The following is a 144,179-nucleotide window of genomic DNA, read 5'->3' on the forward strand; positions in this document are numbered from 1 at the left end:
GAGTGAAGTCAACACCATTTCCTCTCCCACTGCCACTGAACCTGGTGGAAACTCCTGTGAACCTGTCTGATGTGTAACAGATCAGGAGTTTAGGAGCTTCTCCAGACGTCTGATGGTACCAGGCCAGGTAATACTGTGAGCCAGAGTACTGAGTAACTTTACTACTGGTGCTACAGTCAATAGAGACAGTTTGACCAGGCTGGACTGATTGAGCTGCAGACTGAGTCGATACATACTGGCCCCAAGACCCTGCAGAGAGAAAGAAGGAAAATATTGCATATAAGATAGTAAAATATTTGGAAGATATTACCGTAATTCCTCATTTACAACATGTGGCTTACATACTGAAAATGTTCAAAATGTCTCTCACCTTGTGCGTAACAGACCAGATTCCAGATGAAGATGGGGATGAAAGTCATGGTTGCCCTGTGTTGTGTTTAAATGAAATACAGCTCTCACATGAAGTGTTCAACTCACAGGGCTATAAACACTCCCAGAGCACTGAAGCATGTGATGCCAATGCAAAGTGTCTCTCTGTAGAAATGTTCCTCCTGGGCAAATCACTGCACTGTCATTAAGAAAAGTTCTGAAATCCTGCTCCATGTGTTGTCTGAAAGTCATTCCACAAACGTATTTATACTGACACATTCTTTCATTGCTGTATCAAGCTCTTTTCGTGATTACTTGTTACAATATGATTAGATATTATCAACATAATGCACAGCAGATTTCATACTGTTGAAAGTTTATTGCGGAACGGGGAACGTGAATGTGTCCAATCTCCTGGAGTTCCAGAGTATACCAGTAGGGGGCATCAGTGACAACGTAAAATGTGTTGATCAGTTCCATGTTGTGTTAATAACATTCCCCTCTGTGTCTGGGAGTTTATGTACTGCGAGTCAGACACTTTCACTCTGGTGGACTTATTATTCAATTCTCGATCTTGACCTCTATTATCAAAATCCCAATTCATTTTCTTAACACTATTACAACTCCCTTAAATAGAAAGTGGAAATATGTATTTATTTTTTGGAGAATGTGTTACATTTTGATGTAAAGTGAGATAAATAAAATGCCTATTCAAGGTATAATATATCAAACAAGGTGCTTATACAGTGTGTATATTTTCAAACAATAGGTTATTGTTGAAATCTGAGAGTGGTTTGACTAAATTTATCTTGACAAAGAGATAGAGCCTTGTCTCTACAGTTTCAAGGGTTGTTGTATGGCCGTTGCATGAGTTTGTATCACTGTGGTACGCTTTTTGTGGAGACACTAGACTGGATGTTGGAAGTAAGTTTATATACATGTAATTTCTCATTTAAATAAATGCTCCGTTTTGCTGTCTACATGTATTTGCTATGTTGCTATCTTATTTTGTTATATTTAGGTTGTAATATTTGCTACTTTTGCTATCTTCAAAATCCCTGCTGTTCGTGTGAATGTACTTTTTGATTTCAACTTGTGATAGAATGTCTTGTAAATTACATTATAACTTTATTATTTTTCTTATGATATTCTTGAAAACGTAAAAAAGGTCATGTGTCTTTTAAATTAAGCTGCAATAGGCTATGTAACATTTTCTGGATGACCACATAGAATATGAGTTCTAGATGTTTCACTCTTATTGAAAGAACTTCTATGAAGTGTAGATTATTCAATGTGTGCTATTTCTATGCTTCCCATTCTTACATTTTGTTTTTGCTTTACTTTAGGATTTGCACACCTGATCAAACAGCTGAAAATACAATATTTCTGGTTATGGAAAATATATTTCACAGCGGTTTAGATGGTAAAATTATTCTCTACAACACCAGGGCTCACCAACCCTGTTCCTGGAGCGCTTCCCTGCTCTAGGTTTTCACTCCAACCAAGTTGTATTTAATCTGACTCAGTTTATCAACCAGGTAATTATTGGAATCAGGTGCGCTAGATTAGGGTTGGAGTGAAAACCTACAGGACAGTAGCTGAACAGGAACAGGGTTGGAGAGCCCTGCTCTTACAATATACTCGCTTGTTTTGTCACATAATCTGAAGTTAGGTGAACTATTAGAATTTTAGCAACCAGGAAATGGTGTAGTGATTTCTGCATAATGCATCTTTAAATGTAATATTATATTGACATGGTTACAGTCAACTGGAATTTAATCACTCAGCATTATTTTAAACAGATTGTCGTTTAAGAATTGGTCCTACATTCTGTGGAATTTTCTTTAAAATAATAAGAAGAATGATTTTTGAAATACAGGAAGGAAGGTGGACTCTGTGACCTGTGAGGCGTCCCAGGGCTCCCAGACTCCACTCTCGGAGACCCTGAGGAGAGACCAGTGTTCTGATTAATGAGCTCCTCCTCTGACTCCACTGTTTTACTCTGTTCTGCACTCAGTGCCTCTCCGTCTTACTGATCCAGCTCTACTAGCACCACAGGAGGTTGGTTGCACCTTAAATAGGGAGGACGGTCTCAAAGTTATGGCTGGAATGGAACACATGGAATGGTTTGGAACTCATCAAACACATGGTTTCCATGTGATCCATACCATTCCATTCCAGACATTATTATGAGCCGTCCTCCCCTCAGCAGCCTCCTGTGACTAGAACCCTTGTGCTGGGCTGGAACCTGTCTGGGAATCCAGATCTCTCTGATTCTGACGTCAAAGATCTGCTTGTCTTTCTTAATCACGTGTGTGATGCCCTTTATTGCTGTCATGCTGTTGGTCCTGACATGTTGAGATAATAAAGACATTCAGTCTTTAAAATTGTTTGCAGCACAGGGGGTTGGTGGCACCTCAATTGGGGAGGACTGGCTCATTGTGACGACTGGAACAGAATGAATGGAATAGTATCGAACTCAAACATATGGTTTCTATGTGTTTGATACCTTTCCATTCACTCCATTTCAGCCATTATTATGAGCCATCCTCCCCTCAGCAGCCTCCCGTGACCTAGAGTGAAACTAATACTGAGGACATGTGCTATAAACTCAATGGTCTTCATGATATTACTAATACTGAATCCAATAGCTATAATCTCATTGGTCTTCATGATGTTAGTAATACTGAATCCATTTTCTATAAAATCACTGGTCTTCATGATGTTAGTAATAATGAATCCATTATCTATAAAATTACTGGACTTCATGATGTTACTAATACTGAAGCCATGTGCACTAAAATGACTGAAACTATGGTGCTGCTCTATTCTGGGAGCGTGGCGGTTCCCTGCACATAAAAATCTGAGTTTCAACCCGACCAAAGCTCACAATCTCTGAGCCTCAATCTTCTGGGACTGGGGCAGCTGTACTGACTGGGAGGTCAGTGGGGCGACGCACAATTGGCCCAGCATCGTCCGGGTTAGGGAGGGCTTGGCCGGTAGGGATATCCTTGACTCATCGCGCACCAGCGACTCCTGTGGCGGGCCGGGCGCAGTGCGCGCAAACCAAGGTTGCCATGTGCACGGTGTTTCTTCCGACACATTGGTGTGGCTGGCTTCCAGGTTGGATGTGCGCTGTGTTAAGAAGCAGTGCGGCTTGGTTGGGTTGTGTATCGGAGGACGCATGGCTTTCAACCTGAGACAAGATAGTAGCTACTAAACAATTGGATACCATGAAATTGGGGAGAAAAAGGGGTAAAATTCAATATATATATATATATATATATATATATATATATATATATATATATATATATATATATATATATATATATTTAAAAAATCACTGGTCTTCATGACATTACTAGTACTGAATCCATTATCTATAAAATCACTGGTCTTCATGACATTACTAATACTGAATCCATTATCTATAAAATCACTGGTCTTCATGATATTACTAATACTGAAGCCATGTGCTCTAAACTACGTTGATGCTCTATTCTAGGAGCGTGGCAGTTCCCTGACCATAAAAATCTGAGTTTCAACCCAACCAAAGCTCACAATCTCACAGCCTTAATCTTCTGGGTCTGGGGCAGCTGTGTGTTTGACTAGAGAACTGAACATGGACGGGGGAAGCAGATATTACACTGGACTTTGCATAATGTTCAAATAGGGGACTTCAATCTAAGATCATTTTATGAATTTGTATAAATAAAACAAAATGTCGTATTGACAGATATATATAATCCTGACATCAAAATAGTACTTCTTGAATGGAACCATTATGACTGTATTCACTCTTTCAGGGTTGGAGGGGTTTAGAAGTTGAGTAGGTGATGAATAGTTGGGAAGTTGGGTTTGGACAGGGTCAACATTCATGCATTTGTGTACGGAAATGGGTGCTTTTCATAATATGAAGTTCAATCAAAACTTTCCCAAAAAATCTAAACCTTTTCTGAATGTTGTTCAACATTTCCTGCAAAATCAAGCATTTCTTACAGCTCTGTTTCCTTAGTGGTCCAAGTGTCTTTACACAAATGTCCATTGTTGCAGAATACATTAAGAGATATGTACAGTAACATTGTCCATAGACAAGTCTAACCAACTCCATTATTGTATCGTATTGTCATATTTTGATGAAATGGTGTTTAGAATACTTTGGAATACAGGAGATTCCGTAGCTCTGCTGCTGTTGAGTCAGAGCAGTTCCTCTATAGCTGAGGGAGGATTTTGTACGACGCTCTTACACAGTAAAACCCGTTGTACCTCTGACAGTAGTAATCCCCAGCATCTTCAGCCTGGACTCCACTGACTGTCAGAGTGTAATGAGAACCAGATACACTCCCACTGAAACTCTGTCGCCCTCCACTGACCACAGTGTGTTATGGCAGTTTGGGTGATAAAGTGGGTGTTTTACTGTATGGTGTTTTTAAATCAACTATTTGGTACAGTTTCACAACTCTAAGCATAAAAACCGAAACAGATCATCAAAATGGCTCATGTTTCAAAACTCTAAGCACATTTCCAACTGATTGAGTACAACAAGCAAAGTCACAAATCACTCTCAATTTGGCTGCATATCTAATTGAAGTGTCTGCAGTTCAAAATGAAATATTCACTTACTTCTTGAATGAATTCTTTGTCTTTTGCTAACAATGCAATCAACTATCACTTAATTAATCAAACTGCTCAAAAATGATAACTACCGAACCAAAATAATGTAGTGCCTGGCTAACATATAACTGCTAAACACTGTACATTTCTAAATTTTTACCTCATAAGTGTAACAATATGACATCAATTTATGTTGGAAGGAAAAACCAAACAATAGATGTGGCTGTTAAAACCACATTATCATTCTCCATCAACCATTTTAATTGAACTAATTACATTGGTAACCAGTTTATAATAGTAACCTCAGGGGGTTGTGGTATATGGCCAATATACCACGGCTAAGGGCTGTATCCAGGCACTCCGAGTTACGTTGTACGTAAGAACAGCCCTTAGCCGTGGTATATTAGCCATATACCACACACCCTCGTGCCTTATTGCTTAATTATAGTGTACAATGTACTGTCGAAATACCTGGGTTGTTTGTAACAATATATTACAGTCGTTATCTGAATTTCATTGATACACTGCAAGCTGATGAATTTAAAGCAGAGAGACAGGCGATACTGTATCAGTAGAGAAGCTGATTTTGAACATTGTTGCATGGGGCAGAAATGGCGTACAACATGACTCTGTAAAAAGACCGCTATTGTGAACCACTAATCTAACTTTGGGTTGGGGAAGTCCTGTGGTTCGGGGTGGAATGGGAACTGTTTGTCTTGTTCAGTCTCATCACTTGTTTTTCTGTCCATGGGAACCTGTTTTGTACCTTATTAAAAAGATACAATCATTTGATCACCAACATATAATAAATGGTATACAAACAATGTGCTACAGTTTTACAGTAGCCAACTGCTTTACAATACCCCTGTTTCTGATGATTTGACCTACATACAGTATGTACTGTATAAGGATAATACAACTATAAGACTGACATACAGTGCCTTCAGAAAGTATTCATACCACTTGAATTATGCCACATTTTGTTGTGTTTCAGCCATAATTCAAAATGCATTAAAAAGATTGTATCCTCACCCATCTGCACACAATACCAAGTGACCAAGTGAAAATATGTTTTGGAAAACTTTTGCAAATGTATTGAAAATGAAATATAGAAATAGTTTATTTACATAAGTATTCCCATCCCTGAGTCAATACTTTGTAGAACCACCTTTGCAGTGATTACAGCTGTGAGTCTTTCTGGGTAAGTCTCTAAGAGCTTTCCACACTTGAATTGCGCAACATTTCCCCTTTCTCTTTTGAAAATTCTTCAAGCTCTGTCAAATTGGTTGTTCATCATTGATAAATATAAAAAATGGTTTTGCCATAGATTATTTAAGTCAAAACTGTAACTCGGCCACTCTGGAACATTCACTGTCCTCCTGGTAAGCCACTCCATTGTAGGTTTTCCTCATTTTAGGTTATAATCCTGTTGAAAGGTGAATTTGTATCCCAATGTCTGGTGGAAATCAGACTGAACCAGGTCTTCCTATAGGATTTTGCCTGTTCTTGCCTCCATTCCATTTATTTTTTATCCTGAAAAACTCCTCAGTCCTTAACGATTACAAGCATACCCATAACCTAAAGCAGTTACCACTATGTTTGAAAATATGGAGAGTGGTACTCAGTAATGAGTTGTATTGGATTTTCCCCAAACACAACACTTTGTTTTCAGGACAAAAAATGCATTGCCTAATTTTTTGCAGTATTATTTTGGTGCCTTGTTGCAAACAGAATGAATGTTTTGAAATATTTGTATTCTGTACAGGCTTCCTTCTTTTCACTCTGTCAATTAGATTAGTATTGTGGAGTAACTACAATGTTGTTTATCCAACCTCCGTTTTCTCCTATCACAGCCATTAAACTCTGTAACTGTTTGAAAGTCACCATTGGCCTCAAGGTGAAATTCCTTCCTCTCCGGCATCTGAGTTAGGAAGGACGCTTGTGTCTTTGTAGTGACTGGGCGTACTGATACGCCATCCAAAGTGTAATAAATAACTTCAATAACTACATGTTTTATCCTGAACTTATTTCGGATTGCCGTAACAAAAGGGAGGAATCCTTATTACTCAAGACAATTCAGCTTTCACTTTTTATTAATTTGTAAACGTTTCTTAGAACATTATTTGTCTTTTGTCATGGTGTGTATAAAGGTGAAGTCAGGTGCAGGAGAGAAGAGTATGATAAATAAAGCGCACTTTATTAAAGTTCCAAACCGGGAGCACAACAAAACAAACGCGCTCAAAAACACGGAACAATAAAGTAAAGCGCTAAAGAACATCGTATGACATGAAAACAATTACACACAAAACATGATGGGAAACAGAGGGTTAAATACAATTAGATGATTGGGGAAATGAAAACCAGGTGGGTATGAAACCCAGACAAGACAAATGGAATTATGAAAAATGGAGCGGCGATGGCTGGAAAGCCGGTGACGTCATTCGCCAAAAGCCGCCCGAACAAGGAGAGGAGCCGACTTCGGTGACAACTTTGACATTACGGGAGATTGTGTGTAGGCCAGTGACACAAAATCTTAATTGAATCTATTTTAAATTCAGACTGGATTTTTTTAGGGAAAAGTCAAGGGGTGTGAATACTTTCTGAAGGCACTGTATTTCTGAACATGCTCACAACCTGCCATTGGATTCAAATGATTTAAAACATTGTGCATGTCAAGTTATGGTCAAATACTGTGTGGAAAATGATATTAACCCTCTACTCTAATTTGAATATTATATTTACCATCTACTATTATTTTTATTCAGCACTTCAAAACGAAAAGCAAGTTAGATTTGATTTTGCTTGAATGACTCAACAGTGAAAGCCCTGTGAAACCCCAAAGAATTCACAATCAAAGTTCTGAACATAAGATAGAGGGCATTACAAGTATTAAGAATGTCAAGTTTTGTACTTAGAGTTTTGAAAATATACCACCTACATCTGAAAATCTGCAAGTTCCCCAGAACCGCATAAAAAGGAAGTTAAACTCTATATACCCATTAAATTGTTGGGAGCATATGTAGGATGTGTGACTCATATCTATGTAGAGTGTTCTACTTTCTCTCTTTCTATTTATACAGTTAGTCAGCACCTCTACAATAAATGCTGGGTGTGAATCAGCTCATGATTTCTACCACCTGATCATAACCCCCCAAAAACTGTTTATTGTTTCATAAAATGTTTTCAACTACAGTATGTCAATCTCAAGCTTTATTTCTAATTATAAACATAAAGGCATGTTCCTTTGGGTGTAGATAAAGTTGTTTGTCTGTTTACCAAATGTGTTATTACATCTGACATATGGCAAGGTCTACCTTCATTTGGTTCAGAAATATTTTTGGGGGCGGTGTTGGCAAGTAGGCTCACTTCTTGTTGCGGGTTAGACTGAAACTAAAATGCACACCCATATTGGTCTTCGGAGTGGTGTAAGGTTTGAAATGCATGCTTTTATTGATCTATTTAGGCAGAAATGTTATTGCATAGATCTAGTGTTTTTCCATTGTGCTCACTGCTCAAATACCTGATTTTGACATGCATTGAGGCAACTTCACAAATAGACAAATATTCCAAAACACACTGGTAAGTTGGAGCTCCTCTGAACCAAAGCAGAAGTACATGCACTATAGAGAAACTTATTCATAGTAACCAAATATCTGTATTTATTCATGAGAAAGCTGAAAGAAGCAATACAATTTAGGCTTTGACCAATGGAGGTCAAGCTTGAAGGGCGAGAGACCAACAATATAACAAATCTAGGCTAACCTATGGATACCTAGAAAGTACAGCCTATACAGTCAGCAACCCAAAATGTAGGTTTTATTGGGGACAAAATAGCAGAGGGCAATGTGACTCATATTTGGCTGCTCTAAAAACACCTAAAAAATATATTCCTTTTTGAGAGTACCCTGACTTGTTAACGTTAGGGTGGGGGGTTTGATTATGGGTAGGCTGAGGGTTAGAATTAGGGGTTGGCATGCCAGTCATATGCCTTTAGTCACACCAGCAGAGCACAGCTTCAGACATCAGATATTTGTGACCTGCATCCTGATTTCGCCCCTCAACGACGACTTGGGCTGCTCACGGATCCTCCGCGAGGCGAAGGCGTACAGGAAGGGGTCCAGGCAGCAGTTAAAAACCATAAAGCACCGGGCGACACGCACTAACGCGTTTCTGTGTCTCAGCAGCGCATCTGACACCTCTGGAGGGGATGTCTGCAGCACAATGCGGGCGATAGCTAACACTTTGACAATGTTCACAGGGATCCAGAGGATAAAGAAGGCGACCACCACACTGGTGACCAGCCACGTCATTTTGGCACTGCTGAACAGCGCCGTCTGGTTCACCCGCCGGTGGAGGCGGCAGTAGGACGTGACAAGCACAGAGAACGGGACCACAAACCATAAAACTATCTCAAAGACGAGGACAGCAACTATTTCAGCATCGGAGCCAGTGTGTTGCTGGAAATGGATATCGCCATCAACCACATCGTGAGTGGCAACGGCGGGGGCAGTCAGAGCACCGGCGAGCCCCCAAAGTGCCAGGAACAGCACCGCCTCCCCCTTGCGCCCCAGCCTGTTCCACATCTGCGGGTAGAGCACCTGGAGGTAGCGATGGACACCGAGTAGTGTAACCGTTAGCACGTTACAACACAGGCTGAAGTAGAGCAGGAAGGTGGCTAACTTGCATGCTGCACGGCCAAGAGTCCAGGATTGCCGGGGAGTATAGATCCACACGGGAACCATGGCCAGGCACAGGATGTCGGAGGAAGCCAGGTTGAGCATGAGGCACAGGGTGAAGTTGAGGCGTCGGGACGAGCGGCGCAGGATGACCACCAGGACAGCTATGTTACCAGGGAGGCCTAGAACACAGCACAGCCCCATGATGATGCTCGATATCAGTCGGACCGAAACCACGTCATCCGTAATCCAAGTGGAGTTCAAGCTAGAGTTGCTGGAGGAGTTCATGTTCACAATGGTCCGTGAAAGAATAAGAGATCTAAGAGCTGTCTGGAAGACAGTAGACTTTAGACATTTAATTATTTGTTTCTCGTTCTTGAAATCCTCACAAGTTTGTTATCTTCTCTTGAACTCTTGTCATAGAGTGATAATAAGGAAACTGATGTGGGTTAACTGCCTCTGGTCAGCTTCCTCCTGACAAAGCTGTGTGTGTGTGTGTGCATGTGAGTTTGAGTCAGAGTGTGAGTGAGTGAGTGAGTGAGTGAGTGAGTGAGTGAGAGATTTGTGTTTGAGGTTAACAATTAGATTCTTTCAATTTCGTCATCAAACTGATTCTCATCAATAAACACAATAGCCTTAGTTTAATGCTTCCATTTAGTGGCAAAATAAGGCTAGAAAAACTACAATTCTTCCCTGCAACAGATTCTAGCATAAATCTACCATGACTGCTATCTTCTGTTATCTTCATTTGGGAAGCTATTGACAAAAACTACACATTTGTATAAAGCACATTTATTTGGAGATACACAAAGATATATACAGTGCCTTGCGAAAGTATTCGGCCCCCTTGAACTTTGCGACCTTTTGCCACATTTCAGGCTTCAAACATAAAGATATAAAACTGTATTTTTTGTGAAGAATCAACAACAAGTGGGACACAATCATGAAGTGGAACGACATTTATTGGATATTTCAAACTTTTTTAACAAATCAAAAACTGAAAAATTGGGCGTGCAAAATTATTCAGCCCCCTTAAGTTAATACTTTGTAGCGCCACCTTTTGCTGCGATTACAGCTGTAAGTCGCTTGGGGTATGTTTCTATCAGTTTTGCACATCTAGAGACTGACATTTTTTCCCATTCCTCCTTGCAAAACAGCTCGAGCTCAGTGAGGTTGGATGGAGAGCATTTGTGAACAGCAGTTTTCAGTTCTTTCCACAGATTCTCGATTGGATTCAGGTCTGGACTTTGACTTGGCCATTCTAACACCTGGATATGTTTATTTTTGAACCATTCCATTGTAGATTTTGCTTTATGTTTTGGATCATTGTCTTGTTGGAAGACAAATCTCCGTCCCAGTCTCAGGTCTTTTGCAGACTCCATCAGGTTTTCTTCCAGAATGGTCCTGTATTTGGCTCCATCCATCTTCCCATCAATTTTTAACCATCTTCCCTGTCCCTGCTTAAGAAAAGCAGGCCCAAACCATGATGCTACCACCACCATGTTTGACAGTGGGGATGGTGTGTTCAGCTGTGTTGCTTTTACGCCAAACATAACGTTTTGCATTGTTGCCAAAAAGTTCCATTTTGGTTTCATCTGACCAGAGCACCTTCTTCCACATGTTTGGTGTGTCTCCCAGGTGGCTTGTGGCAAACTTTAAACGACACTTTTTATGGATATCTTTAAGAAATGGCTTTCTTCTTGCCACTCATCCATAAAGGCCAGATTTGTGCAACATATTGTTGTTGATTGTTGTCCTATGGACAGAGTCTCCCACCTCAGCTGTAGATCTCTGCAGTTCATCCAGAGTGATCATGGGCCTCTTGGCTGCATCTCTGATCAGTCTTCTCCTTGTATGAGCTGAAAGTTTAGAGGGACGGCCAGGTCTTGGTAGATTTGCAGTGGTCTGATACTCCTTCCATTTCAATATTATCGCTTGCACAGTGCTCCTTGGGATGTTTAAAGCTTGGGAAATCTTTTTGTATCCAAATCCGGCTTTAAACTTCTTCACAACAGTATCTCGGACCTGCCTGGTGTGTTCCTTGTTCTTCATGATGCTCTCTGCGCTTTTAACGGACCTCTGAGACTATCACAGTGCAGGTGCATTTATACGGAGACTTGATTACACACAGGTGGATTGTATTTATCATCATTAGTCATTTAGGTCAACATTGGATCATTCAGAGATCCTCACTGAACTTCTGGAGAGAGTTTGCTGCACTGAAAGTAAAGGGGCTGAATAATTTTGCACGCCCAATTTTTCAGTTTTTGATTTGTTAAAAAAGTTTGAAATATCCAATAAATGTCGTTCCACTTCATGATTGTGTCCCACTTGTTGTTGATTCTTCACAAAAAAATACAATTTAATATCTTTATGTTTGAAGCCTGAAATGTGGCAAAAGGTCGCAAAGTTCAAGGGGGCCGAATACTTTCGCCATGCACTGTATATACTTGCATTATCATGTTTCTTTAACACACATCTTCGACATTGTGCGTTTTTTAGTTTATTATATTTTATATATTATTATATATATACAGTGGGGCAAAAAAGTATTTAGTCAGCCACCAATTGTGCAAGTTCTCCCACTTAAAAAGATGAGAGAGGCCTGTACATTTCATCATAGGTACACTTCAACTATGACAGACAAAATGAGAAAACATTTTCCAGAAAATCACATTGTGGGATTTTTTATGAATTTATTTGCAAATTATGGTGGAAAATAAGTATTTGGTCACCTACAAACAAGCAAGATTTCTGGCTCTCACAGACCTATAACTTCTTCTTTAAGAGGCTCGTCTGTCCTCCACTCGTTACCTGTATTAATGGCACCTGATTGAACTTGTTATCAGTATAAAAGACACCTGTCCACAACCTCAAACAGTCACACTGCAAACTCCACTATTTGTACCTTGTCGGCTCGGGGGTTTGAACTTGCAACCTGCGTTGTACGTAAGAACAGCCCTTAGCCGTGTTATATTGGCCATATACCACACACCCTCGTGCCTTATTGCTTAATTATAGTGTACAATGTACTGTTGAAATGCCTGGGTTGTATATAACAATATATTCCAGTCATTATCTGAATTTCATTGATACACTGGAAGCTGATGAATTTCCAGCAGAGAGACAGGCGATAGTGTATCAGTAGAGAAGCTGATTTAGAACATTGTTGCATTGGGCAGAAATGGCGTACAACATGACTCTGTAAAAAGACCGCTATTGTGAACCACTAATCTAACTTTGGGTTGGGGAAGTCTTGTGGTTCGGGGATGGAATGGGAACTGTTTGTCTTGTTCGGTCTCATCACTTGTTTTTCTGTCCATGGGAACCTGTTTTGTACCTTATTAAAAAGATACAATCATTTGATCACCAACATATAATAAATGGTATACAACAACGTGCTACAGTTTTACAGTAGCCAACTGCTTTACAATACCCCTGTTTCTGATGATTTGTCCTGCGTATAGTATGTACTGTATAAGGATAATACAACTATAAGACTGACATACAGTGCCTTCAGAAAGTATTCATACCCCTTGAATTATGCCACATTTTGTTGTGTTACAGCCTGAATTCAAAATGCATTAAAAATATTGTATCCTCACCCATCTACACACAATACCCCATTATGACCAAGTGAAAACATGTTTTGGAAAACTTTTGCAAATGTATTGAAAATGAAATATAGAAATAGCTCATTTACATAAGTATTCCCACCCCTGAGTCAATACTTTGTAGAACCACCTTTGGCAGTGATTACAGCTGTGAGTCTTTCTGGGTAGATCTCTAAGAGCTTTCCACACTTGGACTGTGCAACATTTCCCCATTTCTCTTATGAAAATTCTTCAATCTCTGTCAAATTTGTTGTTGATCATTGATAAATAAAAACGTTTTGTCAAAGTTACAGTTTTTTAAGTCAAAACTGTCACTCGGCCTCTCCAGAACATTCACTGTCTTCTTGGTAAGCAACTCCCGTGTAGATTTGCCTAATTTTAGGTTAAAGTCCTGCTGAAAGGTGAATTTGTTTCCCAATGTCTGGTGGAAAGCAGACTGAACCAGGTTTTCCTATAGGATTTTGCCTGTGCTTGGCTCCATTCCATTTATTTTTTATCCTGAAAAACGACCAAGTCCTTAATGATTACAAGCATACCCATAACATGAAGCAGTTACCACTATGTTTGAAAACATGGAGAGTGGTTCTCAGTAATGTGTTGTATTGGATTTGCCCCAAACATAACACTTCATTTTCAGGACAGAAAATGATTTGCTTTAGGTTTTTTACTCCTGGACTTATTAAAGCTTGCCATAACAAAATGGTTGAATACTTATTGACTCAAGACATTCCAACTTTCATTCATTGTTAAAAATGTCATTAAAAATAATTCCACGTTGACATTTTGGGATATTGTGCGTAGGCCAGTGACATGAAATCTTAATTGAATCTATTTTAAATTCAGGCTGGACATGGAAAAAGTCAAAGGATGTGAATATTTTCTGAAGGCTCTGTATTTCTCAACATGCTCACAACCTGCCATTCAATACATGTTATGTAAAACATTGTACATGTCAAGTCATGGTCAAATACTCTGTGGAAAATGATATTTACCCTCTACTACAATTTGAAAACGATATTTACCCTCTACTATAGTTTGAAAATGATATTTACCCTCTACTACAATTTGAAAATGATATTTACCCTCTACTACAATTTGAAAATGATATTTACCCTCTACTATAATTTGAAAATGATATTTACCATCTACTACAATTTGAAAATGATATTTACCCTCTACTATAATTTGAAAATGATATTTACCCTCTACTATAATTTGAAGATGATATTTACCCTCTACTATTGTCACGCCCTGGTCGAAGTATTTTGTGTTTATTTTCATTTATTTGGTCAGGCCAGGGTGTGGCATGGGTTTTTGTATGTGGTGTGTTGGGTTTGTAGCTTAGTGGGGTATTCTAGTGAAGTCTATGGCTGTCTGAAGTGGTTCTCAATCAGATGCAGGTGTTTATCGTTGTCTCTGATTGGGAACCATATTTAGGCAGCCATATTCTTTGGGTGTTTCGTGGGTGATTGTCCTTATTCTGTGTACCATTATTAGGCTGTTTTCGGTTTTCAAGTTATGTTTATTGTTTTTGTATTGATTCGTGTTTACGTTATTTTATTAAACATGAATCTCAATAGCCACGCCGCATTTTGGTCCGACTCTCTTTCACCGAAAGAAAACCGTTACAACTATAATTTGAAAATGATGTTAACCCTCTACTATAATTTGAAAATTATATTTACCCTCTACTATAATTTCTATTCAGCACTTCAAAAATAAAAGCATTTAGGGTTTTTTGCTATTTGATTAATAGTAGTTCAAATGACTAAATGGTGAGTATCGCTATCTGATGTATTGGTGACTAAACTAAATGTTTTCATTGTATGTCACGGAAAACGTCCATTTTTGCCTGTAACTCAGGAGTGAAAGACCTGTGAAACCCCAATGAATGCACAATCAAAAGAAAGAGAACGTAGTACACTCTAAATAGATATGCATCGCACACCCCGCATATGCTCCCAACAATTAAATGGGTGTATATATAGTGTAACTTTCTTTTTATACGGTTCTGGGGAACTTGCACATTTTCAGATGTAAGTGGTATATTTTCCACATTTGATAACACTCGTAATGCCCTCTATCTTATGTTCAGAACTTTTTGGTCAATGTGAATGACATTGCCGGCATTGTGCTGCGGTCTTTCCGGCCAGAGGCGTCCGCAGCGCGTGTCTTCCGGAGCTTTACGTTTCTTAACAGCTGCCTGGATCCCTTCTTGTACGCCTTCGCCTCGCGGAGGATCCGTGAGCAGCCCAAGTCGTCGTAGAGGGGCGAAACCGGATGCAGGTCACAAATGTCTGAAGCTGTGCTCTGCTGGTGCGACTAAAGACATGTGAATGGCATGCCAACCCCTAATTCTAACCCTCAGCCTACACATAGTCAAACCCCCTAACTGTAACAAATTAGGCTACTCTCAATAACGAATAACTTTTTTACGTGTTTTTGACTTGGTTATTAGAGCAGAGAAATAGGAGTCCCATCACCCCTGCTTTTTATTCCCCTTAACAAATCCTACGTGTTTGGTTGCTGACTCTGGGTCTCTATAGGCTGTACTTTCTAGGTATCTGTAGCTGTACTTTCTAGGTATCCGTAGGGTAGCCTAGATGTGTTATTTTGGTGATCTATCTTCCTTCAAGCTTGACGTCCATTGGTCAGAGCTTAAATTGTATTGCTTCTGTCAAGTTTCCCAAGCATAAATAAATATATTTGGTTTCCATGAATACATCTTTGTTGTTTCTCTTAAAACACATGTACTTCTGCTTTGGTTGAACCATAATGTTTTGGACTATTTCGTCATACTTGTGAAGTTGCCCCAATGTATGTCAAAATCTTGACAGGCATTTGAGCAGTGAGCACAACGGAGAAACACTAGATCTATGCAGCAGCAAACCTTGCACCGCTCGAATGCCCAATATGAGTTCAACCATTTCAGTCTGTCTAAGCCGCAATAAGAGGTGAGCCAATAAGAGGTGAGCCCCCCCCAAAAAAAAAAAAACAATTCTGAGCCAAATGAAGGTAGAACTTGCCATATGTCAGACGTAACAACACATTTGGTACACGGACAAACAGCCCAAAGGAACATGCCTTTAGGTTCAAAATTAGAATAAAGGCAAAAGTCTTCAACATTGACACTGTAAACCATGCATTCAACACTATAGACTACCTCTCTACAGTGCTTATATATGAATGAAAAGCTCTTGACACCTCTGATATTAGGGTGTGAATTATATGACTGTCAGGCCTCCCTCTGCCAGCTATCTTCAATCCCCAGTGTAGATCCAAGTCCATAAGATTGACATACTGTAGTTGAAAACATTTTATGAAACTATAAACAGTTTTTGGGGGGGTTGTGATCAGGTGGTAGAAATCATGAGCTGATTCACACCCAGCATTTATTGTAGAGGTGCTGACTAACTGTATAAATAGAAAGAGAGAAAGTAGAACACTCTACATAGATATGAGTCACACCCTACATATGCTCCCAACAATTGAATGGGTATATAGAGTGTAACTTCCTTTTTATACGGTTCTGGGGAACCTTCACATTTTCAGATGTAAGTGCTATATTTTCAACATTTGATAACACTTGTAATGCCCTCTATCTTATGTTCAGAACTTCTTTTGTCAATGTGATGGACATTGTCGGCATTGTGCTGCGGGCTTCCCGGCCAGCGGCGTCGACAGCGCTGCTGAGACACAGAAGCACAGCAGCGTTTTGTCGTGCGAACCAGAATAATGTACTGCCTGGTATAACTGCAAAACACTGTACATTTATGTACGTCATAAATGTAATAATTTGACATCAATTTATGTTGGAAGTTAAAACCAAACTATGTATGGATGTGCTGTAAATACTACATCATTCTCCATCAACCATTTTAATTTAACTAATTACATTGGTAACCAGTTTATAATAGTAACCTCGGGGGTTTGTGGTATATGGCCAATATACCATGGCTAAGGGCTGTATCCAGGCACTCCGAGTTACGTTGTACGTAAGAACAGCCCTTAGCCGTGGTATATTAGCCATATACCACACACCCTCGTGCCTTATTGCTTAATTATAGTGTACAATGTACTGTTGAAATGCCTGGGTTGTATATAACAATATATTCCAGTCATTATCTGAATTTCATTGATACACTGGAAGCTGATGAATTTCCAGCAGAGAGACAGGCGATACTGTATCAGTAGAGAAGCTGATTTTGCACAGTGTTGCATGGGGCAGAAATGGCGTACAACATGACTCTGTAAAAAGACTGCTATTGTGAACCACTAATCTAACTTTGGGTTGGGGAAGTCCTGTGGTTCGGGGTGGAATGGGAACTGTTTGTCTTGTTCGGTCTCATCACTTGTTTTTCTGTCCATGGGAACCTGTTTTGTACCTTATTAAAAAGATACAATCATTTGATCACCAACATATAATAAATGGTATACAACAACGTGCTACAGTTTTACAGTAGCCAACTGCTTTACAATACCCCTGTTTCTGATGATTTGTCCTACGTATAGTATGTACTGTATAAGGATAATACAACTATAAGACTGACATACATACAGTGAGGCAAAAAAGTATTTAGTCAGTCACCAATTGTGCAAGTCCTCCCACTTAAAAAGCTGAGAGAGGCCTGTAATTTTCATCATAGGTACACTTCAACTATGACAGACAAAATGAGAGAAAAAAAATCCAGAAAATCACATTGTTGGATTTTTAATGAATTTATTTGCAAATTATGGTGGAAAATAAGTGTTTGGTAAATAACAAAAGTATATCTCAATACTTTGTTATATACCCTTTGTTGGCAATGACAGAGGTCAAACAATATTCATAATGAATCGTGAATTTGTTTCCCAATGTCTGATGGAAAGCAGACTGAAAGAGGTTTTTCTATAGGATCTTGCATGTGCTTGGCTCCATTCCATGTATTATTTATCCTGACATCTCTCCAGTCCTTAACGATTACAACCATACCCATTACATGAATCAGTCACCGCTATGCTTGAAAATTTGGAAAGGTTCTCAGTAACGTGGTGTATAGGATTTTCCCCAAACATCACACTTCGTATTAAGGACAAAAAAATTCCTTGCCTCATTTGTTGCAGTATTATTTTGGTGCCTTGTTGCAAACATGATGCATGTTTTTAAATATTTTTATTCTGTACAGGCTTCCTTCTTTTCACTCTGTTAATTAGGTTAGTATTGTGGAGTAACTACAATGTTGTTTATCCAACCTCCGTTTTCTCCTATCACAGCCATTAAACTATGAAACTGTTTTAAAGTCACCATTGGCCTCATGGTGAAATCCCTGACCGGTTTCCTTTCTCTCCGGTAACTGAGTTAGGAAGAATTATTGTATCTTTGTAGTCACTGAGTTTACTGGCACAGCATCCAAAGTGTAATTAATAACTTCACCATGCACTAAACAGTCACAGAAATTGAGCAAATATAGTACAATAAACATCCCTCATGAGAAGCCGGTGGTGGTTGGACCGTTTCAGGAATCTGAGGTGCGGGAGGTTCCTCCGCCCCCTGTGTACTCCGTTTGTTCCATTGTGGATTCGAGGCGTCGGGCGAGGGGCCTTCAGTACCTCAAGGACTGGGAGGGGTACGGTCCGGAGGAGATATGCTGGGTTCCGGTGGAGGACGTGTTGGACCCTTCAATGTTGCGGGAGTTCCACCGTCTCCGTCCGGATCGCCCTGCACCTCGCCCTCCGGGTCGTCCTCGAACCGTGCATCAAGGGGGGGGGGGGGGGGGTTACTGTCACGACTTCCACAGAAGTTGGTTCCTCTCCTTGCTCGGGCAGCGTTCGGTGTTCGGTGTCACCTGTCTTCTAGCCATCGTCGTTCCACTTTTCATTTTTCATTTGTTTTGTCTTGTTTTTTCCGACACACCTGTTTCTCACTTCCCTCAGTAAGTCTTGTGTATTTAACCCTCTGTTCCCCCCCATGTCTTTGTGTGGAATTGTTTCTGTAAGTGCTTGTGCACATCGTTACTGGTGCACGTCGGGTTTTGTACCCAAGTTGATTATTTCTTTATGCCGTTGGTTTTGACATTTAACTGCTCTGGCTATTACATAGTTCTGCTCTCCAGTGTCTGACTTCACTGCCACCAGTCACGCATCCTTTACAACTATGTAAAATTAAAATATTTCAGCATACCTCTCCCTTTTTGGAATGGGATAGAATCCTAGGAATCAAACTGCATAATTCATCATTTTTATTATTTTAAAGAAAATTCCACAGAATGTAGGACCAATTCTTAAACGACAATCTGTTTAAAATAATGCTGAGTGATTAAATTCCAGTTGACTGTAACCATGTCAATATAATATTACATTTAAAGATGCATTATGCAGAAATCACTACACCATTTCCTGGTTGCTAAAATTCTAATAGTTCACCTAATTTCTGTTTATGTGATAAAACAAAGAAGTATAGTGTAAGAGCATGGCTTCAACCCTGTTCCTGTTGAGCTACTGTCCTGTAGGTTTTCACTCCAACCCTGTTCCTGTAGAGCTACTGTCCTGTAGGTTTTCACTCCAACCCTGTTCCTGTAGAGCTACTGTCCTGTAGGTTCTCACTCCAACCCTGTTCCTGTAGAGCTACTGTCCTGTAGGTTTTCACTCCAACCCTGTTCTTGTTGAGCTACTGTCCTGTAGGTTCTCACTCCAACCCTGTTCCTGTAGAGCTACTGTCCTGTAGGTTCTCACTCCAACCCTGTTCCTGTAGAGCTACTGTCCTGTAGGTTTTCACTCCAACCCTGTTCTTGTTGAGCTACTGTCCTGTAGGTTCTCACTCCAACCCTGTTCCTGTAGAGCTACTGTCCTGTAGGTTTCCACTCCAACCCTGTTCCTGTAGAGCTACTGTCCTGTAGGTTTCCACTCCAACCCTGTTCCTGTTGAGCTACTGTCCTGTAGGTTTTCTCTCCAAACCTGTTCCTGTAGAGCTACTGTCCTGTAGGTTTTCACTCCAACCCTGTTCCTGTAGAGCTACTGTCCTGTAGGTTTTCACTCCAACCCTAATCTAGCGCACCTGATTCTAATAATTACCTGGTTGACAATCTGAATCAGTTTTAATACAATTTGGGTAGGGGTGAAAACCTATAGGAGGGTAGCTCTCCAGGAACAGGGTTGGAGTGAAAACCTACCGGAGGGAAGCTCTCCAGGAACAGGGTTGGAGTGAAAACCTACAGCAGGGAAGCGCTCCAGGAACAGGGTTGGTGAGCCCTGGTGTAGTAGAGAATAATTTTACCATCTAAACTGCTGTGAAATACATTTTCCATAACCAGAAATATTGTATTTTCAGCTGTTTGATCAGGTGTGCAAAACCTAAAGTAAAGCAAAAACAAAATGTAAGAATGGGAAGCATAGAAATAGCACACATTGAATAATCTACACTTCATAGACGTGCTTTCAATGAGAATGAAACATCTAGAACTCATATTTCTATGTGAATTTGGTCATCCAAAAAAGTTACATAGCCTATTGCAGGTTAATTTAAAAGACACATAACCTTGTTTATGTTTTCAAGATTATCATAACAAAAACAATAAAGTCATAATGTAATTTACAAGACATTCTATCACAAGTTGAAACCAATAAGTATATTTACATGAACAGCAAGACTTTGTATGATAGCTCACTTAGAAAAAGTAGCAAATATTACAACAAAAAAATAAAATAAGATAGCAATATAGCAAATAGACAGCAAAACGGAGCATTTATTTAAATGAGAAATTACATGTATATAAACTTACTTCCAACATCCAGTCTAGTGTCTCCACAAAAAGTGTACCACAGTGATACAAACTCATGCAACGGCCATACAACAACCCTTGAAACTGTAGAGACAAGGCTCTATCTCTTTGTCAAGATAAATTTAGTCAAACCACTCTCAGATTTCAACAATAACCCTATTGTTTGAAAATATACACACTGTATAAGCACCTTGTTTGATATATTACATCTTGAATAGGCATTAAAATTTAACTCACTTTACTTCAAAATGTAACACAAATTCTCCAAAAATAAAAACACATTTCTACTTTCTTTTTGAGAGATTTGTAATAGTGTTAAGAAAATGAATTGGGATTTTGATAACAGAGGTCAAGATCGAGAATTGAATACTACTAACACTCAGTTTAGTCCCTTCACCAAAAGTCCACCACAGTGATAGAGTCTGATTGACTCGCAGTACAAAAACCTCCAGACAGACACAGAGGCGAACGTTAATAACACAACATGGAAGTGATCAATGAATCTTGCGTTGTCACTGATGCCCCCTACTGGTAGACTCTGGAACTCCAGGAGATTGGACACATTCACGTTCCCCGTTCCGCAATGTTGATAATATCTAATCATATTGTAACAAGTAATCATGAAAAGAGCTTGATACAGCAATGAAGGAATGTGTCAAGAATAAATACGGTGGTGTAATGACTTTCAGACAACACATGGAGCAGGATTTCAGAACTTTTCTTAATGACAGTGCAGTGATTTGCCCAGGACGAACATTTCCATAGAGAGACACTTTGCATTGTCATCACATGCTTCAGTGCTCTGGGAGTGTTTATAGCCCTGTGAGTTGAACACTTCATGTGAGAGCTGTATTTCATTTAAACACAACACAGGGCAACCATGACTTTCATCCCCATCTTCATCTGGAATCTGGTCTGTTATGCACAAGGTGAGAGAAATGTTAACATTTTCAGAATGCAAGCATCATGTTGTAAATAAGGAATTACGGTTATAATCTTCCAACTATGTTACCTTCCTATATGTGATTTTCCCTTTTATCTCTCTGCAGGGTCTTGGGGCCAGTATGTATCGACTCAGTCTGCAGCTCAATCAGTCCAGCCTGGTCAAACTGTCTCTATTGACTGTAGCACCAGTAGTAAAGTTACTCAGTACTCTGGCTCACAGTATTACCTGGCCTGGTACCATCAGACGTCTGGAGAAGCTCCTAAACTCCTGATCTGTTACACATCAGACAGGTTCACAGGAGTTTCCACCAGGTTCAGTGGCAGTGGGAGAGGAAATGGTGTTGACTTCACTCTGACCATCAGTGATGTCCAGGCTGAGGATACAGGAGTTTACTACTGTCAGAGTCACCACAGTGGTCCTGTGTTCACACAGTGATTTAGAGCAGCACAAAAACCTCCCTCAGTCAGAGTCCACTGCTGCACTTTCCTTCAGGGTTTAAAGTTATTTCACCACGTGCACAGGACACAACACATGTTAAATAGCACAGTGAAATTCTGACCACTTTCCAAACAATGATGATAATTCTACTAATAATAACATATAAAATATAATAAACAAAAAAAAAACGCACAATGTCGAAGATGTGTGTTAAAGAAACACGATAATGCAAATATATCGATAAATATATATATATATCTATGTGCTTGATACAAATGTGCGGTTTTTGTCAATAGCTTCCCAAATGAAGATAACAGAAGATAGCAGTCATGGTGGATTTATGCTAGAATCTGTTGCAGGGAAGAATTGTAGTTTTTCTAGCCTTATTTTGCCACTAAATGGAAGCATTAAACTAAGGCCATACATTCAAAGAGAGCCAACAACACAGAGATGGATTAAATGCACTACACATCCATTTATCTGTCAATAGTTCAAATCATTAAAACTTTTTACATAAGATAAAATCACATAAAAAATTGGAATTATTAAATGTGGGAAAATATATAAAAACTGTGTGGCTTGACCCTGGACATCAGCTACAATCTACTTTATATGTTTAGTCTTTAGCTTCAAACTATCTTCTCAGTGTCATGTGTCTATTGATGAGAATCAGGTTGAGTGTAGCCTTAATGACAAAATTGGGAGTATCGAACTGTTAACCTCAAACACAAATCTCTCTCTCTCTCTCTCTCTCTCACTCACTCACACTCACACAAAGGCTCAGACTCAAGCTCACACTCACAAACACACAGCTTTGTCAGGAGGAATCTGACCAGAGGCAGTTAACCCACATCAGTTTCCTTATTATCACTATATGACAAGAGTTCAAGAGAAGATAACAAACGTGTGAGGATTTGAAGAACGATAAACAAATAATTAAATGTCTAAAGTCTACTGTCTTCCAGATAGCTCTTAGATCTCGTATTCTTTCAGGACCATTGTGAACATGAACTCCTCCAACAACTCTAGCTTGGACTCCACTTTGATTCCGGCTAGCTGGAATTCGGGCAGCCTGATATCGAGCATCATCCTGGGGCTGTGCTGTGTTCTAGGCCTCCCTGGTAACATAGCTGTCCTGGTGGTCATCCTGCGCCGCTCGTCCCGACGCCTCAACTTCACCCTGTGCCTCATGCTGAACCTGGCTTCCTCTGACATCCTGTGCCTGGCCATGGTTCCCGTTTGGATCTACAATATCCTGTACGACTGGACTCTGGGCCATGCCGTATGCAAGTTAGCCACCTTCCTGCTCTACCTCGGCCTGTGTTCTAACGTGCTAACGGTTACTCTACTCGGTGTCCATCGCTACCTCCAGGTGCTCTACCCGCAGATGTGGAACAGGCTGGGGCGCAAGGGGGAGGTGGTGCTGCTCCTAGCCCTGTGGGGGCTCGCCTGTGCTCTGACATCCCCCACTGTTGCCACTCGCGATGTGGTTGATGGCGGGCTCCATTGCCAGCAACACAAGGGCTCCGATGCTGAAAGAGTTGCTGTGCTTGTCTTGCAGACCCTTTTAGGGTTTGTGGTCCCGTTCTCTGTGCTGGTCACCTCCTACTGCTGCCTCCACCGGCGGGTGAACCAGACGGCGCTGTTCAGCAGTGCCAAGATGACGCGGCTGGTCACCAGTGTGGTGGTCGCCTTCTTCATCCTCTGGATCCCTGTGCACATTGTCAATGTGGTAGATATCGCCTGCATTGTGCTGCGGGCTTCTCTGCCGGAGTCGTCAATTGCGCAAAGAAGCCCGGCAGCGCGTGTCGCCCGGTGCTTTTTGTTTTTTAACTGCTGCCTGGACCCCTTCTTGTACGCCTTCGCCTCGCGGAGGATCCGTGAGCAGCCCAACTCGTCGTCGAGTGGCGAAAACAGGATGCAGGTCACAAATGTCTGATGTTTAAAGCTGTGCTCTGCTGGTGCGACTAAAGCCATATGACTGGCATGCCGACCCCTAATTCTAACCCTCAGCCTACCCATAGTCAAACCCCCTAACCCTAACCTTAGCAAATCAGGGTACTCTCAAAAATAAATATATTGTTTAGGTGTTTTTAGAGCAGCCAATTAAGAGGCCCATTGCCCCTGCTGTTTTGTCCACAACAAAACCCACATTTTGGGTTGCTGACTGTATAGGCTGTACTTTCTAGGTATCCATAGGTTAGCCTAGATTTATTATTTTGGTGATCTTTCGCCCTTCAAGCTTGACCTCCATTGGTCAAAGCCTAAATTGTATTGCTTCTTTCAGCTTTCCCATAAATACATACATGTATTTGGTTACTATGAATAAGTTTCTCTTACAGTACATGTACTTCTGCTTTGGTTCAGAGGAGCTTCAACTTACCAGTGTGTTTTGGAATATTTGTCTACTTGTGAAGTTGCCTCAATGCATGTCAAAATCAGGTATTTTAGAAGAGAGCACAATGGAAAACCACACTAGATCTATGCAACAACATGTCTGCCTAAATTTATCAATAAAAGCATGCATTTCAAACCTTACACCACTCTGATGCCCAATATGGGTTTAACCATTTTAGTTTCAGTCTAACCCGCAACAAGAAGTAAGCCAACTTGCCAACACTGCCAAACAAAATGAATTCTGAACCAAATGAAGGTAGAACTTGCCATATGTCAGATGTAATAACACATTTGGTAAACAGACAAACAACTTTATCTACACCCAAAGGAACATGCCTTTATGTTTATAATTAGAAATAAAGCTTGAGATTGACATACTGTAGTTGAAAACATTTTATGAAACTATAAACAGTTTTTGGGGGGGGTTATGATCAGTTGGTAGAAATCATGAGCTGATTCACACCCAGCATTTATTGTAGAGGTGCTGACTAACTGTATAAATAGAAAGAGAGAAAGTAGAACACTCTACATAGATATGTGTCACACATCCTGCATATGCTCCCAACAATTTAATGGGTATATAGAGTTTAACTTCCTTTTTATGCGGTTCTGGGGAACTTGCAGATTTTCAGATGTAGGTGGTATATTTTCAAAACTCTAAGTACAAAGCTTGAAATTCCTAACACTTGTAATGCCCTCTATCTTATGTTCAGAACTTTGATTGTGAATTCATTGGGGTTTCACAGAACTTTCACTCTTGAGTCATTCAAGCAAAATCAAATCTAACTTGCTTTTATTTTTAAAGTGGTGAATAGAAAGAATAGTAGATGGTAAATATAATATTCAAATTAGAGTAGAGGGTTAATATCATTTTCCACACAGTATTTGACCATAACTTGACATGCACAATGTTTTAAATCATTTGAATCCAACGGCAGGTTGTGAGCATGTTCAGAAATACAGTGCCTTCAGAAAGTATTCACACCCCTTGACTTTTCCCTAAAAAAATCCAGTCTGAATTTAAAATAGATTCAATTAAGATTTTGTGTCTCATGCCTACACACAATCTCCCATAATGCCAAAGTCAAATAATGTTCTAAGAAATGTTAAGAAATACAATTAATAAAAAGTGAAAGCTGAATTGTCTTGAGTCAATAAGTATTCCTTCCTTTTGTTATGGCAATCCTAAATAAGTTCAGGATAAAAAAAATGTAGTAATTGAATTTATTAATTACACATTGGATGTTGTATCAGTACACCCAGTCACTACAAAGATACAAGTGTCCTTCCGAACTCAGATGCCGGAGAGAAAGGAAACCGCTCAGCGATTTCACCATGAGGCCAAAGATGATTTTAAAACAGTTACAGAGTTTAATTGCTGAAATAGGAGAAATCGGAGGATGGATTAACAACATTGTAGTTACTCCACAATACTAATCTAATTGACAGAGTGAAAAGAAGGAAGCCTGTACAGAATACAAATATTTCAAAACATGCATCCTGTTTGCCACAAGGCACCAAAATAATACTACAAAAAACGAGGCAATGAATTTTCTGTCCAGAAAACCAAGTGTTGTGTTTGGGGCAAATCCAATACAACACATTACTGAGTACAACTCTCCATATTTTCAAACATAGTGGTAACTGCTTCATGTAATGGGTATGCTTGTAATCATTATGGACTAGGGAGTTTTTCAGGATAAATAATAAATTAAATGGAGCAAAGCACAGGCAAAATCCTATAGGAAAACCTGGTTCAGTCTGCTTTCCACCAGACATTAGGAAACAAATGCACCTTTCAGCAGGACTTTAACCTAAAATCAGGAAAATCTACACTGGAGTTGCTTACCAGGAAGACAGTGAATGTTCCGGAGTGGCCGAGTTACAGTTTTGACTTAAAAATCTATGGCAAAAAATACATTTGATTATTTATCAATGATCAACAACCAATTTGACAGAGATTGAAGAATTTTCATAAGAGAAATGGGGAAATGTTGCACAGTCCAAGTGTGGAAAGCTCTTAGAGACTTACCCAGAAAGACTCACAGCTGTAATCACTGCAAAGGTGGTTCTACAAAGTATTGACTCAGGGGTGGGAATACTTATGTAAATGAGCTATTTCTATATTTCGTTTTCAATACATTTGCAAAAGTTTTCCAAAACATTTTTTCACTTGGTCATTATGGGGTATTGTGTGTAGATGGGTGAGGAAACAATATTTTTAATGCATTTTGAATTCAGGCTGTAACACAACAAAATGTGGCATAATTCAAGGGGTATGAATACTTTCTGAAGGCACTGTATGTCAGTCTTATAGTTGTATTATCCTTATACAGTACATACTGTATGTAGGTCAAATCATCAGAAACAGGGGTATTGTAAAGCAGTTGGCTACTGTAAAACTGTAGCATGTTGTTTGTATACCATTTATTATATGTTGGTGATCAAATGATTGTATCTTTTTAATAAGGTACAAAACAGGTTCCCATGGACAGAAAAACAAGTGATGAGACCGAACAAGACAAACAGTTCCCATTCCACCCCCGAACCACAGGACTTCCCCAACCCAAAGTTAGATTGGTGGTTCACAATAGCGGTCTTTTTACAGAGTCATGTTGTACGCCATTTCTGCCCCATGCAACAATGTTCAAAATCAGCTTCTCTACTGATACAGTATCGCCTGTCTCTCCGCTGGAAATTCATCAGCTTGCAGTGTATCAATGAAATTCAGATAACGACTGTAATATATTGTTATATACAACCCAGGTGTTTCAACAGTACATTGTACACAATAATTAAGCAATAAGGCACGTGGGTGTGTGGTATATGGCCAATATACCACGACTAAGGGCTGTTCTTACGTACAACGTAACTCGGAGTGCCTGGATACAGCCCTTAGCCATGGTATATTGGCCATATACCACAACCCCCCGAGGTTACTATTATAAACTGGTTACCAATGTAATTAGTTCAATTAAAATGGTTGATGGAGAATGATAATGTGGTTTTAACAGCAACATCTATTGTTTGGTTTTTCCTTCCAACATAAATTGATGTCATATTGTTACATTTATGAGGTAAAAATTCAGAAATGTACAGTGTTTAGCAGTTATATGTTAACCAGGCACTACATTATTTTGGTTCGGTAGTTATCATTTTTGAGTAGTTTGATTAATTACATGATAGTTAATTGCATTGTTAACCAAATACAAGGAAATCATTCAAGAAGTAAGTGAATATTTCATTTTGAACAGCAGATACTTCGATTGGATATGCACCCAAATTGAGAGTGATTTGTGACTTTGTTTGTTGTACTCAATCAGTTGGAAATGTGCTTAGAGTTTTGAAACATGAGCCATTTTGATGATCTGTTTCGGTTTTTATGCTTAGAGTTGTGAAACTGTACCAAATACTTGATTGAAAAACACCATAAAGTAAAACACCCACTTTATCACCCAAACTGCCATAACACACTGTTGTCAGAGGAGGGCGACAGAGTTTCAGTGGGAGTGTATCTGGTTCTCATTACACTCTGACAGTCAGTGGAGTCCAGGCTGAAGATGCTGGAGATTACTACTGTCAGAGGTACAACGGGTTTTAATGTGTCAGAGCGTCGTACAAAATCCTCCCTCAGCTATAGAGGAACTGCTCTGACTCAACAGCAGCAGAGCTACGGAATATCCTGTATTCTAAAGTATCCTAAACACCATTTCATCAAAATATGACAATACGATACAATAATGGAGTTGGTTAGACTTGTCTATGGACAATGTTACTGTACATATCTCTTAATGTATTCTGCAAAAATTGACATTTGAGTAAAGACACTGGGACCACTAAGGAAACAGAGCTGTAAGAAATGCTTGATTTTGCAGGAAATGTTGAACAACATTCAGAAAAGGTTTAGATTTTTTAAAAACGTTTTATTGAACTTCATATTATGAAAAGCACCCATTTAAGTGCAGAAATATATGATTGTTTACCCTGTCCAAACCCAACTATTCATCACTTACTCAACTTCTAAACCCCTCCAACCCTGAAAGAGTGAATACAGTCATATTGATTCCATTCAAGAAGTACTATTTTGATATCACGATTATACAGTACATATCTGTCACAAATACATTTAGTTTACATATAGAAATTCATAAAAAGATCTTAGATTGAAGTCCCCTATTTGAACATTATGCAAAGTCCAGTGTAATATCTGCTTCCCCAGTCCATGTTCAGTTCTCTAGTCAAACACACAGCTCATGAAGACCAGTGATTTTATAGATAATGGATTCAGTACTAGTAATATCATGAAGACCAGTGATTTTATAGATCATGGATTCAGTACTAGTAATATCATGAAGACCGGTGATTTTATAGATAATAGATTCAGTACTAGTAATACCATGAAGACCAGTGATTTTATAGATAATGGATTCAGTATTAGTAATATCATGAAAACCGGTGATTGTATAGATCATGGATTCAGTATTAGTAATATCATGAAGACCAGTGATTTTATAGATAATGGATTCAGTATTAGTAATATCATGAAGACCGGTGATTTTATAGATAATGGATTCAATATTAGTAATATCATGAAGACCAGTGGGTTTATAGATAATGGATTCAGTATTAGTAATATCATGAAGACCAGTGAGATTATAGTTAATGGATTCAGTATTAGTAATATCATGAAGACCAGTGAGATTATAGTTAATGGATTCAGTACTAGTAATATCATGAAGACCATTAAGTTTATAGCACATGTCTTCACTATTAATATCACTGTAGGTCACAGGAGGCTGCTGAGGGGATTACGGCTCAGATTAATGGCTGAAATGGAGTGAATGGAAGGGTATCAAACACATAGAAAGCATATGTTTGATGAGTTCAGTACAATTGCATTCATACCGTTCCAGTCGTCACTATGAGCCAGTCCTCCCCAATTAAGGTGCCACAAATGTAAATCAAAACTAGACATAGAACTGTTGTCTGTGAACCTACCATTCATTATACACTGCGACCACAGGAGTATTGTATCAGATATTGCCCCACTATAGTATGATACAGCACCACTGTGGTCTCTATCTTGTACAGTAAATATACAATGAAAAGCCTATAGACAGACAGTGCAACTAGTGCTCCCATTATAAACACAAACCTACTCACACACAGTCATGTTAACACTATGGGCCATTAGTAGTCAGTATTACATGATATCTATAGATCTGAAGCCAACCTGCAAGAAACCCCTTCCACCAAATACAACTAACATTTAGCTTCACTATAAATGTTATCTCTCATTCAAATGATGAACCTGAGAATGTAGAGTCAGAGATGATGTTAAGTCCATAGAGAATGACATCATCTCTTGGTGGTTCCTCTGTGGAGGAGGGCCCGCTCTGGTGATACTGGGAAACACTAGCAATAACACTTCAATAACATGTCTCTCTTCAGTCTGTGCTGCTGCTGCTGCTCTCCTCCAGCTGCTACTGGAACAGCAATACATACAGTTGAAGTTTACATAAACCTAGCCAAATACATTTAAACTCAGTTTTTCACAATTCCTGACATTTAATCGTTGTAAAAATGCCCTATCTTAGGTCAGTTAGGATCACCACTTTATTTTAAGAATGTGAAATGTCAAAATAATAGTAGAGAGAATCAGTTATTTCAGCTTTTATTTCTTTCATCACATTCGCAGTGGGTCAGAAGTTTACATACACTCAATTCGTATTTGGTAGCATTGCCTTTAAATTCTTTAATTTGGGTCAAACGTGTTGGGTAGCAGGGAGAGTACAGTAGACGGCACACGTCAAACGTGCTATTTATGACCCCATGTCATGGGTCCCGTGTGTATGCCCATATATGGGCATCCTGTCAGGACATCCTGGCGGGAAGTTATTATGTGTTCTAGGGTGTGCCCATATAACAGCAACATCTTAAGACATCAGTCAGAAAGTTAAAGCTTGGTCGCAAGTGGGACTTCCAAATGGACAATGACCCCAAGCATACTTCCAAATTTGTGTCAAAATGGCTTCAGGCCAACTAGGTCAAGGTATTGCAGGGGCCATCACAAAGCACTGACTTCAATCCCATAGAAAATGTATGGGCAGAACGGAAAAAGTGTATGCGAGCAAGGAGGACTAAAAACCTGACTTAATTACACCAGCTCTGTCAGGAGGAATGGACCAAAATTCACCCAACTTATTGTGGGAAGCTTTTGGTAGGCTACCAGAGAGAATACAGTAGACGGCACACGTCAAACGTGTGATTTATGACCCTATGTCATGGGTCACGTGTGTATGCCCATATCTGGGCATCCTGTCAGGACATCCTGGCGGGAAGTTATCACGTGCTCTAGGGAGTGCCCATATATAGGCATCCTGTCAGGACATCCTGTCGTCCGTTCTCATGCCTTAGAGTGAGTGTACCACAAGCCCTTCTAAGTAATTGAGCCGAGAAAATAATTGCTATATTGTAATTAAAATCATTGACCGACAAGAGAACACAGGACCATAGCAAAGCAGGACCCATATAGAATTAAAACAACATTATTCTTAATGAGAAATATAATTTAATAAACAAATTGTTTGCATAATGAAAGACATGAAAACTGTCTCCAACAATGTATTTAGCTATGTATAACACTTTCATATTGTTAGTAAGGTCATTGAGACTAGCAATAGACAATAGTTTGTGTGGGAGGTTTAGGGATAAATATAGTGAAGGATCATGAATGTTACAGATTTGTTCACAGTGGGGATTCTGAAAGATGGGATTAGAACCCAAAGTAATAGTGGTAAGAACGATCATAAATGTCATTTCATATTCCGGTTTAGGGGGTTAATAACTTTATGGAAACCACTATTCACACTATGTGGATTATAAACATGTACAAACATAAAGAGCCATCACATCAAGGTGTAACAGGGATGAATGTCTATTCAATGTACAACAGTAGTCTTCTGTAACAAGCCCCTGAACAAGGCAGTTAACCCACCGTTCCTAGGCAGTCATTGAAAATAAGAATTTGTTCTTAACTGACTTGCCTAGTTAAATAAAGGTCAAATAAAAAATGACTTTCTAGTCTGAGAGGTTTGATATAATTAGAGTGTCAAAAAGACCCATAAGCTATTGTTTACAAACAGTATGAATAAAAACCATGGTTCAAAAAAAACATATACGTGAATGAAAATAATGAACACATATCATTCTTAAATGATAGATACAAACATCACATTGAATATTCAACTCCCCTTCAAAAAGCTCCATGAGGAAGGAAGGATTCACAGATGATCTTTTAGCTGTTCTGTCTTCACGCTGTTCTGGACTGACGGCTGGTGTTTGGATCTAGGGTAAAGCCTGCGGTCTGTTTCATCTGCTCCTGACATCAATCCGTTTCCAATTCACCTTCGTCAAGACAGGCTCTCTCACAAGAGAGCAAGTTCTCATTCCATGTAGACCCTGGGCATGTTTTTTATTTATTTTTATTTTACCAGGCAAGGCAGTTAAGAACAAATTCTTATTTTCAATGACGGCCTAGGAACAGTTAACTGTTCAGGAGCAGAACGACAGAATTTTACCATGTCAGCTCGGAGGTTTGAACTTTCACCCTTCTGGTCCAACGCTAGGCTACCCTGCCGGGGGTTTGAACTTGCAACCTTCTGGTTACTAGTCCAACGCTCTAACCACTAGGAACTTGCAACCTTCTGGTTACTAGTCCAACGCTCTAACCACTAGGCTACCCTCCGCCCAGCGGGGTAATTGTTCACGATTTTGGAAAAGAATGTCAATTTTTTTCATCATGGCCAGGTATATATGATAATCGGATCATTTAAAGCTAAAGATCGGCATAAAATAGTTCACATCCTTGCAGGCTTTGGAAAATACATATGAACTAACAGATTTTGTAGCATTTGAACTAGCATATTGTTCACAAGCTAAAATTGTCACTTTGGAGTCGGGGCTATACGCCATTGAAGAGATTCTTATGGCTTTCAAATCATCGCGCCCGCACACCTCCTCCTCCAACGCGTAGCCTGGCAAGGATGTACCACTCAGGGCTTGTTCGATCTGACATAGCACTAGTCGTATCTTAAGCCATTCTCTCATACGCAGTGCTGGAGAAAAACTACAAGGTTTTGCTTGATAAAGTGGGCTGGGGCCATTTTCTGTGAAAATCTTCACAGTTGAATCCTCAGGTTGGAATATGTGAGCCATATGTCCATCACTCATATTCAAAACTTCTCCTCCTCGATGCTTTTGTCATTGGGTTCTTGGCACAAAGTACACCCAGAATTGGCCTTGGACACATGTTTAATTTTACGGTTTAATGTTCTGGGTTGATTTTATAAATTTCTTGTTTCGTGTTCTGGGGCGCTTATTGTGTTCTGGGGCTTATTTATAATGCGTCTGCCCCCAATAACCCCGGACATTCCTGTTTCATAGACAACAGCCCTAAGGTCCCTAAAACATGGTGGGGGTCATACTCTTTGAAATGTTCAAACACATCCCCCAGTTCAACAAGGTCCCTACACATCAATCATCATGACAACTTCAAAGTAACAGATGAAATACATGCATAAATTAACACTCACTCTAAGGCGTGAGAACGGACGACAGGATGTCCTGACAGGATGCCCATATATGGGCACTCCCTAGAGCACGTGATAACTTCCCGCCAGCATGTCCTGACAGGATACCCAGATATGGGCATACACACGTGACCCATGACATAGGGTCATAAATCACACGTTTGACGTGTGCCGTCTACTGTATTTTCTCTGGTAGTTTGTTAGAGAGCATTTGGATGATCCAGAAGAAGATTGGGAGAATGTCATATGGTCAGATGAAACCAAAATATAACTTTTTGGTAAAAACTCAACTCGTCGTGTTTGGAGGACAAAGAATGCTGAGTTGCATCCAAAGAACACCATACCTACTGTGAAGCATGGGGGTGGAAACATCATGCTTTGGGGCTGTTTTTCTGCAAAGGGACCGATCCGTGTAAAGGAAAGAATGAATGAGGCCATGTATCGTGAGATTTTGAGTGAAAACCTCCTTCCATCAGCAAGGGCATTGAAGATGAAACGTGGCCGGGTCTTTCAGCATGACAATGATCCCAAACACACCGCCCGGGCAACGAAGGAGTGGCTTCGTAAGAAGCATTTCAAGGTCCTGGAGTGGCCTAGCCAGTCTCCAGATCTCAACCCCATAGAAAATCTTTGGAGGGAGTTGAAAGTCCGTGTTGCCCAGCAACAGCCCCAAAACATCACTGCTCTAGAGGAGATCTGCATGGAGGAATGGGTCAAAATACCAGCAACAGCGTGTGAAAACATTGTGAAGACTTACAGAAAACGTTTGACCTCTGTCATTGCCAACAAAGGGTATATAACAAAGTATTGAGATAAACTTTTGTTATTGACCAAATACTTATTTTCCACCACAATTTGCAAATTAATTAATTAAAAATCCTACAATGTGATTTTCTGGATTTTTTTTTCTCATTTTGTCTGTCATAGTTGAAGTGTACCTATGGTGAAAATTACAGGCCTCTCTCATATTTTTAAGTGAGAGAACTTGCACAATTGGTGGCTGACTAAATACTTTTTTGCCCCACTGTACAACGCGATGCTTTCATTCTGAAAATGTTCAAAATGTCTCTCACCTTGTGCGTGACAGACAAGAGTCCAGATGAAGATGGTGATGAAAGTCATGGTTGCCGTGGGTTCTGTTTAAATGAAATACAGCTCTCACATGAAGTGTTCAACTCACAGGGCTATAAACACTCCCAGAGCACTGAAGCATGTGATGCCAATGCAAAGTGTCTCTCTATAGAAATGTTCGTCCTGGGCAAATCACTGCACTGTCATTAAGAAAAGTTCTGAAATCCTGTTCCATGTGTTGTCTGAAAGTCATTACACCACCGTATTTATACTGACACATTCCTTCATTGCTGTATCAAGCTCTTTTCATGATTACTTGTTAAAATATGATTAGATATTATCAACATAGTGCACAGCAGTTTTCATACTGTTGAATGTTTAATGGTGAACAGGGAACGTGAATGTGTCCAATCTCCTGGAGTTCCAGAGTATACCAGTAGGGGGCATCAGTGACAACGTAAGATTCATTGATCAGTTCCATGTTGTGTTAATAACATTCCCCTATGTGTGTGTCTGGAGATTTTTGTACTGCGAGTCAATCAGACTGTCACTGTGGTGGACTTTTGGTGGAGGGACCAAACTGAGTGTAAGTAGTATTCAATTCTCGATCTTGACCTCTGTTATCAAAACACCAATTCAATTTCTTAACACTATTACAACTACCTTAAATAGAAAGTAGAAATGTGTATTTATTTTTAAAATAATTTGTGTTGCATTCATTAACCTTAGAAGTAAATTGAGTTAAATTAAAATGCCTATTCAAGATGGTATATCAAACAAGGTGCTTATAAAGTGTGTATAAATTTCGAACAATGGTGATATTGTTGAAATTTGAGAGTGGTTTGGATAAATGTAGGTTTACAAAGAGCGAGAACCGTGTCTTTATAGTTTCAAAGGTTTTTGTATGGCCGTTGCATGAGTTTGTATCACTGTGGTACACTTTTGTTGGAGGCACTAGACTGGATGTTGGAAGTAAGTTAATCTACATCTAATTTCTTATTTTCTTAAATCTTAGAAATATAGCAAACAGTCATACTATCTATCTATTTTTGCACTTTTATTTTATATTTGCTTTCTTTTGCAAAGTGCTGCTATCTTACTAATTCTGCTGTTCATAATAATATACTTTTGGTTACACCAGGGCTCACCAACCCTGTTCCTGTAGAGCTACCCTCCTGTAGGTTTTCACTCCAACCCTGTTCTTGTAGAGCTACTGTCCTGTAGGTTTTCACTCCAACCCTGTTCCTGTAGAGTTTCCCTCCTGTTGGTTTTCACTCCAACCCTGTTCTTGTAGAGCTACTGTCCTGTAGGTTTTCCCTCCAACCCTGTTCCTGTAGAGTTTCCCTCCTGTAGGTTTTCACTCCAACCCTGTTCTTGTAGAGTTTCCCTCCTGTAGGTTTTCACTCCAACCCTGTTCCTGTAGAGTTTCCCTCCTGTAGGTTTTCACTCCAACCCTGTTCCTGTAGAGTTTCCCTCCTGTAGGTTTTCACTCCAACCCTGTTCCTGTAGAGTTTCCCTCCTGTAGGTTTTCACTCCAACCCTGTTCTTGTAGAGTTTCCCTCCTGTAGGTTTTCACTCCAACCCTGTTCCTGTAGAGTTTCCCTCCTGTAGGTTTTCACTCCAACCCTGTTCCTGTAGAGTTTCCCTCCTGTAGGTTTTCCCTCCAACCCTGTTCCTGTAGAGTTTCCCTCCTGTAGGTTTTCACTCCAACCCTGTTCCTGTAGAGTTTCCCTCCTGTAGGTTTTCACTCCAACCCTGTTCTTGTAGAGCTACTGTCCTGTAGGTTTTCACTCCAACCCTGTTCCTGTAGAGTTTCCCTCCTGTTGGTTTTCACTCCAACCCTGTTCTTGTAGAGCTACTGTCCTGTAGGTTTTCCCTCCAACCCTGTTCCTGTAGAGTTTCCCTCCTGTAGGTTTCCACTCCAACCCTGTTCTTGTAAACTATTAGAATTTTAGCAACCAGGAAATGGAGGAGATATTTCTGCATAATCTTTAAATGTAATATTATTTTTGACATGGTTACAGTCAACTGGAATTGACTTCCTCAGCATTATTTTAAACAGATCATAAGTTAGAAATAGGTCATATATTCTGTGGAACTTTCTTTAAAATAACAATAATAATGAATAATGAAATGCAGTTTGATTCCTAGGATTTTATCCCATTACAAAAAGGGAGAGGAGTGCTGAAATATTTTCATTTTAAATAGTAAAAGTTTTGAAGATAGTTGAATGGTTTTTCAGTAATCTCATGCAGTTATAAGATGCTTCAGTAGCTACTCAAAGATAAGTGAAAGAGTGACAGAAAGACTGAGAAGCTGTGTGTTTGAGGGACAGAAAGACTGAGAAGCTGTGTGTTTGAGGGACAGAAAGACTGAGAAGCTGTGTGTTTGAGGGACAGAAAGACTGAGAAGCTGTGTGTTTGAGTGACAGAAAGACTGAGAAGCTGTGTGTTTGAGGGACAGAAAGACTGAGAAGCTGTGTGTTTGAGGGACAGAAACCTATTGAAAACAAAACATCTTTGTTAAAAGCTAAGATGTAAAACTGCTGCATCATTATTGTCATATCAGTCTGGTGATTGACTGACAGCTCCCCTCTCTCTAACTTCCCACCTGTCTGCTAGGTGACGTTCGTCCCACCATGACAGTCCTGCCCCCCTCCAGTGTGGAGCTGCAGCAGGGGAAGGCCACTCTCATGTGCCTGGCAAACAAGGGCTTCCCCTCAGACTGGAAGCTGAGCTGGAAGGTGGATGGGAGCAGTAGCAGGGGAGGACGGTGGACTCTGACCTGGTGGACTCTGACCTTCATGGTGTTTTAGGTCAGGTCGTGACAAGGGGGGTTTCTAGATAGAAATATACTATGTTGGTGTATGAGTATGGTTCCCAATTGGAGGCAGCTGATAATCGTTGCCTCTAATTGGGGATCATACTTAGTGTGTTCATTTTCCCACCTGCGATGTGGGATAGATATGGTTTTGTAGTAGTGCCCATGTGCTCTACGTACTTCACATCATTATATCTTTGTGTCACGATCGTCGTATTGAGTAGACCAAAGCGCAGTGTGGTGTGAATGCATGATTTTAATGAAAGACGGAAAAAACACGAAGTATACTAACAAACAAACAAACTAACAAGACGAACATGACTGCTATCAAAACACTGTGCTAACGTGCAACATAACATAGACAATAACCCACAAACCACAATACAAAACAGGCTACCTAAATATGGTTCCCAATCAGAGACAACGACAAACACCTGATTGAGAACCATATCAGGCCAACACAAATAGAAATAGACAAACTAGACATACAACATAGAATGCCCACTCATATCACACCCTGACCAAACAAAACATAGAAACAAACAACGCAAATCATGGTCAGAGTGTGACAGTACCCCTCCTAAGGTGCGGACTCCGCAAAACCGCCGCAAAACCTAAACCTACAGGGGAGGGTCTGGGTGGGCATCTGGCCGCGGTGGCGGCTTTAGCGCGGGACGTGGACCCCACTCCACCATAGTCATTGCCCTCTTCAAGGGCCTCTTTAGAGTGACGACCCTCGCCTCCGACCTTGGGGCTGAGACCCTAATTAAAGGCCCCACTGGACTGAGGAGCGCCTCTGGACTGAAGGGCAGCTCCTGTCTGGCTGACGGCTCTGGCGGCTCGTGGCTGGCTGACTCTGGCGGATCCTGGCTGACCGGGGGACTCTGGCGGCTCAGGACAGACGGGGGACTCTGGCGGCTCAGGACAGACGGGGGACTCTGGCGGCTCAGGACAGACGGGGGACTCTGGCGGCTCAGGACAGACGGGGGACTCTGGCGGCTCAGGACAGACGGGGGACTCTGGCGGCTCAGGACAGACGGGGGACTCTGGCGGCTCAGGACAGACGGGGGACTCTGGCGGCTCAGGACAGACGGGGGACTCTGGCGGCTCAGGACAGACGGGAGACTATGGCGGCGCTGGACAGACGGGAGCACCTGTAGGGATGAGACGGAGAGACAACCTGGTGCGTGTGGCTGCCACCAGAGAGCTGGTGCGTGGAGGTGACACTAGATTGAACGGACCATGCAGGTGCACTGGAGCTCTTGAGAGTGACGACCCTCGCCTCCGACCTTGGGCCTGAGACCCTAATTAAAGGCCCCACTGGACTGAGGAGCGCCTCTGGACTGAAGGGCAGCTCCTGTCTGGCTGACGGCTCTGGCGGCTCGTGGCTGGCTGACGGCTCTGGCGGATCCTGGCTGACCGGGGGACTCTGGCGGCTCAGGACAGACGGGGGACTCTGGCGGCTCAGGACAGACGGGGGACTCTGGCGGCTCAGGACAGACGGGAGACTATGGCGGCGCTGGACAGACGGGAGCACCTGTAGGGATGAGACGGAGAGACAACCTGGTGCGTGTGGCTGCCACCAGAGAGCTGGTGCGTGGAGGTGACACTAGATTGAACGGACCATGCAGGTGCACTGGAGCTCTTGAGCACCGAGCCTGCCCAACCTTACCTGGTTGAATGCTCCCGGTAGCCAGGCCAGTGCGGCGAGGTGGAATAGCCCGCACTGGAATGTACCGAACCGGGCTATGCACACGCACCGGGGACACAGTGCGCTCCACCTCATAACACGGTGCCTGCCCAGTCCCTCTCTCTCTCCGGTAAGCACAGGAAGTTGGCGCAGGTCTCCTACCTGGCTTCGCCACACTCCCTGTGTGCCCCCCAATACATTTTTGGGGCTGCCTCTCGGGCTTCCAGCCACACTGCCGTGCTGCCTTCTCATAACGGCGCCTCTCTGCTTTCGCTGCCTCCAGCTCTGCTTTGGGGCGGCGATATTCCCCTGGCTGTGGCCAGGGTCCTTCGCCGTCCAGAATCTCCTCCCAAGTCCATGAGTCCTGCGTTCTTTGCCACTGCTGGCCGTTACCACGCTGCTTGGTCCATTGTTCGTGGGTTATTCTGTCACGATCGTCGTATTGAGTAGACCAAAGCGCAGCGTGGTGTGAATGCATGATTTTAATGAAAGACGGAAAAAACACAAAGCATACAAACTAACTAACTAACTAACTAACTAACTAACTAACTAACTAACTAACTAACTAACTAACTAACTAACTAACTAACTAACTAACTAACTAACTAACTAACTAACTAACTAACTAACTAACTAACTAACTAACTAACTAACTAACTAACTAACTAACTAACTAACTAACTAACTAACTAACTAACTAACTAACTAACTAACTAACTAACTAACTAACTAACTAACTAACTAACTAACTAACTAACTAACTAACTAACTAACTAGACGACCGTGACTGCTACCAAAACACTGTGCTAACGTGCAGCATAACATGGACAATAACCCACGAACCACAATACAAAACAGGCTACCTAAATATGGTTCCCAATCAGAGACAACGACAAACACCTGCCACTGATTGAGAACCATATCAGGCCAAAACACATAGAAATAGACAAACTAGACATACAACATAGAATGCCCACTCATATCACACCCTGACCAAACAAAACATAGAAACAAACAACGCAAATCATGGTCAGAGTGTGACACTTTGTTTTGCTAAGTTTCACTATTAATAAAATGTGGAACTCTTCTCACGCTGCGCAATGGTCCAATTATTTATATGACGGTAGTGACAATTAGCTATAAACTCACTGGTCTTCATGATATTACTAATACTGAATCCATTAGCTATAAATTCACTGGTCTTCATGATATTTCTAATACTGAAGCCATTATCTATAAAATCACTGGTCTTCATGATATTACTCATACTGAATCCATTATCTATAAAATCACTGATCTTCATGATATGACTAATACTGAAGCCATGTGCTATAAACTCACTGGTCTTCATGATATTTCTAATACTGAAGCCATTGGTTATAAAGCCACTAGTCTTCATGATATTTCTAATACTGAAGCCATGTGCTATAACCTCACTAGTCTTCATGATATTTCTAATACTGAAGCCATTGGTTATAAAGCCACTAGTCTTCATGATATTTCTAATACTGAGGCCATGTGCTATAACCTCACTAGTATTCATGATATTTCCAATACTGAAGCCATGTGCTAAAAACTCACTGAAACTCTCTGGGGACAGCTGAACATCTGGCTATGGTGCTGCTCTATTCTGGGAGTGTGGCAGTTCCCTGCCCATGCAAATCTGAGTTTCAACCCCACCACAGCTCACAATCTCTCAGCCTCAATCTTCTGGGACTGGGGCAGCTGTGTGTTTGACCAGAGAACTGAACTGGCTGGGAAAGCAGATAATTACACTGGACTTTGCATATGTTCAAATAGGGGACTTCACTCAGGTCTTTATGGTTTTCTATATGTAAAATACATTTATTTGTGACAGATACAGTTGAAGTCGGAGGTTTACATACACTTAGGTTGGAATCATTAAAATTTGTTTTTCAACCACCCAACACATTTCTTGTTAACAAACAAGTTTTGGCAAGTCGGTTAAGACATCATTTTTGCATGACACAAGAAATTTGTTCAACAATTGTTTACAGACAGATTATTTCACTTAGGTATAATTCACTGTATGACAATTCCAGTGGGTCAGAAGTTTACATACACTAAGTTGACTGTACCTTTAAACAGCTTGGAAAATTCCAGATAATGATGTCATGGCTTTAGAAGCTTCTGATAGGCTAATTGACATCATTTGAGTCAATTGGAGGTGTACCTGTGGATGTATTTCAAGGCCTACCTTCAAACTCAGTGCTTCTTTGCTTGACAACATGGGAAAATCAAAAGAAATCAGCCAAGACCTCAGAAAAAATGGTAGACCTCCACAAGTCTGGTTCATCCTTGGGAGCAATTTCCAAACGCCTGAAGGTACCACGTTCATCTGTACAAACAATAGTACGCAAGTATAAACACCATGGGAACACGCAGCTGTCACACCGCTCAGGAAGGAGATGCGTTCTGTCTCCTAGAGATTAACGTACTTTGGTGCGAAAAGTGCAAATCAAATCCAGAACAACCGCAAAGGACCTTGTGAAGATGCTGGAGGAAACAGGTACAAAAGTATCTATATTCACAGTAAAACGAGTCCTATATCGACATAACCTGAAAGGCCGCTCAGCAAGGAAGAAGCCACTGCTCCAAAACCGCCATAAAAACCAAAACAGATAATCAAAATGGCTCATGTTTCAAAACTCTAAGCACATTTCCAACTGACTGAGTACAACAATCAAAATTACAAATCACTCTTTCAATTTGGATGCATATCTAATCGAATTATCTTTTTTTTCACCTTTATTTAACCAGGTAAGCTAGTTAAGAACAAGTTCTCATTTACAACTGCGACCTGGCAAAGATAAAGCATAGCAGTGTGAATAGACAACAACACAGAGTTACACATGGAATAAACAAGCGTACAGTCAATAACACAATAGAAAAAAATAAAGTATTTTTTCTGTGTGTGCAAATAGCGTGAGGAGGTAAGGCAATATGTAGGCCATAGTAGCAAAGTAATTACAATTTAGCAGATTAACACTGGAGTGATAGATGTGCAGATGATGAAGAGCAGATGATAATGTGCAAGTAGTGAAACTGGTGTGCAAAAGAGCAGAAAAGTAAATAAAAACAATATGGGGATGAGGAAGGTAGATTGGGTGGGCTATTTACAGATGGACTATGTACAGCTGCAGCGATCAGTTTGCTGCTCAGATAGCTGATGTTTAAAGTTAATGAGGGAAATGTAAGTCTCCAGCTTCAGCGATTTTTGCAATTCGTTCCAGTCACTGGCAGCAGAGAACTGGAAGGATAGGCGGCCAAAGGAGGTGTTGGCTTTGGGGATGACCAGTGAGATATACAGTACCTGCTGGAGCGCGTGATACGTGTGGGTGTTGTTATCAGGACTAGTGAGCTGAGATAAGGAGGAGCTTTACCTAGCATAGACCTATAGATGACCTGGAGCCAGTGGGTTTGGCGACGAATATGTAGCGAGGGTCAGCCGACTAGAGCATACAGGTAGCAGTGGTGGGTGGTATAAGGGGCTTTGGTAACAAAACGGGTGGCACTGTGATAGACTGCATCCAGTTTGCTGAGTAGAGTATTGGAAGCTATTTTGTAGATGACATCGCCGAAGTTGAGGATCGGTACGATAGTCAGTTTTACTAGGGTAAGTTTGGTGGCGTGAATGAAGGAGGCCTTGTTGCCACATTTTGTTGTGTTACAGCCTGAATTCAAAATGCATTAAATATATTGTTTCCTCACCCATCTACACACAATACCCCATTATGACCAAGTGAAAACATGTTTTGAATTTTTTTTGCAAATGTATTGAAAACGAAAAATAGAAACAGCTCACACCCCTGAGTCAATACTTTGTAGAACCACCTTTGGCAGTGATTACAGCTGTGAGTCTTTCTGGGTAAGTCTCTAAGAGCTTTCCACACTTTGATTGTGCAACATTTCCCATTACTCTTTTGAAATTTCTTCGAGCTCTGTCAAATTGGTTGCAGATCATTGATAGATAAAAATGTTTAGGTTTTGCCATAGATTTTTTTACGTCAAAACTGTAATTCGGCCACTCCGGAACATTTACTGCGTTCTTGGTAAGCAAGTCTAGTGTAGATTTGCCTCATTTTAGGTTATAGTCCACCTGAAAGGTGAATTTGTTACCCAATGTCTGGTGGAAAGCAGACTGAACCAGGTTTTCCTATAGGATTTTGCCTTTGCTTGGCTCCATTCCCTTTTTTTTATCCTGAAAAACTCCCTAGTCCATAACGATTACAAGCATACCCATAACATGAAGCAGTTACCACTATGTTTGAAAATGTGGAGAGTGGTACTCAGTAATGTGTTGTATTAGGTTTGCTTCGTATTCAGGACAAATAATTAATTGCCACATTTCTTGCGGTATTATTTTTATGCCTTGTGGCAAACAGGATGCATGTTTTGAAATATTTGTATTCTGTACAGGCTTCCTTCTTTTCACTCTGTCAATTAGATTAGTATTGTGGAGTAACTAAAATGTTGTTGATCCATCCTCCGATTTCTCCTATCACAGCGATTAAACTCTGTAACTGTTTTAAAGTCAACATTGGCCTCATGGTGAAATTCCTTCCTCTCCGGCAACTGAGTTAGGAAGGACGCTTGTGTCTTTGTAGTGACTGGGTGTATTGATGCACCATCCAATGTGTAATTAATAACTTTAATAACTACATGTTTTATCCTGAACTTATTTAGGATTGCCATAACAAAAGGGTTGAACACTTATTGAATCAAGACAATTCAGCTTTCACGTTTTATTAATTTGTAAAAATTTCTTTGAACATTATTTGACTTTGACATTACAGAAGTTTGTGACATAAAATCTTAATTTAATCTATTGTAAATTCAGGCTGGAAAAAAACTGTGGAAAAAGTCAACGGGTGTGAATACTTTCCGAAGGCGCTGTATTTCTGAACATGTGTAACAGTATTGCTCTCCTCCTCTCCTCGCCCCAATGGGTTCGAACCAGGGACCCTCTGCACACAGACAACAGTCACCCTCAAAGCATCGTTACCCATCGCGCCACAAAAGCATTGCAGAGCAAGGGGAACAACAAATTCAAGGCCTCAGAGCGAGTGAAGTCACTGATTGAAACGCTATTAGCGCACACAACTGCTAACTAGCTAGCCATTTCACATCGGTTACACATGCTCACAACCTGCCATTGGATACAAATGATTTAAAACATGGTGCATGTTAGGTGATGGTCAAATACTTACCCTCTACTATAATTTGAAAATGATATTTACCCTCTACTATAATTTGAAAATTATATTTACCCTCTACTATAATTTGAAAATGATATTTACCCTCTACTATAATTTTAAAATGATATTTACCATCTACTATAATTTGAAAAATATATTTACCATCTACTATTCTTTCTATTCACCACTTCAAAAATAAAAGCAAGTTAGATTTGATTTTGCTTGAATGACTCAACAGTGAAAGTTCTGTGAAACCCCAATGAATTCACAATCAAAAGTTCTGAACATAAGACAGAGGGCATTACAAGTGGTAGGAATTTTGTACTTATAAATATACCACTTACATCTGAAAATCTGCAAGTTCCCCAGAACCGTATAAAAAGAAAGTTACACTCTATATATATATACCCATTAAATTGTTGGGAGCATATGTAGGATGTGTGACTCATATCTATGTAGAGTGTTCTACTTTCTCTCTTTCTATTTATACAGTTAGTCAGCACCTCTACAATAAATGCTGGGTGTGAATCAGCTCATGATTTCTACCACCTGATCACAACCCCCCAAAAACTGTTTATAGTTTCATAAAATGTTTTCAACTACAGTATGTCAATCTCAAGCTTTATTTCTAATTATAAACATAAAGGCATGTTCCTTTGGGTGTAGATAAAGTTGTTTGTCTGTTTACCAAATGTGTTATTACATCTGACATATGGCAAGTTCTACCTTCATTTGGTTCAGAATGAATTTTGTTTGGCGGTGTTGGCAAGTTGGCTTACTTCTTGTTGCGGGTTAGACTGAAACTAAAATGGTTAAACCCATATTTAACATCAGAGTGGGATAATTGATCTATTTAGGGAGAAATGTTGTTGCATGGATCTAGTGTGTTTTTCCATTGTGCTCACTGCTCAAATACCTGATTTTGACATACAATGAGGCAACTTCACAAGTATGACGAAATATTCCAAAACACTATGGTAAGTTGGAGCTCCTCTGAACCAAAGCAGAAGTACATGCACTATAGAGAAACTTATTCATAGTAACCAAATATATGTATTTATTCATGGGAAAGCTGACAGAAGCAACACAATTTAGGCTTTGACCAATGGAGGTCAAGCTTGAAGGGCGTTAGATCCCCGAAATAACAAATCTAGGCTAACCTATGGATACCTAGAAAGTACAGCCTATACAGTCAGCAAACCAAAATGTAGGTTTTGTTGTGGACAAAATAGCAGGGGCAATGGGCCTCTTATTTGGCTGCTCTAAAATCAAAGTCAAGAACCCCTAAAAAAAAAGCTATTTATTTTTGAGAGTACCCTGTCTTGTTAAGTTTAGGGTGAGGGGTTTGATTATGGGTAGGCTGAGGGTTAGAATTAGGGGTTGGCATTCCAGTCACATGCCTTTAGTCACACCAGCAGAGCAGAGCTTCAAACATCAGATATTTGTGACCTGCATCCTGCTTTCGCTCCTCGACGCCGACTTGGGCTGCTCACGGATCCTCCGCGAGGCGAAGGCGTACAGGAAGGGGTCCAGGCAGCTGTTAAAAAACGTAAAGCTCCGGACGACACGCGCTGCCGTGCTTCTGTGTCTCAGCAGCGCTGCCGATGCCTCTGGCCAGGAAGTCTGCAGCACAATGCCGGCGATGTCCACCACATTGACAATGTGCACAGGGATCCAGAGGATGAAGAAGGCGACCACCACACTGGTGACCAGCCGCGTCATCTTGGCACTGCTGAACAGTGCCGTCTGGTTCACCCGCCGGTGGAGGCGGCAGTAGGACGTGACCAGCACAGAGAACGGAATCACAAACCCTAAAAGGGTCTCCAAGACGAGGACAGCAACTCTTTCAGCATCGGAGCCCGTGTGTCGCTGGCACTTGAGCTCGCCATCGCGCACATCGCGAGTGGCAACTGCGGGGGCAGTCAGGGCACAGGCGAGCCCCCACAGGGCCAGGAGCAGCACCGCCTCCCCCTTGCGCCCCAGCCTGTTCCACATCTGCGGGTAGAGGACCTGGAGGTAGCGCTGGACACCGAGTAGAGTAACCGTTAGCACGTTAGCATTCAGGCTGAGGTAGAGCAGGAAGGTGGCTATCTTGCATGCAGCACGGCCCAGAGTCCAGCCTTGCTGGAGAGTATAGATCCACACGGGCACCGTGGCCAGGCACAGGATGTCAGAGGAAGCCAGGTTCAGCATGAGGCACAGGGTGAAGTTGGGGCGTCGGGACGTGCGGCGCAGGATGACCACCAGGACAGCTATGTTACCAGGGAGGCCCAGCGCACAGCACAGCCCCAGGACGGTGCTCGAAATCAGGCGGCCCGAATCCGGGGAGGTGGAGTCCAAGCTAGAGTTGCTGGAGGAGTCCATGTTCTTCGTGGTCCGTGAAAGAATATGAGCTATCTGGAAGACAGTAGACTTTAGACATCTAATTCTTTAGTTTCTCGTTCTTCAAATCCTCACAAGTTTGTTATCTTCTCTTGAACTCTTGTCATATAGAGTGATAATAAGGAAACTGATGTGGGTTAACTGCTTCTGGTCAGCTTCCTCCTGACAAAGCTCTGTGTGTGTGTGTGTGTGTGTGTGTGTGTGTGTGTGTGTGTGTGTGTGTGTGTGTGTGTGTGTGTGTGTGTGTGTGTGTGCGTGTGTGTGCCTGTGTGTCTGTGTGTGAGAGAGAGAGAGTATGATTCAGAGAGAGAGATATTTCTGTTTGAGGTTAACATTTAGAAACTTCCAATTTTGTCATTAAGGCTACACTCAACCTGATTCTCATCAATAGACACATGACGCTGAGAAGATAGTTTAAGCTTTAGTTAAAACATATAAAGTAGATTGTAGCTGTTGTCTAGGGGGAAGCCACAAGGGTTTTATATATTTTTTCCACATTTAATAATTCATATTTTTTATGTGGTTTTATCTTGTGCAAAACGTTGTAATGATTTGAACTTTTGACAGATAAATGGATGTGTAATGCATTTAATCCATCTCTGGGTTGTTGTCTCTCTTTGAATGTATGGCCTTAGTTTAATGCTTCCATTTAGTGGCAAAATAAGGCTAGAAAAACTACAATTCTTCTAAAATGGAGGAAATGGTGTTTGACCCCAAATCAGTCGGTGACCACGTGTCCATGGTTGTCCACAATGCCAACATAGCACAGATTAGATCACCTGGGTGTTGAGCTGGTAGGTCAAAGTAAAGAGGGTCTGCTTCAGAGTCCAACAACGCCTCTATTTCCTTCGTAGACTAAGGGATTTTGGAGTTGACCAGAAAAAATGCTCCTGTTCTTCCATGAGGTCATAGAGAGAATCCTGAGATACGGCATCACAGTCTGGTTTGCAAATGATCAAACTGCCCTGAAGGTCTTGGGTGTGAGGCAACATCACTCACTGAAGACTATTTTTGAATAGACAATTATCAGACAAGATCAGAAAATATTTTCAGATCCCTCCCATGGACATTTCTAGTGTCCCTCCTCCCCTCAGACAGCCGCTATAGGGTTCCTCCTACCCTCAGACAGACTCTAATGGATCCCTCCTCCACAGACAAAAACTATAGGGTCCCTCCTCCCCTCAGACAGTCACTATTCGGTCCCTCCTCCCCGCAAACAGACACTAAAGGGTCCCTCCTCCCCTCAGACAGACTCTATAGGGTCCCTTCTCCCCCCAGACAGACTATATAAGGTCCCTCCTCCCCTCAGACAGATAATTTAGGGTCCTTCCTCCCCTCAGACAGACGCATTAGGGTCCCTCCTCCCCTCAGAATATCGCTATAGTGTCCCTCCTCCCCTCAGACAGACACTATAGGGGCCCTCCTCCCCTCAGATAGACACTATAGGGGCCCTCCTCCCCTCAGATAGACACTATAGGGGCCCTCCTCCCCTCAGATAGACACTATAGGGGCCCTCCTCCCCACTGGCAGGTCCCTCCTCCCCTCAGACAGACACTATTGAGTCCCTCCTCCCCACTGGCAGGTCCCTCCTCCCCTCAGACAGACTATATAGGGTCCCTCCTCCCCTCAGACAGATAATTTAGGGTCCTTCCTCCCCTCAGACAGACGCATTAGGGTCCCTCCTCCCCTCAGAATATCGCTATAGTGTCCCTCCTCCCATCAGATAGACACTATAGGGACCCTCCTCCCCTCAGGCAGACGCTATAGGGTCCCTCCTCCCCTCAGACAGACGCTATCGGGACCCTCCTCCCCTCAGGCAGACGCTATAGGGTCCCTCCTCCCCTCAGTCAGGTCCCTCCTATAGGGTTTGTGTTTGGTATGTACCTTACTCTACCTGCTCAACACAAATCCAAAAAGGACCTTTGACACATACATCACTCTAAGTCGCTTAACATAGAAGTGTCTGCTAAATGACATATATTATTATGTATATATATAAATATATATAGGGTTGAAGTCGGAGGTTTACATACACTTAGGTTGGAGTTAATAAACTTTACTTTTCAACCACACTACAAATTTCTTGTTTACAAACTATAGTTGTTATAGTCAGTTAAGACATCTACTTTGTGCATGACGCAAGTATTTTTTCCAACAACTGTTCACAGACAGATTATTTCACTTTTAATTCACTGTATCACAATTCCAGTGGGTGATATGTTTTCAAACACTTCGTTGACTGTGCCTTTAAACAGCTTGGAAAATTCCAGAAAACGATGTCATGGCATTAGAAGCTTCTGAAAGGCAGTGTTGGAGGTGTACCTGTGGATGTATTTCAAGGCCTTCCTTCAAACTCAGTGCTTCTTTTCTTGACATCATGGGAAAATCAAAAGATATCAGCCAAGACCTCAGAAAACAAATTGTAGACCTCCATAAGTCTGGTTCATCCTTGGGAGCAATTTCCAAACACCTGAAGGTACCACGTTCATCTGTACAAACAATAGTACGCAAGTATAAACACCATGGGACCACGCAGACGTCGTACCGCTCAGGAAGGAGACACGTTCTGTCTCCAAGAGATGAACGTACTTTGGTGCGAAAAGTGCAAATCAATCCCAGAACAACAGTAAAGGACCTTGTGAAGATGGAGGAAACAGGTAAAAAAGTATCTATATCCACAGTAAAACGAGTCCTATATCGACATAACCTGAAAGGCCGCTCAGCAAGGAAGAAGCCACTGCTCCAAAACCGCCATTAAAAAGACAGAGTACGGTTTGCAACTACACATGGGGACAAAGATCATACTTTTTGGAGAAATGTCCAATGGTCTGATGAAACACAAACAGAATTGTTTGGCCCTAATGACCATTGTTATGTTTGGAGGAAAACGGGTGAGAGCTTGCAAGCCAAAGAACACCAACAGCAACATCCCAAGACATCAGTCAGGAAGTAAAAGCTTGGTCGCAAATGGACAATGACCCCAAGCATACTTCCAAAGTTGTGGAAAAATGGCTTAAGTACAACAAAGTCAAGGTATTGGAGTGGCCATCACAAAGCCCTGACCTCATTCCTATAGAACATTTGTGGGTAGAACTGAAAAATGTGTGTGCGAGCAAGGAGGCCTACAAACCTGACTCATTTACACCAGCTCTGTCAGGAGGAATTGGCCAAAATTCACCCAATTTATTGTGGGAAGCTTGTGGAAGGCTACCCAAAACGTTTGAACGAAGTTAAACAATTAAAAGGCAATGCTAACAAATACTAACTGAGTGTATGTAAACTTCTGACACACTGGGAATGTGATTAAATAAATTAAAGCTGAAATAAATCACTCTCTACTATTATTTTCACATTCTTAAAATAAAGTGGTGATCCTAACTGACCTAAAACAGGGAATTTTTTACTAGGATTAAATGTCAGGAATTGTGGAAACTGAGTTTAAATGTATTTGGCTAAGGTGTATGTAAACTTCCGACGTCAACTGTATGTGTCGTACTTCTTGATGTCACGTTCTGACCTTAGTTCTTTTATTATGTCTTTGGTTTAGTATGGTCAGGGCGTGAGTTGGGTGGGTTGTCTATGTTCCTTTTTCTATGTTTTGGGATTTCGTGTTCGGCCTGGTATGGTTCTCAATCAGAGGCAGCTGTCAATCGTTGTCCCTGATTGAGAATGATACTTAGGTAGCCTGGTTTAACTTTTGACTTGTGGGTGTTTATTTTCTGTTCTGTGTTTTGATGCACCGTTCAGGACTGTTTGTCTGTCGTGTTTTGTTTCTGTATTCATTCTTTATTAAATTACAATGAATACTTACCACGCTGCACCTTGGTCCTCTCTTTCTCCCGACGACAACCGTTACACTTGAATGGAATCAATATGACTGTATTCACTCTTTCTGGGTTGGAGGCGTAAAGTTGTTGAGTCGGTGATGAATAGTTGGGAAGTTGGGTTTGGACAGGGTCAACATTCATGCATTTGTGTTCTGAAAAGGGTGATTTTCCCAAAAAATCTACACCTTTCTGAATGTTGTTCAACATTTCCTGCAAAATCAAGCATTTCTTACAGCTCTGTTTCCTTAGTGGTCCCAGTATGTTCACACAAATTTCAATTTTTGCAGAATACATTGAGAGATATGTACAGTAACATTGTCCATAGACAAGTCTAACCAATTTATTCATGGGAAACCTGACAGAAGCAATACAATTTAGGCTTTGACCAATGGAGGTCAAGCTTGAAGGGCGTTAGATCCCCGAAATAAATCTAGGCTAACCTATGGATACCTAGAAAGTACAGCCTATAGTCAGCAAACCAAAATGTAGGTTTTGTTGAGGACAAAATAGCAAGGGCAATGGGCCTCTTATTTGGCTGCTCTAAAATCAAAGTCAAGAACCCCTAAAAAAAAGCTATTTATTTTTGAGAGTACCCTGACTTGTTAAGTTTAGGGTGAGGGGTTTGATTATGGGTAGGCTGAGGGTTAGAATTAGGGGTTGGCATTCCAGTCACATGCCTTTAGTCACACCAGCAGAGCAGAGCATCATACATCAGATATTTGTGACCTGCATCCTGCTTTCGCTCGACGACGACTTGGGCTGCTCACGGATCCTCCGCGAGGCGAAGGCGTACAGGAAGGGGTCCAGGCAGCTGTTAAAAAACGTAAAGCTCCGGACGACACGCGCTGCCACGCTTCTGTGTTTCAGCAGCGCTGCCGATGCCTCTGGCCAGGAAGTCTGCAGCACAATGCCGGCGATGTCCACCACATTGACAATGTGCACAGGGATCCAGAGGATGAAGAAGGCGACCACCACACTGGTGACCAGCCGCGTCATCTTGGCACTGCTGAACAGCGCCGTCTGGTTCACCCGCCGGTGGAGGCGGCAGTAGGACGTGACCAGCACAGAGAACGGAATCACAAACCATAAAACTATCTCAAAGACGAGGACAGCAACTATTTCAGCATCGGAGCCCGTGTGTCGCTGGCACTTGAGCTCGCTATCACGAGTGACAACTGCGGGGGCAGTCAGGGCACAGGCGAGCCCCCACAGGCCAGGAGCAGCACCGCCTCCCCCTTGCGCCCCAGCCTGTTCCACATCTGCGGGTAGAGGACCTGGAGGTAGCGCTGGACACCGAGTAGAGTAACCGTTAGCACGTTAGCATAAGGGCTGAGGTAGAGCAGGAATGTGCCTAGCTTGCATGCAGCACGGCCCAGAGTCCAGCCTTGAAAGAATAAGAGATCTAAGAGCTATCTGGAAGAAGACAGACTTCAGACATCGAATTCTCTGTTTCTGAAAACCTCAAGTTTGTTATGTTCTTTTGACTTCTTGTCAAAAAATGATAGGGGAAATTGTGGGTTAACAGCCTCTGGTCAGCTTCCGTTTAATGAGCTGTGGGTGTGTTGGCATAATTCTGTATTTGTCAAAGGCTACAGCCAACCTGATTCTCACAAATAGACACACTGAGAAGATGGATGCCTTTGCCTACAGCTTGAAACTACCACATATGTGCCTAGGGGCCAGCCATGCAATTTTTGTATATTTGATCATTTTTCAGTGATTTTAACTTGTGTAAAAGTGTAAATGATTTGAACTTTTGACAGAAATGGATGCGTAATGTAATCCATCTCCTTGTTGCAAGGGCTTGATAAAGATAACAGCTTTTTCTTAGCGTTCCGCTAATTTTTTTTGGCCATAGCTTCAATGTTGCCATCTAGTGGCAAGGACAGAAAAACAATATAAAAGATTACTGCACCTTTAATTTCCTCCCTGCCACAGATTCTAGCAGAAATCTACCATGACTTATGTTATCTTAATTTGGGAAACTATTGACAGTTGTATAAAGCACATTTATTTGCAGATACACATATATACAGTCCTTGCATTCTCTCGTTTCTTTAACTCACATCGTAGTTCTTGTGTTTAAAAAAACATGTATTCTATATTATTATCATCACTGCATTGTTGTCAAATAGCTCGCAAGGTTATAATTAGACAGTACTGTTTTACACCTTTTGTATCCTGTGCATGTGGCAAATTAACTTCACTAGCAGCTCCAACATATCACCAACCAACATTCTCCCTTCATTGACCTTTCCTTCTATCCTCTTATTTTGTCTCTCCTTGATTTAATGACTGAGTTTCACAGTCCAAATATCTTTTGTCAGTTAAAACCTCAATCTTTTACCATAACCGTTCTCTGTCGCCATCTCAGTTGTAAATGAGAACTTGTTCTCAACTGGCCCACCTGGATAAATAAATGGTAAAAAAGAAAAATAAACAGCATTCTTTCCAACCAGAATTCACAATCCTTATCAAGTCTCACTGTGTCTTTATGAATGCGATCAGATCCACATACAAGAATATACATTGTGGATGGGTGGGTCTGTCAATACTAGTCAATGTCAATTGAGACCCATCTATTCAGATGGCATGGAGTGCGCAAAAATCATTCTGGGCTAACAATGCGGGAAACAGAAAAGAGAAAATGACTCTTGCGGTTCAGCAGTTGTCAGTCAATCAATCATCGTCGTCCTCTTCCGAGGAGGAGCACATCATGCCTCCGCTATCATTGCGGTAACAGCGGGCCAGGAGGTGGAGTTGCTCCAGGGACTCCTGGAAGTCGGTCAGCTCAGGCCCCTGGGAGAGGAAGCTGGGGGCGATGCGACGGGGGTCCAGGGTGCTGGCACCGCGGTGCAGCTCCGACAGCCACGGGCCCAGGGCCGGAGAAGACTGCAGGGAGGTGAGCACGGGGAGGGAGGAGACCGCACAGGACCGCTCTGTGGAAGAGAGGATAGGAAGAGGGAGATAAGTTGAGAGGTATAGACCTGACAATAATGAGAGAGACTGTTGGATACAAGCATAGTGAGGTATGAAAACAGAATAGACTTATTTAGGGATTGTGAGGCAGGGATCTGAAGTGAAGTGACAGGGAGTGAGCGAAGAAGGGTAGAATATGCATATACAATCACTTGTGTAGCCAGATGAAATGGCTTTTACTTTTACTATTTATTAATACTGCACAATTTAAAAACACTTGCCCCCTAATCCCCCCCTTCCCAGATACAAAAAAAATCATGCCTTCCTATATTATACTTCTTCAAAAATGATATATTCTACTGAGCCATTTACTTTATGTTCGTATTCTTATATTTTATTATTGTTGTTGCATTGCCGAGAAGGAACCTGCAAGTAAGCATTTCATTGGATGGTGTATACCATGTGTATCCTGATCATACGACTAATAAAACTTGATAACAGAAACATAGACTGAGTCAGAGAGAGACAAACAGACAAACTTTGAAAATAACTTGACAGTGAGAAAGAAAGCGCAGTTAGATAAATGGACCAGAAATGTCAGAGAAACATTAGGATTAGATTTACTCACTTTTGGGGGGAGGGGCTTGACTCTGCAGAAAGCCCTGTGGACTCAAGGATTGGCTGAATATCTGTGGGAAGGGCGGGGTCAGCTTACTGGGGCTGGATACAAGCTGGACCGAACTGCACAGGGAGAATGAGGAAATGGTCAATTGTGATTTTCATGATTTAAACAGCAGGATTGGTTTGGTGTGGTCTATCAAACTACTACAGTCGTGTGTGTGTGTTGAATCCGTCCATGTGTATGTGGCCATGTCTCGAAGCCTGCCTATGTGAGTGTGTGACATTGTCAGTGCATGAGTGTAAGTGTGTGTGTGTGTGTGTGTGTGTGTGTGTGTGTGTGCGTGAGAAAACGGGTGCTATTGTGTATGCAAGAATGACACTCACAAAGGCGTAGCGGGGTAGTGAGCATTGATGTAGGAGGCTAGCACCTCTTCCCCACAGTCAAGGCTATGCAGCTGGGTGGGCGGCTGCATCCCTGGTCTCAGCTGGCTGCAGATGGGACCGCAACGTTACAGCAATGCACATCAACACCAGAGCAAGGTTTAAATCGGCCAAATTGGCATCCAAAAATACAGATTTCCGATTTCCGAACTTGAAATCGGCAATTCCGATTAATCGGTCGACCTCTAAACATAACAGCCATGTTTTGTCTCACCTGACCAGACTCTGCCCCTCTAAACCCTTGAGGGTCACTGATTGGCCGAAGCAGTGGCCATCGCCCAGCTCGGGGCAAGCCGATAGGGGTTTCCACGGCAACAGATCCGCGCAGTCACCTAGGGCGTCGGGGAGAGAGCACCCCTGCGTCATCGGAAAGGGGAGGGCTCCGTACGCAGCCACCACCTGAGGAAAAACACATGTTCATTAAATCAAATCAAACTTTATTTGTCACATGCGCCAAATACAGCAAGTGTAGACCTTACCGTGAAATACTTACTTACAAGCCCTTAACCAACAGTGCAGTTCAAGAAGAGTTAAGAAAATACTTACCAAATAGACTAAAGTAATAACATTTTTTAAAATTGGGCGGGCCGTCATCAGGCACCAAACAGAAGAAAACAGACTGAAACAGGGAGGAACTACACAGACTTGGCCAACAAGAAATGTTTTCAAATGTTTTTTTTGTTTGTTGTGTGCCCACTAATCATTATGACCCTGGTCTCACACACTGTAAATCTGTTAAATGTATAGTAGGCTGTGGGGAAGACATAATGATTATCTTGTGCCCTGGACATTCCCTTCTAAATGTTATTTGAGGGTGATAACTGAAGCCAACCAGAGCTGCAGTCTAGCTTGAGCTGTTATTTTAGTCATACCTGTCTAAACCATTCAGACCTTTCACAGGTTATTTATTTAACCAGGTTAGTCTCATTGTCTCAAGGAAAGAAAAATCAGACATAAGAGATAGCAGTAGGGTTAGCAATGTAAATAGCTTGATTTTAAACTCGGCGGTAATGGATTCAAAGAAAGCACCCAGCTCTCACCTTTCTCCCGGACACTGCCAGTGCGTCTGCAAACTCCCACATGGGGGTGCTGTTGTGCCTCAGCCTGTAAGGGACAGTAAGGGAGTCCAGGGCCAGAGCCAGCACAGAGCTGGAGTGGTACCACAGTGAGGGCTGGAGGAGACCGAAAAGACAGAGTGATTGGAATAGACAGAGAAACACACACACATTCATTTCTGGGGTTGTAGGACATCTTAGGGTTGGCTTGCTAAAAACAACTGTTTAGCATCCTCTCAAGCAACAGTGGGGGAGAGCGATTTCAATCATTTACACTACAGCTCAATCTAGTCTATATATTTTCAGCGAAAGAATGAATAAATGACTACCAAAATGTGGGAATAGACAGATGATAGATGGGAAAAGAGGGTGGCGTCTGTCTGACTCACGTCGTAGTTGAGGTGGGGGAAGGAGGGGGGTTGGGCGGGCCGTCTGCCCAGCCCGCCCTTCAGGGTTAAAGGGCAGAAGAACGAGCTGTTATTGGCCATGTGGACCATGCCTAAGGAGTAGTTCAACAGGTGGTAGAGCTCCTTCATCGGGGTCTGAGGAAAGCAACAGAAGAACAAAGTCATAGGACTTTATTCACAACACAATAGCTGTGCATGAAACACAATTACTATGAGATACGGATAAAACCAGATTAGTCATTAAATCAGTAGCAAATTGTGAAATAAAAACAAAATCACAGATCTCAGCTGAACTCTATGAAATACATTTCTATCTGCAATTTTACAGCGAATAAAACCCATGGCAAAGAATTACATGGCAAGAACACCTGGGTCATGCTCATTAGGCACCAAACGGAAGAAAACTGACAAACAGGGATGGACTATCTGGACTTGGCCAATAAGAAATGCTAATTGTCCATTGAGTGCCCTAATGAACATGTCACTGTTGAATAAAACAGTGCTTACTGATGAACTGCCTGAAAACACACTGCCAAAAACCTCCCTCTTGTTACTCACTGTGTCTGGGTGACTAACAGGTGCGAGCCCCCAGGTAAGGATGCCCCGTCCCCCATAGGAGTCCTGCAGCATCTCGGTGACCTTTGAACCCAGGCCAGAGAAGCCATCAGCCAGGTCACAGAGCACCTGGAACCCCTGGGAGGGAGGGAGAGGGATGGCAGAAGGAAGAGCAGGAGAAAGAGAAAGGAGAGATGACAAACAGATTAACTCAGCCATTCGAGGAGTGATTGTACAGAATGGGGTCTTTATAATGAACAAAGTATGTTTGGATGGATATATGGATATTTTTGATATTCGAGACATGTAGTTTTCCAGGACCAGGGTTTGTGATAACCCCTATTGGAGAGTCATGGTAGAGGATCACCAGTCAGTTAGTTACCTGTAGGTAGTCACATTCCTCTATGAAGAAGTGTAGTCTGTCCTCCAGATCCTCCAGCACTGAGCCCTGAAGCAGAGCCTCCCCCTGGCCAAACGTTTCCAGGCGGTGGGCCTCCCTGTAGAACACAATGCCAAAACAAAGTCATTTTCCTGAGAAATCCAAGCTAGTTCTGCTGTAGCATGTGGGAAACGCACTCCGTGTGAAATAATTGGGAGTCGACCTAGCCACATAATAGGACTGTAATGTACTGTAGTGTGTGACCTTAATCCTTTTTCAGGTTCATATCTGTTACAACAACTCATCAACCAAACTTTGGAACTGGTAGGGACAGCTCAGGGCTTCATGCCCTCTTTTATCCCGCTTTTCAGTTTCCAGTTGAGGTTTTTGGTTGGTCAAGGATCCATCACAGTTACCCTTTTCTTGTCATCTTCAACTTGACTTTTATTAAAACAAACTATTTGGTTTCAAATATGTAAAGAATAAAAAAGACAGTAAAATAAAGAGGGGGGTGGGGTTGGATATAGGATACGAACCCGGGGTAAAGATTTCATTTTTTGGGGGTTGGGAATGAGATACGGAGAACTGCATCTTTGGCTGTTACTATTTGACTGCATGTGCCTATGGTGATGCTCTCACCCGTCATGGTTGTACTCGTGGATGACAGAGATTGTGCGGGGGTGCAGGTGGATCCTCAAGAAGTCCGACCATACCCTCACACTGCCCTCCAGTCGATAGCCCTTCTGAGCGCGCTCCAAGCGGCTGTTCACCGTCTCCATGGCTAAAGTCCCTACTCGGGAAACACGGATCGATGAAAAGGTAGTGTGTGTGAGTGACCGAGAGCGGCTTGTTTCTCGGTCTGATCCTCTTTTAGCCCATTTCTGGTCATACAGGTTCACACACACACAATAGTTTGCTAACTTATAAATCATGTTAAATATTGATTAAATGTCATCTTGGAAAATATACTTTAAAACCTCTTATGGCTGGGGGCAGTATTGAGTAGCTTGGATGAATAAGGTGCCCAGAGTAAACTGCTTGCTCCTCAGTCCCAGTTGCTAATACAGTGCCTTGCGAAAGTATTCGGCCCCCTTGAACTTTGCGACCTTTTGCCACATTTCAGGCTTCAAACATAAAGATATAAAACTGTATTTTTTTGTGAAGAATCAACAACAAGTGGGACACAATCATGAAGTGGAACGACATTTATTGGATATTTCAAACTTTTTTAACAAATCAAAAACTGAAAAATTGGGCGTGCAAAATTATTCAGCCCCCTTAAGTTAATACTTTGTAGCGCCACCTTTTGCTGCGATTACAGCTGTAAGTCACTTGGGGTATGTCTCTATCAGTTTTGCACATCGAGAGACTGACATTTTTTCCCCATTCCTCCTTGCAAAAGGTGGCAAAAGGTCTCAAAGTTCAAGGGGGCCGAATACTTTCGCAAGGCACTGTATATGCATACTATTAGTAGTATTGGATAGAAAACACTCTGAAGTTTTTAAAACTGTTTGAATGATGTATGTGAGTATAACAGAACTCATATGGCAGGCAAAAACCTGAGAAAAAATCCAACCAGGAAGTGGTAAATCTGAGGTTGGTCAATTTTGAACTCAGCACTTATCGAAGACACAGTGGGATATTGGTCATGTTGCACTTCCTAAGGCTTCGACTAGATGTCAACCGTCTTTAGAAACTTGTTTGAGGCTTCTACTGTGAAGTGGGGCCGAATGAGAGGGGAATGAGTCAGATGTCTGCCAGCAGCCACGAGCTCAGTCACGCGCATTCACATGAGAGGTAGCGCCCGTTCCTTTGCTTTTCTGAAGACAAAAGAATTCTCCGGTTGGAACATTATTTAGGTTTTATGTTAAAAACATGCTAAAAATTGATTCTATACGTCGTTTGACATGTTTCTACAGACTAACGGAACTTTTTGACATTTCGTCTGCAACTAGTGAACACGCTTCGTGAATTTGGATTTGTTTACCAAACGCGCTAACAAAAGTAGCTATTTGGACATAAATGATGGACATTATCGAACAAATCAAACATTTAATTGTGTAACTGGGATTCCTGGGAGTGCATTCTGATGAAGATCAAAGGTAAGTGAATATTTGTAATGTTATTTCTGACTTCTGTTGACTCCAACATGGCGGATATATGCATTTGTTATCTGAGCTCCATACTCAGATTATTGCATGGTTTGCTTTTTTGAAATCTGACACAGCAGTTGCATTTAGGAGAAGTATATTTTTAATTCCATGCATAACACTTGTATTTTCATCAACATTTATAATGAGTATTTCTGTAAATTGATGTGGCTCTCTGCAAAATCACCAGATGTTTTTGGAACTACTGAACATAACGTGCCAATGTATACTGAGATTTATTTATATAAATATGAACTTTATCGAACAAAACATACATGTATTGTGTAACATGAAGTCCAATGAGTGTCATCTGACGAAGATCATCAAAAGGTTAGTGATTAATTCTCTCTCCATTTCTGATTTTTGTGACTACACTCTTTGGCTGGAAAAATGGCTGTGTGTGTTTTTGTGACTTGGCTCTGACCTAACATAATCGTTTGTGGTGCTTTCGCTGTAAAGCCTATTTGAAATTGGACACTGTGGTGGCATTAACAACAAGATTATCTTTAAAATGGTATAAATTGGTATATGTTGGAGGAATTTTAATTATGAGATTTCTGTTGATTTGAATTTGGCGCCATGCACTTTCACTGGCTGTTGTCATATCGATCCCGTTAACGGGATTTCAGCCCTAAGAAGTTAAAAAGAAGACCTTACCTGAACAGTGAGGCACTGGAGTTGGGTCAAAATCAACCTCAGCCAATATCTCCCCCTTCTGGACATAAAAACAACTGTCATAACAAGACACTTGAATGAGAGCCTTTTCGAACACGAGTTATGCCTGGTCCAAGAACAACTCCAATTTCCTTGCCCTGGGCCCAAACCCTTCGGTGAATGAATAACTGCAAGTATTGGGCAGGTGTAAGTAATATGGTGACGGCTCTACCTAGCCTTTCAACAGGCTTCAGCGAGTTTCGGCAATATTGCTCACACCTATCTGGTTCCTTCAGACATGCAATCGGGCTAATGCCGGGTGTACACTACACAACTTTCAAAATCCTAACGTCGTTGAGCCTCTCACATTAAATTACCGTATTTCCTGTATGTTTTTGTCTTGCCAACGTAGTGGTGCGCACGCTCAATGATCTGGCACAGATGGGTTGTCACACACTACAAGATTCTTCACTTGGTCATGAAGATTCTCCATACCACCATACTGTCTTGCGAAAAAACAATGATATTAGATTGTGTAGCTAGAACGAGCTGTGGCTCAAAGCAGCCTCAAACGCTTTCAGTCAGATATTCACGCTTGCCATACAGAGTTGACATTTCTAGACAACATGTTGAATTGAAAAACATGGCTTGTGAACTTCAGAGCTGTAACGATTTGGCACATTTGCTTTGGTTAAAGCCAAGTACAAAGCCATACTAGTAGTACTCATTGCTCCTGCGCGAGTCTACACATTCTGGGTGATGCAAAATAACGTTGCCATCTCACTGGCGAGCTCTCATTGGCTATTGCTGCTCACCGTTCTCAAAACTTGACGTTGCACATCTTACATTACAAGAGCATTCCAGATTTTGTGCTGATAAAAATCAAACTTTTGAAAATATCACGACGTCTGGGACTGCTCACAGACGGGATTGGTAGCATCTGTGACACGCTCACGTTAAATGAGCGTCGGAGATGGCCGTGCACTCCAAATAGGCAACATGGGGATTTTGTCTCCGATCTCAAAAACTTGTATGGGACAGCCAAATCGGGGCCAAAAATCGATTAGTGTACACCCGGCTTAAAGGTTTAAAGGCTAGAAGTTGTTTTTGGACTATCCTATTTAAAAAGCATTCATTCTTTGGGTTTAAAGGGAGAGAAGTAATATACTTGGTGTTTGTGTCATACTCACGTCTAGCTTGTCCAGGTCTAAGAGGAAGGAGTTCTTTGTTGGCAGGCTCTCTTTGTGCACCATTACATTGCCCTCCCTGCAAAGAGAAGTAATTTACGTCATACACATAAACAAGGCTTGGGGGAAACACACAGACAGACAAATGCACCCACACACACTTACCATGTGATAGCAGTGGGATCCTTCCCAGTCTCATAGAGGCTCCCCTCCTGTCTCAGTGTCTGAAGGCTACCTATATAATGGCAATGGACACAGAGGATGGTGATTCAGTATTTAAATATAGCCAACCTGGTTGTTCAATCTATATCTACCCCTGTAGCCACAGTAGCTATCCTTACTCCAATGACATGCATTGTCCATTTGTCACCGTCAAACCTAAAGATGTACACTGTAATTGTGGCAAACTCTGTAAAACCTTCAACATGTCATGTTTACTCAATCTGTGACCTCTAAGTGACATTCAGCAAAACATCTGTGTGAAATTTCAAGGAAGCGGTTAAGTGCTTCAGAACATTTCAGCAACGTGGTGCCCTTATGAATGACGCACTGCGGGTTACCATGGGTTGGTTACCTTTGAGGTCCATGGCAATCAGGCGGGGGGTGTAGGTAATATGACCCCCAAAGGTTTGCCCCTCTCTGAAGAGAACATCATTCTGAAGCTCGCCTGGGGGTGCATCTGGGTCATAGGTCAGCGAGGCATCCTGATGCAATACAAACAGAAGGGCAGGAAGGGAGAGAGAAGAAAATGTATCTTAATAGCGGCATAAGATGCAGTCAAGATTTACATACATAGCAAATATTTTAAGGCAAATCATATGTTATGTATACTGTGTCAACTCATACAAAGACAAATGGTAATTCAATGTGTCACCTTCCATGCTGCAAAGGGAGGTGCACTGAGCACCAATTGACAATGTTTATGAAGACAAACAGACCACACTAAAACAAAAGGTCCCTACACCATAAATAAACCATCTCTGCCTACACCCTCAGAGCAAAGACATAGTTAGCAGGCTCGCTATCTCTAACTTTAAAGCATGTTTTATAATTGCCTACTGTGTTTTTCCCTCGTTGTTACCTAGCTAGCTACAATACATGGATTATTTTATCTCGTTACTTTTGCCCTAGCAGTATAACGTTAGCTGGCTGTGCAATTTCGTCGATGGTTGTTGCAGTAAAATGTGGGCCACACCCTAGCCTCACTCCCTTTTGCTGCACCTCTCACCCTCTGTGCACCAAAACACCACTCGTCTCCGCATTGTTAGCCTGGCTATTTCAGTTTGAATGTACAATAACTAGGGTCATGCTAGCTAACTACAGTAACAGTAGCTAGTAATGTCAGAATAGTAGTGGCTAGCTAACCAACTAACTTAGCCACGTACTGCACCAGTTCTTAACTAAAATAGTAGCTAGATAGCTAGCTTGCCCAATACAACTTTTAGAACACATACATATGTTATATGGAGAAACCGCTAACTTTAGCGCGTATCAACCTGTAAATTCCACCAATGTGTGCCAACGAAGTTTGAATAGTGCCCGAGTTGAAGAGTGACGATTTCTCTACACAGGCTACCCATCGTGACGTCTATAAATTAATACAAAAAATATCACAAATGCATAAATCTGTTAATTTCAGATTATTCTTTTAGAATAAGAAATATGACTCTCCATCATGGCAGGAAAACATGACAACAGAGTTATGGATCACTCTAACCGTGTGTGCATCGTTCAGAGGGAGCCCACCCTTGATGGAGGTCTTGGCGTCTACTATTGGTTAATAAGAAGTACATGAACGAATATGATTGGCTCTTTAAAACGTTTTTCAAAAAGTGGATAGGGTTCGGTTTCACTGCGCCGAGGAGGCACACGTGCAGCGCACAGCGCTCTGATAGGAGCGCAGTGAGAAAGCAGCCTCTTTATTGGCCTGTTGATTGTAGACAAAGATCCAGTACAGTAGACTGTCTAATGTTGGCCTACCTGAGATTTATGAAAATAAAATATTATGGGTAGCCTATATTTACGACGAGAGGATGCATCTTCACCGATTAAAATGAATAAAATAATTTCTAAAGATTACCAGATGGGGTTAACATGGTATATAGACAAAAGTTTGTTTAACAACCCCTCTCTATCGCAATATTATATCTGTGGTTTTGACCTAGACAGATTGTAGTCCAAAAACCCGGAAATAAATTACTTATGGTTGGTTCAGCCATACATATGTGAAAACAATAGGGTTTTGGGATAAACCATGGCGGAGTTAGTGCCTACAAAAAAAATACAATTTTTCTCTATGGCATTGTAGAAAACGTAATCGTGGACAGAGTTGTCACATGATACTGCCTTTGCAACTACACAAATGTCCCGCAGTGCTTTACCTTGACACACCTGTGAAACAACCCACCCCTACTTAAGTTTCACTTTACGACCGAGTTTGACAAACACTAGGACAAGTTAACTTATTTACACAATTAAAACATCATAATTGAATGTCATGGAACAGCAGGAGCCTAGACATCAGGTAAGTCAGTCTAACTACAATTAGGCTACAGGGTTCAAAGTTCCTTATGTCTTGGTGTTTTCACTATGGATTTGGTCCAGTATCGTTAGACCAGACTCGCAAAGCAAATTTTTACCACAACATTCCTTCTCTGTAAGCTCTCTGTTTCTGCAGTGTATTACAAATTGATATAAAGTAGGCTAATACTTCTTTCTTTACCTTTACCAACTGTATATAAGAATGTTGATCATTCCCACTTTCCACAGAGAATGTTGATCATTCCCACTTTCCACAGGAAAAGTTAACTTTCTCCTTCCATTTAAAAGATTAAAGTTCAATGCTCACTGACAACTCGTTAGCTTATCAAATAGATTGATTTGTAGTCCCACGGTAAAACATAGTTTTATTGCTCTTTCCTTTCAGGTGAATCAGTGGGACTTGCCCTTATGAGAATGTTTTGTACCAACTTGTTTTATGGAATATCATTTGAAATGTTGAAACACAATGGTAAATAGTCACTTTTCAGACAGACAGACGGGCCAATAATTGCACTCACAACACATAGCCCCTAGACATGAATATCATACAGACCGAGACAGGCAGAGAAACAGTGATGTCAGAGCACCTGACTTTAAACCCAGAGCCAGATGAAGACCGAGCTGGAGGGCCTTCTACAACCAGTGGGTCTACTGCTGCAGGACCTCAAACACCTGGATCGAAACAACTGGGCCTAGAGCACAGGAGGATGGAAGAAGAAAAGGGGGAGGAGGATAAGAAGGAGAAGGAGGAGGCAACCAGCTCAGCTGCCTTTCAGCCTAGCACTTTGCCATGGCCGGGAGACCAAGAGATGGTGCGAGAGGGAGAGAAAGGAAGTGTACCGTCCGAGAGCGAGGGAACTGAAGGGGAGGAGAGGGAGATAGGGAGCCAATAGCTTCTGGAGGGACAGGAGAGACAGCCAGAGAGTGAGCGAAAGGCAAAATGGAAAAAGAGAAAGCATGCCGGAGGGAGAGAGATGGACAGATGAGGAGGTGGATGGAGGCCAAGATGAGGAAAGGGATGGTTCGCTTAATAAAGATGAAGAGGAAAGCCCAGTGAATTGGATGCCAGAAAAGGCTATGCAGGTCTTCACTCCGACAGTGATAGTGCGTCCATCTAGAAACTGGGAGGAGTTCCTACCCGAAAATAACTACTATGAGGAAATGGACACTGAGAAGAGTTCTTTCTTAGAGCCCCTGACACATACAGTCCCACCAGTATACTACTACCCACAATGGACAGAGGAGCGGGACAACTACACACGTATGTACCAGTGCCGGATCAAAACCATTTATGTCAATCAGTTCAGGGATTGAAGTGCATTACTATGAAACAAATATTTGTCATTATGTTGATTCAATTTTTATTTTTTATTTTATCATTTATGGTACATTTATTTTTTATCTGATCCGTTCCCCCTGAAGCTATGACAGCAGATTCCCTGTTCCCTGCCCATCTTCTGAAAACATCTGAAACCCTACCTCATCAGAGTATTTAAAATAATCCCACAGCACACCCCTTTTTTTTCCTTTTAAGTCTTAATTAGTTTTTATTATAATACAACTTTTTTGTTTTTTTTAAAAAGCAATTTTCCCCATATTTGGCTGTAATTAATTGAACCCAGATTCCTCTGTTATTTAGATATGTGTTGCGGGGACGTTCTGAAACTTGGCCTGGGCATTGGTGCTGCAGCTGTTCTATTCCCTCTACTCGTGTGGGGTGGCTATGCCCTCTTGCCCTTTGATGCCCCGCCAATGGACAGCGCCCCTCTCAGGCTGGTGTACACACTACGCTGCTCCTTCTTTGCTGTCATACCCATCATTCTAGGTAAGACTGGACTATTAGGGTTGGGCTGCGACATGACGTTGTTGCCTATTAGCCATTTAATAGACTCATAATGTGTGTTACTTCTTGCTCTTGGCAATGCTAATGTTTTAATAAAGAAAATGGAACTCTCATGTATGCATTGCTTTGCTGTTCCTCGCTTTTTTTGTCTTATTCATCCTCTGGGAGGGGAAACAATCGTCTTCTCCCCCTACCTCTATCCCCATCCCTTGCACTGTCCTCTTTCCCTCCTCTCCTCTCCCAGGTGTGCTGGTGCAGGGGGTGGCGCGGCTGCACTACGGCGCCGTAACGCCCCTCTACGAGGGCAAGGTAGGGGAGGAGAGCCGGGAGATGGCGGTGCACCGGCACTATGTGGTTGACTCGCTCTCCATCTTCCTGCTCTACTTCCTGCAACTGGCCATTATGGCCACCTACATCAGCCAGGACCTGCTCAAGATTGTGCCCCTGCTCACCATCGTCTTTGCCTTCGGCAGGTGTGTGAAATGTATGTTCACTACTCTGCCTCAGTGGTGACAGTGCATTCTACACTGTATGTTTATTTGTGTGTGTGATTATGTGCATTCACTCTGCAGGTAGCAGAGATGTAGCCGACGTGGCATCACTAGATAATCAGCTGTTTTGAGATTGGGCATACGTCTGCAGTGTAGTCACCCTAAAACGTGGCCATTGTTCCCCTTTCTCAACAAGGGCCATGTATTTTGTGGAGGGATAGGTAATACTGCTTTGTGGGTGCAGAATGGGTTGTGTTGTGCAGATGGGTAGTAGCATTCCCTTATCGCTGATCCATACTTTCAGTCAACATTGTTATCCTTATATTTTCTGACCTTTTTTACATCATGTTTGTAAACACTTGATCCGTTCTCTGTATATTATCTCCATGTTCTCTGACCCATAGAGTTATCTGGTATTCGTTTATTGTTCTGCGTCGCCTTTTGGAGATTTGAATTAATCTTGGCAGACCGGAATTTTGATGTTTTCTGTTAGTCATTTGAAGATACTTCCTGCTATGTAGTCTACCTTAAGTTTAGACTGGGGCAATATGACAGCGGTTACTAATATTCACTGAATATGGGCGAGTTCGTTTAACATGGCATAGTTTTAGACCATTCCATTGGTCCTTAAGTGAAATCTCCACCCACCCGGGCCATGCAAAATGAACTTGCCCCATGTCTCTTCTTCTATAGGCTGAACTACTGGGTTCGTGTGACCCAATTGGCTGATCTTGTTGTGATCGCTCACCCTACAGGCTGATCTACTGGGTGTGTGTGTCCCTAGGCAGCAGTGTGAGGGGGTTGGGCTTCGGCCTCTCCTTCCTGCCCATACTGGTCATGCTGGGTGCCAACCTCTACTTTGTGTGCTCGTCACTCAGTGAAGGGGCTGTCTTTGATGTGGCCCCGCCCACTGCCACCCCGGCAGAGTTGGTGGGGCTAAGGAGGAAGAGGAGTAGATATCCTGAAGCCTAGATGGACCCCCAGTCCCTAGACACTTGTGTAGATCTGAAAGATATAAGGATAAATGACATGGGAATATGTCCAATTTGCTTTCTGATAGGGCCGTGCTCAGTAGGCAAACGTTGTGCAACCTTGCAGATAGAAATGTATTCCTTACTCTATATGTCAGAGATGCAAGTGTGTTCACAATATAACACACATTCCCCAATGTTTTGCCCTACTGAGGTTTGTTTGAAATGTTGTTGGTACCCATTCAGCTCTACACAACTGTCATGGTGTTGATTTGGAAGGAGTAAGGGGGGGAAGAATCAATCAAGTTCATCAGCTTGGATTTCATCTGAAACATTGGATTGCATTTGCAGTGGTCGATGGTGAAATACAATGACTTGAGGCTAGCAACCCCATAGAAGTTGCTTGTAATTGCAGGATTGTGTGCCATACGCCCTATGGGACTCCCAATCACGGGGTCTTCAAGTTACTGACATTTGTGAAGACTTGAGTGCAACTTTGCTGAAGTATAAATGTAGTGCGGAGTTGACTTTTAAGAAATAAAAAAATGCAGTGTCAAACAGGCTGGAAGCCCGTAACAACGAGGGAGACAAGGAATAACAAAATACAATAGTGTGAGTGGTTGCATGCATAGATATGATAATGAGGGGTGTTGAATGGTGCCAAAGCAAACAAACAAAATGGCCACAAAAATGCCACAACCAAAATCAAGTGTGTCTGCACGGAGAGAGTCTCAATGAATGGGGAAGATGTGTATTTATCCTGGGCCCAGGTGTGTCCCATTTTGCTGACGACCCTCCCGGTGTCTCCCACCGACATCCTAATAAGGAAAACGAGAAAGAATACAGCAGACTGGGAGGGTTGTCACAGCAGCTATAATTGTTTCAACTGTGCAATGTTTACATTTCATTTCCAAATTTGTTACAGCATTTAATACTCCCAATGGCTGGGAATGAAGTGTAATTTAATACCTACACGCAATATGTGCCTTATGTCTGTACAGTACCATAAAAGCACTGAACAAATCAGTACATTGTTTGTAAAATGGCAGCCAGCTGATATAATTGTTGTATTCCTTTTGGACATTGTCGTTCAATATGGTTGGCACTGTCTTAATGGAATGATATCTCATAAAGCACCTAGTATTCCCCGAGTTGTGTCATGACATCATGGAGCCAAGGGATGAGATGGGGATTGACAGCCAGCTCAAAAGAAGACAAGATCACTTTTTCACTCAATTTGTCTATTTAATATATAAAATACGGTAAAACATACGCAAAAAGGATAAGGTTAAGGGACTTGGATACTTTGGTACAACAAACACTTTTGTAAAAGCGGTATAGAATTTTAATAACATCAGTGCATACATTGTATATGAAAATATACACAAAATGTATATCGTTCTCAAAAACAAAAATAACCTTTACAACGAAAACCCAAAGCAGACTAACCGAGCACAATATATTAGCTATCATTTGTTTTTCTTATGCTACATTTCTTATGAGGTTCTCTTACTCATTTGTGATGCATTGTGATTTCTTTTTTAATGTATGTAACATATATTTGTTTTGTATAATCCCACGCATTTACATTTTCGAATTGGGTTAATTGCTCATTTCAGTTTCACCCCCTCCACATAAATAAATGTTCATATCTTAAATCAATATTGCAGCATTTAACTGGTATTTTCCTTCATTGCATTTGCTATGTCACAATAATTGATCGTGCAATTCTAGCAAGTTTCAAGAAAGGAAGCCAGTTTCACATATCATGTATATAAGGTCGATTAAATAAAAGGTTGAATATCCTACACAAAATACCAGAAAAATATAAGCTCCATAATAATATAATATTAATAAAAGACAATGGAGCTGTCACCAGCACAAATAAACACTTGAAAAATAGTAAGATCTAGAAAACGTTTTACACAAGAAAAAAAAAAAAAAGGGTGCAGGTTTTTCATTTAACATTATAGATTGTCTTCAGACTACATTGCTAGATTGGACAGAGAACCTTTTGTACACGAGTGGCCTGCAAGTGTCAGGGTGTTAAAACCAAATCAGTGTGGTGTCAAATGTCTCAAACCAGAGGGACCGCTCCCTCAGACTGAGGTGGGCGTGACTACACAAAAGTTCAGATAGTTCTAGACATTACATTTCTATCTGCAACGTTGCTCCCCACAAGAAAGGTCACTGGTGCCAGCCATACGCACTGAACCCTGGGATACCCTGAGCAGGCAATGAAACTAAATCTGTGTTGCATAATGTACAGTAGATACATTTATAGAAATCAACACCGCCTTCTTACATTGTGTCAAATAGGACAACTCCATTAGGACGTAGCTCACGGCGGAGGGTGAGGCATATGAAAACATGATTTCATATGAATGATTAAAATGTGACTTCAAAAATCGGCAAATTATTTCAAATAAAGTAGCATTCGTTTTCGCTCAGCCTGACAATGTATACTGTAGTTTACGAAGTCTGATCCTTTTAAGACAAAATACCATGATTCAATGCAATTGTACTAGTTTAATAGTACAATCCATTTTATTTCTATAATTTGTTATATAGTGGTCTATCGCTAGACTTTGATTATTGGGGATTGGGTTCAGAGCGTGAGGCCAAAGGGCATGTTGACGCCGCAGCCAAGCAGGCCTCAAGAGTGAGACAGAAAGTGCACACCATCAACACGAGCATTATATAGGTTACTGAAACAAACTTCTCGGCTACTGCGGCAGGACTCCTGCATCGTAGCTCGAAACATATCACAATCACACTCATATGCAAACAGATCCACTGAGAATGAACACATTGCTTGTTTTAGGGATACCTAGCGAAGTCTATGCAAATATATTCATATGAACACACATCTGTATTGAAAAGCCTACTGCTTTGCTGCCAACTGAAGCTATAGAAATATAGAATATGTATTTTTCCATTCTGCTGAAACAGCTCTTTTGAAACATTGCAAAGAGCTGCAGAAAGCTAAGGGAACATCAAAACGCTTCTGTATAATAATTGTATACAAAGTCTTACTCTTAATTCCCCAAAACTACAGTTCAACAGTTCTAACCTTTATGAATGTGTCCAAAATGCCAAGACCAAATACTTCCTTAAAGAGAGCAACCAGAAGTCCAAAACAAACTTTAAATATGCATTGCATCGGGGTCTTCTACTAGTAGAACGAGCCTTTAGAAGTCCTGTGACACGTATCTCAGCATCTAGCCTAAATTCTGGTGCAACAAAGATCGCAACAATTCCTTCAAAATCAGAAAGGAAACACAGGTGACGACACAAAGTACATCTGAGCATAGAGATATTGAGAGCAGAATCAAAGTCTGAGTGTTTTTTTTACTGTTTCGTGGAGGTGGTCAGTCATAATTACTGAACAATATTCTTCAGTGTCCCTATACTGCGTCCGAGGCATTTGGCATTTAGGAAAAGAGGTTGATATCGGCACTCTGGCAAGATGCTCGATTTGGCCTTGGCTGACAGTGCCAGTTGACCACAGAGTGCCACCTGAGGCTTTGGCTGGGGTGTTGGAAATTGGTGGCAGCGGTGGGATCCATTCCTGTGTATCCCGGACCGACCGGACATCCTGTTTGCCCGTCTGGGGTCTCTTCGCTCAGTGCCACTGATGAAGCTGAGCCAGCAATCTTTGCAAGCAGCGCTCGTCAAAACAGTCATTCCCAAAGTGCATTTTGAAGGGGTGCTTTCTGAAGCAGACAGTGCTAATTATATCGAACAACAGAACTGAAGAGTCAACAGGGCAGAAAGTCCCACGGTGAAAACTAGCACTTGTGTCAAGCAAACACAGCAAAAGCCTTCCGTCGTACTGTTAACGATACAGTCGTGCTCAAATTAAAATACGTGACGTTTCAACTAACATCTCTAGATTCACTTTTACGCCTGGTATAAACAGCAATGAGCAGTCAAAACATTTAGGAGAATATGTTCTATTTTAAATCCATCCATTATCTTCTTATCATCCTGATAGCGCAAGTGTCAATTCCCACAAAACACACAAACTCAATTTGAGCGGGACAGCATCGAGATTCTTTGAGCCCGTATATTCAATGCGCTGCCCAATACAAAATCCAACAGCACACTATACCATCCTCCCCTCAGGTGGAGCACAAGCCCATACATTTCTGTCTTTGCTTTGAGTCCTGGGGAGCTGGGTAGGTGGAGGCAAATTCTTTGGATGGAGGCAGCGAAGTGGGGGTGGAAAATGGCGGAGGGTGGGGGGGGGGGGGGGGGGTTCTGTGTTTGGTGCTTCAGGGGTCGATGATGTTGGCGCCATGGCCTCTATGTGACCCACGCATCGAGTCTCATGCGTTTTATGTTGGCTCCCTCCTGCTCCGCCTCATTCTGGGCCCGCAGGAGCTCCACCGAGGGGCTGAATTCGGGGGGCAGGGAGCGGCCAGGGTTGCCCATGTTGCCCGCTGCACTTCCGCCGATGCCTCCTCCTCCGCCACCTGCCGCAGGGTCGTCGTGGTCATTGCCCTCGTAGGAGCTGCCGTTGCTGCTGAGGCTGTCGGCGGGGGAACGGCCGGTTGGGGGCTCCAGGCACAGCAGGGAACCAGGGTATTGTGGCGGGGGCGCGGCCGTCTGGACGCCCCCCCCCGATGAGGACGGCGGGGGGCACGGGGAGCGGCGGTCTCGGCCAGGCGAGATGGGCTCAGACTTGATGCTCATGTTGGAGTTTGTGTTGACAGTCAGCATGGTGCCCTGAGGTATGTGCCCCACCGGCCTGAGCGTCAGAGAGAGGGAGAGAAGTGCAGGAGAGGGGAGGGGAAAGATGGACAAAGATTAAGCACAGAGATGGAAATTAAGAGAAAGAAAACAGGATGGGTGAGTTTCACTTGACAATTACAATGTATTGCAATACAAACAGTGACAGGTTTCTCATGTGACGTTTCGGAGGGAACCCCTAATCACAAGACAGAGCACCAACAAGGCATAGTAGTAGCAGCAACACCATTTGAATTGATGATCAAATCCATTCCAAGCAATTGACAAGTAAAAGTAACCCTCAAGCTCCCAAAATCCATACAAAAACAGGCCAACAGCATTAGAAAAGCATGAAATTGTCTGTGTATGAAGGGGTGATTTGACAAGAGATCATGGCGGCTCAGGAAAAACAATCCAGAAACGGGATTTTTCAAAAATCCCAGTTGGAGGATTCCCGGTTCCGGAATTTTCTGAAAAACCTGGGAACTTTGGTCAAGTGTAAATCACCACCACAGAATTGACATGCCGGGGCAGCCAAAAGCGCACAGACATGACATAGTACGGTGAAATACAGTACCGGCCCAACCACTCATCTCTACCCAAGAGGAGGTTGGACTGCGAGGCGCTGTGGGGAGAAAGAAACATTGGAGACACTTGCAAAAGAAAATGACAGAGTATGTAGCTATGCAAGTGAAAGGTGTACATGAAGGGGGTATATTAGTATTCATCAATCTACCGATCCATCGATACAGCAATGCAAACAAAAATAGATGTACATAATAATACATGAATGGAAATATGTATATGTTAGGGATAGATAGATCATAAATAGATTGAAGTTGTGCCCAATCCCATTTCATCCAATATAGAAGAAGCATTAAAAAAAATAAAAGCTGTGACCACATTTTAAGGAGTGGTAAATAATATTTAATGGTTTTCATAAGTGCTCTCTAGACAGACCGTTGCCTGATTCAATGTTAGTGCAAGCCTTTGTGCCCCCCCTGTGGTTAATGCTAATATATGTCACCATCTGGAAAAGACAACTCTCCCTTTATAATAAAATACTTTGCTAGTGTTTGTAAATGTATTTGGCATTGTCCAAAATAAAATTGTTCTGAAAAAGGGGTCTGTGTTCTTAAGGAAGGAAAACATGGAATAGAGAACAGTCCCCATCCACCCGAAGGGACACCTCGGCAAAGACATTCACCTCAGATTGGCCGCCAGACTGGAGATTTGGCTAGACAGGTCCCCGCTCTGTTTGTCCATGCCCCACATGCTGTGGACAAAAGGAGAGAACACACTCACTCAGTCACACAGGCTACTGAGGCTGTGTGACTCAAGAAAAGGGCCTGCTGAGTGTGTGTGCATGGTGGCCATTTTGACCTCTATTATGTGGGTCAATTGACCACTGGAGGATTTGGCTGGGCTGGGGGGAGGTATTGGTGCCAGCAGTGGGATCCATTTTGACCATTGACCTTTGCTGTTTGGGACAAAACGGTGACTTTTCTCTTGCAGCTTTGGAGGTTATAAGGAACTATCCTGTGTGCTGCCATCGTAAAGCTGAGTGTGGAGCCACAACGCAGCATAATACGACCGTCCTTATTTGTGCCCTGTGTGAGGAAAATACCTGGCATCTGACCTAAGATAATTAGGTATTTTATCAGTATATAAACTTTAAAACAAATCCTGTATTAAGTCACATCCCTAACAAAAACGATGGTGCTTCAAGAAGAAAAGGATCTGGGGTGGCATATGTCGGTGACACCAATTCACAGACCCCATCTAAAGGATGTGAATTGCTTGCAGCTACAAATGACATGGGGACACTATGCTACATGACAGGAATGGACAGTCGCATAGTGTTTTGATGGACAGCTCGACAGTCATCAATTGGTTTGTAGAGAACGGAGGAGGGCTTCATGGTTGCTTTGTGACGTGGCAATGCAAGGATGGACTTACACCAAGTTGCTAAGCGACGCCAGACTAAGTTGTTGCTGTTGCTGCTGTTGCTGCTGCTGGGACAAAGACGGTTGCTGTTGCCACGACACGTTGCCTTGCAGCAGGCCGCCTGGTGACGCCAGGGCGTGGAGAGCGGTGATGTCAGCGCTCGTCAGCTGGTATTCTGAGGGAGGCGAAAGACAGAGGGGAAAATGGTTCAGCCACGTTCACTTCCTTTCATGTGTAATGTTGAAATGAATCAATCTATATAGGAACTCTGTACACACTAGTGCAGCTATGGTGCTTTTTGCAGTGCTTTGTTACTCCGCCACTCTGAAACGACTGATTTTGATTTCTGATTTTTTTTAAAAGGTAGGGGCGTGGATCAGAAAACCAGTCAGTATTTGCCTCGTGCAGCGTGACACATCTCCTTTGCATAAAGTTGATCAGGCTATAGATTGTGGCCTGTGGAACGTTGTCCCACTCTTTAATAATGGCTGTGCGAAGTTGCTGGACATTAGCGGAAACTGGAACACACTGTCTTACACTTTGATCCAGAGCATCCCAAACATGCTAAATGGGTGGCATGTCTGGTAAGTATGCAGGCCATGGAAGTACTGGGACATTTACAGCTTCCAGGAATTGTGTATAGATCCTTCCGACATGGGCCTCAGGTTCTCGTCATGGTATCTCTGTACATTCAAATTGCCATCAATAAAATGCTGTTGTGTTCGTTGTCCAGATGCCTGCCCGTACCATAACCCCACCATGAGGCACTCTGTTCACAACGATGACATCAGCAAACTGCTCACCCATATGGCGTCGTATGCCGGTTGAACATTCTGCCAAATTCTCTAAAACAACTTGAGGCGGCTTATGGTAGAGAAATTAACATTGAATTATCTGGCAACAGCTCTGGTGAACATTCCTGCAGTCAGCATGCCAAATGCACACTCCCTCAAAACTTCAGACATCTGTGGCATTGTGCTGTGTGACAAAACTGCAAATTTTAGAGTGGTCTTTTATTATCTCCAGCACAAGGTGCACCTGTGTAATGATCATGTTTAATCAGCTTCTTGATATGCCACACCTGTCAAGGTGGATGGATTACCTTGGCAAAGGAGAAATGCTCACTAACAGGGATGTAAAAAACATTTTAGAGAAATAAGCTTTTTTTGCGTTTGAAACATTTCTGGGATCTTTTATTTCAGCTCATGAAACATGGGACTAACACTTTACATGTTGCGTTTATATTTTTGTTCAGTGTATAAGCATTTGTAGCAATCTGCTCATGCTTCAGGTAACCTGTGTTGTAAGCTGTCGGCATGGCGGAGAAGGGCAACCCCTGTGCCAGGAGGCTGGGCGTTGTCACGGAGACCACTGGCGTGGTGAGCGCCTGGGCCACTTGTGCGCCGGCCAAACGCTGGGCATTCTGGGAAGAAAGGAAATTAGGGAAAATGTTAGACCAAATAAACAAAGAATTTAAACCTTGGTGTTTGACAGAAATGAGCAACATGTTTAAAACCTGTGTATTCAAATGAATGGAACTTCTGACATGATCGAATGTCAAATGTTGATATGGTTGGACTCATGACAAGCTTTTCAAAATGTATCTCGTATTAGGTGGAAGTGTAGTCGGGAGACTTGACGTCATGCATCACACACACACAACAGTGGTGGTGGCATTGCCAGGCTGAACGTGAGCGAGCCTTAACGGAATAGTTCACATTTTAAAATGAATAAGCTTACTTCAAAAAGTGAATTATCCCTTTAAAAATGCATGCCATTCATTGTTTGGGTAACCCCATGCAGTTTCCAGATGGACAGGGAATGTGCTGCAAGTTGGTGGTGGCAACAAACTGCCAAGTGAAATGACACCCATCATGCCGGCCAACAGTGTCAGCGTTGATGGAAGAAAATGGGCCGACAAAAACGATGAAGATGATCCAAGCGAAGTGTGTGGCAACCGTCGCCCAAAGTTGCTAACATTCCCACTGATAGATGCTAGCGTAGCTTGAAGGAATCTTTATTTTTCACCTTAAATTACAGCAACTGATCATAGTTGTAGGACTATATGCAGTCATGCTTGGAGTCACACAAGTACGACCCCTAAAACCACATGCAGTCCCGGTGGCGACTATAAACTCATGACCATACCACCACATGCCATTGGACCATAGCCAAAGAGACTATACTTTGGCCTTTAAAATGACACACTCATGAGCGTTGCATTGCACACTTGTGACCATGTGAATGTAGGGGGAAGGTCAACAGTCAGAGACACATGCGAGTGACAGGAGAAAAAAACAAAACAAATTCACCTCGCTCACCATCTCCAGCTCATCATCTGTCTGCAAAGGGGCGGGAGCGGACATAATTACGCCACTGACCTTTCTCTGAACCCAAACACATGAATCCCTAGTCTCGGCCGACCGTTGACTAAAGGTCATGCTGGACAGAAGACCGTGAACAGAGAGGCGAAGGTCCTGTTTGTCAACGATACTACACTGAGTGTACAAAACATTAGGAACACCTGCTCTTTCCATGACAGACTGACCAGGTGAAAGTTATGACCATCAATGTCACTTGTTAAATCCATTTCAAAATCAGAGTAGATGAAGGGGAGGAGACAGGTTAAAGAAGGATTTTTAAGCTTTAAAACAATTGAGACATGGATTGTGTAATGTGTGTCATTCAGGGGGTGAATGGGCAAGACAAAAGATTTAAGTGCCGGGGTATGGTAGTGGGTGGCAGGCGCACCGGTTTGAGTGTGTCAAGAGCTGCAACGCTGCTGGGGATTTCACACTTAACAGTTTCCCGTGTGTGTCAAGTATGGTCCACCACCCAAAGGACCTCCAGCCAACTTGACTCAACAGTGGGAATCATTGAAGTCAACATGGGCCAGCATCCCTGTGGAACGCTTTCGACACCTTGTAGAGTCCTTGCCCCGGTGAATTGAGGCTGTTCTGAGGGCAGAAGGTGGTGCAACTCAATATTAGGAAGGTGTCCCTAATGTTTTGTACAATCAGTGTATTTTACTGATATTATAGTGTATGATATAATATTTATTTTATAACCTTTGCTTACTCTAGATTGCACAGGTTGTGTTTCGGCAATCTGGTGGTTTTGGTGGAGGCACAAATCTAAAATAAAAATCTTTAACTAGAAAAAAAAACAACTCCAAAGTCCATACTAGATTTCACTCTTGCTACGAAACTGAGATGACCATGTGCATAATAAGTGTCAAAAGAGTTTGTGGAAGGGGAATAGTCACAACCCGCATCAATTACTATTTTGATGCAATTAAAGTCAACAAAACACAGACATGTCCCATTTAGTCTGGTAAAGCCTGGTTGACCCCAGTTAGACCTGGTATGGCCTGGTTCTGATTGAACTTAGTGGTTCAGCTTGGTTGAGCTCACCATCTGCATCAGGCTCTTCCCACCCTGAGAGGTGATTACCCGGAGGTCTGGCTTGCGGCTGTTGACCATCTGTGGGCTCTGAGGCGGGGGCGGGGATTTGGCCGGAACTACTTTCCCCAGGCTGTTGCCATTGGAGACAGAGAGGAGGCCCGGGGAGGCCCTGGCACTGATGTATCCGTTAGCTGGAAGGGGAAAAGGAAGGAAGCGAGATAAATGACAAAACCCATGCAGGTAAATCAACACCTGGCACAGCAGGAATTGCTTAGTGTATTTAGAAGATGAAACCTCAGAGGCTAAAAGTCCTTTATTTCATCATCACTGATCTGTAAGGAGCTTATATGACATACAGCACAGAGCCATGTTTTAATCTATCCGTCAACTATCCATGGTCACAGAGGAAAATATATGAGGGAGGGAGGCTGCCTTCTTGGGACAGGTATTTTTTTTGTGCAATGCGATAATCGGAACGATGCAGGATTTTAAAAGATTTTGTGTTGGAATACGCCAAGAAAACGCCGGGGGGGGGGGGGGGGGGGGCTTTACTTGGCACATCGCGCATTACTTGGCTCATGCGGCTGGGTGTTAAGAGGAGTGGTTTGGCGGGTCATGTTTCAGAGTACCCATGACTCAACCTTTGCCTCCCGAGTCTGTTGGGAGTTGCAGCGATTAGACAAGATCGAAATTGGGGAGAGAAAAATGGGGTAAAACACAACAAACAAACAAATCTTCAGACAATAGGCATAGGCAGACATTGCAATTGGAGGATGCATTTTCTGCATATTCTATAACGATATAATGTTCTAATGATATTCAATAGGCTACATCGGTCAGTACAAACTTTGAGAAATTATGCCATCATACTTTTCGCTCCCACACCTAAAAAAATAAAAATAACACTACACCATTGGCTGGGGGACAACAGACACCCCTGATGTGCTCCCAACTCGTAACTCAATGACAAACAATGTTTGGAAATTTAAAAAGTGCCCATAGTCAGCTTGCATTGCTCATGAGCTGTGAGAAACTGTGTACATTCCACGGCAGAAAGTACACAGAAAAACATGTCGTCGTGCCACACAATGACACATGACAAGTTGTCTTTACACCATAATCTCAGCTATCCCTGGATTGCGTGCTTCAAGCCTTCTGAACACCAGGCCTCCCCTCTTGCCAAAAGCCTGGGGCTAGATTTGATTTCTCCCCAAGGGAGGGTTGACACCTGAACCTTCTGGGTCTCCCTCTCCACCTGGCTCCCACATTGCTCTGGTGTCTATCCAGGCAAGTGCTAGGGACACCAGCTGACGTCATTGGAGACATTCCAAGATGATCCGGGGCAGTCTCAGTAATACTGGGACAGTAATGGCAGAGAAGATAGAGGAAGAGATGGAGAGGAACTACTAAGGACTGGACCCTGGATGGAGTATATGATTGCTCTTGGCAATGTGACAAGCATAACATATGTTTTTCACTTTCCCTTACTTTTTCCACATTCTTTTAGCAGGCCCTTTTCTTGAAAAAAAAGCAACATCCACATCTCTAATATGCTGATATTTATTGAGACATTTGGAAAAGTTCTGTCATTTGAGCGTCTCCAGAAATCTCTGTGGGAGCAAATCATACTGCAGACATTTTTCTGTCTAGCACCTAAGATATTGGATTAAATTAGCCCTTTTTCAATGAGTACATCCATTTCTTAACAAATTGACTGTCAACGAGCGTAGTACTGTCAGTAGAAGTGGTATTGTAGAGTAGTCTGTCATAAGGTTACTCACGGACTGGACTTGGGCATCCTCCATTTGAATTGTTCAGGTCGCCCCCGAGCATAGCACCTGTTGAAATGATAAACACTGGCTTAGCAAGAACAATATGAACACTCCTAGCGGAAACTGAATTTTAAAAAAATTCTATTACTTTCACACACATTATAAGTATTCAGATAGGCATGTACTTGAAAATACTCAAATACAATTGGAACCAGGGTCTTGTTCATTTGGCAGCAAATGGACTGAAACAGGGAGGGACTACCTGGACTTAAGACAAGCTTATTCATTTTATGTTGCAAAACATTTTTTGACGTTTTCCGTTGCATGTCCTAATGAACAGGACACTGGCTATGGCAGAGCACAGAGTTTGTGTGGAGAGGAAAGATGACCTCATTTCCCACAGATGCCACAGTAGAAGGCCATCCCGCTCTTTCGCTCACCTGCACTGGCCGGTCGCTGTGGCAACCCAGGAGACACTGTGTTTCTCTGGAGCGCCGGTTGCTGGGGCGACAGGTGGTGGTTGTCAGATGGCGACGTCACGTAGGAGGTGGTCACCATGGCGTTGCCAGGGTTACTGAATTGCAATGTGTTCTGATTAGAAGCCTGGACGGTGACGGGCATGGAAAATGTGGGGGGCGGGACCGCAGACTGAAAGAAATTTGATAGTTAGCACTTTTCAACATTGGCTCAGTGGAAGACAATGGAAGAATAGCAGCATCAAACTGCTGTAGGTGAAGTGGAGCTTCCACCATATAGTTCAGTGTTTCGCAAACCTCTGAGTACCACCATTCATTGCACTTATTTTACCTATCCCAGTGCTATCACCCATACTAAGGGATAGTGGCTAGCTAAGGGCAAGGTGTTTTAGATTGGGGGAGATGGTGAGGAAAAGGGGAGATGCTTACACTGACACCGTAGCGCTTGAAGAGGATGTCTAGGTCTTCGGTGGTCTTGCGGTATTTGTCGTCGTTCAGGGGGCTCTGGTCTATGGAGTCCTCTCCGTCCGGCTCGGGACTTTCGCAACCGTTGAAGCCTTTCTTTCGCAACGTCTGTGAAGACAGGATGGGAAAAAAAGAGTGGTGGGAGATGAGAACTAAGGATGGGAGCTGAAGGTCCATCTGGCTGAATTGGAACAAGTACAGTCGAGCTGTATTGTTGAATTATGCGTCTGAGGGAGGACAATTTCAAGGTACATTTGTGCGATAGCCTGGTTCCAGATCGGTTGTGCCGTATAGCCAACTTTATATGATCAAATTCATTGCTAAATGACAACAGGAGTTGGGAATACAGTACAAAACGATCTGTGACAATGCTAAGCATCCGGTACACTTCATCAAAAATGGTGAGAGTTTCAGACCTCCGGACTTAGCAAGAAGACACACAGATCAGATCAGTTCTGAGACAACATTCCCATTCCCTTTCTACAAAGAAGCGACAACACTTTGGTTGCAATAAGGTTCATTGTTCTGTGCAGATTGAGCTTGGCTGGCGCAGTGGAACCAATCGAAGTGTCACAAAAAGTGCAAACCCTGCCCACTTGGCATTCCAGGCAGTCTCAAGCTAAAGTGGTACGGTCAGAGGCTGATAGCCCTTTCTGTTTGCTTTACCTCAATGATGTCGGCGTTGGTCCGGCTCTCGTGGGGTTCGTTGTACTCGGTGTACTTGAGCAGCACCTTGTCCATGTCGGTGCTGGCGTACTGGAACAGTTTGTTGGAGTGGTTGAAGATGATGAGGGCAATCTCACAGTCACACAGCACACTCAGCTCGTACGCCTTCTTCATCAGGCCAAACTTTCTCTTGGTGAACGTCACCTGCATTGGGAGGGGATAGAGAATGAATCAATTCGATTTATTTATACAAGCACTTTTTTTCCCCCATCAGCATTGTCACAAAGGGATTTACATAACATAATGGAGGGAGGTGGGAAGAGATCGCAGAGGTTGAGGAAAGTGAAAATGAGTTTGAGTTGTGGTGTCTGTAGAAAGTGTCAATTTAAGTCATTAACAAGTGCCGACACAGTGTTAAAAATCTGAGTGGGCTTCCTTTATCTGCAATGGAGTGAATTAGTGCCACTCTGGTTCTTCAGTGACATTTTCATTAGGGCACACTGTAGCAAAATGCTTCAAAACACGAAAAACATCTCCTTCCATTTCAGTGTTTTCTTCAGTTTTGTGCCTAATGAACATGACCCACATGCGACTAACCCCATTCTCTTCAGCTTCCATATCTTTACCCTTCTCTCTTTCCCAACTCTCCTTCCCCATGTTGCTCAGAGCCCTGAACATGCAAATGAGATGCTTTGATGAGAAAACTGATAAGGGACTTCAATATCCTTCCTTCAGAATACCCCCCCCCCACCGGATATAGAGAATCTTCCCACTTTTACGTCAAAAACACACATGCAAGTGCGCACACGGAAGAGCGATAGAGGACAAGGAAGGGTGTAACATCTACTGGGGTTATGGTTTTGTAATATGCTATTACGAAATGCTACTGCAGTGATACGTAACCTTGGGTCAGCAATTATGGATTTGATTTCAATGTATCCTGTATGTTGTGTGTACATTTATGAATGACCTGAGGCAATCACAGTTGTTATTGTAGTAGGAATAGTGAATGAGGTACATTGTCACCGAATAGTCAACATCGTAAACCGACCATAGCATTGTACCTTAAGTGCAATGCTAATATGTTTTTTATGTACCCTCTGTGTATTGTGGGTATTTTCTGCGTTTTGCAATGTACAACCAGGAAGATTATTTTAATATTTAACCATTCATGACTAATAAATTAATCTACTCAAAAATCGCAACATCAGACAAATAGGAGGGTGGTGAGTGAACAAGAAGCAGGCAGAAACAGATTTCCCAAGACCGTAGCACAGACACACCCAGTCACAATCCCACTCCCACACTTTTACCCTTTCAAACATACACGTATGCAAACACTCACCTTTCTCAACACACACCTACCCCCACACACACACATTCACCCTTTGAAAACACACACACGCGCACAGATCAGTAACTTCTGTCCCTGATAGGACTGTGTCCACTGGTCTGCAGCTGCTGTGGACATTCTGATTTATCTGGAGCAGCTGTCCGCAGGGCTGTGTGTGATCTGATTGACTCCATGTCGGTTTGAACTCTGTGCCTGCTCGGCCTGAAACACTATGCACTCTCAGAAAGGGCCACGGGTGCGTGAGAGCTCCATTCAAGTCAAACGCACACCCTCAAACAAGACTAAAAGATACATTCTGCACACACTATACTGTACAAACCCAGAAAACAGTAACATTACACTACAACACTGATACGATGTTCATTAATGGGCAGTGACACTAACACTAGTACATTAATACAGGGAAAGATCTACATTTGCACCTGTTATTTTTAGGAGGATAAAAAGCTCAAACTGTAAACCATTAGCTGAAGAGAAAGGAAGAAAAGCTTACAGTTATGTTTGACCTTTTTTTGGTACATTTATTTCAACAGGTGTATAGTTTGCACCAGTACAAACATTCAGTGAATCTGGCCCATGGTGTCAAATGGGCCTTGGAGGTCTAACACATACAGTTGAAGTCAGAAGTTTACATTTACCTTAGCCAAATACATTTAAACTCAGTTTCACAATTCCTGACATTTATTCCTAGTAAAAATTCCCTGTCTTAGGTCATTTAGGATCACCACTTTATTTTAATAATGTGAAATGTCAGAATAATAGGAGAATGATTTATTTCAGCTTTTATTTCTTTCATCACATTCCCAGTGGATCAGAAGATTACATACTCCTAATTAGTATTTGGTAGCATTGCCTTTAAATTGTTAAACTTGGGTCAAACGCTTTGGGTAGCCTTCCACAAGCCTCCCACAATAAGAATGTTGGCCCATTCCTCCTGACAGACCTGGTGTAACTGAGTCAGGTTTGTAGGCCTCCCTGGTCGCACACGCTTTTTACAGTTCTGCCCACAAATTTTCTATAGGAATGAGGTCAGGGCTTTGTGATGGCCACGCCAATACCTTGACTTTGTGGTCCTTAAGCCATTTTGCCACAACTTTGGAAGTATGCTTGGGGTCATTGTTCATTTGAAAGACCAATTTGCAACCAAGCTTGAACTGCCTGACTGATGTCTTGATGTTGCTTCAATATATCCACAAATTCCCCCCCTCATGATGCTATCCATTTTGTGAAGTGCACCAGTCCCTCTTGCAGCAAAGCATCCCCACAACATGATCCTGCCACCCCAGTGCTTCACAGTTGGGATGGTGTTCTTCGACTTGCAAGCCTCCCCCTTTTTCCTTCAAACATAATGAAGGTCATTATGGCCAAACAGTTCCATTTTTGTTTCATCAGACCAGAGGACATTTCTCCAAAAAGTATGATCTTTGTCCCCATGTGCAGTTGCAAACCGTAGTCTGGCTTTTTTTATGGCGGTTTTGGAGCAGTGGCTTCTTCCTTGATGAGCGGCCTTTCAGGTTATGTCGATATAGGACTCGTTTCACTGTGGATATAGATATTTTTGTACCGGTTTCCTCCAGCATCTTCACAAGGTCCTTTGATGTTCTTCTGGGATTGAGTTGCACTTCTCGCACCAAAGTACGTTAATCTCTAGGAGACAGAACGCGTCTCCTTTTCTGAGCTGTGTGACGGCTGCATGGTCCCATGGTGTTTGTGTACTATTGTTTGTACAGATGAACGTGGTACCTTCAGGCGTTTGGAAATTGCTCCCAAGGATGAACCAGACTTGTGGAGGTCTACATTTTTTTCTGAGGTCTTGGCTGATTTCTTTTGATTTTCCCATGATGTCACGCAAACAGGCACTGAATTTGAAGATAGGCCTTGAAATACATCCAGAGGTACACCTCCAATTGACTCAAATGATGTCAATTAGCCTATCAGAAGCTTCTAAAGCCATGAAATCATTTTCTGGAATTTTCGAAGCTGTTTAAAAAGGCACAGTGAACTTAGTGTATGTAAACTTCTGACCCACTGGAATTGTGATACAGTGAATTATAAGTGAAATAATCTGTCTAAACAATTGTTGGAAAAATTACTTGTGTCATGCACAAAGTAGTTGTCCTAACCGACTTGCCAAAACTCTAGTTTGTTAACAAGACATTTGTGGAGTGGTTGAAAAACAAGTTTTAATGACTAAGTGACTAAGTGTACGTAAACTTCCGACTTCAACTGTACATCGGCCCGCCTGGATATGACTGGATTGGGAGGAAGGATGCCTTTTTTCATTATTGAAAGAGACAAGGCCACACATCTTTCTCGCCCATCTTATAAGGAGTTGACTATATTCAAGGCCCTTGAATAACACCCTGGTCCAGACTATGAAGACACGGCCACTCATCTCTGTCTCACCTGTCTGTTCCTCTCGTCGGTGATCCGTTGGATCTGAATCTTTTTCCTCCCCATGCTTCCTGGTGGTTGGTTGGGGTCAGTCAATCAGGGTCAAGGGTCAGAGGTGCCTCCTCTCAGACGAGGAGAGAGGGAGTGTAGCCTATTAGCTCTTTCTAGAGTACGGGCAGACTCATTAACACCACGTGCAGTCGCGCACACACACACACTCCTCTGCCCAGGTCTAGGGTGACAGGGCAGAGGGTCTGCCGTTGGTAGAGCTGGTTGAGAGTTGCCCTCAGTTCATTGTTCGCTCAGGTCAAAGGTCACCAGTTTCTCGACCGTTGCTGTGGTGAGGACGATGTCACTCCTTGGAGGGAGAGAGAGAGAGAGAGAGAGTTACGTCTACATTCCTCATGTACACACAGCCATTATAATGTGTTTTCATAGAAGAGACTGTTGTTGACTATGTGACCAGAATGCAGCAGAATCTGTCGTCTACGCTACACTGTGAGGGGAAAAAAGCTAACCAAGCTATTAATGTATTAATTGGATTTATTCAGCAAAGAAGATTTGCTCTGAATACTGCAACTTTACTGTGAACATATCCGTAAGTACTGTGGACAGAGTTATGCGAGGGAAAAACATGTTTTTGTTCAAAACGTGTGGCTCAAGGACAATAGCCCAGGTAACACTGTCTGACCTGTCTGAGTACACACACCCCTTCACACCGAGCCAACAGCTATTATGCTTCTCCATCAGACAGTGTAAACACACACACACACCGCAGCTCAACGACAGAAAGGTTCCGACGTCACCCTGCAATTGTCATTCCTCCCTGGTCAGATGTGATCCCACAACCCCACACTGAGGAAAGGCATGCCAACCGCCGCTGGCGCTTCCAACCGATTAGCGAAAGCCCTCACCTATTCATAGAGGCTAGTCTATGACAACAACAGGGTGTCGTGCTAAGCGCTAGCTGCCCAGGAGGGGGAATTCCCATGCACAAGGACATCAGAGGGAGAGACGGAAGGATTACGACAGGCATCTAAAAATACCGGTGTTCACACAAGACACATTTCTCCCCTGGGGGGGGGGTTGTTTGTACTTCAAGGTGAGCGTGTTAGAGGAGAAGTATGTAGCTAGGGCTAGCATGTAGCATATTAGCATGTAGCATGATGTTTCATAGGCTGAAGTTAGATGACAAGATAAGAAGCAACATGGGCAATTTCGTTCTTTGGAGTCAACTCAAACCTTGTTCCTTGGGGCGTTAAGCAATATCACAGCGGTAGTGGACACATTCACAGTTCCAGAACATTCTGAGGTGATTTCAGAGTTGGATACTGTACATGGGACTGAATGACTAATAGATATCAGAAGGGCCTTTATTCGCCTAGTGAATTTACACGTGCCCGGAATTAGCCATACCCTCGAACATCAGCCACTTCCTGACAAAGCCATTGGTCCTATTTTTTAACCATAGTCCACACAATATGCTGTCTAACTCAGCAGGGTTTCACTTCTGTTCAGCATACATTTTCTTGAAGAGGCCACAAAAATGAATTATATCCTCATATTCCTCTCATGGGACTCTCCTGGAAATGAGACAATGGTGTAAGTAGTCCCACATCTCAAGAGGGCCTTATAAGCGCTTTGTAAAACTGTGTTCAATTAACAAGAACCTCTTGTTATTTAGCACTTGTTTGTACCAACCACACATTTTTTGAGTTTTGGCTTCTATGAATTCATGAGTGGTTTTGAAACAAACCCAGGCTATAGCCTACTGCCCTCCCTACGTTGGGATCAGAAGCATAAGGGAAAGCATCTCTATTCCAATCTCATTCCATGTATTGTACAGTATTGCAGCTTCACTAGATGCTAAGTGCATTGATTACAATTAATACTCAGCTGGAGGGAAATCCTGCATACACAAGGGGTCACCAGGATCAATGTGGAGGTAAATTGTACTATAACAAAATGACAAAAAGGAAACCAGGTAAATTCGTGCAGACCATAGTACCCCTGCCTCAGTCAGAACCCACCTGTGTCCTTTAGTACATATGTGTCTGTGCCACCCACTTTCATATTCACAAGTTCACATGCTGGAGCAGCTGTTAGCACACTTTCTGTTCAGACTGAACCAGGTTTTCGTCTAGGATTTTGCCTGTCCTGTTTTATCCTAAAAAAAAACTAACTCAGTAGTCCTTGCCGATGACAAGCATTCCCATAACATGATGCAGCCACCACCATGCTTGAATATATGAAGAGTGGTACTCAGACGTGTTTGCCCTAAACATAACGCTTTCTATTCAGGACATCAAGTTAATATCGTTGCAGTTTTACTTTTGTGCCTTGTTGCAAACACGATGCATGTTTTGGAATATTTTTCTTATTTTCAAGGTAATTTAGGTTAGTATTGTGGAGTAACTTCAATGTTGAAGCATCCTCAGTTTTTTCCTATCACTGATTTAATGTCACCACTGGCCTCATGGTGAAATCCCTGTATTGATACACCATCCAAAGAGTAATTCAATAACTTCACCATGCTCAAAAAAGGTTATTCAATGTCTGCTTTTTAAATGTTTTACCCATCTACCAATAGGTGCCCTTCTTTGCAAGGCATTGGAAAACCTCTCTGGCTTTATGGTTGAATCGGTGTTGCCATCTTCCTTTTAAATAGGGAGCTAATTTGTTTTCAGCACTTTTATTTCCAAAACTTGGTTTCTCATTGCTCGCTCTTGTCCCTCTGTAGCAGACATACGGTAAGCAAAATATGTTTGGAAGATCAAATCGCATTTCGGCACCAAATGATCGTGATAATATCGTATTGTGAGGTCCCTGGCAATTCCCAGCCCTACATTAGCAGAGAGCCCACTCTGGAAATGTATTTGTTCCAAACAACGTCTTAAAAGTTAACTAAATCAAAAATGGTAGTTTTGAGTTATGAATATTTATGTTGAATAAATTAATGTGAACATGTTTATTTCAGAATCAAGACATACTCCATATTTCAGAGCACACTAAAGGAGTATAATGACACCCAAGATGTTGTCTGGATCTTAGATCAGGGTCTTACAGGAACAATGTATAGGTCGAAAAAGGGCCTAAAATGGCCACTTTCATCATGATAAATAAAAATGTGTGATACAAATGTAAAAAGCATGTCAAACATTCTTCCTCCTAATGAAGTTTCCATGTTAGAATTGCCAGAACAATCTTGAGATACCTAAACATATTTGAGCTTGGAATCGCACAATCCGGCTCGCAAACGATTGCCATTTCAAGAGTTCATGCAAAAGTTCCATGAGTAAGCAATAAAGGCACATAGCCTTAAGTTGTAAATGCAGGGCAAAATACATTCATGTGAACACAACAAATTAACGGTGAATTAAACATGACCTAATTCGCCCAAACCGCATATCAGAAATGACAAAGCCACCAAAGCTCTCCATTCCAATAGCACGACTGAAAACAAACGTAAATCGTATGTTTATATGATGGCAAGTACCATTTAAGACCGTGTTAGAGCAGGGCTTTGCCTATGTTGACTGACGTCACTGGCCATGACAGGAACATGAACTCCAAGACCACCCAAGGGTTCATTCCCTGTGATCATTTCCATTATCAAACAACATTATATATGCGTCAAGAGTGCTTAATCTGGATAGAACCCTATGGCACAATGAAACTGCATGCAAGTGACTGTCTATATTTGGCAAGAAAATAGTACATAAAAAGCTAATCACCATATTCATGGTAATCCAGGACATTACGACTTGCTTTATACCCCCTCCTGAAAATGAGATCAGTCCTTGATTCCAATGTCTTTTCACTCACTATTCCAGATTTGTAATATTTTCTTCCAGGAAAGAAATGAATGAATTTAGCCTCTTGGAACTTGCCCCTTTCTCTACAGAACAATTGTAAACAGCAGCTGGAGAGGTCAGTGATTACATTGTGGATGTGCCAAACCACAACAGTGGAGAAAATCCAAATAATATGTTTTTATTTTAAAGAGTTATCTACAAAAGTTTGGAACCCAAATTCCCCCACACTGAAAAATTCTCTATCCAATTGTCCAAAATCAAGACCGTGCCAAATTGTAGCTGGTTGAGAGAAAATAAATGATATGCCTGCGCTATAGGTAGGGTTGCACATTTTGGGGACTATTCAGAGGGGGAAACTTCCAATCAAATCTTCATATATATATATATATATATAGTTACAAATTTAACATTAAATTAGTTCACTCTTCACATGGGATGATTTCACTGACCAACAAAAGGAAATATTGAATTATCCATCGCATCTCCCCAAAACTTTATCAACATACATCTGTAAAATGATAGTCTAGAAACTAAAGTTTTAGTTGTCTTCTCTCAGGCTTCCATGTCTTCTCCCTGGACCTCCTCAATGTCCACCTCTTGAACATCAGACTCTGAAGCATCATCTTTACTGTCACTTTCCAACCTTGAGGATGGCTCATTGTCAGGTTGAAAAAGTCTCAAATTTGCCCGGATGGCCATCAATGTTTCAACCCTTGTATTGGTCAGCCTGTTGCATACTTTGGTGTGTGTGTTCCCAAACAAGGACCAGTTGCGCTCTGAGGCGGCTGATGTTGGTGGGATTTGGAGGATGATGGAGGCAACAGGGGAAAGAGACTCTGATCCAGTCCCTTCCACCAGGTGGCTGATGAGATATGTTGGCAAGACTGCCATATTGCATCTCCATCTCCATCCCAAAGCCCTTGCTTGGAAGTGTACTTCGCCAGACTGCCAAGAACCTTGCCCTCATCCAAGCCAAGGTGGCGAGACACGGTAGTGATGACACCATAGGCCTTGTTGATCTCTGCACCAGACAGGATGCGATTGCAAGCATACCAGGGTACAACATGTACTCTGAGGCGTGTATGGGCTTTAGGCAGCCGCCTTCAAGTTTTTTAATGTATTTCAGAACTGCAGTTTCCTCTGCTTGGAGCAACAGTGAAGTGGGCAGGGCAGTATAGATTTCTTCTCTTACATCTGCAAGCATAGTGAACATCAGACACAATGGCAGTCTCCCTCAATCCATGCAATGGCTATTGCTATAGGTTTCAGGAGTTTCAGGCTGCTTACCACTCTCTCCCAAAATACATCATCCAGGAGGATCCTCTTGATGGGGCTGTCCATATCGGCAGACTGATATGGCCATTTCTTGGAGAGACTCCTTCCCTTCCAGGAGACTGTCATACATGATGACAACACTACCCCAACGGGTGTTGCTGGACAGCTTCAATGTGGTGCTCTATTTCTTCTCACTTTGCTTGGTGAGGTAGATTGCAGCTATAACTTGATGACCCTTCACATACCTAAACATTTCCTTGGCTCTCTTGTAGAGTGTATCCCTTGTTTTCAGTGCCACGACGTCCTTCAGGAGCAGATTCAATGCATGAGCAGCACAGCCAGTGGGTGTGATGTGAGGGTAGGACTCCTCCACTTTAGACCAAGCAGCCTTCATGTTCGCAGCATTGTCTATCACCAGTGCAAATACAGTCTGTGGTCCAAGGTCATTGATGACTGCCTTCAGCTCATCTGCAATGTAGAGACCGGTGTCTGTGCTCTTGTAGAATACTGGTTGAGGGGTGGAGATGATGTAGTTAATTATTCCTTGCCCACGAACATTCGACCACCCATCAGAGATGATTGCAATACAGTCTGCTTTCTCTATAATTTGCTTGACCTTCACTTGAACTCTGCATCTAGCAAATGAGTAGATACAGCATATCTGGATGGTGGGGTGTATGCTGGGCGAAGAACATTCAGAAATCTCTTCCAATACACATTGCATGTGAGCATCAGAGTTGAACCAGTTGCATACACAGCTCATGCAAGACATTAATCAGCATTTCTTTGACTACTTTCCTCCATTGAGTCAAAAAACATCTGACCTCAAATAGAAGTTGAGGGACTTTTGTCAGGGGTTGTTTGTTGTGAGCGCTGAGGGAACTTTATGCACTTGGCCAGATTATTCTGCATCTTTGTTGCATTCTTCACATATATATACAGCTTTTCCTTCTACATTAGCTGCAGTGAAATGTCTCCGCACATAAGATTTTGCCCATGGCATTTTCCTGTAAAGATTAGGGGGACAAAATGGTTAAATAAAAACCGAATACAATTCCATGCACAGATAAATAGTTAAGATTAAACAACTCCTTAGTAAGATACATGTTTTAAAATGAACACTCCTCACTTAGGATCAAGCAAGCTAAAAACCCACATGGCAGCAAAAACTAACTAGCATAAATGTTTCCAAGTTAGAAATGATTTTAACACACTTTGCTGTAGGCTACTATTCACTAGTTAACAAAAAAATTGTGTCGTATGAAATATATTCACCCACCCAGTATTGTCATCAAAACTTACCAGGGAGTATGTAGTCCTTGGCTCAGACAGTGTAGTAGTGTGGGCTCAATAGGATCTCATTACTGTGCAAGATCTTGAGAATCAGCAGTACATGTGATGGAAGAATGCACTGTGCATGCAGAGGGTTGGGGATAAAAAAAAGTTAACCAACCATATTAACCAAAATATGCCACAAGACCTAGAATTGCCTTGTGTATTCCACCAAAAAAGCTAACTTTTTTGATGTAAGCTTATAGAGCTTATAATTTCCCAAAATTCCCAGGCTTAACTTCCCATGGAAAATTCCCAGAAATGTTTCAACCCTAGCTATAGGACTGCTTTAAAAAAAAAAATATTAAAAAAAATTGGTCCACTAATACAGAACTAGTTAGTTCCAGTGTAAATTGTGAAAAAAATAAATAAATAAATCTCCCCCCAACCACTTTTTGCAGCACCGTCAGCACCCAGACTCTCCCGCAGTGAACGGCAACCTAACAATTTCTTGACATTGCTGACACATTTGATTAGCCATAGAATGAACTACAATAAGGATTGTGGCCAGCCCTGTTCTCCCCGTGCGGCACTCGGCATGGCTACCCCCTCTCATTACTGTAATTGACATGTCCATCCTCCCTCTTCCTCCCCCCGAAGGCACTGATGGCTCAATTAGGAGCTGGCTGGAGGACTGATTAGATGCCAAGATAATGAGGCTGTCGCTCGACTCACACCGAGCCAGAGCAGAACCAGCTCACTCTGTCAGTGACATTATAGGAACCCCAAAGAGCTAAAGGAGAGATGTAGCTTTCAACTAAAGCCCAGACTCAGACACTTTGGACAGGCTCAGGCAGGCTGGTCTGAAATAGACTGGCCGAGTTGCTGAGACCTTACAGAGACCGCCTCATTATCTGTCGAGGGCAGACCTTCCGTCACCTTGGTTCAATCGACCTGCCTGGATGTCTCCTTGAAACGTCAACTGGGTGCTTTCGCACCCTGTGAAAATGTCCTCTGATTAAGAGAGAGTGCGCAATCAAGCCAGGCTAGGCATCTGTCGGTTTTGGAGTGGTGTACGGTAATTAGTGGCAGTGACCTTTTAGCAGATTACACATTGGTCAATGAAATGTGGGCAAAGTCCTAGACTGAAGGCCAGGGCCATCATGCCTTGAAAATGAGGAAGGGGGGGGGGGGGGGGGGGTTACTCATCGGTTATCTGACTCCAGCTAATGGAGGAGGGATTCCTCAATGTTTCACAACGGAGGATAGGTTGAGTAAATCTCAGTTCTGTCATTTTTTCTTGAGTCTCGATTCAGTGGTTTGCAAAGAATTTGCTGGGTTCCATGCAGAGAGCTGCACAGAGGCCTGATGGTTACTATTCTTAGATACCGTTAACCCCTTCTTGATCACTCAGACTTATCCCACCTAGGCCTGTTGGCTTTTTCTCTGTAACCTCTCCTCATATTCATTTCATTATGGCCCTCTTGAAATCTCTGAATTTTCCTTGTCACCTCCCTCTCCTTTGACCTTTTCTATTGATGGAGATGATCTCCTCATGCGGCAGACATCCCACTCCAGGGCTACATGGAGTCTCTTTACAATTAATCACCATTTGAGTCCGGTCACATTGGCTTTACATTGCAAACTCTTGCTGAGGAAAGAGCGTTCACAGGTCCTGTCAAACTGACACGTTGCAGCCAGGTTTACTGCTACTAAGAGCAGTCAGGTCTAACACAAGCTGAACATGGCAAACCGTGACAGGTGTGAGTTCCTGGTGTGTCAACGAGTGACCAGAAGAGTGCATGGTGAACAGTGTTACACAGGGATTTGTCTAACATTGAAATCCATGGGCGGGTCCAAACAGTGCACATTTTATAACTTTTTCGGGATGGAAAAACCTTGAGTGTAAACGACTAAACCAGATATAAAGTAAGTAGAAAAGATAATGACCCTATATAATTTTTTTTATAACAAACTAGCAAATCACCCAAATAAAAGCTACAGTCATGGAAAATGTTTAATGTATTTAACAGTGTGTTCTGTTATGTTTGAACAAAAGAACAATCAGCCATGGCAAAATGCATAGAAATGCAGCAAAATATTATATACTGCAAAATGTCCTCTCAGCTCCATGGTAGAATATGTAGAATCACAGGAAGTGCTTTAATAAAAACGGCAAAATGTGTAGAATCTACCTTCTTAACGATACAAGAACTAACAAAGTTGAGAGGTGTAGCATCCGTTGTTCCCAGCAGCTTTCCCCAAAATACTCATCTTCTTCCTGATGCATAAAGACAAATATCCTCAAAGCCCCTGTACCTCCAGTTCAACCAGACAAATTAAAGAAGAGGAACTGTTTTACTACTGTGGCCAACTTTAAAATGCAAACAAGCCAGGCCAGCCAGCCTTTATCTCAAATCAGTAGTGTAACTTGTGGGAGCTACTGTTCCTGCTCCTGTTGTATATGTGGTGAACAGAAATACAAATGTTTCCAGAGGAAATCAACATTTTGACCAACATGATTAAAATAAATTTGCCAAAAAAGTTCATTGATATTTGGTTGGTGGGGAGGTGTTTAACAGACGTAAAAACACAATGAACAAAAATATAAATGCAACATTTTTGAAATTGTTGCAGAGTAGTTTATATAAGATAAATCAGGCGATTGAAATTGATTCATTCAGCTCTCATCTATGGATTTCACATGCCTGGGAATAAAGATACATTTTTTTGGTCACAGATATTATTATTATTATTTTTTTTAAGGTAGGGGCGTGGATCAGAAAACCTGTCAGTATCTGGTGTGACCACCATTTGCCTCATGCAGCGTGACATCTCCTTTGCATAGAGTTGATCAGGCTGTTGATTGTGGCATGTTGTCCTACTCCTCTTCAATGTCTGTGCGAAGTTGCTGGATATTAGCGGAAACTGGAACACGGCGTCATACTCGTTGATCCAGAGCATCCTAAACATGCTCAATGGGTAACATGTCTGGAGAGTATGCAGGCCATGAATGAACTGGAACATTTTCAGGAATTGTCTACAGATCCTTGCGACATCGGGCCGTGCATTATCATGCTGAAACATGCGGTGAATAAATGGCACCATAATGGGCCTCAGGATCTCGTCACGATATCTTGGTGCATTCAAATTGCCATTGATAAAATGCATGTGTGTTAGTTGTCCATACCTTATGGTTGCCCATACCATAACCCCACCATGGGGCACTCTTCACAATGTTGACGTCAGCAAACTGCTCGCCCACACAACTGCCATCTGCCCAGTACAGTTGAAACTGGGATTCATCCATGAAGAGCACACTTCTCCAGCATGCCAGTGGTGAGCCTTTGACCACTGAAGTCAGTTACAACACCGAACTGCAGTCAGGTCAAGACCCTGTTGAGGATGACGAGCACGCAGATGAGCTTCCCTGAGATGGTTTCTGACCGTTTGTGCAGAAATTCTTTGATTGTGCAAACCCACAGTTTCATCAGCTGTCCAGATGGCTCATCTCAGACGATCCTGCAGGTGAAGAAGCCATATTTGGAGGTCATGGGCTGGCATGGTTACACGTGGTCTGCAGTTGTGAGGCCGGTTGAACGTACTGCCAATTTCTCTAAAACGACGTTGGAGGCGGCTTATGGTAGAGAAATGAACATTAAATTCTCTGGCTAAAGCTCTGGTAGACATTCCTGCAGTCAGCATGCACACTCCCTCAAAACTTGAGACATCAGTGGCATTGTGCTGTGTGACAAAACTGCACATTTTAGAGTGGCCTTTAATTATCCCCAGTACAAGGTGCACCTTTGTAAACAGCATGATCATTAATCAGCTTCTTGATATGCCACATCTGTCAAGTGGATTGATTATCTTGGCAAAGGAGAAATGCTCACTAACAGGGATATAAACAAATTTCAGAGAAATAAGCTTCTTTTTTTTTTCAGCTCATGAAACATGGGACCAACACTTTACATGTTGCGTTTATATTTTTGTTAAGTATAATTGACTAGTGAAATGGCTGTCTGTGACAGTATGTTCTCTAATAGGCTTGGGCGGTATACCTTACATCAGGGTATTTGGAAATAGCCACGGGATGGTTTTACAATACCATAACTACTACTTTTCATGTTTTTCTATACATTTTAATATTTGCAGCTACTTTTTAAGTAAGCATAAATCCCAGTCAACTTGTTCAATGCGTTTGTAAATGGCACAACAGGAGAAACCGGAAGGTGATTTCAGCTGTACATTGACAGGGGTTGCGTTTTATATTGAAAGTCAGTGATTTTTTGCTTCAATAGAGTGATAAGGGACGTGCAACTCTAATTTTCCTACACAGAAAATACATTAGTGCAACACATTTGGCAGAAAATAGCTTGTTTTCATCAGATGACAGAAGTCCAGCGCTATTTGGCTGGCAGCCACACAAGGGAGCTTACAATGAAAAAGAAAGGTATTTTTTGCAAAAACGATGCATGGCCAACAAATTTCTAATGTTTAGGCCCATCATAGAAAGAATGTAGCCAGCTACATTTCCTAATGTTTTGCTTTAAGTTCATCTTGAATTTTTACCAATAGATACCCATCCGTCAGAGTAGTGTCTGCTGAACACCCGTTCGTGAATCCTCAGAGTTTAGAAGAGCAACTGAAGCACACACTTAATCTTATGCCAAGCAGAAATGTCAATAAGAAGCATTTTACATCTGCGTTTACAAAAAACAGCAAGAATATTTTTTTCCTGCGTGAAAAATTTTGCATAAGCATTAACACTGGGCATGGGCGATATACCATACATTGCATTCAGGAAGTATTAAGACCCCTTGACTTATTCTACATTGTTAGTCTTATTCTAAATATACAAATTCAGTCTACACACACACACACAACCCTATAATGACCAAGTGAAAACAAGTTATACATTTTTGTAAATGTATTAAAAATAAAAACAGAAATACCTTATTTACATAAGTATTCAGACCCTTTGCTATGATACTCAATTGAGCTCAGGTGCATCCGGTTTCCATTGATCATCCTTGATATGGTTCTACAACTTGGAGTCCACCTGTGGTAAATTAAATTGATTGGACATGATTTGGAGAGGCACACACCTGTCTATATAAAAAGGTACCACAGTTGACAGTGGATGTCGGAGCAAAAACCAAGCCATGAGGTCAAAAGAATTGTCCGTAGAGCGCCAAGACAGGATTGTGTCGAGGCACATATCTGGGGAAGGGTACGAAAACATTTCTGCAGCATTGAAGGTCTCCAGAAACACAGTGGCCTCCATCATTCTTAAAATAAAGACATTTGAAACCAACAAGACTCTTCCTAAAGCTGGCCACCCGTCCAAACTAAGCAATCGGGGGAGAAGGGCCTTGGTCAGGGATTTGACCAAGAACTTGATGGTCACTGACAGAGCTCCAGAGTTCCTCTGTGGAGATGGGAGAACCTTCCAGAAGGACAACCATCTCTGCAGCACTCCACCGATCAGGCCTTTATGGTAGAGTCGCCAGATGGAAGCCACTCCTCAGTAAAAGGCACAACAGCCAGCTTGGAGTTTGCCAAAATAAACCTAAAGGACTCTCAGACTATGAGAAAAAAATATTCTCTGGTCTGATGAAACTAAGATTGAACTCTTTGGCCTGAATGCCAAGTCTGGAAGAAACCTGGCACCATCCCTACGATGAAGCATGGTGGTGACAGCATCATGCTGTGGGGATGTTTTTCCAGTATCAGGGACTGGGAGACTAGTCAGGATCGAGGGAAGGATGAATGGAGAAAAGAACAGAGAGATCCTTGATGAAAACCTTCTCCAGAGCGCTCAGGACCTCAGACTAGGGCGAAGGTTCACCTTCCAACAGGACAATGACCCTAAGCACACAACCAACGCAGGAGAGGCTTCGGAACAAGTCTCAATGTCCTCGAGTGGCCCAGCTAGAGCTCAGACTTAAACCTGATCGAACATCTCTGGAAAACCTGAAAATAACTTTACAGCAACGTTTCCCATCCAACCTGGCAGAGCTTGAGGATCTGCATAGAAGAATGCAAGAAACTAACCAAATACAGATGTGACAAGCTTGTAGTGTCATACCCAAGAAGACTCAAGGCTGTAATTGCTGCCAAAGGTGCTTAAACATAGAACTGAGGAAAAGGTCTGAATAATTATGTAAATGTGATTTGTTTTTACAAAACGTGCTAAAGTTTCTAAACTATTTTTGCTTTGTCATTATGGTGTATTGTGTGTAGATTGAGGGGGGGGGGGGAAACAATTTATTAATTTTAGAATAATCCTGTAACGTAACAAAATGTGGAAAAAGTCCAGGGTTCTGAATACTTTCCGAATGCACTGTATATACCATATACTGGGGTATTTGGAAAAAGCAATGGGATGGATTCTCAATACCGTTGAACTATTTCTTTGTAGATTTTTTTCAAAAGTAACTACAAAAAGAAAAATTGTATACGTAAATACCTGCAGTCAACTTGTGCAATACGTTAGGAGATAAAGAACACTGCGTTCTTCATTTCACCCGGTCACAATTTTTCATTATCAAGCTTACCAGTAGTCCCCAGTCACGCAGTGTTCGCTTACAAGCACACAACGACGAGAGACCGGAGCCTTGTGAGTCACCCACTGTTGTGAAGCATGCGCCAGGTGATCTAATTACAGTATGGAATTCACAGCTAAATGTTTGCCAGCTAGATATCTTATAACTCCTAAGTTAATTGTATAAAATGTGCTAAATGCTCTGCAGTCTCGTCTGATCTCAACAGCTAAGCAGGGTCAGTTGGGTTTGAAAACCACGCCCCTTGTGTGCAGTGATAGTATTACTGAATATCTCAGTATGCCAGTCTGGATACCACCCAGGCCTAGTTAAGAAGACCCCTAACTTAATTTGCTAAGTGGCTGAATTAATAGGGTGATAACGCATCATATTGTGTTAGCTTTTTGTCGTGTTTTGTTCATTTACACAATGTCTCTCGTTCACATTTGCTTGTAAATGTCCAAACTCACCAAAAATGACATTCGATAGTTCCTACCTGTTTAACTTCATGAGCTGAATTGCCCGTCTTTGCAATTTGTTTATTTTCCTTTGGGCTCATTAGCATATTTAGCTAGCAAACGACATGGAAATTCTCTATAACTTGTGCAATTTTTGGGGGGGCATTCTGGTACACCCAATAGGCTTTTTTGCGGGTTATTTGGCACCCCTTTGTGTACTAAGCCGGTAATACCGTAAATACTGGGATGAGAGAAGTACAGTAGGGGTGCCAGGGCATTCATACTTCTTGTGCATCACCGAGCAGCGCAGAACTGTTGTGAAGGAAATTGTCAAGTAAGTAAGTTTGTGTTTATACAGGACCTCCCACCCTCGCCTACCGTCAACAAATCATGTCAATGCAGAGCTATACGGAGCCCTCAGAATTGTTACAAAATTTGAGAGGCGTGCAGCAAGGAGATCCAATTGGCCACTGCAACCCCCCGGAGGTTCCACAATTGTATCACACCATCCTTCCCGCGCCTCCGACCATATTTTTTGATCAAGCATAAATTGTCTCTTAGAATGGCTTGTGACAATGTGTTCAGAAGGTTGGAAATTCATTGGTTTCTGATAACAGCTTGAATTTGTACTCCATTGTTATATATATATATATATATAACAATGGAGTACAAATATATATTTCCCATGAATTCAACAAAATCAAAAGTTGGATTAAGTCTGGGTGATGTTTTGTGTAACAAACTGTGCCATACTGTAAGTAAGGCTTACAATCACTTGGGTTATACGAGTACATTTTCAAACATTGATAAAATGACTATCTGAGTCTACATGATTGTGTCCTTCAGACTGGCCCCAAAGCACAAGGCTGTGTCTGGCCTACTTCTACCCGAGCAGCAGCATTAGAATCAGACTAAGAACCGGATCCCTTGGGACCCTCCACACAACATAGCTGCCAATGTCCAGGTCACATGACATTAAAATGATTAACGTTCCACTACGAATCTAATTCAAGGCCCGGAATCTAATATTAATGTCTGCTGATGCATCAAGAGGTTATGCATAAGCTAAAGGATAAGTACAGTATTTAGGTGGACTAACAGCTAGGGAATCCATACCCTCTGTTCTATGGCACTGCTCACTTGGCTACAGAGATCTGAGCAAATTGTCCACATGAGAAAACATCTGTTATATTTGAACAGTGGTCAAGACCTTCAAAATACTTTGAAAGACCATAAGAAGCTTCATACAATAGGTTTCCCATTCAAGTGTAAATGTAAAGTGAATGTGAAGGTACACAAATCTAAATATGTAGGCCCCTATGTGCAAATGCAGCGTGATCTCCAAACCCCAGCATCACAGATTGGTGATTTGTTGTTTGTTTTAATAATCACATGCAAAGCCAGTACATCAAGGTGCAATAATTACATGAGAGAGAGAGATTTGAGAGGTATAATGATTTTAAAATGCAGAGAGAGATTTGAAGTATAGTGATTATAAAATGCAAATATTAAAAAAAGGGTTGAAAGTTTTATCAGCGTGCTCTGACATCTGTGTTTTTGCCTTTGATAGCTAGCCTACCTGAGTATTTCGTCACTAACAGCTACATTGAAGATGAAAATCCAGGGGATATATATCGTCTACTGTGTGCAGCCTATTATTTTCAATTAAAAGTAATTGTCTAATAAAATTGTAATAGCAAGCCAGACTACTGTAGGCACAGACTGACAGACAGGTCAAAGACGGACAGACATTCTGATGGCGCTTTCAAGCCAACTGGGAACACCAGGGGGCGAGGTCAAATCATGACGTCAGTGATCTTCAGGTCGGAAAGTTAATGTTATAGAAAGATGCCCGAGTTGTCAACCTGGAATTCCAAGTTGGAGCACCGTTCAAAACGATTTTCCCAGTCGGAGCTCGTTTTTCCCCGTTTTCATAAAAGCACTGAAGTCGGAGAACCCGAGTTCCAAGTTATTTTGAACGTGGCAAGAGACTGACAGTCAGACAACAAATCCGCTGTGACAGCTCGCTCTAGCTCTATTGTTTTTGTTGTGGCCCTGTTGTCAACATGCGCGCACCTCCACCGTTATAAACCGAGAGCTTTCACGGTTCACACCATAATGGAGGGTTCATATGTCGTCTAGCGAAGGTGCTCTTTCAGGCCATTTCACAATCTCTGGCGAAGTCGACCGACAGCCATTAGTCTACCTTGCTTGCCAGCCTCAACTCTTACGAAAAAATACAACCCAACCAAGTGCCATGACTGCGACTACTGAGCTCACCAATTATATTAATACATTTGTTAAAACCATTTAGGGGTGAATAATGTTGTCAATACAAATCAGCCTATTAGGCTACCCTCTTGTCTAGAACGGTTTGATTAAAACAATACAAGCACTCTTGTTCTTACGAGGGAAAAAAACGAAAACGCAGGAAGCAAATGTATAATTCCACTTACCCTGAAATATTACATCCACAATCGTGTGAAAAGCTAGAGGATTGGTTTAAAATAGAGGTATAATGAAAAGACGATGCGCTATAATCATGATCGACGTCTCAATTTAAATAAATCCACTCTCCCCTTCTCCGTAAAATGTAACTATTCCGTTCAGCCAAACGATACAATGTACCTAGTGCATAACCTACGTCATTGACACCGTTCATGAGTGACTTGTAAGAAGCCAATAGAAAGCTGACACTCCAGCATCAAAGCCAATCACAGTATAAATTACTGTAAATAGGAAGGGCATGAAGGAGACGGGATGACGGCCATGTTCTACAAGGGTTTTTGTATCCCTCCGCTTCGGTATTTACCTTTTGCATGATTTTGCATGTGGGTAAAATGTCACTGTGTGTATAGTCGAATGGCCTACCTCCTCGTGTTCATGTAGAAGACCCGTTAGCTGTTTTACACATATGTGGTTTACAGTTAGGACATTTGTATACGTACAGAATGTTGAGAGAATCTCAATTGTATACTCAACATGTCCTCTCTCCTTCTCAAAACCCATTGGATGAGAAAGCCAGAGGTCCCGCCCCTCTGACCTTCTCCTCCAATGAATTTTGAAAAGGAGGCAGGAGAGAGGACTCAAGGAGTATGCAATTGAGATCCTCCCCTAGTCTTTGAGTTGACAGCAAAAGAAAGTGGATATGTGGACACTGTAAGAAACAAAAAGCTCTGTGAAGTCTCCTCCATGATCAGAAGAGGGTGCCACTTCAACAGTATAGGCATGTGTAGGCCTATTATTTAGGCAGCAGGTAGTGTTCTAATTATCTTGATTAACCAATTGCTTTCACCTCCTAAATCGATTGTTATTGCACAGAACATAATTTCCAAAGACCTTGTGTAAAGGACGTCACAATGGTTGATTGCTTAGTGAGTAGCCTACCTTCCCCCTTATTGAACTCAGGACCTACAGTGTGGGTGTGTTCAAGCGGGTCACTTTTGTCAAGTCATCACCACCTTTCAAAATGTGTTGCATTCTGGGGATAAAAATTGTCCGACTTGTGCGTACATGTCAACTGCATGAACTTTACAACAACCATGTGATCAAAGGTCATGAAGATTCTCAGTTGCATAATCCTTGAGTCCTCTCTCCTTGCCTCCAACCCATTGGATGAGAAAGCCAGAGGTCCCGCCCCCCTTAAGAAGGAGGAGAGGAGCGAGGTCATGAGGAGTATGCAATTGGGAATCTCCCAACATTTCTGCAGTTGCTCTTCACAACCTTAATCCTGCAGTATTTCTCTGTCTCAAATGTGTCTTAGGCCTAACAACACCCATGCCAATATATTATCATTATCACTTATATAGAGCCTCTCACAATGTAGGTGATAGCTGCAGTAAGTAAATAGGCATTTTAACATCATAGATTTTGCTGGTGGTAATTTGTGGAAAAGACACAGGCTGGAATGTGCTTTTAACCAATCAGCATTCAGGATTAGACACACCGGTTGTATAATGTCTGCATTAGGGTGTTTTTGTTTGACCCATGCAAACTGGCCAAAGACATGACTGAAACAGGAACTAATTTGCCTGGATGTATGTGTACCGTGGATATACATATAGCCTACAAATAAGTGTGATATTTGTGGCTCTCTCACTGTTAATTGATTGTAGGCTCCAATGTACACACATGATTTCAGGTATGTGTATGATATGAGTGTTGGAGATGTTTATTTCGGCATTATAAAGAAAAAGTTTTACAAACATGGCAACTCTGCCATGTTGATTTTAGCCTTGCTGTTGAAAAAAACACATTTGTGTCCGACTTTCAGCTGTCGCAGATGCACCTCCCCCGACTTCACTCATGGACTTTCATCTACTACAGTCTGTTCCTTTAAAAGTTAAATTCACACACTATGGAGACTGACCGTACCGAGCATAGCGCAGTGTTGCAATGTTGTTTTCCGTCACAAAAGGGGCGGCTCCTTGTAATATTCGACATACTTTTGAAAAACCTGAAAATTGAGACGCGCGATGCAGGTAACGTTGTTGCTTGGTTCCCTGATCTAATCTATTGGCTATTCATCAAAGTAACCTATTTTGCATTGATAAACAACCAAATATTATCTGTGACTTTTCAAACAGTAAACCAAACAACAAGAATATACCAAAAAAGGTATTTTGTTTAAAAGTAATAACTGGTGATTCCAGGTTATTGTGAAATGGTAGAACCTTCTGTAGCCAACTAGCTATGTGCTTTTTTCCCTCCATGACCAAAACATGATGGTATTATATTTTTAGCTGATATAGGAATGATTATTTCACATGGAGATGTGGGAAGCTAAAAAGGCTAGCTAGTTTGCTATGTTTTTAGCCAGGTTAAAGCCAGCATCCAAATTAGGCTGCCAGCTAGCTAATACTAGCAAGAGAAGGCAAAATTAAATGAAAAACTTTGCTATTGCCCCCTAAGTGAGCTCCAAAAATCCCACTTCACACACACACATGCACATAGATCAACGGAGTGACACTTGTAGTAACCTTAAAGGCCAACACCCCCACTTTTCAACCTAATTTTCAATATCTCCAGTGTCAACATATCTGAAAACGGCACATTTCTAAGTTTAGTAGAATTTTTTAAAATTACGGTAAAAAAGTTATAGCCGACGACATCAAAAGTTAAAACATTTTAAAAACAGTGATTTTCAAACAATGAGCTCCACAATGACGTGGGGAGCAAGAAAATACCCTCCCTTGGGCTAGAAACTTGTTGCAGGTTTTGAAAATCACTGTTTTTTAATCCTACCCTATGATGCCACACAAGCTTTCTTCTTATATTTTTAACCACAGATCATAGAAACACTCTGTTTTCACATATGTAGACACCAGTGGTGGCTGGTGGGAAGAGCTATAGGAGGATGGGCTCATTGTGATGGCTGGAATGGAATATATGGAATGGTGTCAAACATCTGGAAACCACATTGACGCTGTTCCAGCCATTACAATGAGCCCGTCCTCCTATACCCCTCCCACCAGCCTCCTCTGGTAGACACTGGTTTGGTGCTGGAGATGATGAATATGGGGTTGAAAATTTGCGGAATTGTACCGGATGTCATGCATTTTAATGGGGACGTCCATAACAGAATGGAAAAGCAGCACCCCCTTGCAGTGGAAGACTCTGTTGGGAGACCAACACTGCATACTTTGACATTTTTTCAAACTTTGCATCATCTTCAGTCCAGCCAGAGTCCATCGAAGAACAGGAAGTTAACAAACCACAGAAGAAGTTGAAAATGTATGGTTTTCAGTGATGTCATTATGGGATAGCTAGCAACTTGTAAAAAATTACCCATTCCACACTTATGAAAAGTCATCTTAATTTTGGGAATGATCACAAAGTTTATCCAGAACTCAGATTGGAAGGTGTGGGATTACTTGAGAAATCTTGTTGTAATAAATATTTTAGACAAATTCTTCATTCACAAAACCAACTTACACCGAGAGGAAAGTTTTTCTGGAACATGCTTATTTTAAGACCTTACAAATACTGTATACCAAACAAAGTTAAGGAAGTGCACTTCAACATTTTGCATAAGATATATCTATGTAATTCTATGATTTAGAAATTTGTGGCTATTGATGATATCTGCGTTTTCTGTGAAAAAAAAGGTGAGAATCTGTCTCACTTGTTCTTTGAATGTAAATTTTTTGTCCGAATTCTGGGAAAACCTTACAAAGTACTTATTTACCATTATGAACCGTGCCTATAATTTGAACATAAAATATATAATATGTTACTATTGCAATGATAACATAACCACTGAAATTATTGTTAATTTTTTTATTCTTGTTGCCAAATACTTTATACACAAACAAAAATTCAAAATTCTATACCAAAATTACCAATTTTTCTGATTGAATTTAATGATCTTATTAATACACTAACCCTAGTGAATAACAAAAATAATAACATCTTCATGAATAAGATATTTTCAGAGTGAATAAAATTGCACTTAAATTGTTTCTTTTTTGTATTTTATTTTTATTTATATTTTTTGTATGTTTGAGTATTGTTAATACCTGTGTTTGGTTTGTTAGACATGTTTGATGTAGCAATGTAAGTTGATTTTTGTATTATGAATAAAATACATTTATTAAAAAATTATAATAATTACCCATTCCTATAAGTGAGAAAAATGTCAATAGTAAAGTTAACAATACACATTGCCTGTTAAGCTAATTATATTATATGACTGCTGCCTCCCGTTTAAGTTTATTGTGATGGTAATGACGTTTGTTTTTTATGCTAATTATTAGGTGGAGGTGACTAGCCAAAATGGTAACTTAAACCTAGCCAAGCTTTAGCTAGCTAGCCAGCCTGGTCTCATAGACTAGATATAACAGGGCACTCAATTACAATGATATGTTACATAAGATGGTTGGTTACTTAAGGCAAAAACACAAACAAATTTGCGAGTTCGAATCTCATCCTGATTTGTACAAATGGTAATTTGTAACATAGCATACGAAAAGGAGTCTCGCAGATTTACATACAGAATAATACAAAAAGCTCTGAGACTAGGTTGAGCTAGCCTGCTCTCTGCTCTGCAGTACAAGCTAGCTTCACTTCCTATAAAGTTAGAGAAACAAGTTGAGGAAAAAGTAACTAAACAAAACATGTTTTATTATCAGCTGAAACAATATATTTATTCTGTCTTGAATGAAAAGGTCATATTTTGCAATCTCCCAAAATAAATAACATCTCTGATGAGAGACAGGGGCAATGGTCCAAAAACTTAAGACACACCCCCTCTGTTAAGGCTTCTAGGAGCAGTGGGTGGAGGAGTCAGGCGCAGAGAGCAGGTTTAGTTCTGAACGTGGATCTTTATTCCAAAGACAGTGAAAACGGACATGCCAAACACAAGGGCGCATGAAATAACCAGTCCAAACAAACAGGACCAAAACTGTCTGGAAAAATCGAATCCACAAATAATCCAACACCATGAACAGAAAACAAGCCCGCACAATAGCCGGTGGGCCTAGTGCCCTTAAATAGCCCACAAACAAAACTAAACTCAAAACAGGTGTAACCAATCAGACCAAACTAACAGAAACAAAAAAGGGAATCGATGGCAGCTAGTAGGCCGGCGACGACCGCCGCCCGAACAGGAAAAGGCACCATCTTCGGCGGGATTCGTGACACCCTCAGCCCTCAAATTAAGTGGACACTTCTGATGGCATATCATGACGTCTGACGAGTATACACTTGCAGGACAAGGGGCGAGGGAGGAAGAAATTATTTTTAAATTAACCACCTTTCAAAAAAATATTTAAAAACACCTTTCACCGGAAATGTGTCACTCGTTCATCCCATGATGATTGTGTTTTCAGCCACCGGTAGCTTGTGGGTGCTTTATATGGTGCCCTACATTCAATTATAAGTGCATGTCTACTTATATTAAATATATCATTATTAATATATTTCTACTGTATGACAGCTAGCAAATTAATTAGCTAACTAACGTTAGCCTGCCTAGCTGGAAATTCTGAAGAAGGGAAATGTTTTATTTCCACAATTTCCAAAAGATAACCAAACAATAACATATTAACTTTTTACGTTGTAGCAAAATATCTTATTTGCATTCGTTTTTACTTACACTTGTATGTTGACTTCTCCATTGATGTTGTTTTTAAGTTTTTGTACATCCGCTACGAAAAGTCTGCAATCATTGCGAATTGAATTATGGGGTGTTTCAGGCCCCGGAGTGAACATAATTGTACACTCGAAAAAGCCGACTGAAAACGAGGGCAGAGGGGCTTAAACTGCAAACTTCCCTTGCTTGGTTAATTATTTGGACCGCCCTCCAAGATGGCGACAGGGATTCCCCAAGGGCATAAGGCATGGGTAAGTGGATGAGGGTGTCTTTTAAGTGTTTGGACTAGAGGTCAACCGATTATGATTTTTCAACGCTGATACCGATTATTGGAGGACCAAAAAAACCGATACCGATTAATTGGACAATTTTCTATTTATTTATTTGTAATAATGACAATTACAAATTACAACAATACTGAATGAACACTTATTTTAACTTAATACATAAATAAAAATCTATTTATCCTCAAATAAATAATGAAACATGTTCAATTTGGTTTAATTAATGCAAAAACAAAGTGTTGGAGAAGTAAAAGTGCAATATGTGCCATGTAAAAAAGCTAACGTTTGAGTTCCTTGCTTAGAACATGAGAAAATATGAAAGTTGGTGGTTCCTTTTAACATGAGACTTCAATATTAAAAGGTAAGAGGTTTTAGGTTGTAGTTAATATCGTATTTATAGGAATATTTCTCTCTATACCATTTGTATTTCATATACCTTTGACTATTGGATGTTCTTATAGGCACTAAGGTATTGCCAGTGTAACAGAATAGATTCCGTCCCTCTCCTCACCCCTATCTGGGCTCAAACCAGGAACACATCGACAACAGCCACACTCGAAGCAGCGTTACCCATCGCTTCACAAAAGCCATGGCCCTTGCAGAGCAAGGGAAATAACTACTCCAAGTCTCAGAGCGAGTGATGTTTGAAACGCTATTAGCGCACACCCAGCTAACTAGCTAGCCATTTCACATCGGTTACACCAGCCATTAGGCTGATAGGCTTGAAGTCATAAACAGTGCTGTGCTTGCTGGCAAACTCTGCTGGCAAAACTCATGAACGTGCTGTTTGAATGAATGCTTACGAGCCTGCTGCTGCCTACCATCGCTCAGTCAGACTGCTCTATCAAATCAGACTTAATTATAACATAATAACACACAGAAATATGACCCTTTGGTCGTTAATAGGGTTAACTCCGTAAACTTTCATTTCGGAAGCAAAACGTTTATTATTTCAGTGAAATACGGAACTGTTCGGTATTTTATCTAACGGGTGGCATCCCTAAGTCTAAATATTCTTGTTACATTGCACAACCTTAAATGTTATGTCATAATTATGTAAAATTCTGGCAAATTAGTTCGCAATGAGCCAGGCTACCCAAAATGTTGTGAATACCCTGACTCTGCGTGCAATGAACGCAAGAGAAATGACACAATTTCACCTGGTTAATTTTGCCTGTTTACCTGGATTTCTTTTAGCTAAATATGCAGGTTTACAAATATATACACTGCTCAAAAAAATAAAGGGAACACTTAAACAACACAATGTAACTCCAAGTCAATCACACTTCTGTGAAATCAAACTGTCCACTTAGGAAGCAACACTGATTGACAATAAATTTCACATGCTATTGTGCAAATGGAATAGACAACAGGTGGAAATTATAGGCAATTAGCAAGACACCACCAATAAAGGAGTGGTTCCGCAGGTGGTGACCACAGACCACTTCTTAGTTCCTATGCTTCCTGGCTGATGTTTTGGTCACTTTTGAATGCTGGTGGTGCTTTCACTCTAGTGGTAGCATGAGACGGAGTCTACAACCCACACAAGTGGCTCAGGTAGTGCAGCTCATCCAGGATGGCACATCAATTCGAGCTGTGGCAAGAAGGTTGGCTGTGTCTGTCAGCATAGTCTCCAGAGCATGGAGGCGCTACCAGGAGACAGGCCAGTACATCAGGAGACGTGGAGGAGCCCGTAGGAGGGCAACAACCCAGCAGCAGGACCGCTACCTCCGCCTTTGTGCAAGGAGGAGCAGGAGGAGCACTGCCAGAGCCCTGCAAAATGACCTCCAGCAGGCCACAAATGTGCATGTGTCTGCTCAAACGGACAGAAACAGACCCCATGAGGGTGGTATGAGGGCCCGACGTCCACAGGTGGAGGTTGTGCTTACAGCCCAACACCGTGCAGGACGTTTGGCATTTGCCAGAGAACACCAAGATTGGCAAATTCGCCACTGGCACTGGCCACTTCACAGATGAAAGCATGTTCACACTGAGCACATATGACAGACGTGACAGAGTCTGGAGACGCCGTGGAGAACGTTCTGCTGCCTGCAACATCCTCCAGCGCGACCGATTTGGCGGTGGGTCAGTCATGGTGTGGGGTGGCATTTCTTTGGGGGGCTGCACAGCCCTCCATGTGCTCGCCAGAGGTAGCCTGACTGCCATTAGGTAACGAGATGAGATCCTCAGACCCCTTGTAAGACCATATGCTGGTGCGGTTGGCCCTGGGTTCCTCCTAATGCAAGACAATGCTAGACCTCATGTGGCTGGAGTGTGTCAGCAGTTCCTGCAAGAGGAAGGCATTGATGCTATGGACTGGCCCGCCCGTTCCCCAGACCTGAATCCAATTGAGCACATCTGGGACATCATGTCTCGCTCCATCCACCAACGCTGCCACGTTGCACCACAGACTGTCCAGGAGTTGGCGGATGCTTTAGTCCAGGTCTGGGAGGAGATCCCTCAGGAGACCATACACCACCTCATCGGGAGCATGCCCAGGCGTTGTAGGTAGGTCATACAGGCACGTGGAGGCCACACACACTACTGAGCCTCATTTTAACTTGTTTTAAGGACATTACATCAAAGTTGGATCAGCCTGTAGTGTGGTTTTCCACTTTAATTTTGAGTGTGACTCCAAATCCAGACCTCCATGGGTTGATACATTTGATTTCCATTGATCATTTTTGTGTGATTTTGTTGTCAGCACATTCAACTATGTAAAAAAATGTTTTTTTCGCAAATGAGCTTTTGTTAAATCATCCCCCAGCATTGCTTCGATTATGCAATGCAGGACACGCAAGATAAACTAGTAAAAGCATCAACCATGTGTAGTTATAACTAGTGATTATGATTGATTGATTGATTTTTTATAAAATAAGTTTAATGCTAGCTAGCAACTTACCGTGGCTTCTACTGCATTCGCGTAACAGGCAGGCTCCTCGTGGAGTATAATGAGAGGCAGGTGGTTAGAGCGTTGGACTTGTTAACTGTAAGGTTGAAAAATTGGGTCCCCGGAGTGGACAAGGTGAAAATCTGTCGTTCTGCCCCTGAACAAGGCAGTTAACCCACCGTTCGTTCCTAGGCCGTGATTGAAAATAAGAATGTGTTCTTAACTGACTTGCCTAGTTAAATGAAGGTATAAAAAAAATAATAACAGTAAATAAAAAAATCAGCAAAATCGGCGCTCGATTTCCGATTGTTATGAAAACTTGAAATCGGCCCTAATTAATCGGCCATTCCGATTAATAGGTGGACCTCTAGTTTGGTCCGCAGTCAGGCTCTCCTCCAACTTGTGTTACAACAAAGATTATGGATATACTGACAAGATACATGTCTCTCCGCCCTAACAATTGTAGTCATTGTCCACAATGCGATACGGCAGGCTATCTAGCTCCCGCCTATGCTTTCATTGGATTTGTGGATGCATCTCATTATTGTAATCCTATTTTTAATATTCGATGACGGTTGTTGATGTCAACCGCATGTATTCAATGGAGAGAGATGCTATACCACTAGCCTCAATCTATGAATATGCATAGCCATCTCGAGACAACTCCGATATAAAGTTTTTTTTCTGTTGTCTGGATGTCACGTGTCCTAATTATCAGTACACTTGTAACTACTTAGCAAAGCATAACTTAATCGAATAGAAGATTAGTAAACTTTCATGTAGCAAATGAGCCATTCGTTTTTTTGTAATCCAAATTCTTCACTCATTGATCTCCAGACAAACTCCTTGCTTGGTGGGCGAAACAGAAGGGGGGGGGGGGCACCACCTGCTGGAGGGAGACAGATTTTCCACTGAGTTGGGTCTCTCTCTTCCTCTCTGACATTACTGCAAGCTCTAGAGAGATACAAGATTCAGAGTGTAGGCCAATGTTGCACTGTCATTTTTCATCACAAAAGGGGGATCTCCTTGTTATACGCTCCAGCATTCAAAGTACTTTTGTACTGGGTGAGCTTGAGTGATCGAAGTGTCAGCATCTCCCATACCGAAGATCCGTAGCTGGGGAAAATGGCGTCCCTTGAGAGGGCAAGAACAAGATGCATGTCAGGAGAATTGCAGTGTTATCATAAGTAGATGTATACTTGGAAAACGGAGGAGGAATGCAGGGAAAATGAGAGGCAGAAGGGGTTGAAGAGAGAGCGGGAGGAAGAGGGTGACCTTGAATCGGTTAAAAAAGGGAGATGGTTTGTTAAAGGAGAATGGTAAAACGTTTAAGCAGAATGAGCTGAAGACAGGAGGAGAAATGGAAGTGTGTGAGGGCGAACTATCAGAGGGGGCAGTTGTGGTGAAGTTCTCGGAGCCCAAGGCTTGCACCGATGGTCAGGATAAAGATGAGTCTGTGACAGTAGGAGTGACATTTTTTAAAAAGTGGACCCTTGCTTTTTGGCTGATCCATAGGTGGTTTCAGGGTGGGTGAAAACAGAGATGGGTGCTGTGGAATCGGTGAGGGTAACCAGCAGTGGTCTTGTGATAATTGTTTGTGTTTCTGCTGGTCAGAGGGAGCAGGCGCTCAGTGTTAAATGAATGGAGACGAGATGTGAATTGTTTTGCTCTCAAGAAAAGGGCACCATTAAAAGGAGTGATTACTGGGGTAGCGGTAAATGTGAAAGTTGACCAACTGAAGGGGAAGATTCCCAGGGTTTGTGATGCTCGTCGTTTGCTACGAAGTAGGACCCTCCACCTCCAAATCGATCCCACTCCAGAGTACAGTCCTAGGTGTAAAGTTCATTCCTTCAACGATAAACGCGAATCTGACCATCACCCCTGGTGAGACAAAACCGCGACTTGTCAGTGAAGAGCGCTTTTTGCCAATCCTGTCTGGTCCAGTGACGGTGGGTTTGTGCCCATAGGCGACGTTGTTGCCGGTGATGTCTGGTGAGGACCAGCCTTACATCAGGCCTACAAGCCCTCAGTCCAGCCTCTCACAGCCTATTGCGGACAGTCTGAGCACTGATGGAGGGATTGTGCGTTCCTGGTGTAACTCAGGCAGTTGTTGTTGCCATCCTGTACCTGTCCCACAGGTGTGATGTTTGGATGTACCAATCCTGTGCAGGTGTTGTTACACGTCGTCTGCCACTGCGAGGACGACCAACTGTTCCTCCTGTCTTCCTGTAGCTCTGTCTTAGGTGTCTCACAGTACGGACATTGCAATTTATTGCCCTGGCCACATATGCAGTCCTCATGCCTCCTTGCAGCATGCCTAAGGCACGTTCACGCAGATGAGCAGGGACCCTGCGCATCTTTCTTTGGGTGTTTTTCAGAGTCAGTAGAAAGGCCTCTTTAGTGTCCTAAGTTTTCATAACTGTGACGTTAATTGCCTAATGTCTGTAAGCTGTTAGTGTCTTAACGACCGTTCCACAGGTGCATGTTCATTAATTGTTTATGGTTCATTGAACAAGCATGGGAAACATGCAAACCCTTGCAAACCCTTTACAATGAAGATTTGTGAAGTTATTTGGATTTTTACGAATTATCTTTAAAAGACAGGGTCCTGAAAAAGGGACATTTCTTTTTTTGATGAGTTTAGATCTGTACCAGTACATAGGGATAGGCCAACAAGTGATACAGTGACTTGCGAAAGTATTTGGCCCCCTTGAACTTTGCGACCTTTTGCCACATTTCAGGCTTCAAACATAAAGTTATAAAACTGTATTTTTTTTGTGAAGAATCAACAACAAGTGGGACACAATCATGAAGTGGAACGACATTTATTGGATATTTCAAACTTTTTTAACAAATCAAAAACTGAAAAATTTGGCGTGCAAAATTATTCAGCCCCTTTACTTTCAGTGCAGCAAACTCTCTCCAGAAGTTCAGTGAGGATCTCTGAATGATCCAATGTTGACCTAAATAACTAATGATGATAAATGCAATCCACCTGTGTGTAATCAAGTCTCCGTATAAATGCACCTGCACTGTGATAGTCTCAGAGGTCCGTTAAAAGCGCAGAGAGCATCATGAAGAACAAGGAGCACACCAGGCAGGTCCGAGATACTGTTGTGAAGAAGTTTAAAGCCGGATTTGGATACAAAAAGATTTCCCAAGCTTTAAACATCCCAAGGAGCACTGTGCAAGCGATAATATTGAAATGGAAGGAGTATCAGACCACTGCAAATCTACCAAGACCTGGCCGTCCCTCTAAACTTTCATCTCATACAAGGAGAAGACTGATCAGAGATGCAGCCAAGAGGCCCATGATCACTCTGGATGAACTGCAGAGATCTACAGCTGAGGTGGGAGACTCTGTCCATAGGACAACAATCAGTCGTATACTGCACAAATCTGGCCTTTATGGAAGAGTGGCAAGAAGAAAGCCATTTCTTAAAGATATCCATAAAAAGTGTCGTTTAAAGTTTGCCACAAGCCACCTGGGAGACACACCAAACATGTGGAAGAAGGTGCTCTGGTCAGATGAAACCAAAATTTAACTTTTTGGCAACAATGCAAAACGTTATGTTTGGCGTAAAAGCAACACAGCTCATCACCCTGAACACACCATCCCCACTGTCAAACATGGTGGTGGCAGCATCATGGTTTGGGCCTGCTTTTCTTCAGCAGGGACAGGGAAGATGATTCAAATTGATGGGAAGATGGATGGAGCCAAATACAGGACCATTCTGGAAGAATGACCTGATGGAGTCTGCAAAAGACCTGAGACTGGGACGGAGATTTGTCTTCCAACAAGACAATGATCCAAAAGATAAAGCAAAATCTACAATGGAATGGTTCAGAAATAAACATATCCAGGTGTTAGAATGGCCAAGTCAAAGTCCAGACCTGAATCCAATCGAGAATCTGTGGAAAGAACTGAAAACTGCTGTTCACAAATGCTCTCCATCCAACCTCACTGAGCTCGAGCTGTTTTGCAAGGAGGAATGGGAAAAGATTTCAGTCCCTCGATGTGCAAAACTGATAGAGACATACCCCAAGCGACTTACAGCTGTAATCGCAGCAAAAGGTGGCGCTACAAAGTATTAACTTAAAGGGGCTGAATAATTTTGCACGCCCAATCTTTCAGTTTTTGATTTGTTAAAAAAGTTTGAAATATCCAATAAATGTCGTTCCACTTCATGATTGTGTCCCACTTGTTGTTGATTCTTCACAAAAAAATACAGTTTTATATCTTTATGTTTGAAGCCTGAAATGTGGCAAAAGGGCGCAAAGTTCAAGGGGGCCGAATACTTTCACAAGGCACTGTATATGCATCAGTAAGATTGGATTTTTAGCATTTATAGCAATGGTTATCAGCTGTACTGTAGGGATGGAAGGTAGGTTGCAGAAAATTGAGGTTGTGGTGGCAGCTGCAGAGAGGTATTTGGGTGTGCAAGACTTGATGTCAGAAGAGTTACAGGGTGTATTGAGTGGTGGTTTACATTCCTTTCAGGCTGTTGGCCTGAGGTAGGACTAGATGGATTTAATAGTGGAGTAGCGTGATGAGTTTTTAGTAAGTGTAGGGTATTTTTTTTATTTTTTTATTTAAGCAAAGTATAAAGGAGTTTTACTTCAGCCTAGTAGATGGAGGTAATGCAACATTTATTGGATGCCAACCGCCGTTAAACCTCATCGAAGAAATACTTTTGTACTAGCTGAAAATTGTGGTAGCCTTGGGGATAGTGTTGTGGCTTGGTTCCTTGATCTTATCTATAGGCTATTCATCAAAGTAGCCTATTTTGCATTGATAACCAAATATAATCTTAGTGACTGTTCAAACAGTAAACCAAACAACAACAATATACGCAAAAAGGTATTTTGTTTAAACGTAATAACTGGGGATTCCAAGCTATTGTGAAATGGCAGAACCTGCTGCAGCCAGCTAGCCATGTGCATTTGTCTCCGTGACCAAAATATGATGTTTTTCTATTTTTAGCTGATATGAGAATGAATACACAAGCAGCATATCAAACTGGGATCATTTTTTAGGTTAGCCTTACCACTCAAATTAGCCCCATGCCTCGGATACACGTGACCACCCTTCTGAAGCGTCTGTACCTGTCTGAAGAAGCCTGCGCAAGGGGCAACATGTCAGGCTTTTAGCCGTGGATTTCACAGATCGCCATCTGTGACACTTCCAGTGATGTCAAGAGAAGAAGCACCTTGAATGTCTGACTCAAAGACGCCACAAGAATTTCCATACTTCTAAATCAGACTACAGCTTAGGAAGGTCATAAATAATTCAGTAGAAGAAAACAATTTTTGTTGTATGATGGAAAAGTAGTGAATTCAGAGTGAAAATGGACCCGTCCACACAAAAAAACTACTGCACAATTTAGACCCCTTTGGGTCTGTAACTTTTATAGACCAAATTGTTTGTTGGTGTTTAACCAGGTTTTTGAGAACACATGACAGTGTGTGTATTTTGAGGTTTTATGAAGCATTAGAAAATCAACTTCTGTCAGGATGGAGGATCTTGGAAAGACAAATTGCCATCTTTACGAACCATGAATTGGTTTATGACCGTAGCCTTTTGTTAATCATCAACAATAACCTAGTAAAACATGTCATGAAAATACAATGGAACCATGTGTGTGAGTGAGTGAGGGGGAAAGAGAGAAAAAAAAGTCTGGGGTGAGGGGAGAATATTTTAGTATGTGTTTTATGTTTTGTGTAAGAAGCTTAGGTAGACTACAGGGGAAATACATTGCAAACAGATTGGTCCCCGTCAGTCAACATGTAACCCCCAGATTGGACAGAGGTCTTTACACATTTATAATAAACATGGACATTTGGTACACTTATTACAGGAAAATGATATCATGACTGTATTGGGTGACCAGAAAATTCAACTCCATGACTGAATTGATGAATCAATGGATTTAATAGTGATGACATCTTATCTTGTTTTAGCGTAATGGAGTTCAGGAATATTAGCTCAATTCCCAGATAATGCAGGGTGGGGTGATGGATTGCCCTTAAATGCTTCTATAAACATTATGTAACATGTAGAATGGATTATTTGTTTCAAATTCCCTGTAATATCTATTGGTTTTATGACTGGGAACATCATATCATCATGTAAACACAATCTGTGATTTGATCTGTGAAAAAGCTAGAGAATGAATGTCTCAATGTGTTGAAAAGCATCGACTGGCTCTTTACCTTTTACATTTCACATCAAGTCACCATTTGTTTCTATCAAACATACAGTTGCAGACAGATATTGCACCCTTGAACTTCTGAAATAATTCCCTAGTTCTTCAAAAATAAGTTAAAATTTAAATAACTCATTGGTCTCCACACTTGGTATTGGATTGTCAACATTACAGAACCAATTTTGTTCATGAAAAATTACATTTATAATGTTAATTAAAAACATTAAATCAAATGGCATGGCCCAAATTATTGGCACCCAGTAGCTTCAGCTGCAAACTACTCCAATTCATCAATGTTTGAATGGTGCCTTCCACCAACTGCTGTTCTCAGGTCTCGACAGGTTTTTGACGGGATTCAGATCTGGACTCATCGCTGTTCACTCCAAAATAGTCCAGTGTTTATTCTTAAAACATTCCTGCCTTGTTGCCTCTTTCCCTCTCTCCTCTGAGGTGTGTGTGTGTGTGTGTGTGTGTGTGTGTGTGTGTGTGTGTGTGTGTGTGTGTGTGTGTGTGTGTGTGTGTGTGTGTGTGTGTGTGTGTGTGTGTGTGTGTGGTACAGCTGAGAGGTGTGTATGTGGGCGGAGAGCCCTTAGTGTGCAGTGACCCGCTGCTCCCGAGGGCCATCGCTTGCTGCCTGGCAACACGCCGTCACCATGGCGACAAAACCAACCAAAGCGGCCACCCGCACACCTGCTCAATCTCTAGCTAACATGGGGATGTGTGTGTGAGTGAGTGACATGCATATAGACAAATCAGGCAGACAGAGGAAAAGAGAGCAACAGTAATGGGGGCTTAAAAATTACAGGGCTCAACGTAATTTTCGATAGTACTACTAACTACCAGTGGAAGCTGGTGGGAAGAGCTATAGGAGGACTGGCTCATTGTAATGGCTGGAATGGGATAAATGTAACGGTATCAAACACAAACATATGGAAATCACATGAATTTATTCCATCCCAGCCCGTCCTATAGCTCCTTCCACCAGCTTCACTGCTAACGACATAGATGACATGACAGAATACTGTAATACAGTAGTTAAGATACTATAGGATGTAGACTGTAGGTATTGGGATAATACTCCAATCCCTTTTTATCTGTCACGTTTCGTAGACAACAGGTGTGGACTAACAGTGAAATGCTTACTTAGGGGCCCTTCCCAACAATGCAGAGAGAAAGAAAATAGAGCAGTAAAGAAAAGGAAAACACGTAATAATAGACGCATAATAAGTCATGATAACTTGGCTATGTACAAAGGGTACAAGTACCGAGTCGATGTGCAGGGTTCACGAGGTAATTGAGGTAGATACTGTATGTACATGTAACTAGGAATAAAGTGACAGATAACACACAGTAGCAGCAGCGTATGTGATGAGACAAAGTTAGTGCAAAAAGGGTCAATGCAGATAGTCTGGGTAGCTATTTGGTTAACGATTTAACTAACTATGGCTTGGGGGTAGAAACTGTTCAGGGTCCTGTTGGTTCCGGACTTCGGTACCATTTGCCGTGCGGTAAAGTCTAGGACTTGAGTGGCTGGAGTCTTTGACAATGTTAAAGTTATGGAGTTAGAGCCTTTCTCTGACACCGCCTGGAATAGAGGTCCTGGATGGAGCTCGGTCCCAGTGATGTACTGGGCTCTATGCACTACTCTCTCTAGCGTCTTGTGGATGGATGCCAAGCAGTTGCCATACCAAGCGGTGATGCAGCCAGTCAAGATACTCTCAATGGTGCAACTTTTTGAGGATCTGAGGGCCCCCAATCTTTTCAGCCTCCTGAGGAGTGTTGTGTCCTCTTCACGACTGTGTTGGTGTGTGTGGACCATGATAGATCCTTAGTGATGTGGACTGTACTAACGCACTGACAACTCTGTTATTAAAGCCCTGCTGCACTTCTTCTTTTTTTTACCAGCAAGGTAAATTGTCATTTTACTGTATTTGGCCTCAGCAGTCACAATTCATTTTTTAAGCCATTACCATTGAACATGCTGTAAATATTTCAGATTATACCTTTACAGATCAACACATTGCAATTTCCCAACCAACAGATAAACATTGACTCTTGATTTTGAAAGAGAGAACAATTCAACTCTAAATATGTGTAGTGCAACTTAGGAGACAGCAAGGGGAAGCAGAATCCTATACGTTTCAACTCCCAGCATCAGTAAAGCATGGGGATATGAAGTACACAAAAAACACCACATGATGGCAGCATCGTCTTTAGAATGGCGATTAGCTCTATTCTGTCGCCACTTTCCACGGGTAAAAATGGCATACAATCGGGGCGTTTCACAATTGTTCCTTCATCAAATAGTCATTAGTGCAAGAAAATTAGAAGTGACAGTTGTAGTGGCCTACCAGTTGTGTAACAGTCACAGAGGAATTGACCTAATATTTTACCAAATGTAATACACTTCATTTAGCCGATTTGAGATTCATTAAATGCATATTGTAGTTTTTAAAGTGTACCTTTATAAATAATGAATGTATGAACCCCACTGTGTCATTTAGTTTTCATGATGAATGATATGACAGGGGTGCAACAACTGACAATGTTAAAAATCGTTTGTGTGTAGGGGGACCCTTTACGCAAAACCAACAGGTGCATTATTACTTTTTTAAAACGTGTTATAAGCATGGATAATCCTTTATAATGCCTTACAAAATCCTTGATAGAAAAACTATTTGAAGCTATATTCCTGGGTCATTCTTGAATTGAGGTGACATTTGGCATGGCACTTTAGAAAAAAAATATTTTCAATGTTTTATTTAAATGTATTTGGGTACATCTTCCCATTCTAAATAAACTAATATGGTAGTTTAATCAATTTAACATTAATTTATCATTAACGTTAGAATGATATTAAAAGACTGATTAATGCTTATGAAGGCACCACTTTTAAAGTCACTGAGCTATTCTGTAAGGCTATTCTACAGACAATGTTTGTCTATGGAGATTGCATGGCTGTGTGCTCGATTTTATACACCAGCAAATGGTGTGGCAAAGCTGTCAAAAAGACAAAGGGTGGCTTCTTTGAATAATCTCAAATATAAAATATTTTTTGATTTGTTCACCACATTTTGGTTACTACATGATTCCATATGTGTTATTTCATAGTTTTGATGTCCTCACTATTAGTCTACAATGTAGAAAATAATGAAAAACCCTGGAATGGGTAGGTGTGTCCAAACTTTTGACTGGTACTGTATGTGTGACAGAGTAGGCTACAATGAGTGGAATGTTTTCTAAAAAGACTGGTACCCAGTCTAGGTCTCTTGGGGAGAATATAGGCTATAGGCCTAGTCCGTTTCTACGTTTTCAAATGGAATGAATGGAATTTCGTAATTTTCACCATAAATCAATTCTCAAGTAGGCGGACGGTCAAAAGGCTACCGTAGATATTTACATTCCAATAACAGCCCTTTGGTTCCTATCAATTACATTTGTATTTTGGCGGGGGATTTCACAAGTCAAATGCATTGAACTAACATCAAACAGATCGAATTAAAGAAGCGTCCGGAGAAACTTGGGACAGGGACAGAAAGTTAAACAATTGGTAATGTCAGGCTTACAGTGATACAAAGGCTTATAAGGATTTCAACATGGGTAAGTTATTTGTGTTTTGAAACATTGACAGAAAAAAGTTAGTAGTCTATTAGCCTGGATACAAATAGGTAACTTATGAGATTGTAAAATACCATTGACACAATTTTTTTTTACTTGAAACGGAATTAATTATAAATGGACTATATTGAATAAACCAGCGTTAACTTATTGGGTTATTGTGTAGCCTAGCTATATTCTATGTTACGGACTCTTTAAAATCTGTAGTTGTAACACTTTTTTCCATCGCGTAATATCACGGGCTTGGAAACACCATGCAAGGCACTGTGCAACCTAATTGAAATAAATGTGCTTATAAACATGAAAACATGCTGATTATTTTCAATTAAGCAAACATAATGAATGCTTTATTAATGCTATTGTTATGATTTCAATGTAATATATTCAAATTGCCATAAAGTAAAATACAAAAATCATTTATTAGGCAATTTCATAATAATAATTAGGCATTCGAAATCTATAGTTATCATTAAAAATGTATAACCATTCAAGTTAGCGGATTCAAATCATAATGCCGACAACGGGCCCCTGTTTACACCTCTCAATCATGTCTCTTAGTGAGCGACGGCAATTCAAATCTCCTAGTACGGGACGCCATTTGGGCAGGAGAACAAAGCAACAGATTCTCAAATTTGTCCGAACGCTAGTTGAACGTGGCAAAGGTTGGGAACCTTTAACCTCAGTCAGGAGTGCTTTGTCCTTGCGCTCTAGTCTGAGTTTATTAGCTCGACCTTCCATCCACACCGTTCTTCCCCTGTTCAAACGGTTCTAATAAAGAAGGCCTCATGCTGGCAACTCAATCAGATGCCTTCAGACCGGTTTCTTTGACCTATATAGCCTGCCCTATACCCTGTAATTCAGCCTTCCTATACTGCTATTCTTTAAAATGCTATGGGGATCTTGCCTTAATGCTGAACAGGAATTTCTTTCGTGTCCTTATTATCTGGATGGATAATTGTCTATGACATAATGGATAGAACAGAGCTACTCTGCAGGTGTGTGTGTGAGAGAGAGAAAGTTCCCCCAAAATACCCTTCTTAGACAGTTTGTTGAGAGAGAGAGAGAGAGAGAGAGAGAGAGAGAGCAGTCCTAGTTATTCGGTCAAGCTAGGATGCCCCCTAAATATTAACATTAGTTTTTATTTAACCTTTTATTTAACTAGGCAAGTCAGTTATGAACAAATTCTTATTTACAATGATGGCCTACCCAGGCCAAACCTGGACGACACTAGGCCAATTGTGCACCGCTCTATGGGAACCAGGGATTGTAGTGACGCCTCTTGCACTGAGATGCAGTGCCTTAGACCACGCCACCACTCAAGAGCAAGTGATAGTTGAGTCTCAATCAATGGAGAATTGTCCAGGTGTATACAATATCAATAGCTTCATTCCTTCCCATCACTATCTTGTGGAATTTGTCAAGAATAAGATGATGATGACATCATCAAAACATGTAAAAAGGTTTTCTATCATGCTCGCTATGCCTCAGCAAATAGAAACTTCAGTTTGTTACATAAGCATTAATCAATCTTATACTATCATTCTAACCCATTTCTTTTTTGGAGTTTACCTTGTAATTAAATGGCTGTATGCACACCACTGTGTCATTTAGTTTTCATTATGAATGATATGACAGGGGTGCAACAACTCACAATTGTAAAACTAACTCAAAACCAACAGGTGCATTATTACTTTAAAAAAAAACTTGTTATAAGCATGTATAAATCCTTATAATGCCCTTACAAAATCCTTGATAGAAAAACTGTTTGAAGCTATACACCTGGGTCATTCTTGAATTGAGCTGGCATTTTTTTTTGAAAAAACTACATTTTTATAAATGTTTTATTTGTTTAAATGTGTCTGGGTACATCTTCCCATTCTAAAACACCTACTATGGTAGCTTTAATACATTTAAATTTATATTTTTACCATTATGATGACATTGTGCCACCAGTAGGAGTACTAACACCAATGATGATAACACCAATGACACGATTTAGGTAAATTAGGAGTTTCTAAAACGGAGGCCACATACTCTCAAATCTAAGGTCATTAACCTGTTAGAAATCATTTACTGAAGTGATATGATTAATAGTTTTGCTCACAATGTATTTTCCCTTCATTTAATTTGAATAACATCATGTGACACTTTGGATTTAGACAAACCAAATTATCAACAGAATCCTCAAATGTATGACATACTAAAAGGGTGTTATTATCCAATACATGTAATATAGACCCTTCCCCGATAACAGTTTCCCACTGGACGGAATGCCCCAGGTCCTTGTATATATTCATAATGAGGGATTTTCAAGGCGGTAACACCAATGACTTAAAACTGAGGGACACGTATTATATATACATATATATATATATACATATATATACTTTTTTTTAAACCGCCTTCTTTGTTTTATAATTGATCTATACAATGTATTAAATAATTTAGTTTACTTTCTAGCATTCAAAATAATAAATATCTCTAAATCCCCGAAACACTACAACTCTACTGGGTAACTACTGGGAAAAAACCTATTTGTTCACCCTAAGTAGGCTACTTTAAACAATGCATAAACATAAAATGTTGCAGTATAAATAACTTGCATTATGTTTAATCGTTGATAAACAGTTCAATATAAAAAAGAATGCATGTACAGTGCGTAACTATTTGTCATTTTAAAGTGTTTTTCATGGTTGCAAAGGCGAGGGACACAAATGCTTCTGCAATTCAAGAACGACCCACTTGTAAACTAAAGCCCCCAGAATGAACCATAGATTTAAGCACTACTTTTAGTCAAGACAGCTAACCATTATAGTGCAACAAACACACTATTCAATTCCAAAGGGGTTGGGTTAAATGTGGAAGACACATTTCGGTTGAAGGCATTCAGTTGTACAACTGACTAGGTATCCTCCTTTCCTTTCCAATGTGTGGTGTTGGCAGATCCACACCTAGGAACTGTCCCTTCAGCACCATACATCACTGGACAGCAGATCCACACCTAGGAACTGTCCCTTCAGCACCATACATCACTGGACAGCAGATCCACACCTAGGAGCTGTCCCTTCAGCACCATACATCACTGGAGAGCATATCCACACCTGGGAGCTGTACCTTCAGCACCATACATCACTGGACAGCAGATCCACACCTTGGAGCTGTACATTCAGCACCACACATCACTGGACAGCAGATCCACACCTAGGAGCTGTCCCTTCAGCACCACACATCACTGGACAGCAGATTCACACCCAGGAGCTGTCCCTTTAGCTCAACTAGGCAAGTAGCCTAGTGGTTAGAGCATTGGACTAGTTACCGAAAGGTTGCAAGATCAAATCCCCAAGCTGACAAGGTAAAAATCTGTTGTTCTGCCACTGAACAAGACAGTTAACCCACTGTTCCTAGGCTGTCATTGAAAATAAGAATATGTTCTTAACTGACTTGCCTAGTTAAATAAAGGTAAAATATATTTTTATTTTAAATGAAGAGGCAGCAGCAGCAGCAGGTCCACAGTATAGGCCCACATACAGTATCTCTTTCTTTCTTTCTTTCTATCTTTCTTTCACAAACACACACACACACACATACACACAGAGAGATCAGCATTGTCTAATTTTTTGATGTTATCATCAGTATAACATCAACTATTGGTCTGTTTCCTCTGAAATGTGTGTAAAAGACAAACCCACAGCCCAAACTATTTTTTTAAAGCCCTCTGCATGCTTAAGATATACAGCATATTTGGATATTGACTGCTATCCATGCAGAAGGCTTCTCCAGTATCTGTGCGTTAGAGATGTCGACAGTGATTATGACGTGTTTCTTCTTTGATGAGTGTGACGAATCTCTTCTCTAACGCCCAGGAAGCTCCATTTCAAACTCACATTAGACAGCTCTGCAAGCATTATAATGTCAAAATACATTCATTAGTCACCAAATATGGAGTATCGCCAAGTAACTATCTTAATTTACTCACATTACAGCCGGTATGTACTTCCAAAAAAGTTCTAAATAAAGCTACTGAAAATACACACTTATTCGGTACCTCCAATGTGTTAAGGAACGTATTTTGACATTATAACGCTTGCAGATCTATCTAATGGGAGTTGGAATCTGAGCTTTCTGGGTGTTAGAGAAGACACACATCCTCATAGTCAACATATCTAAAGCAGAGATACTGGGGCAGCAGAAGGCTTAAGCATAATTGTAGAAAACGTTCCTGAAATGTCTTTCTCCTTCATTCTCCTTCATCATTCTCCTTCTCCTTCAAATCACAGCCCCTAAATTTGAATATTGGCATGACAGTTTTTTTTTGTGTGTGTGTTCTTTTCCTTTCTTTTTTTACCCTAACTATCTCAGACTAGAGACAGGAGTGGGGGAGCGTAAGAGGATGCCAGCAAGTTTAATTATTTTTAGAACAGGGAGCCACAAAATAACTGCATATAGATTATTTGTATATATAATATACACATACAGTACCAGTCAAAAGTTTGAACACACCTACTCATTCAAGGGTTTTTCTTTATTTTTAATATTGCCTAAATTGTAAAATAGTGAAGACATCAAAATGATGAAATAACAAGTATGGAATCATGTAGTAACCAAAAAGGTGTTAAACAAATCAAAATATGTTTTATATTTAAGATTCTTCAAAGTAGCCACCCTTTGCCTTGATTACAGCTTTGCACACTCTTGGCATTCTCCTAAAACTTTTTTGCTTACTACATGATTCCATATGTGTTATTTCATAGTTCTGATGTCTTCACTATTATTCTACAATGTAGAAAATAGTACTAATAAAGAAAACCCCATGAATGAATAGGTGTGTCCAAACTTCTGACTGGTACTGTGTATACCAGTCAAACTGGTATATATATATATAACTGAAGAGCTCAGTGACTTTCAACGTGGCACCGTTATAGGATGCCACCTTTCCAAGAAGTCGGTTCGTCAAATTTCTGCCCTGCTAGAGCTGCCCCGATGAACTGTAAGTGCTGTTATTGTGAAGTGGAAATGTCTAGGAGCAACAGCGGCTCAGCCGGGAAGTGGTAGGCCACACAAGGGAAGTGGTAGGCCACACAAGGGAAGTGGTAGACCACACAAGCTCACAGAACGGGACCACCGAGTGCTGAAGCACTTAGCGTGTAAAAATCGTTTGTCCTCAGTTGCAACACTCACTACCGACACTCACTACTTCAGCACAAAAACTGTTCATTGGGAGCTTTATGAAATTGCTTTCCATGGCCAAGCTGCCGCACACAAGCCTAAAATCACCATGTGCAATGCCTAGCATCTGCTTGAGTGGTGTAAAGCTCACTGTCATTGGACTCTGGAGCAGTCAAAATGCATTCTCTGGAGTGATGAATCACACTTCGCCATCTGGCAGTCAGACGGACGAATCTGGGTTTGGCAGATGCCGGGAGAGTGCCACCTGCTCGAATGCATAGTGTCAACTGTAAAGTTTGGTGGAGGAAGAATAATTGTCTGGGGCTGTTTTTCATGGTTCAGGCTAGGCTCCTTAGTTCCAGTGAAGGGAAATCTTAATGCTACAGCATACAATGACATTCTAGACGATTCTGTGCTTCCAACTTTTGGCAATGTGTGTATATATAGCATCCTGCCTGGCCCTTTTCCTTATGAGAGTGTTTTTTACCCTCAAAATTAAATTAGATTTATCGAAATTCTGTTGATGAACTGCGAACATGGGCAACAACAATGCAGTGGCGATTTTAGCATGTAAATCTTTGTGGGGCAAAAATAAAAATTGGGGATACATGTCAGCAAAGCCACTACACTACACAACACAACAAAAACAATACATTAATTGCACTTTAATGGTGCCCACAAATGGTGCCCACAAACTGTTAGGGCCTACATGAAGCTGTCCCAACAGCAGAGTCCCAGCAGCAGTCCCAACAACTTAACACTGCTACACCTGGCTATCAGTGGCTATCAGCGGAACCTTGTCTGGCAGCGAAACAGTTCATTCAGCCTCATTTACTGCCTTTAAAAAAAGCATAGCTGATATGTATTACTTGTTTAATCAAATGTGTTTTTTATTGACATTTGAGATCTACAAACTATGGCATAAAGGGACGACAGGCGGATAAAAGGCAATCAATAATTTTGTTTGAGACATTAATGAGTGAGCTGAGACAGACGTAGTCAATACAGATATTTGTTCAGCTCTTTTGAAATTCACAGCGACAGAATTCAGAACATGGGCCATTCTTACAGTGATCTCCCTGTACACTAAGTCAGAACCATAGAATAAATGAAGAGGGCATATAAGCAGACAATGAAACCTCTTACAATATTCGATGATTACATTTCTCTAAAACAGGTTATAGGCTACATGTGCACCACCAAATCAGAACAGTAGACAACATTTAAAAGGGAAAGACCCTAATAATTTAGTGTATGAGGCACATGGGCTACTAACAGCTTACTACACAACATACAATCAGTATTATTTTCTTACCTACAGTATACATATCTCCCTGGCATATTGCATCATTTATGCAGCAGCATACAAGACCTTTTTGGACTCACCTTGTTGTGCTGTGCTCACTTGAACAGGAAGGTGGCGCGGTGGTTCTTCATGGGCAAATTTTGTCATCAAACTTTGTCATCAAAGTCTGCCATTCTCTGGATGTATGGCGCTTTCAAGACAACTGGTAACTCTGACAAAAACAAGGTTGAATCATGATGACGTCAGTGATTTTCAGGTCATAGCTCTAGAAAGAGGCCGAGTTTCCGACTTACAATTCCGAGTTGGATGACCGTTCAAAACGTATTTTCCCTGTCGGAGATCTTTTTCCCAGTGTTACCAGTTGTCTTGAACTCACTGAAGTAAGATTTCCCAGTTCCAAGTTAACCGTTGGCAGAAATCCTGTTGGATTGACAGCATGGCCAATGTTGAGTGTTTATAATTTTTAACTTGGAAAAGAGACCCTTAAACCCAGACTTGGACCACACATCCACTCCACTGAATAGCAGGCTAGTGATTTATTTGCAATGCTTGCAGTTAGCCACTGATTCCTTTCAAACCACTCATTGTTGAATTTGTGATTTCCAACTTGTTGTGTAATGTTTATGTCCAATGGCCAATTAGCACAGATAAATTATAGATAAAAATGTATCTTCACTATTTCTCTTCATATGACAAGGATTAAAAAGGATTTGCCAGTAGATTGTTGACTTGATTCATGATGATGACTGCTAGCTAAGATCAGTCCAATCAAAGCTACTGTTGATATAATGTGATTTGATGTCATTTCATCTATGGCCAATGACCTTGAGCCTTCTTGGATGGGCACTTCTAATGTAACTCTATGGCAGCACCCAAGGGGCTTGAATTTTCGAGCTCTATCCTTAGATTTGGTGGTGACATAGTGTCCCCATGAGTGACAGAACAATGAGCCGATCACTGCGAACTAGAGAACATTACCAACCCCTACACTCCATATTTTCCGCTGGCTGCCCCACCACCACAGAAAGCACTGAGCTAGGCTGAAACACCTGCATTTTGGAGGCGCCTTACTCAAGAAAGCAAAAAAGAGTCCATGTTTGTATGCGGCTATATTAATGCAATTTTTTTTTTTTTAACTAATCATTTACATTGTTTGCAAACTGATATGTGACACATATTAATGCCAAAATATCATGCAAAACAGGCAAACATTTCTGGCTCAAAACAGGTGGGGCTCGGCTCTGAATGACGGGTGGCCACTGCATTACGGGCTTTAAATGTTTTGAAAATCCATCTTAGAAATTGAACGAAATATTGTGGGAAATATTTAAAATCACTATATACGCCGAAAATATTATTAAAGATGCACAAATTAAACATCCAAACGCAACATAAGCGGTCTACACTCGCCCTCTGCTTCAAAATAATTAATGTCGCTCGTGCTTCTTATGATTCTATCCACGTTAGTTTTCTCAGTCGACTTTGTTAAAACTGTTCTCTATTTTATAGCGCATGCGTAGTAGTCTTTTGTTGTATACTTTTGCATGTATTTCTCACAGTGTACGGCTAAACGTACTGGTCTAGTCTGGTAGCGCGGATGATAAAAGAATAGTGTGACATTGCATGTGGTTTGCTGCTGTCTGCAAGGCTCTGAGATTGTGACATACGACCTGCCAAGTGTCTGCTTCTCACGCCGGTATCTTGGCAACGTGTGTCGCGCGCCTGCGTTTGTGTGTGTGTGTGTGTGACTGGAGGGAGGGGGGCGGGTCGGTTTGATAATGAACTTGAGTCATCTCATCACGATTCTGAAAGTCTCTTGTCAACTGCGATGGATCCGGGTTCCCATGCATTGCTGGGAGAAAAACGGGGCCATTGTGTATTATCCATAGCCCATTACCCGAACTTTTAAAAGGAGCCCCGTGGCCGAGAGCGGTTTAGGCAAAACATGAAACAGTGGCTGTATTTATAAGGTGGTTTCCAGGAAAACATCAAAAAAATTGAGAAGACAAGGACATCTTTTTTTTTTCATTTATTCAAATCAACAATAAGGGGTGAGCCAGTAGCTACAATGACTGTTTGGTGGATTCGCCCCTTATTGAACAAATAGGCTATTCAAAGGGGTTTCTTAGCCCCAACCCCATGTGTGATTATCATGATAATCATGCAGCCAGCCCAGACTGCCTCCCACAAACTCGCATTCTTGGAAGTCTGAACTTGGCTGACAGTTTAAACGCACTGTCCAACCCCTATGACCTAACGGACGCGCTCTAGTTTGCTATGCGTGAATGGTTTCTGGTGGACCATTATGAAATGTATTAATTCATACATAAAAATATATTTCCCTTTGTTATTCTCCATCAATAGTTGTATTTATTTATCTAAGCCTATATCTATATATATAGTTATAATTCACAACGTTCACATGAATATACCCCAGTTGAATGTAGTTCTAAGCTATTTTGGTTACTTTTGGTCCAATATAGACCTCAGTATGTAGTCCTATAAGCTATTACACGTTTGTTTGTTTGTGATGATTGATATGTATAGGCCAGGGACAAACGTGTGTATGTGTGTGTGTGTGTGAGAGCGAGAGAGAGAGAGAGAGAGAGAGAGAATGTGTGCGTGCGTGTGTATGTATGCGATGCGGGAGTGGGGAGGGGGTTGGAATGTTGCGACAGGTCCACATTGTCACTCCACGGATTTGTCTGGTTAATATCAGAGGGTGGGGACAACGATGTTACCGCATTGAGTCACAAAGGGGTGGGCCTTGGCAATGGTATATGATTTCTGACATACGAGATCCAGACCATAACCAGTTTGGAAACGGTCGTATTGTCAGGTTGGAAGGCTAGGAAAACGGACAGCCCCAACTCTGCCTTTCACAAGGGGGAGGACAGGGCTGTCTGTGTGGGAAATATTGCTACTACGATAGCTGTGAAGAAACAGTGGGACCCGGTTGATTTAAAACCAATGGATGGTCCCAGGCGACGTCACCATCAACCGTCGCCACGAAGCTCGAGAATCTGCTGACATTGTTCTGTAGGTGCTCATTTCGTTTACATCGCTCTGCTCATGCAGACAAGTCGGCAGTTGTGAGAGGTGCGTGACAACCCCACTAGATCCACCCTTTTCTTCTGAGGGTAAGAGTCGAACGTTATGGAATGAAATAACAACATACAGGCCTATTTGTGACCGATGTTGCCAGCGCAATGGCTTTATGCATATGGTAACTGTTTGTTCTTCATTCTGTGTATGAGTAATGCATTATAGGTTCGGTCCCTGGCAAGAGGGATAGTCGCAGTCAATAGGGAACTATGTAATTGAAAGGGACACAACGATTTGTGGATTAAATCGATAGTTAAATAACACTTGTACATTTCTAATATTCACAAAACAGATTGTCTCTTCTCTCATGGGAAGGTAGAATGTGACCAACACAATAAGTATCCCAACACATGTAAGCCTTTTGTAGCCTATTGTTATCATGGAGATGCAGAGAGTAGCCTATGAGAGCGAGTGCGCATGATTCATTAGGCTATGTTGAACGATGCTATTCAGGGTAAGTTTGCCTTGGGTACGGAGTTGGAAGGTCACGCTGGCTTTCCACTTGGACGTTTTGCTGGGGTGGTCTGCGAATGTATAGCCTACATAGGCTCACTTCATTTTGGGAGATGATGAGAAGTACTTATTTATACTCGCATGCTTTTCGTGTCTGATTTTTGCAGACTTATTTGAGGCTTTGTGGGAAAATCTATAAACGACCATTGCAGAACTCACAAAATAACGTGATACCACGAGTTCCTCTCACCAATGCCTTCTTATTGTGTGGTCTATGTAGTGTTTGCGCCATATGGTGATCTAATGGCAAAACGAAAACAGATATTATAGGCCTTAGGCTATACCATGATTACACATTCCATATGACTCCCCCATATGGCGGAATAAGCTATCACTGTATAGGCCTGGACTACCAGATATAGGCCTACATTCAAACTTGCCTTGTCTGCCTAGGTATCAATTAAATCGAAGCCAACTTCTTCAACACAATATAGGCTATAATGTAACTATTTTTCTGAATTCTTGTTTAATGTATAGGCCTATGTCTTCGCGTGTGGCTATGGAGAATTGAGCAAGGCTACCCAGGCAATCCAAAATAATATTTGTATATGTTTGCTATATACTTGTAACAGGTTAGTGCATAAAATGGTCAAGAGTAAAAAGCATGTAAAAAGCAAAGATGATTACATGAAACCAGCTGGGCACCGACACAACACATTGGCTCGAGCATGGGGATTATAGAGCAAAGCCCTTATGGGGCCTGTTACGTAAATCGTGTTGAACCTTTTTTGGGACGGAAAATAGTGATTTCAAACATCTAAAGTGCACTTTCTGTTTTCTGAAACAGACGACCTTGTTATATGAATGGTTTACTTCCTAAACAGAACGTCAGCATTTTCTCATGGCTATTAGTCCAATTTTTGCTTCGCTTTCACAACCGGCATGTAATTGGAAATAAATTGCGCATTTGTCAATTGAAATGTCTGCTTGTGAGCTGTGAAGTGGTGCTCGGGCGATTATTTTCTCGCGTCACCCCCCACTTCCTTGTGAAATGTATGATTACTAGGATTGTGGTATTTTGGGACTAACTCCCTTAAATCTGATTTGGAAAGAGGTTGATTAAAAACCTTTGGGATTGTGTATTGGGAGTAGGCCTAGTATTTTAACGTGACGTAGTTTTATGGCCTGAGCAAGACATAGGCCTAAAAATTCCTATGATGTCTTATGTTTTTGTGTTATTGTATTGCGCTCTGAAATTTTAATAAAATAAAACATGTAAATACAATTAAAAAGTCTATATAGTTTTGTCCTATATTGAAAGATGAAATGCATAACTGTTAATAATATCACCATGAACCATATGTCCGTTATTATTATTCGTTATTCGTTACCAGTTATTAGTTATTCTTACTATTAGGCTTGTTGTTGTTATTATTACTGTGTTATTCCGTTCTGCATAACGTTGTTTATGCTAAGCTGAAGATGATTTGATGTTGCCAATTTACATGTTGCTAACTAACATGGTAGCATTGTCGCCATGCCATGTATTATGCCGTTACAATCAAGATATAAGGGTAGTTGGTTATTGATGAGGTTACACAACGCATGGACGACAGAGTCATGACTGCTGCTATTGTTTTTAAGTGGCCTATTATGGTCACCAATGGGGGTGGGATAAGAAAAGTATATTCGTGATTAGAAGCACTTGCCTGCAGGCTGCTTTAGGTGTAAAATACTTGTTTTGTACTGGTTATTTGCGGGATTGTCATTGACCATGCTTTAGACTGTTTGAATTGAACCCGACACGTGAGTCAGGTATTTTCACACACACACGCATCCGCACACACACGAACACACGGACTTGGCTCACGCAGAAGCACGTGCGTCTTTCTGCAGTTGTGTTTATTCCGATGCCTTTCCGTTTCCAATGGACAGCGATAGTTATCAGCAGTCCTATAAAATATATTTTATGGCGTTATTTAATCGCTGCGTCTGAATTATGAGCTTGCTTATTGTTATGTTCCATTTTCGCCCACTAACGTCTTATTCCTTCCATTTCAGCACTTCGTCCCACGATATATGAGGGAGTACCATGTTGCACAGGTAAACAGATTTTTAAGGACCGTTGATATAGGGTAGGCCTAGACCATCATGCCATAAAAAGCGATTTGAACAACCAGTCAATTTCTCCCATGCTAGCCTACAATGAATTTGAATGAATCCTTAATGTGTACACCTTGGCCTCTTAAAATCACTGGAATAAGCTATAAAGACAGAGGATATAACAAATGCACCTCAGAGAATGTATAATTCGTTTGATTGGCCTACCTGTGTAGCAGCCATCACATGACTCATGGGCAATAGGGTGTGTAACTAGCGAAATCACATCTGTTTATCTTTGGGGGCACTTCAAATGGGGCTGTGCGCATCATTAGAAATCTACATGTGACCATAGAACTGCATGCAACGTGTTCAGTGTGTGCTCTTCAGATACATTTTCATAGTGCAAACTGAGACATGATTTGTATGTCTCTATCCTTGCCCCTTTCTCTCTCTCTTCCTGTCTCACAACACACACAGACACACACACACACACACAAATATATATATATATATATAGGCCTATACACACACACACACATATTATATATATATATATATATATGTTAGTGTGCGTATATATATATAATATGTGTGTGTGTATGTTTCACTCAACTTGTATATCAAGGTATCACCATAATAAAAACCTTTTAAACGTGTATTATTATAGGCCTATACGTTTAATATGTAGACCTACGAAAATCATAATTCAAACGGAAAAATAATTTAAAGTAAGATGTCAAGGGGGTTTTGGCTTCCACGTTGATATTTGTTCTCATAGTCGATCACACAAAATAAAGAAAACCATCCTCTTGAGCAGCAACACCAATCCACCCTTTCAATTGTATGGATCACAGTCGAAAAACTTTCTAGACATCTTGACCGATATTCAAATGTGTAAACTTTCAAAATGCTCTTGTATTTCTAAAACCGAAGGTGCTCTGACATTTTAAAAACAGGTTGAGTAATAGGCCTATATACTATTTCAAGAATCGCAGATGTTTGTATTGTTTAAATTGTCATAGGTTACAGAATTCGGTCGAAATAGTCAGCCTTCAATTAAATATTTTTTTTTTTGACTAAGGTGTGTGTTTAGAGTATAATAATCGTCTATCAGATATGTTATGCAATCCATACTAATTTGACCCGATTAACACGAATACTCAAGAATATGGACGAAATATTAATTGCGTTATTACAGAAAATAAATAAACCTATACCCCTATAAAAGTGCGTTTTTGTTGTGCGTCTTCCCTGTGAAATATGCCACTTCACCTGTTCTGCCAATGATGGTGCAGTGTTCATTTCTGTAAAGAAAATCCATTATATACAACCAATTTTAATATCGTAACAACAGGCTTCGAAATTAAGCTTTTCCGCAATCAATTTAATAGTGTAGGCATATGCAACATAAATACATTATTTTATTTGAAAATCATTTCTCAGGATTTATTTTAATATTAACGTTTGAATTCATTCACCAATTCCTCTTCATATTGGAATGATGTAACTAGATAGGGTCAAATATTCGATTGGATATTAATATAGATACATATATGGAAGCGTATGTCATTTAAATTAGGCACCGTTTCAGACAGAAATCCCTGCGTCTCAGATGCATTATAATACAACGAAACAAAAATGATGTAATTATTCAACACTTATTATTATTTAATTAAATACATATACTAATATAAATATGTGCAATTATGATCATTGAATTGGCTATAATATGCTAAATAATCATGAGAAGAATGAAAAATAATAATAACACATTTCTTTCTATAAGGACCTTTACTTTGCCTAACTTATTGTGAAGAAAATATGTTTCTAAGTTTATGGTCTCAAAATGCCTGTCTCAACACCCCTAATTATCTGAATAGTGCTTCCAATAACCCTCTATATTAAGGAATAATCTAAAGGTTATCTATGAAATGCATTTCCGTCTATGTGTTCTTAGCTTTTAGGTAGACTTTGTTTTACCAACCTCAGAATATATCATTAATCCTAAAGATTCAGATCAGGTAAGTGTGCTTAACAAATTATATTAGGCCTACAAGACACCATGCCCCCAAAAACAATGACATTAGAAACCCCGCAACAACCAAGAAATGATGACGCCTCTGCAAAGTCGGGTGGAATGATATTTAAACCAATCCCAGACATGAAACCGAGAAGGGATGTTCAAAATGAAAAAGTGACTAACATGAACACAGCATGTGACAACCCTAAGATATGTCATTATGTTAACATACATAGTTATATAGATAGTATATTCATCAAGAGCTTTTTCTATTTGTTTATTGTTTGGGGTAAATGTCTTCTGAGAATACAGTGGAAATGAATCCCTAATCAATACATCATTACATGAAAGGCTTCAAATTGCCGAGTGCGCGTGCGTTTGTGTGTTATACTGTGTGCTCCTCTGTTGGCTGCTGTCATCTTGATGAGATGTCCCACCTTGCTGCAGACACACTGATTGAAAGGCAACGAGTTCTCTCTGGCTTCCTCCCTCTCTCTGGAGCCATCCCTCTCTCTCTCTCTCTCACACATGCTCTCTCACTCTTATGCTCATGGAGCACTCACCATTTCTTTGGCTGAAGAAGAACATGAAGCAACAGCGATGTTCCTTGTTGAATCTGACGATGGCGAAGAGAGGAGCTCTGTACAGGGGTGTGTTCTCTGTTGATCGCCATTGGTTTGAACAACAAAGAGGCACATGCAGAAACACACCGACGCCATATTGTCCCGGCAGTTGGGAATAACAGCCTAACAAAGTGGCTGTAGGTTTCCATTGTAGTGATTAACAACGGGCCGTACTGATAGGCCTATGCCAGTGCCATGATATTTACTAAGGATTTGCTATATGATATCGGGTTTTGATTTTCTAAGGGAGTCATTGAACAAGCACACCTCGCGTTCTGACAGCCGATTGGATGTCAGGTTGGAAGTCAAGTGAAGTTTATTTAGGACCAGTAACTAGGAGTCTTATAATGTTCAATTGATCTCATCTTCTAAAATGAGCTGTATTGATTGTGTTATAATACAGGCCTACTATAGTAGATACTTCCAGGCCACATAACAAGAGTAAACTTGTTGTCCCCTTTGACAATAGTTGATTGAAATAGAATTCCCACACTTGGTAATGTGATTAGTCTCACTATTAACGACATGATTAGTCAATTAATAGACAAGTAATAGGAAGAAAAGCCTGTCCTGCATGTATTGAGGCAGACTGGTCATCTGTAGACTACTGATTGTAAGGTTGTGAGGCACTGTGTTTGCTAACATTGTTTAAGATGATAGAATTCTGTGATATTTGTTTTTTCTTTGCTATTGCAAGCTTTTCTCTTTCCGTTACAAAACCTACTGTGAGTTTGTCCACTCACTCTTCACATTCAATACTTTGCCATAATAAGAGTGCATCATTTGTTTGTACTTCGTCTACAGGTGTGTGTGTGTGTATCCCAGCCTAGCTGCTACTCCTCTTCGCTGAGTGGGCCCAGGATGGGCTCGAGGGGTTGGCTGTTATCTTTGGTTATCTAGCTGTATGAGTGGTGTACATTCTTCATAAAGCTAGATAACCGAAAGTAACAAGAATCCCATTACGCTCCCGCGAGGCCGGTCTCTTGCGCCAACCAAAAGAAACAAAATGGCCGACGGTCGCGAGGAAGTCATTCTGGCGTTTGTGCCCAGCCGACCAATCAGAAGCCTTAAAGGTACAGTATAATGTCAGACTCAATTGTCACTAAGGTAGGCTCACGTGAGCATGTTTAGTACGTTTTGGAGTTATACGTGTATCAGAGTTAAGAGCGTACCGTAAACTCACTCCACAGCAGGCTTGAAATGTCGCTGACGGAGCCATCCAAGAGGGATGTTTTGTACTGCTTAATTGGTTCGCATGTTGTCAAAGAGGGCGGTCGCGGTTGTTGCGAAGCAGAGGATCACTGGTTCAAGCCCAGTATGGGGCAGTCGGACAGTGGAGGAAGCTACTGTAAGCTGTTGTAGCAACAGACTCACCCCCTTTAAAAAATTTTTTTTTTTTATTGTTGTTGAACAACATATGGCCCAAATAAGGGGACTGTGCATAGGATACATGTTCTGTTTTCTACATGGTGTGTTTAGGTGGATAGCTTTCACAACTCGTTTTGGGATGATTGTTTTAGGCTCATTGATATCCTTTGTCAGTGTGTATTCTTGTGGATTTAAGTTAATGAGGCTTCGAATTGGCAGAAGAGGCAAGCCATTATGGTTTGATATACAGCATGAAGCATAGTTAAGCAGTTCATGGCGCACCTTTATGAAAGGTGTAGCTGTACGAGTAACGGTGATAATTCGATTAGTATTGTCAGCACTGACAAATAAAGCAAGCTGTTTCTCTACTGCGGTGATAGAGTAAAAGAGACATCACTCCTGCACAAAGACCTCCCTCAGACTTTTCTCCTCCATCTACAAGCAAAAGAGGGTCCAAATGTCTCACCATTCACTGGCCAAGCTAGCCAGTAGGCTAGTGATTCAAGTAAAAAAAAAATACAAGCATTTTTGCCACACACCAATGACTCCTCTCAACCAAGCACAGTGCACGCGCGCAGACACACACACACACACACACACACACACACACACACACACACACACACACACACTCCTGCAGCACAATCATTTAGCCAGAGCTTGGCCTCCTGACAGACATTTCTTTCTTCTCTCTCTGATTCTGGCTCTCACTCTTTCTCCCTCGCTACTCTTTCTGCCTCCCCCTCTCTCTTTCTGCCTCCCCCTCTTTCTTTCTTTCTTTCTGCCTCCTCCTCTCTGTCTCTGTCTCCCCCTCTCTGTCTCTGTATGCCACCCTCACCGCTTAAAGAATTAGGAAGCAAGAAGTGGATCCAGTAGAACGGGTAGACATATACAGTACATGTATAGCTGGAGTTCTGCGAACATACGGACATACTTCCATGCAAACACACACCCCATTCTGTGGTATTCACACAGAAAGCATACCGTACACATATAATCCAAGCATCTTCATATCGACCTGCGTCACTAATGTCAGAGTCTCCAGAACGGCTGCTCATTTTGCATACTGTACTTTTCAAGCTCGGGCCGAGGGCCCTTAGATGGCAGGTACCACCTCAAGTGGCAATTAGTGGCGCCATTCAGGTACCCATGCATCACCCCCCTCTCTAAAAAACATACTCTACCCTGCTCCTCTTTCCCTGTTTCTCACCTACCACACTCTTGTTCACAAAGAGGCGTCCATCTTACATGCTTTGACTAAAAATCAAGACCTTATCTCACGGTTTTGCTCTAAGGAGAGGCAGTGAGGCAGCGTTTCTCCTCCAGCCCTGTGTGTTTTCCTCCTGTACAAAGTGTACAGTGTTTGCTGATTTATTTGCCCTTCACTTGGGGGGAAAATGTGTCCATCTATTTGTTCGGTGATTCTTTTGTTAGTTTTATTAGCTGATTAGTCGATTTAGGTTCATTCCGTTTCCACTGGTCTGATTACTTTGTGTGGTGTGGCTAGTTCCATCTAGTTGTTTCTCTGGGTGTTTGAAAGTGTTAGAATATTGTGTATTGTGTAAATGATCTGTAGAAAAAGTGACTGTCACCTGGACCTGTTAGTACACTCAGTCTTTGCAATACTGGTAGCCGTCTCGCATCTCTGTTCCCTTTTTGTATACATTGGTGCCAATTGAAGATTGAATTTGTTTGCCGATTGAGTTTCCCTATTCGTTAGACTTGATGTTTGGTGAGCTTTTTGAAATACTTGCCACTGTTCTGTACTGTAATCCCAACTGAACAGCTGTTGGTTAAAGATGGAGATTCTAACAAGGAAATAACAATCAGCCATAGCGATTGTTTGTTGATTCGACAAAAGATCTGCGCCAGTCTTTTTGCTCTAGTATGGGCCACCGTACTTTTTCCTTCCACACTGCCGCCTGCAGTGAAAGAGGATTTTTATCCCACGTTTCTGATTTCTTTCTCACTCTCTGTCTGTCATTCATTTCATTTTATTCTCCTCGTTTTTTCCCAGCCTGGATTCTCAGATGGTTGGTTCTGATTTGCATGTATTTGCATAATGAATGTAATTTGCATGCTCAGAGGCAGACCATACCATGAGCACGAGTATGTTGGCTGCTTGTGTGTGTGTGTGTGCGCGTGCGTGCGTGTGTGCGTAGATATTGCGTGTGTGGAATATAGTAAAAATAGTCAGGTCATCTTGTTGTTCATCCATAGTGTGTATATCAAATGTTTACATAGTTTTTTGTGCACATTTTGACATTTACATCTCCTCCAAATATTAATAGTTTAGTAATTCTTTAAGCATGCTCGATATGTGTCAGTGTATGGATGTTTGTGTGTATGAGTGCATGTGCGTGAACCTGAAGCAAGACATGCAGGCATGTCCCACTCATTGGCCAGTAGACCTGACAATCATCTCCCTTCCTCTATCCCTCCCATCCCCCTATCTTCCTGTCCTGGTAACCATTCTGTAATGCACTGACTAAATGAAAGAGATTCACTTCTCTATCCCAGCATCCTTCACTCCCTCCCTCCTCTCCCTCCCTCCCTAGTTTGCCCCCCTTCTCCTGCACAACGAGTCACAGCCCTGCTGCCACCATCTTAGATCAGGACAAGGACTGGCACAAAATGGCAGTAAGTAAAAATAACATGGGTAGTGTTATTTTAGTGTCCTATTCCTAACCCTGAGCCTTCCACCCATCGCGCTTTGGACCCCCCCCCCTCGCCTTCCCGCGCCATTGGCTGCCTCGAGACAGTGTTAATTACTGCCAGTGTGTTAATTGCATAGATCGCACCGAGGGACATGGGAGGAGGGGATGTGATCTGAGTTAATCACGAAGCCATTTGATTATTTTTTTTTAAATGTCTTTTAAGCTGGCATTCTGAGGGGCAGCTGTGGTCTTCTTCATTCTCATGCAGTGATCGTTGTGCCCTTCTTTGCGATGAGGCTGCAAATGGCGTCGTTCAGCCATTTTGTGAATTCGAAACCGCTTGCGAAGAGGAATTTATTTTACCTGACTTATTTCAGCGACATTAATTCAATCAATTGAGGGTGTTTTAATTAGGAGTGCATATTAATGACTTAACACGGTGGGTCTATTTGCATATGGGGCATGCAAGCGTTCTATATTCATGGAGCATGTAGATGAGGATGGTTAAATCATGTGCAAGATAACCAGCTACACACAACGATACACATCATTTTATCAACACAAACCACAGTGTATACATGCATAGACACTAGAGACAAACACACACACACAAATACACACACGGTCTACAATACCCTCACACAGAATATTAACTCAAAAATCTTGAGCACATGCCTTAATACACTCACACAATTTTACAAATATACATAAAACTATATTTTGTACACAGAGTTATTGGACATTTGATTCACTGACAGTTGATGCAAGGACAGTTCTTATTTCAACTGAACTTCAATCAATGTGCTATTGACAAAAAATAGCTTTGGGGAAAAGCAGAGTCACACCCCTTTTACTAGCAAGTACTTCATGTTGTCAGGTGACAGAATTGGTTTAATCCCGAGAAAAACGACTATATGAGTTTAGAGGAAACCGGTCGAAGAGGGATGCACCAACGGACATGCCAAGAAAATGAAGTCACACACACTGACAAGATGTTCTCCAACGTCTGGTAAGACAATTAACACTTCTAGTAGTGTTGATCACTCTGTCCAAGTTCATGGAAACTCAAGGGGCCAACTTGGGAGGAGAGAAGTGGAGCAGACAGAAAGAGAACTGAGGAGGAGGGAGCTCGGTAAGAGAGCAGGGTGAATGAGAGATGAGGGAGAGAGAGGGAAAGAGTGAAGGAAAGAGGAAGGATGGGGAGACCGATGAGGAGAGACAGTGAAGTCTCAATAGCGAGTGGCTTTCTTTGTGTTTCCGTGTGAGGTTTATTTTGGGAGACGGGGGTGGGGCGGTTCAGCCTTGCTCAGCGCAGCCAACAAGCAGAGCATTGTCCTCCGTTGGTGCGGCGGCACTTGTGGCATAACGCCATTATTTAGGCCAGTGGAGGGATAGGGGTCTGAAGACCAGCTTAACCAAAACGCCAATTAGACCCGGCTCGCCCTGATTAATGGAAGGGGAGGATTGGCAAACAATGCCGCCCATTGTCATGGTAACCCCCCCTCCTCCGGACCCCCACCACCACCTTTGTTTGCCATAGGAGTGCTTAGAAGCCTTAGATTAACATGGTGCTCTTGTGGAGCCAGTTCTTCACCCTCTCCTCGTCACATGAATCCCTAGTTTAGGAACTGGAGTTGAAGAACTGAAGTTGAGGAACAGAGTTTTCCCTTGCTGTCAAGTTGGCTTTCAAGTAGACTAGACACACATACATGCACACACACACACACACACACACACATACATACATGCACACACACACACACACACACACATACATACATACATGCACACACACACACGTCATATTATCCCTTCATAATGCAAAATATCAACATTCTGATTTGTTTGAAAGCAAACAAGATAGAATAAAAAAAATACAATTAAAGTTGGACTTGTAATAACAATGATATTTTTATTGTATTAATATGTTACAACATTAATGTGACATTATAAATCCTTTTTAAATATTTGGATGACGAAGTAAAGATAATTAGGTCGTCCCCACTGAAACAGTATTCCCTCAAATGTTTTGTAGGCGTTTCAGCTTAGTGTTAATCACAGACGGTCTAATACTGGGGTCCACATTTCCATACGTCCTACTTTATTGTTTATTTAAAGTGTATGCACTGAATAATTAGCTTGCCGCGTACTCCAATCAGGGGCATGCAAGTGTTGGTTGCCATGGCGACCTCATCAGGGCCCCCCGCCAGCCGCAAACAGGACATAGACAAATAAAGCGTGGGAAAACACTAAGGGGCTTAGACAATGACAGTGGTGTGGCGATGGAGACTGAGACTGTGTTGGGAATGGATGAGGATGGGAGGGAGGTGGAGGGGGGAAGTAACTGGGTGTGTGTCTGTTGGGATGGGATGGGATGGGGTGGGGCGGTGCAGCTTGTGTCTGGACTGTAGTTACTAGACATGTGCGCCTCAATGGGGGGGGGGGGGGGGGGGGGGGGGGGGGGGGGGGGGGGGGGGGGGGGTAAAGGCATATTGCAGACCTGTCTAGCTAGGCCTGGGTGTGTGAGGATGGGTGTCCAGCTGAGGACAAGTGTATTAAGACAAATATATCTCAACATAAATGGCAGCTGTACTATAAAGTATATGACATAAACGCTAGTAAAACCAAATGCATGCTTTTCAACCGTTCGCTGCCTGCACCTGCACGCCCGACTAGCATCACCACCCTGGATGGTTCCGACCTAGAATATGTGGACATCTATAAGTACCTAGGTGTCTGGCTAGACTATAAACTCTCCTTCCAGACTCATATCAAACAATCTCCAATCTAAAATCAAATCTAGAGTCGGCTTTCTATTCCGCAACAAAGCCTCCTTCACTCACGCCGCCAAACTTACCATAGTAAAACTGACTATCCTACCGATCCTCGACTTCGGCGATGTCTTCTACAAAATAGCTTCCAATAGTCTACTCAGCAAACTGGATGCAGTTTATCACAGTGCCATCCGTTTTGTTACTAAAGCACCTTATACCACCCACCACTGCGACCTGTATGCTCTAGTCGGCTGGCCCTCGCTACATATTCGTCGCCAGACCCACTGGCTCCAGGTCATCTACAAGTCCATGCTAGGTAAAGCTCCGCCTTATCTCAGTTCACTGGTCACGATGGCAACACCTACCCGTAGCACGCGCTCCAGCAGGTGTATCTCACTGATCATCCCTAAAGCCAACACCTCATTTGGCCGCCTTTCGTTCCAGTTCTCTGCTGCCTGTGACTGGAACGAATAGCAAAAATCGCTGAAGTTGGAGACTTTTATCTCCCTCACCAACTTCAAACATCTGCTATCTGAGCAGCTAACCGATCGCTGCAGCTGTACATAGTCTATCGGTAAATAGCCCACCCAATTTACCTACCTCATCCCCATACTGTTTATATTTATTTACTTTTCTGCTCTTTTGCACACCAGTATCTCTACCTGTACATGACCATCTGATCATTTATCACTCCAGTGTTAATCTGCAAAATTGTAATTATTCGCCTACCTCCTCATGCCTTTTGCACACAATGTATATAGACTCTTTTTTTCTCTCTTTTTTTCTACTGTGTTATTGACTTGTTTATTGTTTACTCCATGTGTAACTCTGTGTTGTCTGTTCACACTGCTATGCTTTATCTTGGCCAGGTCGCAGATGTAAATGAGAACTTGTTCTCAACTAGCCTACCTGGTTAAATAAAGGTGAAATAAAACAATAAAATAAAAAAGACACATGCATAGAGATATATACCACTTCAGAAAATCCTATATGTAATAATACCATAGGGCTTCGGATGAGTAATGTATTTTAGCTTTTTTTGCAATCTCCAAATCCTCTCGTCACATGACCCATTTCTAAGGTTGGTACTACTTTAGCCCTGCCCCCATTCCGATCCAATACCAATCCTCCCTTCTCTAGGCCCTTGACGAGTTGTCTTAGGAAACCTGAAAGGACTGGGTTCATGTAGGCCTACGTAAGTGATGTAATATGGACGGACGCTCCACCTAAGCTATACCAGATGGCTAGGTGGAGTTGGCACCATATTTGTTTTTATTAATTTCACCTTTATTTAGCCAGGTAGGCTAGTTGAGAACAAGTTCTCATTTACAACTGCGACCTGGCCAAGATAAAGCAAAGCAGTGCCACACAAATACAGAGTTACACATGGGATAACCAAACATAGTCAATAATACAATAAAAAAAGTCTATATACAATGTGCGCAAATGAGGTAGGATGAGGGAGGTAAGGCAATAAATAGGCCATGGTGGCGAAATAATTACAGTATAGCAATTAAACACTGAAGTGATAGATGTGCAGAAGATGAGTGTGCAAGTATGCATTGCAATCCTTGTAGTGTAGATCCACTCACACACAGGGGGTCCATGAAAGGGAGCAAATTCTTGACTCAAATTGAATCCCATTCTAACCAAAATCCCCCTCTGCTTCGCCCTACTACCGCAAGCTTGCCTGTTAGACCCATGAAAAGGAGCACTTTTTAACCTCTGCCCTTCTTCAATCCCCCTAGGTGACCCATCACATTGAAGTTATGTCACAGCCAGTCCACCACCTTCCAACGGCCACCCCACCTCACCAATAGTGATGTCCATTTCTGAACGTAGTGGTGCCCGCCTGACCTAAATGGAACCGGATTGGCTTCTCTTCCATGTTTTTTCTGCCCCAATATTTAAACCTGAAGCACTTTGTGGGCGTTGAACAATCTCCTTTTGGTTGGGGTGAACTTTAGGCACATGCCTGGACATGCCTGACAAACTGAACATGGGGTAATGTACTGATGGGTCATGGATACGAGTGGATACTCAACCACAGCTGCCTCTGTGGGCCTAATCCCCAGACCGTCTTTGGATACACCAATCAGAGGAGAAGTCGAAATGGACTACTGTGCACTAGTGTGTCTCTATCCTCCTACAACTAACTGACTGGATACATGGACAGAAATGGAGGGTGTGAGATGTGTGTGTTCTGTGTTGTGATGGTCCACTGTCTTCTCTGAGACGGCTCTACACACAGCTGTGTCTGTCACATCTGCAATACATTCGACACGGGTCAGCATGCTGATCTGTTCATGTGTGCTGTGCTTGTTTGTGTATGTGTGCTGGTTAGTCTAAGTACATACACTTTGAGTCACCCTCACTCAGCGCAAGTTCTGTTCTGGGATTGTAAGCAACACACACACACACACACATCACAAATCACATCACAAATCATAGTACATTTATTTTAACCTCCTTATGGTTAACGGACATAGGATTTATCATGTGCTTATGCTACCTGGCAAAAATAATATTTGACACTGGAGTAGGTTGTTTGGTTTAGTAGTAGAATCGCACTGCACCACTGATTTTATTATCAAGGGGAGGTTACAACTGGCAAATAAGTATATTTTATTGGACAGCCCACATAGTATTCAGATGATGTATGTATAGATAGAACACGTACAATGAATTAAAGTAGAAACATAGAAATGTGCTAATTGAGTGATTTAAACAATTGTAGTATAAAAATCAGAGTAGAACGATTACTTATGTGTTATATAGTTTACGTAATGGATATGAATACTAGTTTAGTTAGAATTATTTTCAAAGTGTGAAAACGTGTTTTATTTTGTGTATATTATTTCTATGCTTCTTTTGAAACCTATGCAAATGAATCCACAAAGTAAATATTTTATCATTTGCTAATGACGATCATTCAAATTCTCAGAGGGCTTAGATTTTTCCCCAGACAATCTGTTATAAACTGTAGGGGGATGTCAGAGATTAGAAATGAACCCTGGTCCAGACAGTAAAATATGTTGGGATTTTACAGCGTTTTTCTCAACTGATTTGGATTTGTATATATTTTTTAGAAGTGTATCAATATCAAAATATGAACATTGGAATGTTTTAATTTGCATGACCGTACGGGGACATCTATAGATCTTAAATGAATGGATTGACTAGTTGCATATACTGTTTTCCAAACAATTATTTGGGGATTTCATGTGAACATTTTTACTCTATGCAACTTTTATACTTGAACTTTTTTTTGTAATAAATAATATGACTATCATTCGGAGCAACTGCAATTCATATTTTGATTTATGTCATGCTTTTGAGGATTAACTTCCACAATGTTGAAAATGTTTCATGTTTTTTGCACCGTTTCAGACTTCATTTGAGAAATTATACAATGGCTGTATACTAAATATGTCTGATAGTGTGATGTACTGTACGGTTTAACAACCATGTGTACTCTACATGAACAACAAATGTGTACTATATGAGCTAAGTATGTAATAGCCTGTAAATATACTGTATGTTATCAAGACCACACTACATGTAGTTGGTTATGGGCAATTTGTTGTGAGGAATGTACAATCAAGAGTGCATGTGGGCACTACATGAGGAGTGTAAACTGTAAACAGTCAGCGTGAAGTGTGCGTAGAATTATGTATCATGTAGAAAGCAAGAGTACAATAGATGGAATGTGTGAAATGTGTGTGTGGAGGCGTGCACCACGTTGCGGGTGAATGCGATGTTTTAATGACAATGTTGGATTTTAAAGAGATGTTTGCATGAGTGCAGTATGGCCCACAAGATCATAGACTACATTAGGCATGTTTGCAAGTGACCTGTGAATCCTGACTGTAGGGGACCGACTCATTCTTGTACCATGGACTGTGTACTATGTCCGATTAAGTCAACACAAGAAGTGTTTGCGTTTAAAAAGGTAAAAACACAAATGTCTATCCGGAATTTCTATCTGTTCAGTCTGTTTTTCATTGAACCCATATCTTCGAATCAACTCGTAGCCCAGTGTAAGTTTGCATTGAGAATTCATAAATGTGGAGAGAAGAAAAGTAAAACGCCAAAAGAGTATTGCCACAGTAAAGAAAGTTACCTGGAGTGACAGTATTCCAACATCCAGGGCCTGGAGCGTATACCGTATGAAAGAAATAGTACTTTAGAGTCAAATAAAACAATTCCCTGAACATCTTATTGTAATCAGGTTTCTACAGATGAGTACACTTGTTTCTGCAGCAGGTCTACGGTTGTTTTCATATTGAGGGACAGTTTTTAGGGTCAA

General features: G+C 41.6%; 6 protein-coding genes, 1 long non-coding RNA gene and 1 gene segment (V, D, J or C); 2 read left to right on the forward strand and 6 right to left on the reverse strand.

The window, feature by feature from the left end:
- LOC110489428 overlaps window positions 1–419 on the reverse strand; it is a 514-nt gene extending 95 nt beyond the window's left edge. The window contains 2 exon segments of the V gene segment in view: window positions 1–249; window positions 371–419. The exon segment at window positions 1–249 is cut by the window's left edge and continues 95 nt beyond it. Coding sequence covers window positions 1–249; window positions 371–419 — 298 coding nt within the window.
- Window positions 420–9,008: 8,589 nt separating this feature from the next.
- Window positions 9,009–9,866, reverse strand: LOC110517423 (atypical chemokine receptor 2-like). The gene has a single exon (XM_021562139.2). The coding sequence runs from the start codon at window positions 9,864–9,866 to the stop codon at window positions 9,009–9,011; it is 858 nt and encodes a 285-aa protein (XP_021417814.2).
- A 35,773-nt stretch (window positions 9,867–45,639) lies between these two features.
- On the reverse strand, window positions 45,640–46,569 carry LOC110488255 (leukotriene B4 receptor 1-like). Its single transcript, XM_036971001.1, has one exon. It carries the CDS (start codon window positions 46,567–46,569, stop codon window positions 45,640–45,642), a length of 930 nt encoding a protein of 309 aa, XP_036826896.1.
- Window positions 46,570–50,141: 3,572 nt separating this feature from the next.
- LOC110488258 (leukotriene B4 receptor 1-like) lies at window positions 50,142–52,944 on the reverse strand. Its single transcript, XM_036971002.1, has 3 exons — window positions 52,900–52,944; window positions 51,625–51,823; window positions 50,142–51,589 (listed from the first exon to the last, which is right to left on the reverse strand). The coding sequence occupies exons 1-3, from the start codon at window positions 52,942–52,944 to the stop codon at window positions 51,126–51,128; spliced, it is 708 nt and encodes a 235-aa protein (XP_036826897.1). The 3' UTR covers window positions 50,142–51,125.
- On the reverse strand, window positions 52,401–62,521 carry msto1 (misato mitochondrial distribution and morphology regulator 1). The gene is made up of 14 exons (XM_021560406.2): window positions 62,279–62,521; window positions 61,357–61,486; window positions 60,948–61,017; window positions 60,786–60,861; window positions 59,599–59,656; window positions 57,431–57,581; window positions 56,795–56,909; window positions 56,416–56,550; window positions 55,840–55,992; window positions 55,436–55,567; window positions 54,610–54,794; window positions 54,339–54,443; window positions 53,962–54,074; window positions 52,401–53,353 (listed from the first exon to the last, which is right to left on the reverse strand). Exons 1-14 carry the CDS (start codon window positions 62,360–62,362, stop codon window positions 53,094–53,096), a joined length of 1,767 nt encoding a protein of 588 aa, XP_021416081.2. The 5' UTR covers window positions 62,363–62,521; the 3' UTR covers window positions 52,401–53,093.
- A 611-nt stretch (window positions 62,522–63,132) lies between these two features.
- On the forward strand, window positions 63,133–67,751 carry tmem79a (transmembrane protein 79a). The gene is made up of 5 exons (XM_021560411.2): window positions 63,133–63,306; window positions 63,709–64,584; window positions 64,963–65,148; window positions 65,411–65,639; window positions 66,413–67,751. Exons 2-5 carry the CDS (start codon window positions 64,281–64,283, stop codon window positions 66,627–66,629), a joined length of 936 nt encoding a protein of 311 aa, XP_021416086.2. The 5' UTR covers window positions 63,133–63,306; window positions 63,709–64,280; the 3' UTR covers window positions 66,630–67,751.
- Window positions 67,752–67,948: 197 nt separating this feature from the next.
- On the reverse strand, window positions 67,949–99,851 carry LOC110488259 (myocyte-specific enhancer factor 2D homolog). 7 transcript variants are annotated; one of them, XM_021560409.2, is made up of 13 exons: window positions 99,662–99,851; window positions 83,853–84,198; window positions 80,093–80,296; window positions 79,391–79,534; window positions 78,926–79,133; window positions 78,495–78,551; window positions 76,723–76,904; window positions 75,631–75,651; window positions 74,606–74,732; window positions 73,322–73,484; window positions 72,570–72,638; window positions 71,940–71,987; window positions 67,949–71,381 (listed from the first exon to the last, which is right to left on the reverse strand). In XM_021560409.2, the coding sequence occupies exons 2-13, from the start codon at window positions 83,904–83,906 to the stop codon at window positions 70,937–70,939; spliced, it is 1,722 nt and encodes a 573-aa protein (XP_021416084.1). In that variant the 5' UTR covers window positions 83,907–84,198; window positions 99,662–99,851; the 3' UTR covers window positions 67,949–70,936. The 7 variants fall into 7 exon arrangements, with proteins under 7 accessions (XP_021416084.1, XP_021416083.1, XP_036827675.1 ...); XM_021560408.2 differs by having other exon boundaries at window positions 75,622–75,651; XM_036971780.1 differs by lacking the exon at window positions 75,631–75,651.
- Window positions 99,852–134,005: 34,154 nt separating this feature from the next.
- Window positions 134,006–143,168, forward strand: LOC118946481. The gene is made up of 2 exons (XR_005041319.1): window positions 134,006–134,144; window positions 141,619–143,168. It is a non-coding gene; the product is annotated as an uncharacterized LOC118946481 (long non-coding RNA).
- Window positions 143,169–144,179: the final 1,011 nt, after the last annotated feature.

The sequence above is a fragment of the Oncorhynchus mykiss genome, chromosome 32, assembly GCF_013265735.2.
Source record: "Oncorhynchus mykiss isolate Arlee chromosome 32, USDA_OmykA_1.1, whole genome shotgun sequence".
In the NCBI taxonomy this organism is placed as follows: Eukaryota; Metazoa; Chordata; class Actinopteri; order Salmoniformes; family Salmonidae; genus Oncorhynchus; species Oncorhynchus mykiss.

Coding starts and splice junctions, on each gene's coding strand:
- tmem79a (XM_021560411.2), top strand. CDS start 64,281: ATGCCGGAGGGAGAGAGATGGACAGATGAGGAGGTGGATGGAGGCCAA. Junction 64,585..64,962: donor GGAGCGGGACAACTACACAC/GTATGTACCAGT, acceptor TCTGTTATTTAG/ATATGTGTTGCGGGGACGTT. Junction 65,149..65,410: donor TGTCATACCCATCATTCTAG/GTAAGACTGGAC, acceptor CTCCTCTCCCAG/GTGTGCTGGTGCAGGGGGTG.
- LOC110488259 (XM_021560408.2), bottom strand. CDS start 83,906: ATGGGGAGGAAAAAGATTCAGATCCAACGGATCACCGACGAGAGGAAC. Junction 79,535..80,092: donor CCAACGCCGACATCATTGAG/GTAAAGCAAACA, acceptor CTGTCTTCACAG/ACGTTGCGAAAGAAAGGCTT. Junction 72,639..73,321: donor GCGTCGCTTAGCAACTTGGT/GTAAGTCCATCC, acceptor TTTTGTCCACAG/CATGTGGGGCATGGACAAAC.
- LOC110517423 (XM_021562139.2), bottom strand. CDS start 9,866: ATGGGGCTGTGCTGTGTTCTAGGCCTCCCTGGTAACATAGCTGTCCTG.
- LOC110488258 (XM_036971002.1), bottom strand. CDS start 52,944: ATGTATATTCTTGTATGTGGATCTGATCGCATTCATAAAGACACA. Junction 51,824..52,899: donor ATCGCATTCATAAAGACACA/GTGAGACTTGAT, acceptor TCTTCCAGATAG/CTCTTAGATCTCTTATTCTT. Junction 51,590..51,624: donor GGCGGTGCTGCTCCTGGCCT/GTGGGGGCTCGC, acceptor CTGCCCCCGCAG/TTGTCACTCGTGATAGCGAG.
- LOC110488255 (XM_036971001.1), bottom strand. CDS start 46,569: ATGGACTCCTCCAGCAACTCTAGCTTGGACTCCACCTCCCCGGATTCG.
- msto1 (XM_021560406.2), bottom strand. CDS start 62,362: ATGGGTAGCCTGTGTAGAGAAATCGTCACTCTTCAACTCGGGCACTAT. Junction 61,018..61,356: donor GATTGCCATGGACCTCAAAG/GTAACCAACCCA, acceptor GCCATTATATAG/GTAGCCTTCAGACACTGAGA. Junction 57,582..59,598: donor TCCAGTGCCTCACTGTTCAG/GTAAGGTCTTCT, acceptor TTTCCCGAGTAG/GGACTTTAGCCATGGAGACG.